The 144,179-nt window shown below is 40.3% G+C and overlaps 1 protein-coding gene and 1 pseudogene across 2 annotated transcripts; one reads left to right on the forward strand and one right to left on the reverse strand.

Moving 5' to 3' along the window:
- Positions 1–24,495: 24,495 nt before the first annotated feature.
- Positions 24,496–84,096, forward strand: Tmem26 (transmembrane protein 26). Of its 2 annotated transcripts, XR_013105208.1 has the most exons (9): positions 24,496–25,541; positions 41,091–41,169; positions 46,307–46,420; positions 50,316–50,536; positions 64,779–64,855; positions 68,277–72,016; positions 80,933–81,052; positions 81,592–81,952; positions 82,688–84,096. XR_013105208.1 is itself a non-coding variant. In XM_034523760.2 (6 exons), exons 1-6 carry the CDS (start codon positions 25,351–25,353, stop codon positions 68,693–68,695), a joined length of 1,101 nt encoding a protein of 366 aa, XP_034379651.1. In that variant the 5' UTR covers positions 24,496–25,350; the 3' UTR covers positions 68,696–72,796. The 2 variants fall into 2 exon arrangements, 1 of the variants encoding a protein (XP_034379651.1); XM_034523760.2 differs by lacking the exons at positions 80,933–81,052; positions 81,592–81,952; positions 82,688–84,096 and having other exon boundaries at positions 68,277–72,796.
- A 47,160-nt stretch (positions 84,097–131,256) lies between these two features.
- LOC117724878 (eukaryotic translation initiation factor 5 pseudogene) lies at positions 131,257–134,054 on the reverse strand (annotated as a pseudogene).
- Between the last annotated feature and the right edge of the window lie 10,125 nt (positions 134,055–144,179).

Consider the following 144,179-nt stretch of genomic DNA (forward strand, 5'->3'; position numbering starts at 1 on the left):
CTAGTTATTGTACGGATAACTGAAAAACTGAAGACTGGAGACAGTAAGAAGCATGGACTCCAGCTGGGAGCCTGTCTATAGACTAGCCTTGGCATGGTTAGGATTGGTCTTACTGGGATGTTGTAAATCATTAGGACACAGGATAAATTTGAAGGTTAAAAAAAAAAAAAGAACCCTAAAGGAATGGGTGCTGAGGCAATACACAAAAACAGCTTCATCCAACTCTAAATGCACTGAAAATGTCATTTGGCTTACGTCTGCATCATGCACGAGTTATCTGTCTCGGCTCATAAGTCATGGCGTACTCCTTATCATATTCATGTTCTTGGTAATCTTAAATTATTTTAATGTATCTCTTCTTATGGACTCACCATGAATGACAGAATTATACAAACGTATGTAATACATTATTTTTTAAATTTTACAATGCATATAATGTTTTTATTAAGTCTGTTCTGTATTCTCTTTCCTCTAATACTCTCCCGTGTGTGTGTGTGTGTGTGTGTGTGTGTGTGTGTGTGTGTGTGTGTGTGTTTTAAAACTTACTGAATCTTCTGAGCTCTGACAGTATATGTGTGAATGTGGGACCATCTACTGGAACATGCACAGCTTCTTGGAAGCTACACCCCCAAAGAAAATTGACTCTCATGGTCTCAGAGGCCATAGTTATCCACAGTTCTTCATCTAGGGGTGAGAATCCTGAGTACCTCCTTTTACATGCTAGGGACCTGTCTGGCTTGATGCTGTGCAGGTTCTGTGCATTCTGCCACAGCTAATATGAGATCACATACACTGATGAAGTTCAGAATAGACATGCCATCGTGTGTTCTCTCTCCCTCTCCCTTCCTCCTCTCCCTCCCCTCTCCCTCTCCCTTCCCCCTTCTCCTGTCCTTTCCCATCTCCCTAGCTCACCCTCTCCCTCTCTCTCTCCTCTCTTCTCCACTTCCTGTCTGTCTCCCTCCCTCCCTTCCTCTCTTCCTCTCTCCTCCTCTTTCTCCCTTCATCCTGCCTCTGCTCTTCTAGTGCTGAGATCCTATCTTTGAGGGACCTTCCTTGGCTTTCAGGATTATCCATTCTTATACACTGCAGTAGAAAATTTTCAAAAGGCACAATTCATAAAATAAATAAATTTACAAAATGATTACAAAATAAATGAACAAATACTTAACAAAATCATGTGTTTTTATATCCGGCAAATAACTATTTAGCAGGATGACATAATTTTTAGTAGGACTGGTACCCTCACTTTCAGATATTTATGCCAATGATTCTCTTGTAAAACAAAATAGAAAGACACATGTTCACAAGGCAATTTATCACAATACTGCTCTGTAATATCAAGCTACTAAGAGGAGCTCAGTGCACATGAAGAGGGTGTTCTTGAGTATGTTATAGCAATTCATAACAGTGCAAGATGCAGCTTTAAGAAAAGAATGGCTGTATTTATGTAATTCCTTCTTGAATAAACAGGATAGTGGCATCTTTTCTTCAGTCAAGTGCTTTCAAGTAATCCTCATGATGTCTTATTGAATGTTAAAAGTATATTGTGTTACACTAACAGTAATTTGCTTTTTTGTGTGTGCATTCAGAGGGAGAGACATAGAAATTCAGTAATATATTTATAGATTAATTTTTACATATATTGTATACATACAATATATGTAAAATACATATATTGTATAATATATTGTATAATATGTATGTATTGTAAAATACATACAATACACACTTTATTCTGTTAAAAGGAAAAAACCGTGTTTTTTGACTAGTTATCATAAGTATCTAAGATGGTCAATCTTCACGAAACCCAACTGGCTTTTAACTCTTGCTCATCCTAGGATCTTGTCCATTGCCAACCTGTGTGAACTTCTGTGAAAAAAAGACTCACTTCTCTGCCTCTGTGTTTTCTCCTTACAGTCTGTTTCCAGAATTCAGATGAGGCCATAAGTTATGACGTGAAGGAACAGGCAATAATCCATGAAGACAGCATATAATAAGAATTGAGGACTCAAAAGAGGTCTCTCTTTTGTTTAAAAAAAAAAAAAACAGAATTTTTTTTAAAAAAGAACTAGGCAAGCCTACTTTTCCTGTTTCTTGATTTAAAATGAAACAAAGTATACAAACTATACAAAGCAAAGTAGGAAACATGTGGTTTGTCTAACTGGCCACAAGGATATAAGTTACATTTGTAACTCTAGCAAGGGTACACTCTGAAACCGCATACAGTCCTTGAGTTAATCTGGTTTAAGCTCATAATAACTCAAGTATTCTCTGAGAGGGTTGGATAAAGTCACATAAAGGGATTTGTTTTTCAGTTTATGGAAGCTTGTCTTGGTACAGCACACGGCTGAATCTGTTCTATTTGATACTCATTCATCTTGCAGTGAAAACCATCCACAGAAGCCACGGGGCTGGCAATTCCCAGACAAGAAGCTCTGGAAACTTCTCGGACAGAAACTTCTGGGTGATCATAATCAGAAGTTCCTAGACTCCAGATTTTAAATGACCATACTAGGAAGTTTCTTTTCTGTCAGTTTTCAGATGGTGATCCCTGGAATGGCTGGCCCTGTGGGTTTCTGCTCACTTTTAGATCAGCCTATGATGCATGTTCTCAGATGGTCATCTCTGCCAGTAAGGTGATGGCAGATCCCCCAATGACGTCTCTGGAAGAGCCTGGACCACAGATTCCAGGGCTCTGCACCAGTAGCTCACATGGTCAAGTTGTGCTGTCAAAGAATACCACTGGTCTCCCGTTTAACCTCATCCCTCAGTGAGGTAATTCTTGCTATATGTAGAATTAACCTTGGATGCCCTGCCAGTTCTCTGGTTTTTAATGTGCTGAGTGGGATTTTTTTTTAAAAAATGAAACACCCATCTCTTTGAAAGCAGAAAAGTTTCAATAGCTCTATTATGGGTGAGTTTGCAATGTGGTGTGAGACACGTCAAAGGAATGAAATGTTGGAGAATAAACTACCATCTGCCTTCTGTATGATGTGCCTGAGCCACAACCTTGAACTCTTGATAAGCTTGGGTATGTTTTATAAGACCATTCATGTCAAGACTTTCATACAACATAACCAAGTTTTAACGGATTCCATTTGATGTGTTTCCATCTGTGACTAACTGTTCAGCTCTTAGTCATTTTATTTAAAAAAAAAAAGGTAACTTTTTCTTAAGTGCCCCATGTCAAATTTGGATTAGTCTGACTCATAGAAGGTATCTTGAGGGTTGGGAATGTAGCTCAGTGCTTGCATGAAGTCTGAGACCCAGCAATGAAAGAGATGACTGTTGAAGCTTCTTAAATCTATTGTTAGAAATGTCATTTGTCTGCTAACCCATTCTCTTCTATGTCTATTCGTCACCCAGTCGTTTCACCCCTACAACTTTGCTGATGTTGGAAGGGCTCCGGGTTGGCAGGGATTAGGGGGCTATGAATATTGGGGGATACGGGGATGCTGACTTGTTAAGAGCACTCACTGCTTTTGCAAAGGACCCGAGGTTCGTTCTCAGTACCCATGTTGGTCAGCTTACAACCACGTATGCCTACAGCTCCATGGAATCTGATACTCACTTTTCCTAGGGGTCTTCTAGGGGCTCCAGAGTTGTGTACACCTGCACACACACACACACACACACACACACACACACACACACGCAAATAAATCATTAACAGAAAGCTAGTAGAAGGAGCCACACGTACAGTTTATTTGTAAGGCTTTGATGAGAAATAAAGAGAATATGGTATCTTTTGTTTTTTGTTCTTGTGGATTTAGGGCTTGTTTGGAAAAGAAAGTCCAATTTCCAGCCCTGTGTTGGTGCCTTGAAAGTTGGAAGCATTGAGAACTGTTTCATACTCAACACAAAATTATGAGCTGGAGAGAGGCTTCAAAGGAAATCATGAACAACAAAGCTCTTATACAATTCATGTTCCAAGTAAAAAGCCTACCTGTTCCATTAGGTAATTTGAAGAGTCCAAGTGGCTTCAGCCGCCATTCTAAAGCCACCACAAGTTTCTGTGGACCGTAATTCTTGAGACTACAACTGCTATTCAAGAAAAGAAAAGACTCTGCATTCAGGACTCTTCTCCAATATTTCTGCATTATCAACTGTCGATTCCGAATAGATGAGGACATAACCCTGCTTTCTCCCAGGAGTGTCTGCACCATCTATTGAGAAAATCTAACATGCACCTTTTGGAGAATTTAGAAGTTGTTTCACACACAAACACACACAAAAATGTATTGTATTTACAGCTTCACGGGTCGTCATCAAAATCTATGACCGCCGAGATTAATAAAAATAAACGTTGAAACAATTTAATATTGCTCCAAACCCCCCTCTGTTTGTCATTTCTTTAGGAATTATGACAAGAAGGTGTTACATTAACACTAAAAACATTCCAGGACCTTTATTCAACTTTGTAAGAAAAAAAATAAGTGTTACCCAAAGAATGAAAAAAACGTTACCAACAGGGACCTACCAAATATTATAGTTCTAAAAGTAGGTTGTGTATAATTATGTAAAACCTGCATGCATGTAGGTGCATGCTCATGCATGTGTACACATAATACACAGAGGCATGCATGTACACATGCACATACATGTAAACACACATGTATGAATACATAGACACATACATGCACATACACACACATGCATGAACGCATACACACACATACACATGGGCAAGCATGCACACATGCACACACACATGCACACATGCATGAGTGCATACACACATGCAATGCATGCACACACACATGCACGCATGCAGGCACATACACAATATGCACACATACATGCACACATGCACACACATACATACATGCATGCATGCATACACACATATGCACATATGCATGCATGGACACACACACATAGATACACACATGCATGCAGTGACTTACGGTCATCATGAGCTTGTCTTATCTTCTATTGAACTTCAGAACTCAAATCAAATGCAAGCAAGTCACAGTGTCTGCTACCCTTCCTAATAGAGCGCTAAGTGAAAAGGAGAGTACCTTCAGTAAGGAAAAACTGTCTTCCAGTGTAGGCTATATGTACAACTGCACAATTGTCCTATATGATAGAGTTATGCAAGCTTTTGAGAATCAATCTCATGTTTTAACAACCCTGAGGATTCATAGGGAGCAATACTTCAAACCCCGCTTGTAGCCCGGGCCCTCACTGAAATATGACTGCATGCACCTTCTCCCTACTGTCTCTCTAGGGCTCAGTAAGCAGTACTCGGTTTCTTAGTTTCTTTCCCTGTTGCTTTCATAAAATATCTATGATAAAAGCAATGAAAGGTGTAACATGCTTATATTTTGGATCATATCTCAAAGTTATAGTCCATGGAGGGGAAGTTAAGAAGCAGAGCACAATGCTTGTAGTCAGTTAACTTTATCTCCCCCTACTACACACACACACACACACACACACACACACACACACACACACTCACACACACACACACACACTACACACTTTTAAAAATATATAGTCCAGCATTCCAGCCCTGGGAATGATACCACCCATAGTGGATGTTTCTTCCCTGACTCAGTTAACCTAAGCAAGATAATTCATCGCTTTCATGCCAAGTGACCTACGTCCCAGATGTTTCTAGATTTCACAAACTTGATAATTATATTAATCACCACAGTTCTCAAAATTGTTTATTTATTCTTTTTCAGCCACCTTCCCTACTACTGGCAACTCCACCATACTGTTTTGAAACCATAACATGGAACCTTCCCCAAAGACATTGAGGAATTTATGATCCAACTCTCTAAAAATCAGGAAAATATGCTGTCTGGTTGATTTTTAAGAGAAGAGCTTTACTTAAGATCTATGTCCAGCTTGTAAATTGAACAGAAAAAAAAATAATGAGCAAATATCCACCATTGGACTGGTGCTTCAAAACTAACATTTCTTCTCTGAGATCATAACAAACATGTTGAGCTTTCATCTTGGATCAGAAGGCCAAAATAGACTTGATAACTTAGCCAATAGACATTCATTTTCTCTTGGTTCTAGAGACCTGAGATCCTAAGATCAAGTCGCAGCAGATTATATCCTAGTGAGGTCCCCACCCCCAGATTTAAAGGGCTACCTCTGGACATGTCTCCAAGTGGGCATCCTCCCCTTTGCTTCCCACTGCCTTTTTCTTTAAGAACACCAGTCTTTCTGGGCTAAGGCTTTACCTTTATAAGTCCATTTGTTCTTGATGACCTGCAAATGCCCCTGTCTTCAGATACAGTCGGATCTGAGGTTTTCATATATGAATATAGAGTGGTAGACACAATTCAGGACATTATATTCTGATGAGGTATCGGGAGAGAAGCAAACAGCAGCCAAAGACTTTCTCATCATCTTCCGAGGAAAGGATCCATTTTTAATTATACAGAGGATAGTTGTAGGCTGATGTAGGAACATGGCGTTTTCCTTTTCCTTACTTGCTGATTATGTATGATGCTGTGTAAATGTATGATGATAATGTGTAAATTCAGAAGAGGATTATGAGGGTGATATCTGTAGGTCAACTTGATTGATCCATAGGGCACCCAGGAATTCAAACATTGTTCTCCATATCTCTGCAAGTCTGAGTTGGGATGAGCTTGGCATTGGACCACAGTGTGTGAAGGTCTCATGCATCAATCAAAGATGTGAATAGAAGAAAAATGCTGAGTTTTTCTCTAAGAGAAAAAGAGTTTTCTCCTCTCTGCCAGTATTTCTGAAAAAGAACCTCTTTCTGTTCTGGAGGTCAGAGATCTCCAGTTACTTCTTGTTTCTATGGATCCCTCCCAGTCCTCAGCGTCAAACTGGATCTTGACTCCGACGAGTTTGCGAATTGCAGTTGATTCCGTTTCTCTGGAGAACTCTGACTCATGCAGATGTGAATCTCCAAAGCCAGCTGTCCACTCCCCCTCACTTGTCCATGTGCATTGTGACTCCTGCCTACTTAGTCATTTTTGCCATTCTGTTGTTGCAAAATTTAGAAATCAGAAAAATCTCAGCCATAACTTCTAGTTTTATGACTCCTTGTGGGAATCAGAAGCTTGAGTAATTACACAATATTTAAATGACTAAGACAAAAGTTTTCTAAATGTTCTGATGCACAGGCCACATGGCCCGAGGGGAAACATTTGTCAGCTGTGACATCTAGAGTCTCCCTCTGTAAAATGGGAATGAAATATATTCCCTTTCATCTCACAGAATCTCTTTAGATCTCACGATAGCACATGTCGAGGTTCCTTAAAGGTCTGTTGTGTAACAGAGTTTGGTAGGAATGCTGCAAGATGTACACATGACTTTGTTAGGGTGGGTTAATCTTGAATTAAACATTCCTAAAATCGGTGCTGGAGGTACACCTCAGCAGCCAATAGCACTTGCCGTTCTTGCAGAAGATGGGGTTGGGTTTTTAGGACCCACATGGTGGTTCATAGCCATCTGTAATTCCAGTTCCAGGAAATGTGATGACTTCATCTGGCCTCAGCAAGTGCGGTGTGCACATATGTATATGTACATGAAGACAAACATTCATACACTAAAAATAAATAAACTTTTTAAAACTATTTCTAAGTTTCTAGTAATGTAGGAAACATCCTTTGGAGGTAGACTCCTTTGGGTAACTTCCAGGCAGCTAAGGCTACTCTTCTTTCCCATTCACTCACTGTCCTGGTTGACTTGGGAAATTCAGAAAAGATTCGCTCTTCCACTGAAGGTTCTATAATTCTTGCATGACCATTTCTCCATAAGGCACCAGAGGACCAGAGGAGGCACTTGATTCATTGTTATCTCCAAATTTTTTGCTAACCGATTGATCCCGTGAGCTGGCCTGTTCTACAAAGGTCAACCTCTTGACGGTGATTGTTTTGTCCTATGTAATATGGAGATGTCGATGGAGTTGGACATATGGAGTGTGAACCTTTGCTGTTAACAATGGGAGCATAGCTTCATCTCAATCAGGTTTTCTCAGACGTTTACAGCATGCCTTCCAGTATGTTAAGCCCTAATGGTCAGAAGGACAGGCATTTCTTTTTTCCTGTATAGAACTCTAGACCGTGGGGATCAACACTTCAGAAAAGAGTGTTTTGCAAGTAAGACCAGCATCAGATAACAATGCCCAGAATAGAAGATATGCCGAACTAATCTACTTCTCTCTCCACCCTTTCTCACCTCCCACCCACCACTCTAAGCATGAATCCTTCTGAGAATATTTTCTTAGCTTTTTTTTCTTGTTCAAATTACACAGGGGGAAAAAAGAGTTGCGTGATTAAAGTCAGCAGAAGGTTTTGTGTTTCTTTTTGTCACTGAGTCATAAAGAAAGAAAACAAAACAGGCTCCACTCAACCTAAATCTAACCAATCACATAACTTTATTAAACACAGCATCAACAGAAAGAAAATATCTAGTGCTTTCCCAGGAAGGAATAGTGCCAAGAATAGAGTAATTTTCTGGCTTTGTCTTCAGCATCTATAAATTTTGTTCCATGTGGTTCACTATGTTACTGAACAGCTGTTGATATTAAACATGAGGAAAAAAATCACAAATAGACAGTAAAATACATTAGGGGTTAGCAGATACTAACTAGCCACACTCCACAAGGACCCTACTCATATCTGTTTTAAACCTCAGACTAAGCAAAACATTTTCTTTTCTATTACTCTATCTCTTCATTTTTTTTTTTTTTTGTGGCCAAGTGTGTATTGGATACAAAACTTGTTCAGACCAAAACTTGGCATGCGAGCTCTTGATTTGACTGCACTTGGGTTACCACCAATTTGCAAAAAAAAAAAAAAAAAAATGAAGTATGAATAATAATCTTACTTATGAGAGTGCAAAGTAAAATAAATCTTCACTTTGCCATCTTATCAAGGAGTAAAAATCGATCTGGCATGCAAGTCAACCTTAATTTCTTATGTAAAGGTTCCAGATGTTGTTACAGTTCTGTTTTATAAATATAACCAGCATGTTAGACATAATGATATCTAGGGATGCCATGGATCTCAGACAGGGCTCTTGCTCAGTGAACTCCATCCAAGTCTTGAGCCACATGACTCAGAAACTCGACGAGGCTCACTTAAGAGCATGGTCTCCATGCATAAGCTTCTGGTCACCAAAAGCTCATTGGTGAACCATCTACTGCTCCATGAGAGGGTTGGAAATCTGTCCCCAGCAGCTCACCACTCCTTGTACCTTCATATCCAGGGCAATCTGAGGCCACTGATTTCCTGGGACCCACTGGCATGGTGAGACCCGGCTGGACTCGAACTCAGAGACACGACCGCGTCTGCCTCCTGAGGGCAGGTGCTCAAGGCGTGAGCCACCGTGCATTAGCTAAGGACACTGATTTCTACAGGCACCTATGCTCGTGTGCACTGTCATGTAGATATACATCATTAAAAATATTATTGCCCGCACTGAGACTAGCCTGTCAGCTTGATAAGCAAAGCAAGCCCAGACCCTCACCCAGTGTTGCTCCTTTCCTTGCTCACGACAGATATTTGGGCAGTTGTTTCTCCTGTTTGTAACCAGCCATCCCTCATCAGAAGTTATCCCCAACCCATATCCTTGCCTTGGTTATTTTTTTTATCTAACACATGTGATCATGCCAGTGTGCACGTGTATGCTCTGACATTGAAGGACAACTTGCAAGAGTCTGTTGTTCTCCCTTTCCACCACATAGGTAGGTTCCAGTGGTCAAACTCAGGGTGGTGCTTTGGCAGCGAGCATCTTAACTCACTTGTGGTGGTTTCAATAAGAATAGATGCCATACGTTCATATATTTGAATCCTTGGTTCTCAGTTTGTGAACTGTATAGAAAAGAATAGGAGGTATGGTCTTGGTTGGGAAATGTTTGCCGCCAGGAGAGGCCCACTCCAGAGTCTCTCTCTTTCTGCCTCTTGTGTGAGGATCACATGTAAGCTCCCAGTCACGGCTCCAGAGCCTTACCTGCCTGCCCCCTGTCATGATGCTTGCCATGATGGTCATAGACTCACCCTCTGAAATAGAAAGCGATCCCCAAATTAAATGCTTTCTCACTCTCAGTTGGCTTTGTCCAGATGTGTGTTCTCTAAGCCATGCATTGAGTTATCTCACCAGCCTTCCTGGCTATTTTTCTCATACTTTAGTCTTGTATAGTTCTGCACCAGTAGTGACTCCAAATACCAGTTCATGGAGTGTCTACCCTATTGAAAGTTAATTATTCTGGGTTGTATAAGGTCTTTTCCATGTACGTATATAATATGCTTAATGTACATCTCCTGAGCCCTCCAACATCCTCCCCTCTCTTGTCCTTCACATTCATTCTCTTTGTTCCAAGACGGTTTTGTTTATACTCTCACGTTATCCGTGCACTAGCATTTCATGTGTATGTATCAGCTCTATGACCCATGACTGAGAGAAAACAGGTAATTGTTTTCTGACACCGACTTAACAGATATAATATGATTTCTTCCCGTTGCATCCACTTTCTTGCAAATGACATCACTCCATCCTCAAATCTGAAAAGCACTCTGCAGTATACATAAACCCTATGTGTTCCTTCGTCGATGCCCACCCAACCAAAGTGCCACAAAAATGCCAATGTGCAAGTACTTTTTTGTGACATGGGAGCTAACATGGTGAAGAACTAGCCAACAGGATGGGAGAACATCTGTCTGTGTGACACAGAAGATGAATCGAGAATATACAAAGAACTCAGAAAACAATGTAACTACCGACCAAGCAATGCAATTCATGAATGGGCTAACTCAATGAGCGTGTGGTTCTTCAAAGATAAAGCAAGAGGGCAAACCATCATGAGAAAGATGATTAACTTCACTACCCATGGAAGACATGTAAATAAAAATTATTCTGAGGTTCTGTCTTATGCAACTGGAAAAAGTGGTCCTCAAGAAAGTAGATAAAAACAAGTGCAAGGCAGGATATGGGTAAAGGGTATCCTTGTATACCAGTGCTTGGAATTCCAACCAGTCCAGACAATATAGAAGACAAAAAGAAAACTTCTCAAAAGTAGATCCATTAAGTGGTCAAGCTATCTCTCTCTTAGGTATCTGTTTCAAATCTTATCATCCTTTTTGAGGTCCTGTCCTCACCTGAAGTCAGTGGCATCAGATGTCTTTAAATTAAATTAAATTTTCTTTTATTTTTATGTATGCATGTAGTCTCTTTATGCGTGTATACCACATGTGTGCAGGTTCCTGCAGAGGCCAGAAGTGAGATTCAGCTCCACTGAAGCCAGAGGTACAGGTGGCTCTGAGCTTCCCAGTGTGGATGCTGGGAACCCAACTCAGGTCCTGGGAGAACTGAAAGAGCAACAAGCACTTTCAGTTGCCACCCCTCCAGCTGGGCATTGGATTTTAATGTCCCTTGCTTCTCTTCACCCGTGATCATCTTCCACCTCAGGCCTCCACCCCCTCTCTAGCTATCTGTGCTCAGACATTATGATCCTCTTCTACCAAATTTGGTTTGAAGAGGCTTCACTTTTCTTTTGGAACAATGAAAACCTTACTTTCTTGCTGTCTCCATTGTTTTTCAATTCGTTAAATTTCTTTTCCACACCCCCTTTTTTTGGTCTGACATATCGAATACTTTGAGACTGACACTGGACTTGTTGTTATCGGCCATTTTAGGGTCTCTCTCTCTCTATCTCTCTCTCTCTTTTACACACACACACACACACACACACACACACACACACACACACACACAAAGGCCCTGTTCTCCGCTGCCACTAAGAAGGTGAAATCCTATGTACTGCTGCCCCATTGTTTTTCATTCTCTACTGTTGGACCGATGCAGGCTGCTGGAAGGAATGGTGCATCCTTATACGTTGGTGCTAATGTCTGATTAGAATCCCCCATTGGCCTCTTGTCTCCCTTTACATAGATTCAGTTTTCTGAGTCCTTAGAGTGAAGCTCAAATGTTACCCCAGCTCCCTTGGTTCCCACTCTCAGTCTCTACCCTCACCTCCCTTTCCCACAACATCCTCGTGTCCTACTTCAATCCGATGACTTGAGGTCATCAGAGCTGACTCATGCCAACTTCCTGCCTCTCTCCAGTCTTTGCTTTATCTCAACCCACACCCTTCCTTCCTCCCCGGAATCCCAGAGGACATGGTGTCGGTTCTCCCAGTGTGGAATCACATCCCCCCTCCCTTTTCTCCCCATGTGCTTAACTCCGATTTCGTTTTGTAAAGCTTCTCAACTAGTTGCTGCTCTTGAGGTTTTTGAGGTCCGTCTCACAGTTGGGTTGGCGATTGTCCTTGGAGCCTCCCCAGCACACACATGTAGCCTTCTCTTGGTGACACCACGGCATAAATCTGCCAGGTTGTCTGTTTTCTGTTGTGAGGTCCTTGGGGTGAGAGGCTAGAGTCTACTCGCCTAGTACTTAGTGAGAACCTGTGCATAGTTTTACTTATCTGCTTTTTTTTTTTTTTTTTTTTTTTAAATCACACTTTTTTTTTTTCTTAACCAAGCCTGGCTGTGTTCCCTTAGAAGTCTGGACCAAAATCAAAACCCAAGCAAGCCAACTAGCTGGCTATATGGCTCTGTGATAGAGAGCTTTCTTGGCGTTCACAAGGCCCTGAGTTCTTCCCCTAGCACTTCAACCAACCAACCAATCAAATAAACAAACAGGAACAAAAGCAAGATGAACAGATCCACAGAAGGAATGTCTCAGGCTTTCACACCTTTTTTAAAATTTCAATTAAAAACATATGTGTTGTGTGCCTTTGATTACAAATGTAGATATACAGAATACCCATTTTTCTGGAACTTTCTGTAGTACTAAGAACGGTTGTTTTAATTCACATTCTTAATACTGTCAAAAAGACAGGCTTTTACTTTTATCAAATATCCTTTAGTGCCTCAGCTGGAAGGTTAGACTATGTAAAATCTGTAGCCACTGCCATGTGAAAGTACAAGTTTAGTCAATGATTATAATAACAATAACAACAACAACAACAGTAATAATAAGAACAGCAACACAGAGACTCTGCCCATGGGAAAATATCAAAATCCAACCTGAAGTATTATACTCAATACTTTAATTTGACAACTCCTAAAGACAAGAATTTACCTTTAAGTTAACTTCAAATACCATCAAATAACCAAGCAAAATTGTGTACAGTTAGCTCTTTATATCCAGGGATTCCTTATCTGTGGAATTAATCAGTGTACTGTGAATTCCAAACTTAAGACTGTATAATTTTCCACAAACCAAAACTTGAAATATCTGTGTTGTCTGGGACCCTGCTGAGTCTACATGAAGTGCGCCATAAGGAGGAGTCCCTGCTGTGTCCCTGTCACGCTGAGGGACCTCTACTTCCCTCAAGCACTTTCAGGGACATTGCCCTGCAGCTAACGCTGTGTAGTTGAGCCTACATGAGACAATTGCGTCTGCACGGAACGTGGGCAGACATTCTCCTTGCCATTATTCCCCTGACTGTGCATGCAATCTGAGAACTCCGCACATTCCACCTTGTATTAGATATTATCAGCGACTTATGGAAGACTGAAAAGTACACAGCAGGAATTCACATGTGCGTGATGAGTAATAGAAACACCACAGTATTTTGTGGGATACTTTTAAGCATCCATTGGCTTTTAATGCCCTGGTCCTGGGACCAATATTTGAGTGATACCAATGAACAATTTTATTTATATACTACTTAACATACTGAATTAATTGAATTGTGTTCTGACACATAATTTCATATTTGTGTAATGTATACTGACCTCATACTGGCCTTTTCCCATCTCTTTGCCTCCCCCACCAGCCTCCTCTTCTCCACAAAGCTCTCTGACATTCCTGTCCATTCATTTTGCTTTGAGTTCCACTGAATTAACATTTTAAAAGACTATATTTTAACTTTGATAATAGTTTTGGTTTTGCAAAAATTTTGTGAAAACAATAGCATTTCTTTATGCTTCTTCATTCAAATTTTTCTTTCTGGTCAACACTTTACATTATTATGCTAATTTTCCACAATATGGAGCCAATGTTGATTTGTTATTTATTCTGCTAACCCATCTCTTCCCACTACACATCAGTTTCATTAATTCTTACAAGCAATGCCATTTCTGTGTTCCAGAATCACATTCCAGATGCAGTATAACATTCACTAGCTGTATCTCTTCTGTTTTAACTGGTTTTATTTGAGGGGGTCTCTCAATCTGTTTTCTGGAGTCTTCTGGGTTTTGAGAAGGACACTCAGCAAGAGAGCCCTCAATCTGATTTTGGAGTGTTTCTCATGGTGAGGCTGAAATGATAATTTTGGGGTAAATGCAATTCATTCAGCATGGATGGGCATGATCTGTATGTCTACCCACCAGTAATATTAACCTTGACCTCAGCATAAACGATTTTCTTATTAGTCCTTGGGTTGATTCCTTTAATGATCATGGAAAGGACAAAGCTATCTGGTTTGTCTTTACAAACTTTACAGTAAGACCTTGAGGCAGGAGATGGTGCTTTGAAGTATGAGTTTCCCCATATACCCTGACTACCTCCTTAAGATTACACATACAAGAATAATAACCAGTATCTAGCAGTGCTTTCCAGTGTTATCTGTCCTTGTGCTACCAGGCTTAGCTGCATGCAGGGTGCAATGGTCTATGTTGTGTTTTCTATAATGTAGTTGGAGAATTGGGAAAAATTCCATGTCAGAATAGCCAATCAGCCAAGTGAGTAGTCAATGGTGAACTATACAACTAAACATCTTGGGTTGAATGCATGTTTAAAATAAAGGTTTCTTTTCTCAAGCTGTTATTTTTGTGTGTCAAGCTTTTATGTGCCTCAAGATTCATGGAATATATATATATATATATATATATATATATATATATATATGTGTGTGTATGTGTACACACTATATATAATATTATCTATACATAGTATATTATGTACACTATATATATAATATTATATATAGTGTACAGATGTTGCCCTGCATGTGTGTCTGTGCACAATGTACCCAAAGAGTCTAGAGGAAGGCATTGGAAGCCCTGAAACTGGAATTACAGATGGTTGTGAGCTGCCATGTGGTTTCTGGGAATCAAAACCTGTCCTCTGGAAGAGCAACCAGTGCTCCTACCCACTGAGCCATCTTCCATGGCCACTTTTTGATCTGACACTAAAGGTAATTTAATAGGTAATTGGATCATCAAAAAAAAGTGGTTTTGTGAATTCAAAAGACTATAAGATGTCTAGGTATGCAACAGAGGTACTCACTTTTGAATCACAAAGAAAGCAAAGCTTGCTGATCATCTCTGCAAATGGTTCTAATTAAAACCATTATTGTGATTATAAATATTATGTGTACTGTTTATTGCAATGCAAATCAATACTTTTAGCCATTAAAAATAATGAATATATGTAGCCCTTAGTGGGAGCCAGACTTTGTGCTAAATAATCTTACTTCCTATTCAAAAAAAAAAAAAAAAAACCTGTAGCTTAAATTCCACAGTGCATTGCTAGTGACATATTTATAAGTGTTGCCATTTTTCTCTTAATCCATTAATCCAGCTAGCTCCTAAATAATTGAGACTGGAAGATTATATTTATTTAATAATCTTTAAGAGCACAACAACCAAGCAGTATTACACTATTTTTAATCCTAGAAGCTAAATCTGGCTACCTCTTAGGCAAAATCTCTGTGATACCTGCATTTTAGTACTGGTCTGGCTCTCTGAGCTCCAGATGTCCTGTTGGAGAATCCCAACTTCCTGTCTTCCTTCCCATGCCTGGAAGGAAGTCCAGCCCTATTCTCTCCCCTGTTCAGTCATTGGCTGATCAGCTAGCTTTATTGACCAATCAGGGAATGATTGGGAGTAATGTTTACACATCATTGAGACAGGAGACTCTCAGAGTAAGAATTGTAACCAGATAGGGGGCACAGAAGTCAACATTTGAATAATACAAGGATAATCTTTGCACATAGCACACAATAACATTATGCCTACAGTATATTCTTTTTAAAAAGATTTATTTTTACTTTCTATATGTATGTTTTTGCCTGGATGTATGTCTGTGTATCATACGGATAAAGTGGAGACCGGAAGAGGGAGATTGTATCTCCTAGAACTGGAACTGAAGATAGTTGTCACAGACCACGTGATTATGCAACATTAATTTACTTCCCAGCATTCTGGAGGCTGAATGTCCCAGAGTGAAAACGAAGACTTGACAGGTTCCACTTGCTCTGAGGCCTTTCTCCTTAGCTTTCAGAAAGAGCCACCTTCTTATTTTAACTTCCATGTCCGTTCTCTTGAAGCTAATTCTTCAGGAAGCCATGGGCCCCAATTTTCTTTTATCCTAAGGACAACGATGAGATTGGATGGATGCTTAGACAATTGCGGTTCTGCTCTCACAGATGTGTTCTCTAACAAATTCAGGAATTGCTTATGATACTGTTTGAGAATTGGGCCTCCACTCATTTCTCAAGAATGGGTTAGGTGCCCTGTACAGTGACTTCACAAGGAAATTTGTCTGTTTTGCCCTCCTGCTCTCTGTAATTCCATGATATCCTGTCCTGTCCTTCAGAAAGTAGACTATTTATTGGACCAATGGCCCTGGCAGAACCTGGGACTTCCCCAGTACCCAAAATTATAAGATATGAATAGACAGTTGTGTAAACTAACCAGTCAAAGTATTTTGTTAGAGAAACACAAATAACTAAGACAAGGTCATGTTCTAACATAATCATCTTTCTCAAGATCTTAATTTTAAAACTGATGCTGAAGAAAACATATGGAGAGGATTGAATCTGGACCCATTTTTTCTATTTTGTACAAATGCCTTAAGACAAGGCCTGGGACTTTGGACATTATTATAGAAAAAATGGAAACACCTCAGCATATAGACCTGGGCAATTACTCTTTGAATGAGACACTAATGGATCAAAAAATGGAAAAATACTGAGAATTGATTGAGTCAAATTAAAAAGTCTTTGCACAACAGAAGAAACAATATACAGAGAGTAAATGGGCTACAGAATGGGAGAGATTCTGTCAGGTTCTCATTTAACATAGGCTGAGTATCCAAAATGTATAAAGAACTCAAAATATTAAGAACACAAAAAACACGTAACCCAACCAATAATGGGGCAAATAAACCAAACAGACACTTCAAAAGAAATATAAACAGCCAGTGAATACCTGAAAAAAGAAGTTCAGTGTCCTTAGTCATCAGGGAATGGCAAATTACAATTACATCATAATACCATCTTACCTCAGTCACAATAGTTAGCATGGAGAAAATGAAAACAATCAAATAAATAAGGAACGTTGGTAAGGATGGGGGAGGGGACCTTAATGCGCTGTTGGTAGGATTGTTAACTAGTCCAGCCACTATGGAAACCAATATGGTGGTTTCTCAGCATCCTATATAGATCATGATGCCCGGCTTTACCACTTCTGAGTTTGTACCTGAAGGCGTCAAACTCACCATGTGATGGAAACACAAGCTCACCCATGCTGACCATGGCACTGGTCCAAGTTTTGGAGTCATCTCAGGTGCCCGCCAACAGATGAATGGATACTGGAGGCATCGGGTAGAGAAGTTACAGACTGCAAAGCTCTATTCACCATGAGGAAGAACTAGACAAGGACATTTTCAGGAAAAAAATCATATAACTGGAGATTTTTATAAGCCAGCCTCAGGACAATCATGCATTTTCTCTCACACATCAAATGTAAAAAAGTAAAAAGTACTATATACCTAGGAAGAGTAAAGTGGTCAGGAGCACGGGGTGATGTGTATTCCGGAGAGTGATGGAGTGTGTCCTCAAGCATGTTGTACACATGTCTAAAAGCATCACACTGAATCTATTGTTGTATGTTTTGTTATAAGCTAAGGCAATGCAGGACAAGGACAGAATATGACTTATTCTAGATATAGTTACATTCTGACACTCTAGGAGTTAGGATTCAAACATAACATAGGAGGGAGCACTGTTCACCTATGACCTACCCAGGGTTCATATCTAGCCATATGGAGCTGGAGGTTAATTAAACTACTTTGCTGTTCTGGGAAGTGTGTCTCACAAGAGTAGCAAAACCTCTAGCAATTTTAGTATTACTTATCACAGAAGAGGCGACTGTATGATGGTTTTGCTTCACGAGACAGAATAAGATATTAAGCTCATATACCCACGGGAATGACACATTGCTTTTAATTTTTTTTTTACACCCACAAGAAGCTGGCCTTAAAAGAAATTTCACTGGTGACAGCTTCTGCGGAATGACACGTGGGTTTTGTGTGCCGTTCATTCAACCCTTGTGATAACTCCATTTGTTAATTTAGCAAATATTTGCTGAGTGCCTATATTCTGGAGACTTTTTTTTCCTAAGAACCTTTTCAAATAGCAGCCAGTTTAATCCTAACCATAGACAGGAAAGTACCATCACAAATCCAATGAAGTGACTTGACCACAGGCACATCACTTAAGACAAAGGAGAAGAACCAACATTTGAAGGAGGCAAGTAGAAGTCAGACACATTTAGATACTTACTTGAACTCCTCCAAATAAGTGTCCATTTATCGATAATTACATTTGAATTTGCTTTCTTTTTTAAAAAAGGAAAACAGTCACTATAATTAATTATAAGTAAGCTTCTCACCGCTCTCTTGTCCATCATCCTAAACTTCCTGGGATAGCTGCATTCATGTCTTACATGTAAGCCACGCAGCAGTTTAAGATAGTAAATAAATCTGCTTGCTTTATGTTCTAGTTGGTGAACCAGGAACCCAAGACTCTACCTTTAAAATGACAGAAAAGGTTCATAAACCCAGAAGAACACGACAGAAGGGATATGAAAATGTGCAGGAACAAACTGGGGAAAGGGATTCGAAGAACTCCCAGGCAGACACAACCTGGGTAGAACCATTTCGTGGAAAAGCCAGAGTAAATAAGATAGCCTGAGACAGTGAAGGGGCTCAGCTGCTTCCCTAAGGACACTGGAGAAGCTGATACCATCCACCCAGCAGGAGCAGACAGCAGTGGTGTCAGCTTGCTCAGCAGCTGTATCAAGAGCAATAGAAACCGTCAACCATCTCTGTCTCCTTCCTCAAGGGTGCCATCAATGATTCCCTCAAACTAACATGAGCAGTCCTTAGAGGAAGGTTCAGGAGATAGAATTTGAATTAAATGAAGCTGTAGAGGATACCACATAGAAATGTCGCTGTGGGTAGACTCAGACCTTCTCTGAAGCCACGGCTTGTGTGAGGAGTATAGAAGAGAACCATGGCTTGAGTCACATCTGTGAGGCACCCATTCTAGCTATCATTGCCTGTTCTTCCTCGTGGCACGCTGGAAGGAAATGGATCTGACAAGTCCATATTCCTCTGTCTAGAACCATAGCTCATGCAATGGGCAAACAGTAAAACAGTATGTATCTATGTATCTATCTATGTATCTATCTATGTATGTATCTATATCTATCTATCCACCTATCATCCATCTAGCTATGTATCTATCATCTATCTATCTATCTATCTATCTATCTATCTATCTATCTATCTATCATCTATATATCTATGTATCTATCTACCTATCATCTATGTATCCATCTATCTATGTATCTATCATCTATCTAGCTATCATCTATCATCTATGTATCTATGTATCTACCTATCATCTATCATTTATCTATCTATCTATCTATCTATCTATAGCTGTCTATCTATCTATCTATGTATCTATCTGTCATCTATCTCTCTATCCATCTATCCATGTATCTATCCATCCATCCATCTATCTATCTATCTATCTATCTATCTATATATATATATATATATATATCACTTATCTATCTGTATAATGGTGATTACCATCCCAGAAGAATGTGACTTCTGAAACCAATCTCTCCCTTTGGTAACCTCTGGATGGAGATGTAACTTTGAACTGTATCCCCACTGCAAACACACAGAAGTCTTCCTAATCACATAACGGGATGAAGGTAACATGAAGCAGGGATGGATACCTGTATCATAAAACATATTCTATATTAGCATGTAAACACAGATATGAATGGTTCTACATTTGTCAGTCAACATACCTCATATACATATACACATACACATATACATACATATATACCGACCACCGTCTATTGGATGGCATTGCCTACAATCAAGGTATTTTGTCTCTCTTTTGTTAAACTACTCTGGAATTAACATTCTATATATCTTCATCTACATCTATATCTAATTTATACCTAATCTATATCTATAGCTACACACATATCTATCTATCTATCTATCTATCTATCTATCTATCTATCTATCTAATCTATATCTAATCTGTAGCTATAGATATCTACATCTATATATATATTTTAATCTATATCCATATCCATCTATCTGTATCTCTATCTTCATCTCTCTTTCTCTATCATCTATATCTGTATCTCTATCTGTATATCACTGTCATTGCTGTGATAAAACATCTGACATAAGTAACTTGAGGAAGAAAGAAATCCCCCATCATATTTTTGGGACTACAGTTCATCAAGTTGAAATGAATCTGGCAGAATAACATGAGGCAGTTGCCAGAAAATAGAGACAGAGGAAGCCCAGTGCTCAGCCACTCCACTCTCTTCCCCTGTGTCTTCAGTCTTGGATTACAGCCTATGGGATGGTGTTGCCTACCATTGAAGCACGTCTTTCCTCTTTTGTTAAACTGCTCTGAAATTGTCGTAACACATACACTCAAAGGTGTGTTTCTTAAATCATTCTAAATCCAATTCAGTTGACGCTAAAAGCTGGCTACGGCAGCTTATTTCATCCTGTGGTCAACCCAGACATAGATTTTTCAATGAGAAAAGACAGAGAGCATCTTATTGAGAGGATATCAACTGCAGAACACAGACATTGAAACATGGGATTGAATAATGTGAGCAATCGAAAGAAATAATTCAGGAGGACAGGATTATTTAAAAGCTGTAAATTACATTGTTAAAGATAGTTTAAAAGGTGTTAGTCTATGCCGAGCAAGAATAAGCCAGTGTGAAAAATAAGATATCAATTCGCGACTAAATAGCTTTTTACAAATTGAAATAAGTTGACAAATTTCACTGCTGAAGCTTAATAATAGTCGAAAGGCAAAGGTAGACATGTTCAGAGACACCATCTGGATATAGATAAAAAGACAAACAAAAGAAGACACTTGTCCAGTGTGGTTTTTGTTGACACAATGGAACACTGAGCAAAACTAGCGTCTCCTGTGGGGGAAAGGCTTTATTTGGCTTCCTGGTTATACACAGTCCATGGAGAAAAACCAAGACGGGACCTCAAGACAGGAACTGAAGCAGAGATCATGGAGTAACCCTACTTACTGATTTGCTTGCCCTGGATTAGTCAGTTGTCTTTCTTAGACAGCCAAGGCCAGCCTGCCCAGGGATGGCACTGCTCTTAGTGGACTGGGCTGGGTTGTATCCATCAGTGATCATGAAAGCACACTACAGACAAATTCCATGGGGAGATTCCTAACTTTTCTCTTCTTAGGTACATCAGGTTGACAGCTAAATCTAACTGTGACCACATTCTGGAAGGCAGTAAATGTAATGGAGAAATAACCAAAGAAAAGATCAGAATTTAGACTCAGCTGAAATGGAAGAACATAAAATATATTTTAAAAGTATAACGGTAGCCACCACACAAAGTATCAATAAATGGTGTTGATTGAAACCATTTCCTCTGGGGAAATAGATGTGTACCATCAGATAGTAATTGACTTTTCCTATCATTGTCTTGCACATGCTGTCACACATTTATGTATCAAAATGATATCTAAATCGTATGCACATGAAGTTAATGGAGGAATGGAGATTACCACTCCAGAGGAATGAGACTTGTGAGACCAACCTCTCCCTTTGGTAACCTCTGAATGGAGGTGTAACCTTGGTCGGTATCCCAGCCATAAACACACAGATGTCTTCACAATCACAGGCCAGGATGAAGGCAGCATGAGGCAGGGATACCTGTACCATGGCAAGTATTCTATGTTAGTGTGTAAACACAGATAGAAGCAGTTCTACATGTGTCAGTCAGTATACCTGCTGTCCTCCACTCTGTGGACTGCTTAAACAGCTCTTACCCAGACTCCCATGTTGGAGGACCCAGAAAGCTTTGCTAAAATACTCATTGTGTAAGGATTGTGGAAAGTGACTGAACTGTAGTCAACTGGTAGTCTACATGGTGGCTGGCGACACGACTGGGTGAGTGACTATATCCTCACTGTCACAGGATATTCATCTTGAACTATGTAAAAGAGGAGCAATGTATTTTGGCTCATGGCTTCAGAACTTTCATTATTGCTTGAATGACTTCAAGCCCATGGCAAGAATATCATGAAGAAAACAGAGTAAAGCAAGTTCATGTCAGTCATCTGTAGGTGCCAGGAAACAGGGAGTAGAGACAAGATACACTTTTAATCTACTATATTTCAAATCAGGCCCAAGTCTCTGCCATCACTATTATCTTCCAAGTGTCAACCCAGTCAAGAGTCCATACACAAATCAACCCATCATTAAAGTCAGAGACACTTGTATCTACTCAGCAATACCATCAACTAAGGACTGGGCTTTCAACAATAGAACCTCTAGGGGAATGTTCCAGACACAAGCCATGAGTCCTGGTACCTAGCATGAAAGGAAGTGAATAGGATCCCTTTCCAACTTGAAACATTTGGCTGGAAGCCAACATGGTCAGAGTTGCTGGGCAGTGGTCCATGACCCACAACTCTGAGAAGACAGATGCTGCTGAAATCCACAGCGTGTCTGCTGTGCTCATCCTCCATTTTTGGTCTGCTTGGAGTCTACCACTACTTTAGAACATGTGTTCCCTCCCAGCAACTACTCTCCTTACTTGAGCTGGGAAAAGGCTCTCTCCCTTGAAACCCAAATCACAGTATTAAAAAAAAAAAAAAGTCTGAGAAAGAACAGTATTCACTTTGCATTTGAAAAGGTTCTGCTGACCACTATAGGGGAGCCAATGGGAGGTGGCGGTTGCCTTTTGTGGATAACCCCAGCTGATACCAAAAGGACTGTCTTTGTCAAGCCCTGTGGACCAGCTTAAGTTGCTTAGTGTTTTTATACATTTAGAAATATTATTGAAGGTCTCCAGATATTTCTCAAACCCCTTCCCTATTTAGATAGATGTAGAGGAAAGGAAAGAAAACTTGCAAAGTGTCTTTAATGACAATTTTTGCCTTTCAGATCCAGACAAATTAGAACCAAGAAAAATGTTTACAAGACATTGAATCCCCCTTGTTTTACGCCCTTTCTGGAGAGTTCTTGCTGGGATGCCTGGAGGATAGAGAAGTTCCTGTCAGTGAGAGACTGATGTGTCTCTGTCTGCTGCTTTTTAGCATCTTGCTCCTAAAGCATACCTCACACCAGAGAAGACAAATTCTGTGTTCCTGTAGATCAGGATACAAGGAGTGTCCTTTTTACCCTCAGATGCGAGCACGGTTAAAACACATTATTCAAGCTATAAATGACCAAGCACTGCCCCTCTCTAAGTTAAGCTCAGCAAGACAGACAATCCCCTCTCTAGAGCATCCAATCTAAAGCCCCATGGTCTTTGAGCACTAAGACCACCTAAATCAAGCCCAGATGCTTTCTCATAAGTCATCCTGACATTTAAAGAGTTTTCTAACACTCTTACCAACCCAGTCTTCTTTCCATGGAGTGTCTTTCCCCGGGAAACCATAGTAAATCCAATTTATTTGGCTCCAGGGGGATTAGCTTGGTTTTTGCTGAAGCCTTTGACAGGTCTTAGGAGCGCTGTGGCTCTCTCCTTCCTTGCCGATTTTCCTTGTCTTAATCACTAAAGAGCAATGCCAACCATAGTCCTGGCAACAATCTCTGTGTTCCCCATCCATGTCCCTATGGGTGCTTTCTATGGGTCTTTGATATCTTTTATTTTGGTTATTTGTATAGACAAGAGAGCACTGCTTCACAGTGCTAGGACTATAGCTTTCTAAATGCTCTTTGTAACCAAACAAAGAGGGAATTAGCAGCACAGAGCTTTGAAGGTCCTAGGTAAACCTGGCAAGATTTCAATAAAAATCACTTCACGGATTTTTACAGTCGTCTCTCCTAGCTGTATAACCTTTGAATTTACAAGCATAGCTTTTTCTACATATATTTCACTGAAATATTGAATCCACTTAAAAAATCTGCAAAGCAAATAATAATAGAATAATAAATAATAAAATAATAAAAGACAGAAAACAAAGAAACAAAAACTACACAGGGCTTTGAAGCCCTGACTTCAGTTCTTTCTTTGGCTCTGATGATGGAAAACTAACCTCACAAGTCTTCATCTAAAGAGTTCTGGATTCCCAAAGCCCTACCTCACCTACTCAGAAGGGTCACCTCCCCTTCTCCTCCCCCTCCCCCAGGAGCTCTCGCCCCGCCCCCACGCTAAATAAGAACTCTAAGACTAAGCTAAAACTGCAACCTTCCTTTAATTTTTTTCTGGTTATGATTTCGCACAGTAGCCCAGGCTGGCCTCGAATTCACAGCAATCCTCCTGCCTCCAATCTCCAGGAGACCAGGAGCCACCAGCTAAGTTTAAGTACACCATGGTTACCCATGCTCTGAATGAGATGCTGGGAAAGGCCAGACTGTCAGTTGACCCGTGGTTCCAGGGAAGTTTCAATTCTTCAAACTAGGGGGGAACCTCCACACACACCCCCCCAAAAAAAAACAATAGAAAAAAAAAAAACTTCAGTTCTAAAACTGCTTGGGCAGCAGATTCTTTTGGTTCTCCAGAGTCCTAGCTTCAAGTCATCGCGATGGCTGGTTGTGCTCCTTTGAATGTGGGAGCGATCTAGAGAACACTTGGGGAGAAAAGCAGATAGAGAAGAGCGCTGTGCCCCCTTTCCCCCTTTCGGCCGTGCAGCAGCACTTTGTCCATCAGCTCACCTCCACCTCCTTGGAGTGGGTTGGAGGGCATTCTTATGGACTCCCTGGGGTCCTGGGGGTGGGGAAGAGGGCAGGGATTGAAGCTGGCCCCCAGCATCTGCAGGAGGATAGGCTGTGCTGAAGAATAACACCCAAGGGAGCCTGGGTGGTGCAGTCCTAGTTGCCTGCAGAGCCCAGCAGCCAGGAGAAGCTGGCTTTGGATTCTGTCTTTGAAGAGTTCTCTGGAAGTTGGAGGGGCGGGGCAAGCGGCGCTCTCCTGTCCTACTGGAGTCTTGCGCGGGGAGTGTGAGCAAGAACTCAACCGGCAGTCGCAGTCCCAGGGCTGTCCCGCTCCTGAGCAGAGGTGGACACAGGGTGCTGGCCACGGGGTCGGTAGGGCGCAGGCGCCAGGCTGGCAGAGCGCAGGGGCAGAATGGAGGGGCTGGTCTTGCTCAAGGCCCTGGTCACCCGGCTGCTGTTCTTGTTGCATTCCCTGGTCGCCGTCTGGAGAGTGACCTGGGTGAAGGAAGAGCACCGTTACTGGCTGCTGGCCCTGCTCAATCTCTTGCTGGTCCTGGAGACAGTGCTCACCCTCAAGTTCAAGCGTGGCCGAGGCTACAAATGGTGAGAGTGCCCTGGGGAGGGAAGGCGCACAGGGTCCCGGGCATTGTTCCTCATGGTCCTAGCTGGCGGCACCAAAGCCCTTGTCTCCGAAGTCTGTGGTTTCCTCGCATTTGGCCCCCCTTTAGTTCTCCGTGGAGTTTGGTCCGCACATGGGATACCGGTGCATCTTTTTGACATGCCAGTGGTACCTTGGGTTACATCGCAACGCTGGGAAGGCTGGAGCCAGGACGGATGGACCTAATTGGCTGGTCAGTTAAAAAACCATCTACGCTGGAGGAGTGGAGCTGATCGCTGGGTGCCCTGCTTTCTTAAGTTGGAGTGTGAGCCAGGGGCCTGTCGCGCGCGGATGTATGAGTGAGAGCCGGGATGCCTTGTGGGGCATCCGCGATCCGCGCCAAGCTGAGCGCTCCTGAAGCCTCCGCAGCACAGTGCCACCCTCCCCCCAGCACCTTTGGTTTTAGCCTCTTCCTTTTGATACTCCTCACTGCGCCTGAGGTTTTAGCCACTTCCAATTTCTTCCAACCCCAAACGTCCCTGGCTTTCCAGTGTGGAACCAGTTTCAGGTGTCTGGGTTTGGTGGCTTGGGAGCTTGGCAACCTACTTCCGGGGCATGGTTTGTGCTACAGACACTGGGGGAGGGACCAGCAGGTAGCGGTTTTGTCTTAACCTCAGCGTTGAAACTCAGGGGTTCCACCGGCGGCTGCAATTCCCCCTATAGAGCCAATACAAGTGGAAAGGCTAACACAATGGTTGCCTGGCCATTTGCAAAGAGCACCCACAGATGCTCACCCTTACCTTCCAGGGCAAAGCTAGGCCTTTTGAGAGAGAGAGAGAGAGAGAGAGAGAGAGAGAGAGAGAGAGAGAGAGAGAGAGAGAGAGAGAGAGAGAGAGAGAGAGGTGAAAGTAGTATTAGTTCGTTTATGAATTGCATGCACTTGGCTGTTGTATTAGCCATCATGTTCAAGGACAGAGAAGCCCCCTCCACAACAGAGTGCAAAAACGGTTATATATTTCATCGTCACCATGGGGTAAAAATGGGCTAACTTTGAAGCTGATGTGAACCTGACTTAAAATCTATTGATGCTGAAGTCCTTGGAGGGATTGGGATAGTTTAGCAAAGCAAGGATGGGCTTGGTACTTCCTAAAATCCCTTCCACGGACAGTTTATTAATCGAGGCATTTGCGCCAATTTCTAATCTGACTTCTTGATATCACAAAGAAAAATCTTATTCACTTCCCAAAAGAAGTCTGGCTCATATAGGGGAGAAACAAAAGAGGAGAAGATGTAAGTTCACCCTACACTCCTCTAACAGACAAATCTGAGATTTGTTGTTGTTGTTGTTGCATCGTTGAAATACACTAGAGTAGATGTATCTTTCATCCCGAAGTCTGAGGCCAAACACTGTCTCATGTAAAGTAGTCCTGACACCAACCATGAGTGCTTCTGGGACAAATGTCAACTTCAGCCTCAGAAAGGAGCCAGCTCAGCAAAACCTGAAGTAACCCCTTCAGCCCTGAGAGTAGGCCAAAGCCATTCTGGGCTGGTAGGCGATTAGCCTCTTGTGTGCAAGACTGCTGACTCATGCTGGTGTGACAATTATGCCCAAGATGGGAAGAACCATCTGGACAAAAATGTATGTGTGTCAGTGAGTCAGATTTCTGGGTAACTGGAGCTGGGCTGGATTTATGATGTGGGCTGCAGAACTGGGACATAAAATGGGGTGAGTGGTGGGCATTCCTTCTTACTTACTGTGTGACCCAAAGGAAGTTACTTGGTGTCTGTAAGCTTCCGTTTCAGAACTGCAAGAGCGTACGTAGTTTCACAGGTTGTTGAAGAATTGCGTGAACATATCTGTGTTGATGGCTAATGAATCATAAGAGGTTCTCTTTATATCCTGTTCTTTCCTTTTGTTCGCATTAAAACATTCAATGTTAAAATATCAGCTAGACACAAGTCCAGGAACTTTAACAGAGGGACTGGTCAATAAACCGTTGATTCAGAGTACAAAAACACAGAAACACTCTTCTATTTCAAACTGGAGAACTGTGCCGTATGCAGTACATTTGAGCACTGGCTCAGAAAACATTTGCTGGCTCAGTATCCATCCCAATGAATATTTGAAAGTAAGTAAAGGAAAAAAGTTGATACATCTGGCTTATTATAAAACGTCAGAAACAAATGAATATTTAGAAAGTGGTAGAAATGACCCACTCAGAGTTCCTCCCAATGCCCACCCTACACTTTGATATTACTGTAAATAAGCCATAAGCCAGTCTGCAAAGATGGTCATTTGCACTGTAGAAAAAAATCCACAGACAAATATGAGAAAAAAATAAAATAATGATCTGCTAAAAATATGCATGAAATTATCCTTGAAGTATCAGGACAATGAGATGGGTTTTGATTTGGAATCTTTTGCATTCTAGGTTGGAGTTTTCTAAGAAATCATTTGCTATTTGACAGTGTTAAGAACAGTTTTCTATCCAGACTTTCCAGCTGACAGAACTGAAGGGAGGAAAAAGTCAACATGAGAGTAATATCTCTGCTAGCTATATACAGTGAAACATACACAATACATGTTATCTATATGGCAAAATGTTTTATTTAGTTGTATGCGTAGAATCACATGAACTAAGAGAGTTAAATTTCCCCAATATGATGGGCTGTTAATGGTTTTGCTCATTTCTTTACATACAGATACTTTTGGCTCTATGGACAGGTTCCAAAATATAAGGTTCATGGTTCAAAAGTTTAACTACCTATTTAGCTATCTTCCATTATCTGGGAAACAATCCTATGAATTGTCATTGGGGTAAAGTCAAAGCACACAAGACAGGGTTTCAGTTGCTTTGTGGATAACAGAGCTAGAGAAGAAGACTCCACCTCAGAAGCTGCAACTCTCCTATATTAAAAAGATGCACCGAATCCAATCAATGGCTATGACAGAGTAGAGCGGAGAGAACTGCTCAACCCTGCAGGCAGAGGTTAGGATGGGCATAAAGGGAGTAGAAACCCCCTTACAATGGCTATTACACCCATGATCCTCCTTTGGTCTATTCAAGGCTAATTTGAGTAATATTAGTTCTGTTAATATTTAAACCTGGACCCTGAAAAGCTAAAAAAGAAGGATTTGGCACAAGTCCCAGTGCTTTAAAGGACAGTGGGGATTTAATTTCCTAATGTAGCAAGCGTGCTCCTGTCTCCAAGGACATCTTCCCAACCCCTTGGAAGGAAAACGTGGAACTAGATGCTGAGCCAGCTGCTCGGGGAGAAGGAGCATTACAGCATCCCGATAACTTGCCAGCTGGAGCAGTTGATGCTGGAATCCTATAGAATCCGGAGGGTGGATCTGTGACACACCCTTGTGAAACTCATAAGGAGTGCCGGGGAGCTCATTCTTCATTCCCCCCACCCCCACCCAGTGTTACCTGGACCTTCATCTGTGTTCCTGCAAGATGGAAATTAGCACCACTTAGTTGAATTATTTTTCCCCCATTTTTATTTTCAGTTGTCTGGGCAACAATCCAATGGATCTGAGAATTATCATTTAGGTAAAATCAAGCACAAGACAATATTTCAGTTGCTTTTCCAGCCAATAGTGAAAAAAAAACCTCCTCGGGGGATAGAAAAATTACCCAAGATTGTGACAAGTTTGAAGCCTGTTTGCTTGGAAGAAGACAGTATCTGGGAATTTAAAAAAAAGTATTAACTTGAATTTACTGTCAAAAGTACAGAATTTTAAACACAAATCTTTCTTCATCCGAACGTCAGTAATGCAAAGAATTTTTTTGAGCTTTTGAGTTAGTAGCTAGTCACCCTTCTTGTCTCTCCTTTCTGTTTCCTTTATGTCTGATAAGGCACAAACTATTTTTTATGTTTGTTTTGATTTTTAGACAGCCCAATGTCATCCTAGTGACCTTTAACCTATGCTGTTTTTTTCTTCCCCTGCGTGTTGTGATTATTGGCATATGCCACCAAACCAAGCTTGACAATTATCTGGGTGGCAACCAACATCGATACTGAGCAAATACTGAGCCTGAAATTTGTTGTTCTTGTTTTATTGAGGGAGTTACGTGATTTTACAATCCATGCTCATATTTTTTGATCTAAAAAAAAAAAAATAAATGAATGTTGAAGTCAGCAAAAAGGAAAATAAGAAAATGGCATGAATGTTTTTCTGAAGAAACTGCATTCTTACTAACAATATGAAAATAGCACACTAGACGTTTTATATATTTCTGCACAACTACAACTGAATTCTCACTCAATAGTCCCTGGCTAATTCTGTTATTCATGATAATCAGATATACCTAATTAGCAATAACTGCATGCCTAAAGCTTCTAAATAAAAGGTAGCATTTGATTAAGGGCCCAAATGTGTAGAATGAGAAAAATTATGACTCTTTAGCATTTGCCAAGTTTCAGGGTCTGCCAGACTCCAGAAACAGGTGACCCCATATAATCGCAAACACTGCGATTGCCATCATTTTCTCTTTTTTACCATGTTCATGAGGGAAACATGAGGCACAGAACCGCTAAACCTATCTCCTAGGCTCCCAGCCTTGGGACCAAGAAGTATGGGAGATAGGAAGGTTTGGAGCTCTCTTCCTTGTCGGCTGCAGTCTTCAATATCCCAGAGGAGTCAGAACCCTGCGAGCGACAGCAGAGAGGAGAAGAGGAGGAACATCATGGTCTTTGGGCAGCAAGCACACCAAAATGGCTGAGACCCGCATCTGAGGGGAGAATGCAAACCCCAGGTAGATGCTCCCAGCTGGCAGAGCACAGAACGTGAGCGGATACCTCAGGGAGATGCACTGAGCCTCAGCCTCCGTTCAAGCACAAGGAACTGAACGTCAACACTCCTTGTATGTAATAGGCATGCAAATGCGGAAGACACGGAAATAAATAGAGGAAGTAAGTTCCTGCCCTCTGACACGTCGCGTTATTTTAATCAAGGGAGTCTGAAAATGGAAGGAAATAAGGAAGGCTGTAACTGATAAACCAATGAGCGAACATATGAGTGAACAAACATTTGGTTTAAACAATAGATGCCTGTGTGGTGTGGACTACGGAAGGAGAAACACTCAGGCTTCTGACTGGTAGCGGGAGGGGCTCTGTAGAGGTTGTGATATCTGAGCCGAGGTTATAGGAGTCAAGAAGTTAGCATTCCTTATGTTTCTCTTGCTGTGAAGAAACACCAGGGCCAAGGCAACTTATGGAAGAGTTGGGCTTCTTATCTCAGAGGGTAGAGTCCCTCTAACAGTAGGGACAGCATGGCAGGATGCCACAGGCATGGTGACAGGAGCAGGAAGCTGAGAGCTCACATCCTGGACCATAGATACAGATGAGAGAGAGAGAGAGAGAGAGAGAGAGAGAGAGAGAGAGAGAGAGAGAGAGAAAGAGAGTGAGAGTGAAATGGTGTCAGGCTTTTAATCTTAAAGTTTCCCTCTGTGATATACTTCCTACAGCATGGCCATACTTTTTAAATCACCCCAAACATCTTCATCAACTGGAGAGAAAGTATTCAGACATCTCAGACTGTGGGACATGTTTCTCATTCAGACCACCACAAAGGCCCAGGTATATTAGAATCATCCAGGGAGAAAAAAAAGATAATCAAAGGGGGTAGTCCTATGTGCTTTGAGATATGAAGAAAGCATTGTCAAATGACTGGGTCATATTTTTGCTCTCTTTAGCATAACAGCAGTATTTGGTTTTCCCCTTGGTCTATGGCCTACCAAGTCTAGGATTCTTGGCCACCTGAGCAGTATCAAGCACTGGTTTCATATCATGGAGTGGGCCTTAAATCCAACCAGATAGTATTGTTTGTCTTCAATCCCATTGATCTTTGGAAACTCGGATGGATTGAAAGAGACAGCCATTTAAAGTGAGACCCAGAGACTTCCAGGTGGTCAACTTGGACTATGAGAGTCCTCTTTGGAGATAGACTATGCTTGGCCTGGACTCACTTGATGCTCATACTTCTGGCACGGTCTCCAATTTCTTAGTTCTTTCAGTGATATTTTTATGGCTAATCAGATTTTCTAGCCCTGTCTGCAGGGAATCAATATACATATCCTGAGACTCAATTCCAGACATTTTCTGTAAACAAGGTTGAGTTTTTCCTTAGAGAACCAAACTGAAGCTGTCTAGAATTTCTGTCTGTCTGTCTGTCTGTCTGTCTGTCTCTCTCTCTCTCTATATATATATATGTATATATATATATATATATATTCACACTCATATATATGAGTGTGTATAACATATATAATATATATTATATATATTATATATGTTATACACACTCATATATATATATTATATATATATATTATTAATGTTATATATAACATCTTAGAAGGGTGTTATATTTTAATTGTTGTTTATGTGTGCAGCCTCAGAAAGTTAGATAATTGTGTGTATTAAGGATTAATAATTCTTAAGAGAATGAAATTTCTCCTCTAACTTGCACTGCTATCCCTGACTGAGTTATTTGTAATTTCTCTGATTTCTAATTTCCTGGCTCTCCTTGTTGTCATATATAATATTGTGGTTCACTTAGATTAACCACCTGATAACCTGGTTGTGTTATTCTTGAGTTGTCTCTGGTGACACTGAGGAAGAGGATGAAGGTGACTATTACAGGGTTACAATGGAGGTGATAACAGTCAGCAGCCCTGGAACCCTGGGGACATACCAGACTTTATACATATCCATTACTTCTGCAATCCTCCAATGACCTTATAAATTCATTTTCTTTTTAAATTCTATCTTAGTGTGATTTTACCAATGCAGGGTAAAGTGACTTGTCTAAGGTCACAGACAGTGACAGTAGACCAAGATTTCTATTCATCGTCTCTTCTTGCTATGAGGGATAGGGTACTTTCCATAAGGCAGGAAAGTTCATGCTAAACACACGGCTCACACATTGATGTGAAAGCAGATGTCTTTGTGAAGACTAAATACGCTTTGAAGAAAAGAGAGGCAGAAATTCTAGACAGCTTCAGTTTGGTTCTCTAAGGAAAGACTCAACCTTGTCTACAGAAAGGAGTAAACATATACTATTATCTTTACGTATAAGGAAGTAAATTATATTATTACATACATAACATTCATAATGTATTTTATTTATTACAAGCCACAAAATTCCTATAATCATGGCCAATTTAATTTTACATATACCTTAGTAAACAAACATTTATTCTCAATCAACAAGCCTTCCTCGTACAAGATGTTGCCATCTCCCTGAGGAATATGAGGTTTGTCTAGCTCCATGCATGTGCATGCAAAGTGACACGAATTATGTCCGGGGTGCAGGAGGACTGGACAACCGAGATACAGCAGCAAAGGCAACTGTTGTCCAAGGGAGAAGAGACAGAAGGACACAGCTTGAAGAGCTCTCATGATGGTGCTGACGTCTGAGGGAAGAGGATAGAGTTACTGACACAGGCTGAGGAAAGTATGAGGACATGGATCCTCTAGGTTGTGCCCAGAACATGTTCATGTAGAAAAAGTCCCAGTTTCCTCTGCTCAGATATATTTTATGTTAAGAATTATACATGGGTCCTCAAATCGATTCATACATTTTTCCTGTCACTAATTTAGTTTTAAGCTAAACTCCTGAAGTTCAAATATCTTTATCCAATTGTAATAAAGTTGGCCTTGCTTCAAACATGCTTCAGGAACTTTGAGATGGAGTAAGGAATTTTGAGATTGAGTATGGTGTGGAGAGAACAAGTTACCCTTTCTGCTAACATTATAATTTGCTAGTATGGTTTTCATTTGAAGAAATACTAATAACAATGAAATTTATAATTCAGAATTTTAACATTTGCCTTCAGAATTATCTCCCTGGACAAAAACCTTTGTGTGAGCAGGTCCTCAGGGGACCTTAAGTACAGTCAATGATTCCATTGCAATGTGCTGTTCTTTCCCCATCTTTTCAGAATTGTTCTCTCCTGTCTTGTTAGAGCCTGCTTTGTAGACTTCTGTGATATACCTGAAAAAATAGTCTATTATCTAATTGACGGTCATTCAGATATGCCCAGTATATTTCTTTTGGGGGGCAGGTTCCCCCCAAACATGTGCTTACAGCCACACAGTAATGCCCCCCCCTTGCCTGTTGAAGGAACAGGGGTAGAGGAGAACGGTATGTTACTTTAAAAATAAATGGATGCTGGCTGGGGTCAAGACAGTGAGTTCTTAGGAGTTCAGAAGCTGTGGATCTGCACACTTGGGATCATTTTATATGTTATAGACAAGCAGGTAAAGGAAAGAAGCTGAGGTGTGGGCATCAGTGGGTCTCCTGACACTCATGGAAGGCCCTTGCTAAGGAGCCAAGATGGAAGTCACACAGGCTGAAGTCCACCTAGAGAAACCAGCCCATTTACAAAGGGGACAAGAAAATTTTAAATCATAACTCGGGGCCTCACAGAAGGACAATTTGGCATAGTTTCTTAATTCCCAAGTGAATGATGTTTCCAGAAACTATATTGGGCATATTGAAGGGGCTTTACCATCAGATTTTGAAACCCGGTGTATGATCCTTGTATCTCTATTCTGTTCTGCCACGAAGTGAAACGGAAATTAAATCAGTATTCATGGAGAAGTAATTTTTGCTTCATTTAAATATTACCCATATCCACATTTGTATGTATAATTAGAAGCCAGAAAAAAATTTAAAAAGAAAACAAATGCAACAAGTGATATTTGGTTAATTTCCCTCTATATGTGTGTATATAATGTTCTATGCCTAAAAAATGAATAAGTATTACATTTTCAATAAGAAAAGAACAATAATTGTCATTTTTAGAAAGAGCAAAATGGAATCCCAATTCTGAGCTAATGCCAAATTGAAACAAATAAAATCCACTGCAGTCCCAAAATGCTAAATGTCAAGACATAATCATTTTACGAAAAGCATTATAATTTGTGGAAATGACTACTTTTATGATAAATAGCATTTTAGTTTTAGAACCAAATGGAAAGAAAGAATGCAGTGAGTACATCTTTTGAAGAACCCTGTGCAAAGCTGGATGCGTCGGTGTGTGCTTACAACCACAACACTGAAGGGCAAAGGGTCAGAAGTTTAAGGCCAGCCTGAGCTATCTGAGACTCTGCTTTAAAAGAAAAAATAAAATATATAGAAAGAGAACTCAGAGTCATGTTGAGCAATGCATACATAGATGCACACATGGTCAAGAAATGAGACCAAGTAAACAGATTTGTTAATAGGCTAAGAATTACATTAGTGTACAAGGGAAAATCCTATGAGGCGTTTCTTTGGAGAGAACTTGTATTAGGAAAGAAATGTTCAAAGGAAGTTTTAATTTAGAAAATACAGCTGAGCAAGATAATTTGGTCTCATAGGGGAAAAAAAAAAAGCTGTGTCTGACAACTTTATTTTTCTGACCAAATAGCATTAATTGAGATTATATTACATTTGAGTTTCTCCAAGTAGCTAGCTCACTGGTGGTGGGCTAGTGTCAGTTTTGCAAAGATTTCCCACTTGGTTGTTTCATAGTCTTTAAGTGATATAAGTCAGTGTCTGGCAGAATAATGTGTGATATTTTTTAAACTGTTCAGAAATCCAACTCATTTGATTTCTGAGTTGGTTAGGTCCTCTTATGGCATTATTCATCACACAAGTTGCTTGGAGCCTAATTATTCCCAAAGCCATGAAGGCAAACATGTAAACACACACACACACACACACACACACACACAGAGAGAGAGAGAGAGAGAGAGAGAGAGAGAGAGAGAGAGAGAGAGAGAGAGCAATTATCTAGTAGATCTTAGGAAAACGCATGAGAATTGATCCAACTCTCCTTGGTTCTAAAACTAAATAGTATTGATGACATAAAATCCGTAATACTATAGACTTGGGACAGCACGTTGGCTCAATGCATAAAGGCGCTTGCTGCTAAGGCAGAAGACCTGAGTTCAATCCTCAGAACCCGGATGATGGAGGGAGAGCATCAACTCCAGAAAGTTATTATCTGACCTGCATGAATGTATTGTGTCAGGCACGCATGTAACATACACTGAATAAATAAATTATAAAAGCATTTTAAAGGCTACTCTGGTCTTCCAAACAAATATATTGTGGCTATCTCCTCAGAGTGAGACACTGAACATTTGTGAGAGCAAAAACACACAACAAAAACAACCGTTAGTTTCACTAAATAAAATTCCTGATAAAAATTATTAACTTAACCGTTTTGTTTCAAGAAGCTATTTCTAATCAAACCAGGGCCTTTATCAAACCACGGTTTGTGGGGACCCCACATGTGTCATGCGAAGGAGCAGAGGGCATCCTTTAGGGTCAGAGAGTCAAAATTGTGTGAGCACTAAAAGTTAAGATAACTTGGGGGAAGGTATGTAACTAAATGATATTCAACACATAATACACACTAACATGCACATGTAATTATAAATTTTGAATCATATGATGAAAAATGCATACTGGGAAGGCATGCAACTTGAGTGACGTGGGGGGGAAGTTTTATAGAGGAGTCTTTATCTTGCTGACATGAGCCAGGAGAGAGATGTAATCAGACTCCATTGTGTCAGAGGACATCCCTAACAGGCAGACACGCTCTTAAAGGCTCAAATCTTCCAGAGTCTTCGTGGCATTGGAAGAATACTGCAAAAGCTTGGTGAGGAAGAAAGATAACACAGCCCAGAGACACACAGGGACTGGAGCGGGCTGCATCAGAAAGCCTACAATGGACAAGTGACCCACTCAGCTCTTCATCTGGCAGAGGTCAAGTGTGAAGCCAGCGTTCGTGGGTTGTGGTGTTCTCAGCCGCGGTAACAGCACCCTCAGATGCAAGCAAAAGAGCGGTTTCTGTTTTATTTGCATACAGAGCTGCTGGGGAAGGCAGAAGTTCTGTCACTGAGACTCTAAAATGTTGGTCACATGGGTCACATTGTTCTGCTAACACCCTTAACTGATCTTATGCCTCAAATGGTAAGTAATATACAACCATTAAGGAAAGGAAAAGGCGGTATTGCAGTTGAGCGCTTCCAAGTGTGATGGCTTCTACTGACCATTCGGCCTTAGACAGAATAAGTCATTGGACTGCAGAAGTAGGTGGCTCAGTAGTCAACATCACTTGCTGCTGCTCAGATGATCCAGCTCTGGTCTCTAGCTTCCACATTAGTCAGCCCACAACCGCTTTAACTCCATATCCAGGGGGTCTGGTACCATCTTCTGGCTCCTGTGGCTACCTGCTTACATGTGGTGTGCATATACAAACACACATACACAATAATGTATATTAACCTTTTTTGAAAAAGAATAAATGTTGAATAATAATTCTTCAAAGGTCACCGCTCAAATAACATCTTTGGATCCGTTCGTGTACATGTTTGTAGATTCGTCTTTATTCATTCAGTCATTCCTTGTCCACGAATACAAGCATTTAAGTGGTTGAGCATCTGATGAACAGACGTTAGCTGAACACTAAACAAGATAACAATGTGCTGTGTTGGAGAGGAGGATATGAAAAATCAGGGAAAGGCAGGGATTAGGAAACAGGCGGTCTGCCTTGGGAAAGCTGGTATTCTGAAAGCCAATCTACCATCCCCATGATTGCAAAATAGCTCTGTATTCTTTGGGTCTCATGGACAATGCAGATTCCAAACACTACCTGCTGTGGCCTGGATGTACAAGTTGGATGTAAATGGGCAGACATATATAGAAGGGCATCCCAAAAAGGCTTTGGGGGGAGACATTCAGATTTAAAAGTGTTTCGCATCCTCTCTTCAGATCTCAGCCACATTAGGCTTGCTGATCTGAACAAGGACCATGGTTTGTTAGAGGAGAGCATGGTTAGAGTGGAATGTGACTTATTCCTCAGCTTGAGTCTCTCTTCTCACCTTCTGTGTGTCACAGAGCCTGAAGAAAAAAGGACCAAAGAAAGGAAACGTCTCCAAAACTGTTTTTGCTTGAGCAGCACTGGGACTGGAACCCAAGGCTCCAGAGGGGTGCTATACCACTAACAGAGTCCACATTTTCTTTGGTTTTATTTTGCTTTGTTTTAAGTAAACAGTAAGTTGAGGCTGAGATTGCTGGTCTTCATAGGATGTGTGAGGAATAAGGCACTAAAACAGATCGTGGAGTCCCGATTTGGGGGTGAATGAGATTAGACTTTCAATATTACACAACAGAAATTCTTGAATGCTGAGTTGAGTGTGTGTGTGTGTGTCTGTGTGTGTGTGTGTTTGCTGAGCTAATCTTCTAATTAGGAGAACTACACTGAAATGGGATAATGATATTTCTTTCTAATTATAGAAAGGGCTCTAATGCACCAGACATATAATAGGTCATTGGTTTATTTTCAACTTCCTTTGAGGTCTACTGTGCTCCGTGCCTAACACTTCCCCCAGATTATTATTTTAACAGTATTACCAGGGATGTTAGGTGCAAAATTAACAAACTTTTGTTTGACCAGCATTTGCTGTGTCCAAACACAAACAGCTGACACACACAGCTTGCTCTCTGACCAGAACTGACATCCTTCCCCTCGTCTCTCAGTAAACCTTCCTCATGTTTCCTGTGATACATGAGGTCAAAGAGTTGATGGTTTCTTTCTTTTAAGAGCCTGCTCGACATGGGTTTTTGACATTTCTCTGCAGCTCAAACATCTTCCAAGTTATAGTTTAATAATATCTTGACCCATAACCTTTTGCTTCAAAATTGGTTTTGGCAAGAAATCAAAAGTAGAAGAGTGTCTATATTAAATATTGATTTTTTTAAAGACCTTTTATTTCTTGCTCTTTATTTCTTTTTTTTCCTCAGAAGATTAAAGAAGATAACAAAGGGTAAATAGCCTTTTAAAACTCCACCCATTATGTTCTTTTCCCCTTTTATCTTATCTATTTTATCTATCTATCTATCTATCTATCTATCTATCTATCTATCTATCTATCTATTTATTTTACTCTCTATCTTATAATAGTGTTGCTTAGGTAAAGTTTAATCTCACAACTACAAATAGGTACTAAAAACACTTTTACTAAAATGAATTAACTTACTAATTTGATTTTGAGATACTCTATCAAGGAAGACTTTAATCCAAAACCAAGCAAAAGTTGAAGAAATAAGTTTGGAAAGAACCTTACTTGTCTCTTTATTATTATTATTATTATTATTATTATTATTAATATTAATTATTATTATTATTTCATCATCATCACTATAGTCATTATGTTTGCAATCCTCCTGTATCTCAACCTCCAGGGTACTGAAATTACAGGTGTGTATCACTGTGCCCAATGTATTATTTCCGAATTATACAGATAAATTTTCATTGCCCGCTGTACTAGTCTTATTTCCTTTCCTGTGATAGAAAACATCCTGACCCAAAGAGAGGAAAGGCTTCATTTGGTTTCTGAGTCCAGGTCATACTCCATGATTGTGGGGAAGTCAAGCCAGGAACTGGATGTCTCCTATGCACAATCAGAATGCAGAGAGAATAAATGCTTGGGTTCTTGCACTTTTCGTTGCTTGCTGTCTTCTCACTAACACAGTTCAGAGGACAGGCGTAGAGGATGGCGCCGCCCACCTTCACAATAAATCTGCCCAATTCAATCTCAGTCAAGAAAATCTCTCTCACCCATGCCCACCAGCAACCCAATTAGACAATTTCTCTCTAAGAGTCTATTTCCTGGTGATTCCGGATTGTGAAACTAAGGAGCAGAGATAGAATTTGGCAATAAGCACCAGTATAATCTACTGTTTGCTGGGCTCTCTCGTTCACCAGACACTGAGGCATACTGATCCTTGCCAGGCCAATGCTGCTACTGTGTGCTACCATGGTTCTACTCCAGAGTCATATTCATAAGCGGGGCAGGATTTGCAAACTAAATTATATGATACAAGTGGCTCCTAGCCCAATGAAACTGCTTTTAACATGGGAAGGGAGTTGAGAAGGTTCATCCAAATATGTCCGCCGAGACAAGGCTATGCAAAGACATCACACAAATGTTCTCATGAAGGAGCCAGGATGGGAGACTCATTGAATCCTGCCATGCTGGCCCTCTATCACCATAGAGTTTCATCTTCTAGAACTCAGAGAAAGTCAACTCCATTGGCAAAGCTATGCAAATTGACCCTTGGCATGAAGAGTTGAAGGCCACCATGCTTGTCGCCACTGTGTGCTTTGGGAAACAAGTTAGGAGATTGTCAGTACAGGCCATTTGAACCTGAGCGTGTCTCCACCAGTCCTCTCTTCCACTCTCCTGATTTTTAAATCTACAAATAACAAATATTGATGTGATGGTTTGTATATGCTTGGCCCGGGGAGTGGCACTATTAGGAAACGTGGCCCTGTTGGATTGGGTGTAGCCTTTGTTGGAGTAGGTGTGGCCCTATTGGAACAGGTGTGGCCTTGTTGGAACAGGTGTATCATTGTGGGTGTGGGCTTTAAGACCCTCATCCTAGCTGCCTGGAAGCCAGTATTCTGCAAGCAGCCTTCAGATGAAGACATAGAACTCTCAGCTCTGTCTGTGCCATGTCTGCCTGGATGTTGCCATGCTCCTGCCTTGATGATACTGGACTGAACCTCTGAACTTATGAGCCAGCCCCAATTAAATGTTGTTCTTATTAGAGTTGCCTTCGTCATAGTGTCTGTTAACAGCAATAAAGCCCTAACTAAGACAATTGAACTAACCTCTCAAAAGTTCTCAAACCTTTAGATGTTTTTGTTTTTTATTTCTTTCTTTTAATTTTTCAGGTTTAGCACATGCACAAGAGATTGATGAACCATTCTCCATCCTTGCCCCAACCATTTGGGTTTTGTGTTTAATGAGAGGTTATCATCGGAGAGCCCAGAAGCCTAGGTCAATGATCAGGGGAAAAAAATACTATTAATTTCCTTGAAATTGCAAAGTTGAAATAAATCCAGGATTTACTCTGGCTGCAAAATTTGCTTTCTGTAAAACATCTTAAATACCAAATAAGCAGTGTTGTGCCGGAATCTAATTGGTCATGTCCCAGGATGCCATATTACAGTCAGCTTATATTAATTGGATTAGGGATTATTCTGTGAGAATGGCAGCTGGTAGCGGCTTTGCCGTTACTGTGTGTCTCTGTCATTTCTGTGGCAAGAAATCACATAACAATAACCAAGGGTGACTGTGACTGGGCTCCAACATTTTCTTGGCTTCTTTTAGGGAGGTGTGTGTGTGTGTGTCTGTCTGTCTGTGTGTGTGATGTACACTTGAGTTCACATTGTGGGAGCTCATTGTTTGGGGAGGGCATGCATAAGGAGTCAAAGGGCAGATACTGGATTTCTTTCTAAGCACTCTTCATCTTCTGTATTGAGGTTGTCCATGGGGTTGTCTGTCCCCACCTCCTGCATACTAGTATGACCCAAGACCACCTGAAATTTACATGGGCTCTTGGGATGTGACACTAGGTTCTCGGGATGGACAGCAGACATTCTACTTGCTAAGCTGTCTCCTCCACCACCTCCTTAATCATCTTCCTTGAAATTAAAAAATAAATAAATAAAAGCTAAAGTCTCTTTCTCCTCCTTCAGGCTTTCTCCGGCCATTTTTTTGTACCTGATCAACATCATGCCCTCCCTGTGGCTCCTTGAGATGCACCATGGAAACCAGGTATTTGTTCCTAAAACAATGGCAACTTTGAGTAGTGATCCACTTTCAGAATAGGTCATGATGTGTTTCAGCTATGAGCTTTTCCAGGGGGATTGGAATTATCTAGAAGTCAAGAAGTAAGAGGCCAGGGGCAAAAGACACTGACTCCATAATCTATCAAAAATGAATGAGATAATGAAATAATAGCAATTACTTCTGAGTTAGGATTACTTGACTAACACTTCTCGTCAGTGATATCTTAGTTTGCTTAGTTTGCCATGATTAAAACCTGACCAAGAGCAACTTGGAGAAGAGAGGGCTTATTTGGCTTATAGGCCTGATCACAGTCCACTGAGGGAAACTGAGGCAGAAATTTAAACAAGACAAGAGCCCGGGGCAGGAACTAAAGCAGAGGCCACGGAGGGATGCTGCTTACTGGCTTGCTCCCCATGGCTTGCTCAGCCTGTTTTCTTGTACAATCTAGGACCAGCTGCCCAGGAGTGGTACTGTCCATACTGAACCAGGCCTTCCTACATCAATTCTCCATTAAGAAAAGCTTTCCAAGTTTCCCTATAGGCCAATCTGATGGGACCGTTTTCTCAATTGAATTTCTCTCTTCTTAGGTGATCCTAGCTTGTGTCAAGTTGACTGAAAGTGATCTTTGTCTAAGATCCACCCTCCAGTCCCTAGAACACACTAGCTATGGTTCATGGGGGAATGTGAAAATGATATATATATATAAGGCCTCGTTCTGGCATGATTGGGGGAAGATATTTCTAAGATACATAAAAGCAAAAATGAAACTAAATTAAACAGGACACCTTTAGCTGTGCCCACATACATGCATTCAAACTTCTAGGAACCATTGAAAACACAGGGCTAGGAGATTCCAGGAGACAAGTTTTGGAGGTTTGTTGAGACACAGTAAAACAGAAATCTCTGGATTGGACAGAACGCTCATCAGCTGTTAGGAGCTCCTGCTGCCCTTGCAGAGGATTTGAGTTCAGATCCCAGCACTCACATCTGGCTGTAACAAATCCCGGATCTCTAATGGCCTTTTGGGACCTCAGTAGGCACCAGCATTCAAGTACACGCATGCACACACACACACACACACACACACACACACACACACACGGAACATTCTTTTAGAGCCCTGATATTAAACATAAGAGAGTTATATTATGAAGCCCATCCCAGGGAAAGGGATCGTATATATCCAACCATACATGACCATGGTTTCCAATCCAATCCCCATTTGTAAAGCGGCTCCCATCATTCCGGCTCATTTGTTTTCTTGAGTCACAGTCTAGCCTGGTATTTGCTATGTAGCCCAGGCTGGCCCTGAACTTGCAGTTATCCTTCTGCTTCACCTTCCCAAGTTTAGACATTCCCCAGCATAGATGGCTTATATCATATTTTAAATATTGACCTGCACCCTCCATGGACTTGTCTGGCTCACGGGCTCAAGACTAAGCCCATGTTATTTGTTTGGTTAAATCTCTTGCACAAGCCCAGGAGGCTTCCTTGATAAAATGCTTTAGGCAAGACCTGCTCCAAATTGACCCTGTATAGATTTCTTTGTTACTGCTGTTATTTCATATATCGGGGTTGAGTCTCCAGTCTATATGTAACTTTATCTGAAAAGGTTTCCTTCAAACTTGAGGCAGACAGAAAGCAAATTACCTTTGTGGCTATCTTTCGAAGAAACTCCCAAGTAAATATCAATTCTTTAGCCATGAAGAAAACATTTCTTCTCCTCAGGTATCTTGGTGAAATTCATTAACGTCTGAGGCAGCCTCGATGTCTGCATTAAAAAAATGTTTGTAGCCGTAGATTGGTTGATTCGAGTCACCATACGTTTGATTTAAAAAAAAAAAAAAAACCCACAATGAGCCAGAGGACCACTTGAATCTTCTTTCAGGACTATGAAAATGAGCCATGGTGATTGGAATCAATTTCCTCTCTAACAGATCTGATCATACAACATGGCTATCATCCACAATAACAATTCATTTCTCTCAAATGCATTCATAATATAAATGTATTACACAAGTAATTGCTATACAGGTTAAGTCCCATTGCAACCAATAGCATGCAATCAAAACCTCTCTTTTTGATGATGATGGTGATGATGTTGATGATGATGATGATGGTGATAAAAGAGTTTCGAGCCTCAGGCAGAAAGTCTGTGATTTTCATACTACAAAATAAATTGAACCTTTGTCTCTGGGACTTGACAATGAAAAATGAAATCCATGCCCAGAGATTGAAGCAGGCAGGACAAGCAGAGATAGAAGTCAAAAAAGAGAGAGAGGAGAATATCAGGATTATCTTAACAAAGAAATAGCAATAACAAAGAAATAGGTGGCACTGCAGAAAGTGATGCAGAAATCCACTCTGTCCTTTCCCGATAATCACTTTCACTGCATAGGACCCGATAACTTAGAGAGTTTTCAATGAGATGTTCTCACTAGATTTAAGGACCCCATTCTTTAAGCACAGTGCAGCCATTTCTGTTTTATAGAAAAAAAAATAATCCTGGGGCCTAGGAAGCTTAAATTTAGAACCTACACATGGTCCAGAAGAACACACTCTCTAAAGTTTCTGAGCAGCTTGCTTAAGAATCACCTGAATTTTTCCGTGATGGAAAGAGTCATTTACTTCTCATTGCTGGGACCACAGAGATGGAGCCATGACTAGGAACATGCCCTGCCCTCGCAGAAAACTCGAGTTCGGATCCTGACACCCAGTGGACCCAAACCTTCCTGTAACTCCAGCTCTAGGAAATCTGATGCTCTTTCGGACCTCTTCAGTCACTGGCAGGCATGTGACATAAAAACACCGAGAGACACACACATACATGTAATTAAAATAAAATGTAAATCTTAATTTCCGATACTCTTCATTCACTTATATCATTGTTCTGGATGACCGGTTTCATACCTTCATTCCCGACATGCTATGCTCTACACGAATGTAAGCAAACTGTCCTGAGGATAGCAATTCTAAGCCCGCATGAGCTCTTCTTGTGACAGAGAACACGGAGGGCCCGCTCTCTGTGACGCCCTTCTTATGTTTGAGCTGAAGGGATACCCTAGGCTTTAACAACCCAGCCATAAATGTGTAACGCGCTGGTACCAAAATGACCTTCATAAAATCCCTTGCATGATGATTACTGAAATGACAGCTCCAAAAAGCTGAACAGGTCAAGTTAGGGTTAAGGATTCAAACCTGTATGTGTGGTGGCCTTAATGTTGTGAAAAGGGAGGTTCTGTTCGTCTAAAACGCAGTAGCGGGAGAGCAAAGGAGCCCAATTACCATGACGCTCATGAAAAGTCCAAGTCCTTCGCTTCCAAATTAGAAAGCGCTGCACTCGAGGGTGACATTTCCCATAAATAGCAAGGTGTTTGTGGAGTTTTAGAGATAAAGGGATCAGATCCTATCATCTCACCAGTTTTAATATACAGTATATTTTCATGCCTATAAAAAGGTGGTCACATTTTGTTCCTAGTGACAATTATGTAATTTCAGCTCACAAAGGTACACTGTAAAATGATCATTTGGAATCTGGACAAAAGAGTAAGTGTTTTATCACCATTATCTCCTCATGAAACCTTAGTAATATGACTATATACATATGTGCACACGAATATGTGCAGACACAGCATACACTCGCATGCACAGTCACACCGACCTGCACACATGCACATATGTACACATAAACATACACATACACAAGCATACATACATACAGAGGCACTCACATATGCTGCCCACATGAAGACACACGCACACACAACTGTGCACGCACATATAAGCACATGCACACACATGTGCATCCACACAGATACTTGCACTTTCACTTGCATATACACACATACATATGTACATGCATACCCCACATGCACATACACATGTAGTGTGCATGCTTCTAGTTATTCATCCTACTTCATATCCAACATGAGTCACTTGGACTCACAGCAGAAAATAATGGCTTCTTGGTATATGTTTTTTTTTTTTTTTTATCTACTTATCAAATGGTTTACAGAATAAATAGCATGGTATGGTTAATAAGAAAAAATTATTTCTTATGGCTTGAGTTGTTTTTTTTTCCTCAATAGATTCTCTGAAGTAATATGTAGATATGGAGTATGGTAGTGATGACGATGATTGTGGTGATGGTGGTGGTGGTGATAGTTGCTGGTAATAGCTCTCTTCCTCTGTGTGTCTGTCTGTCTGTGTGCTTTCTCTGTCTCTCTGTCTCTGTATTTCTGTCTCTGTCTTTCTCTGTGTCTCTCTGTCTCTACCTCTGTTTCTTTCTCTTCTCTCTCTCTCTCTCTCTCTCTCTCTCTCTCTCTCTCTCTCTCTCTCTCTCTGTGTGTGTGTGTTTGTGTATGTGTGTGTGTATAAAATATGTCAGCACTGCAGATGCTTAGAAAGAGTCACACACTCCCTAAAGAAGGTCTGTGAAGCATGATCTCATGGTGGTTACACTGTCAAGGGTTGGCTCTTTGTTCTCTTATAAATTTTTTCCATCTCTTATTTTATCTCAGTTTCCCAGTATCTGTCTGGATCAAATTACAAGTCGTTTGTTTGTCGACACGCACGTACGAAAATAAAGAAAGAAGGAAATCACCTTCTAGGTCAATTCTCAAATTTCCCACAACCCTAAGTTGGCTTCTATGGCAACCCTGGTGTCTGGGACACTAGACATGCTGACCTTTTGTTTGTGCCAGTGCCTGGCCTGAAGGGTGAAAAGGGATTGGATCATTTATTTAACTGGAATGGTATTTTTAGATAGTGTTCTTGGTAAGAAACAAACTCATAAAATAAACGCTTCGACGGGCTTGTACGTATTCTCAGAGTTTTATCACAAATTGTTCCAACAAAGGTTCAAGAAAGGGACCCCAGTTACTAACCAACGGAGTTTTACAGCTTTCTAAGATGGCGCAGCATCTGTAGCCTCCTGTGCTACAAGATAGGGAGACAGGCAGTGAGCATTCTCCTTGGGTGTCTTTCACCTCATATTCTGGTCCTGTTATGTTTATGTGGTTTCTGTAGATGTCTCACATCCTTACAATCTTTTGCATTGAGTGAAACTGCTTTGCTGTTACTTTGTCATGATAGTTTGTGCATACCTGCTCTCAACTCTTAGTATTGCAGCACCCAGTCTGAGAGAACGGCACAGAACTTCAGCAGAAGAGGAGATGTCAATCAAACCCTGTCATCCCACAGAGCCACCAATGGAATGGGGAATATCCTTGAGCTGGTGAGAGCTTTTCCCAACACTTATGGAAAGTTTGCTAAGGTTGCCAAAGTTTGGAAGACAGGAATTGCAAAAAAAAAGGATGTATTTCATTCATTAAACTCATACTCCCCTCATCAGAGGATGTACTTTACATTAATGAACTTATGCCTTAGGAACACGCTCTCAACATGTGCACAGAAACAAACCAAAAGGGTATCATAGCATATTAACTATATACAAATTTATGGGCTCTAATTCTATGTCTATATTTTTAAATATAGTTATGTGTAATAGTACACATAACTCTTTCATTCGTACATAACCTTCCCTCTTACCACATCTGGCACCTTGACAGTATGTTAGAACATCTGTATAGATTTGAAGCAGGGTATCACACAGGCTAAGAACTCACTGTATAGCTGATAATGACCTTGAACTCTTAACCTTCCTACCTCCACCTTTCCCATGCTAGGATTATAGGCACGTACGTACCTCCACATCAGGTGTATGTGGTGCTGAGGATTGGACCCAGGGTCTCATGCATACTAGGCACCAGGTCAACTGAGCTATAGCCACAGTCCCAATGCTTTACCAAAGATTGATGAACCTACATGGATATGTCATTGTCACTAAATGTCATAGTTTAATTAGATTTCACTTTGGGTATTGTGCATTCTATGGGTTTAGACAAATGTATTATAGTCTATCTGTCTGTCTGTCTGTCTGCCTGTCTATCTAGCATATACCTATCTATGTATCTATCATCTATCTAACATCTATTGATCACCTATCATCTATGTACCTATCATCTGTCATCTATCTAACATCTAGTGATCTATCTGTCTGTCTGTCTGTCTAACTATATAATCTATCATCTATAGTATCCATCCAAAATGTGTGCTTGTCTGTCAATGAACCTCCACTTTCCTACCCTCTCCAATCACTTTTAACAAGGGAACCCCCTTCTCCTTCTTCCTTTCCCTCCTTATTTCCCTCTAGCTCCCACTATCTCAGTGGCTCTCAACTTGTGTGTCGAGACCCATTTGAGGCTAAACGAGCTTTTCAGAGGGGGGCTTCTAAGGCCATTAGAAAAAACAGATATTTACAATATGGTTAGTAACAGTAGCAAAATTACAGGTATAAAAATAGCAACAAAAATAATTTTACAGTTGGGGCTCACCACAACATGAAGGATCCTCTTTTGGTCTCTTGCCTTTTACAGAGTAGGAAGTTTTAATTTTCGTGAAGTTCAGCTTACTAATTCTTTCTCGGATCCTTGCTTAGATCTAAAGTCACCACCACAACACACACCATGCTGGCTTTCCTTAACCCGAGCCATTGACAGCTTTGCATTTTATGTCTGGTTCTTTGAATTTTGGGAAGAGTGCAAGTGGCGTAGCTCTACAAAATTTATGATTTATTTATTTATTTTTAATTTTAATTTATTTGTTTGCCAGCATGTGGATGTCTAATTAGTCTAGCACCATTTTTTTTTAAAACAACTCTCTCCTCTCCACCGAAATATATTTGCTAATTCATCGAACATTTCTTGTGGGTTTGTGGGGTCTGTTTCTGGGTTTTCTCTTCTGGCCCACGGTTCTATTTGTCTCTACCTTTTACCCAAGGTGCACTGTCTATGTAATAGCAGTAGTAAGTCCTAAAAGCCACTGGGCACTGGGGCTCCACTTTGTTCTGCTTTAACGCTAGTGTGTGGTAGTTTGGATAGTTTACCTCTCCACATAAATTCTAGACTCAGTTCTTCCCTCACCAAAGAGCTTGATGGCATTACAGTTGGGCTGATACAGAACACACATCAAGTCATGGACCACTGACATGTTGACAATGCTAAGTCTCCTTACCCATGAGCACAAGTCCTCTTTCCAGTTACTCCATGTTTGACTTCAGCCTTCAATGACTGTGCACATAGCTCAGACCTAGAGCACATGTCTTATAGGTCCAAGGCTGTATTTGATTTCATAAAGCAGAGAAACTGATTTAACTCCTCAGTCTTTAGCATTTTTATCATATATGTGTGTATCTGTCATATGTATGCACATATACATATATGTGTGTGTGTGTATGTGCTAATATGTGTATTTTAACAGAGGTGTGCATATATCATGTATGTACTTTAACATTTTGTTAGATTCATAAGTTACTTTTATGTTCCACAGTGACAGTGTAAGTAATACTGAATTTTAACTCCAATATCCACTTCCTTACCAGTACATAGGAAGAAGATTGAACCTACGTTTTGTTTATTAAGTCGGAGAAAGTTTTTTTCTTCTTTCTCACACCAGCTCTTCAAGACTTTCTACATATAAAAATACATATAATGTCTGGACAAAAGCAGTTGTATTTTTTTCCAATGAGTACCACTTTTTTTTTCTATATTATATGTAATGTTTGTAATATATAAATATATATAACATTCATACAATAGAAAATAATATTTGCCAAAACAGAGTGATAGGGTGGCTATTTTTCTTCACATATCTTATATTTATCAAGTTGGTAATGATCACTTTGAAAACAGTTTACAAACAGAGGTCTCTACCACCGAAGGGTGGTTTTTTTTTTTTTTTTTTTTTTTTTTTGGTTTTTTGAGACAGGGTTTCTCTGTGTAGCCCTGGCTGTCCTGGAGCTCACTCTGTAGACCAGGCTGGCCTCGAACTCAGAAATCCGCCTGCCTCTGCCTCCCAAGTGCTGGGATTAAAGGCTTTTTTCCCACGGGAGCGAGATTCGAACACATGGAGAGAGCGCAGAGGGACCCGCGCCCTCTGCAGGCAGAGGCCTTAAGGGCTGCGCCACCGCCGGTTCGCTGGGTGTTTTCTAAAATGAGCCCTGAGTAGAAGAAAGCAATCCACTCATTATTATCCGAGTTTCAGTTAGAGCTTACTTGTGTCACCATGGACAAGTCACTTGGATTTCATCTTAACCAAAACAATCACATTTACCATGATAATGTTTTGCCCCTGTGAGTTAAATGAGTTTTTTGTGAAGCCACACAGAAGAAACGTCAAGCGGTGACAAAAAAAAATAAATAATTCTTGATCTTCCTGCGTGGATTCGATTAGTACTTGGTCATTTCTCTTGTTTTATCCTTGTGTTCTTGGTATGAGAACCGATCTGAATGTCAATTTTGCACTTAGTAATTATGCTGCTTGGATAGATCACCTGGAGCCATTATCCTGTCTACTTGTGACATAGATCTTGTAGTCTTTAAATATTTCAGTCTAAGCCAATAGTAACATATTTTAAAATTTACTTAGAAGTCAAACGGGAAGGGTATTTCCTCTGGGATGTACTACGGGATCTAAAATTTCTCCCAAACCTAAGAGTAAAGACAGGCTAATTTTTTTTTCTTGCTGACTTACTGATTATTGAATAAAGTGCTGATTATTCAGAGTAAAGAAAGGAAATATTACAATTGTTCTCTTTCATTGAATAAACAGATAAACACTAATTTTTCTAATTAAAGGAAGATTGTAAAAATTCCAATGTTAATAAATTCAGATTTTTAAATCAGTAAAAGAAAAATATTGCATTGTTTTTTATAATTTTACTATGGAACTAATCAAAGTTTGTTATGCTTTATACTTTATTACGGATTATATTAAAACACTCAGCGATCTTTAAAACATTATTAAATTCTTTAAATATCACAAGGCATCATCTTATTAGCTGTGTAAGGTTTAAATTAACCACATGTTAAGTGAGTCCTGCTTTAAAAACCACACTGCATTTCTTTGTAGAGTGTTCAGCTAAAAGGAGTGTCATTTTTCTTAGTTATTAAACAATGACTCTTGGAAAATGTTGACAAAGACACACTGTTTACCAAAAGCTGAAAACCCTGTTGAAGTAGATAATCATTTACACACTGATGGTTCCTAATCCTGATGTCTCTGTTTCACAGGCCAGGGGCTTTGTTGACAACTTATCCATGGTATGCGAACCAGTCTGGACCTTAGGACTCCACCAGACACTCCTGCTAATATTAATCATTGGACGGTGGCTTCTCCCCATTGGAGGCACCATTACTAGAGACCAACTCTCAGAACTTCTTCTGATGTTTGTGGGGACAGCGGCTGACATACTGGAGTTCACTACTGAGACGCTGAAGGAAAATAACGTCAGGTAAGGTCCTGATTCAATGTCAGTACCACACATTTGGCTTGCTGCTCTGTTATTTGTACCAAACCTGATTCTTGGTTCCATTGTCTATACTTAGCATATGTAAGGCTTTTAACGGTAGGGCTCGCTCGTGAGATGACTTATTTAGTGAACTGTTTTCTATGCAAGTCCCGGGACCTGAGTTGGGATCCATAATTCCCATGTAAGCACCAGGCATGGTGCTGTGTGTCTGGGTGTGTCTAGGATCACAGCACTGGAGATACAGACAGGAGGATCTCTGGGGCTCACTGGGAAACTGTTCAAGCTGAATCAGTAAACTCTGTGTACAGTGAGATTAAGGTGGGGGTAATAGATGGAAATTTCACACATCAAACCGCTGGGCTTCAGATACACTTAAAGGCATGTGCAGACACACCAGTACACATAAGAACACGCATGAACATATATTCAGATATACACCACATGAACTATATATACATATACATACACACATACATATATATGTACATACACACACACTACACATACACACACACACACTATTGACCAATCTTCATAGTAAAAAAGGAAATGCAGGAAGGAGGCTTGGTCTGAGAGAGAGACAGGATATACTCAGCCTGGGTAAAACAGAAGAGAGCCTTGTAGTTACACTGTAAGTCCAGGAGGATCATGGCAGAACCATAGTGACTACTGGTATCTGGAGACCCTCGGGTACCTCTTTCTCCTTCAACCAAGTGTCAGCAGTATAGCCAATGCCACTATTTTCTCCAAGATCACATAGTTCCAATGAGCCATGGAGACACCGTCCCTTTCTCCAGCTGAAGAATTTACATTTCCCGGTGAGAAGGAGAACGGAGCAGATGAAGTTTTATTGTACGGAATTTTATTTTCAGTCAGTTTTGTTCAAAGCGCCCAAAGGCTTTCTGGTGGAGATGCCTATAAATTAAAACTTATTGAGTTGGTACTTTTATTTTTGCCACCAGCAAGTAAACTCAGAATCCATGATCACATCTGTTTATGGAACTGCTTTCTTCCCATTAGGGATTTGAGTCTCCGTGCCTGGATGTACTTTAAGCTTGGGTTGTTTTGTATGATGCTATAAAAATAAATTGGAATGAGGCTGGCTTTTAATGCTACGGTTTACTTTATCCCACTCTCTTCAAACAACAAAACATAAAGCCCGAGTAAAACACACCAACTTATTAAATAAGCCTAATTTCTCAATCACAGTGTGAATCATTATTTGTAAGCGAGAGATTTTTTTTCAGAAATTGTTTTATGCATACTAATTTTTCTTTTAGTTTATTAAGTCGACATCATTTTTCGAGGTATGAAATATGAATTGGAGGGCTGTAGTCATGGTGCTTATTTTCGTGTGGTGGTTTCAATGCCTTATGGCTGGTCAGCATTTTACATTGTAGAGCTATGTCAGATACATTTAAGATCATTGTAATACAATGTCGTTACTACATGAACATGAATGGATCACGATGGAGCCCCTGAAATTATGAACGTGGGTAGTTACAGAGACCTGGCATGTATCTGTAAATGGATGCATGCATGCTAAATATCCACAGAGCAGAGAGACAGCACAAGACAGTAAAGGGCTCAGAGAGGGCTGTGTTTTATGGAGCTAGTTGTAAAATGAGAGAAATGCCAAACCCAGTTATCTTAATGGGCTCTGTGCGTCCCATCCAGAAATACCATCAAAGAGTAATGGATCTCGTGTTTACCAATAAATGTTGATTATTAAATAAGTTTATTTAATTGCTTGACCCATAAAAAAGGCGCCCTTGGAAGTCACTCGGCACTGTTTAATTGACTAAGAACTGGTTTGTTATTTAACATGTGCCAGGTACCGTGTTAGGCAGAGCCCGGGAAGCAAAACCATAAACAAGTTATGAACCAAAGATCACGCAGTTCAGCCAAAACAGGACTGTTTCGGCCCAGCAAGAATTTAGGGAGCACTTGATGTTTGTAAGCATCATCGATCTCCCCAATTTTTTTCCCTCACTTACAATTCAATTTGAATACTTTCTGAGTATATATTTTGAAAAATTTAAACTTGCGTTTTATGCAAGTTAATGCCTAATGAGGCTGAGTAAATTAGAGTAGGTCCCTGTATCTACAGTATCTTTCTCATCTGTGGACAGAAAGTGTTGTAGAAATGACTCCAAGTTCATTATAGCACCATAGCAAGGATTGCACGCTAACGTTATACAATGTTTTCTAAGGACTTGTGTGTCCTGCAAACATCCTCCCATAGATAATACAAAATTCTTGTTACAGATTCTATTTCTAAATATCTTTACATATCGTCTTCAGTTGTATTTTCTCAAATTCAAATAATTTTGTTTCAGTATTTCTGGATTGTGCCAGTGGCCTTTTGTGATTTTCCATTTGCCCCCTTGCACCTCCGTAACTCAAATGCACCTCACCCCGTGGTCAAGTCCCACGATGTATCTAGAGGTTTTCCTCTCTTCAAAAAGCTTGCTTCCAAGTGCTAAGTTCCTGTCTCAAGTCCCACATATATTGGAAGAAATGATACCAAAAATATCTTGTGTGTGTGTGTATGTGCACATGTGTATGCACGTGTACATGTGTGTGTCTGTGTGCTTGTGTGTGCACATGTGTATGCATGTGTGCATATCTGTGTGTGTCTGTGTGTGCATGCACATGTGTATGCATGTGTGCATGTGTGTGTGTGTCTGCCTGTTTGTTCAGAGGATGAGACTGGATCCCATGGAACTGTAGCCACTATGTGGCTACTGTAGCCTTCTTCCTGAATCTCACTGATGTCTTATGAGTAACAGAGTTCTCTGTAATACAGTGTACTGGTTTGCCTCTTTTGGGTCATGTTTCTTGTTGCTATATACAGGAAATAAGAACAAATTCAAAATCAGTGTCTTCCCTTTTCCACCTATGGAACTTTTCCTCTCTCTCTCTCTCTCTCTCTCTCTCTCTCTCTCTCTCTCTCTCTGTGTGTGTGTGTCTCTCTCTCTCTGTGGGGGGGTTCCATTTTATTTAATTTTGAGATAAATCTTCAAGTTCAGTATTTTTGGCACTGACCCAGAATTATTTGTTGTACCAGCTTGGACTAATTGTCTCAAAAATATCTGTTGAAAATACTCTTTCTGGGTTCAGCTGGTATATTTATTCAAAATCAATTGACTACAGGTATAAGAGCTTCAATGAGGCATATGTGTGCTTGAAACCAACCTCACTCTTACGGTGGTTTTGGTAGACACGATAGCACAGCTTTCTAAACGCCATTGCTTCTGGTAACCTAGCCATGTGACTGTGATCAACTTGTTTTACTTTAAGTAAAACAAACAAACAAACAAACAAACAAACAGAAACAAACCAGACAACAAGAATACAAATGGAAAACCTTGTGGTCTTGTAGGAAGTGAGCTAACCTGAAGGATTAGTTGGGAAGTTTCAGAATTATAAAACCCTCTCATCCGTGAATGTGAAAAATCTGAGCTTGTTTCTAACATGTTTGCATCCTTTCGGGGATCTTCGTCCTCCTACTGGCTTGCCTTGCCCAGCCTTAATATGAGGGGAGAAGACCAATTTTACTGAGACTTGTTATGCCTTGTTTCTTGATTTTCCAGATATCCCAGGGAGACCTGGAGTTTTTGAAGGGAAACTGAGGAGGGGTGGATGGGAGGGAGGAAGCAGGAGTGAAGGAGCTGAGGGCTGGAGACAGGGATGGAGGAGAAACTGCTGTTGGAATGTTATATATGCCTTTCAAGTCCTTTCTCTGCCTTTTTACATGATTCTCTTGAGTCTTTTATTATTTCCTTTATTGTTCTTTTATTATTATTCCTTATATTCTCTCTAGTGGAGTTTTTTTCTTTTTCTTTTAATCTCCTTTTCTTATGTTTAGTTGCTTTAGTAGGGACATTATTTACGTACGTAATGATATGGTAGCAATGACACACAAAGCTTGCATATGCTGCTTTATCTCCAGGTTTTACTATATGTTAGATCATCCTATTTACAAGTGAAGACACTTCTGATTGTTGCCAAAGTACGCTCCGTGAATTTGTTTTTCTTGTCTTATTCTACTGTCTTGTAGGCTTCCTCTCCATCACACAGATGCAGTAGAATTGAACATTTCAGTCTCAAGAGAAACATTTTGTCTTTCTCTGTTAAGGGCGCGGTTGTCATTTTGCTGGCACAGACTATCATTATAAACTTGAGGAAATGTAATTTTATTTCTACATTAGTGAGAATGTGGTTTTTGTTTTTCTGTGTATTGAATACCAGTGACATCTGCCGTTATTGATATGATTTTTATTTTGGTTGTCCTTTATTATAAAAACAAAAGTCTATATTACACTAACCGATCTTCAGATGTTAAACCACTTTTGATGCCGGGATAAATTGAACTTAGTTGTGCCGCAGAGACCTTTGTGATGTGGTTTTTGGTCTGATTTGTCAACATTTCTCATTTCTTCCATTTTGTCCATGGGGCATTTTGGTCCACAGTATTATCTCTAATGGTGTCTTGTTCCAGCTTTTGAATCCACATAACACTGGGTTTTAGAAACAAACCAGGAAGCATTCTTTTCATTTCTATTTTCTGAAAATAATTTTTGCATAATTAATATTATTTCTTTCAAGATTTTATAGAATTCCCCAAGGAAGTAATCCGGGCCAGGCCTTTACTTTATGGGAAGTGGTTTCTTTTTCCTTTTCTTTCTCTTCCTCCTCCCCTTCACCTTCTCTTTCCTTCTTCATCTCTTCTAATCACTAATTCAATATTATTTCTTCCCCTAGGACTAATTAGATAATTTACATTTTTCTTATTTGTGGTTGTGCTTTTCCCTCAAGGGCATTTTTTCCCTTTCATGTAAATGAGCGGTCTTTTGTCATGATGTACTCCTGCTGCTAGCATACTTGTGTTAATCTCTGTGGACTCAGAGGTTGAGCCCTCTTTTTCATTTCCTGGGTTTCAATGTTGGCTCACTCTCTTTTCTTTTCCCCAGAGAGGATGGGTTTGCTTACTTGTTGGGTGAAGATTATCGGCTTATTAACTAATTGTTTAACTTATTTATTTATAAAAACAAACCTGTGGGTTTTATTGACTTGATGATTATTCTATTTTCATTTCTTACTCAGACTTTAAATTGCCAGTCTTCTCCAGCATCCAAAGTCTCATGTTTATTTCTCAGCAAGGCTGTCTTAAGATCCTAGAGATTCTGATGTCTTGACCTTTTATTTAATATAATTCAAAATTAGTTTTCGCGTAGATGATGGTTCCTCAAATACTCTCCTTCATTTTTATTTTAATTCTATTGTACTCTGTTTTTATGATTTAAATGTGAACCAAGGGTGTTCTGCTTGCATAAGAAGGACCAGTTCTTGTTTACACTCTATCATAGGTTAATCCTGAGGCTACAGTAAAATACAACAGCATTAGTTCATTTCCTCATGGCTCCATCTTCTCATGGACCATAACTTCATCTTAATCTCCTCTCGAGGGCTATTATATGAATACATATATTATGCCTTGATATGTTACAGCACACACTATGGTTTGATCTTTAACAATATTTTCATTTAACAAAAGGGTGAGATCCCTTTTCATCCAATTTGGCAAAATCACTTGGTGTTGCTGGTTTTGGATTGTTGTTTTGTTGTTGGTGGTGGTGGTGATGGTGGTGGTTTTTTTTTTTTGTTGTTGTTGTTTAGGTTTTTCGGGGATTTGTTTGTTTGTTTGTTTGTTTTTGACAAACCTGATAGCACTTTTCAAGTCTTTCTTTAACTGGACTAAACTAAACTAAAAAAACCAAATGTTTATTTTGCCTTTGTGCTTGAAGAATACAGCTTTGTTTTTATAAAGGCTACTTGGTTGACAAGCTCTCCTTTTGAACACACATATGTGATATAAATATCTATATTGCATGTAGGCCATTCACTCAACCAACCGTTTGGAGCACCACTATCTCGATTCAGTTTTACCCTCTTGCTTTTCACAGCTGTCTTGCACATGAGGAATCGGCTTGCTGCTTCCAAAGATGCTCTTACTCCGTTTACCAGCAGTGGGTCTGTGCTACATGTAGGCCCACACAGCAGCCATCCCTGCTTTCTTTTCCCATCCCTTTTCTAAGGTTGCTGTTGAGAGTGTGTTTGCGTCTTTCTGGGTTCTTGGCTTCTTCCTTTGAAATGCCTTTGACCTCTCTGAGCTTTAGATGACGTATTTGCTATGGGTCTATCCACCAGGCCACTCACCTGTCTTCTACTGTCTCAAATCTGGACTTGAAGCCAAACCATGGAATCATTCAAGTTGATTTTTCACATCGGTCCCTGTCCTATTGACTCTGAGGGTCTCAATTCATTCCACGCGGCTGCTGTATGCTTTACTTAGTCTGTGGATTTGTTGAGTGTTTCACGTTCCATTTTTGTTTAGCGTGCGAGCACAGAACTGTTTTCCAGTTTTGAAAAGATTAGCTGCTTTGATGCCCTTGCTTTGTGCTAAATCATTTCATCTTTAGTTCCAGGCTCCTCGTTTCTGGTTTTTGAGGTATCATGTACTTTGTTGATAATGGGGCACTTTCCGTTCATTCATCTCTGCTACCGTCACAAGCTTCTTCATCTGTCACCTTATAAATGTTTTTATTTTTAAGCGTATGAGTTTGCCTGCAGGTATGTGTGCGCTCCACATGTATTCAGTGCCTGCAGAGACCAGAAAGTGGTTTATGGAGTTGGAGTTACGGGTAGGCACTGAGAACTGAACCTGGGTCCTTTCAAACAGTAGCAAGCACTGGTGACTACTAAAATGTTTCTCCAGACAGACCTCTCCCTTTGTTTTCTTAATCAGAGCAATCGATCAACCTCCGGATGACACTGGCTGATGCCTTGGCTTATTTATTTGTTTGATTTTATGGACTCATTCGTTTTATTACATTTTTGTTTCATAATAATGTTTGGTAAATAATAACATTATTATTCATTTTACATTCTTGTTTTATTTATTTATTTATTTATTTAATTTTATTAATGTATTTACTTGTTTGATTTTCAATGTTATTTTTAGCCTGAACCTTGCACAGTTCCAGTATAATGATGTAGTTTGCAGTTGTAACAAGAGCAGAAATGGCTATAGAACCTTTAATGGCTTATAGCCACTACCACTGAAGGCATGTGATATACTCAAATGCACATCTGTGCTCAGGCAAGCTTCATTTAAACACGGCCAGTTGGGCCCTCTCTTCACATGCCTCTACTTTCTTAGACAACTGAGAACACAGGACAATTTATCATGCCCTCCCCCCCACACCCCCATAACTTTGCTTTTAGAAATTCTCTGATAAATTTGAAGCCTATTAATTGCTCACACGAGTTGGCTTACAGTCTTGACGTTAGTTGTAAATTTTCAGTTTCATTTCTAAACATACCCATCATGTCTCTGGACCACCACATTTCTAAGTGTGAGCTTGCTTGTTCTCTCTCTCTCTCTCTCTCTCTCTCTCTCTCTCTCTCTCTCTCTCTCTCTCTCTCTTTTCCTCCCCTCCCCTCCCCTCCCCTTCCCTTCCCTTCCTCCATTAGTTCTTTGAGACAGGGTCTCTGTGTAGCTTTGGAGATTCTGTAACTCACTATATAGATTAAGCTGGTGTTGAACTCATGGAGACCAGCCTGCCTCTGCATCCTTAATGCTGGGGTTATAGATATGTATCCGCATGCCTAGCCTGAGTGGGGCTTTTCAAATTGCATTTTATGCTTGCTCAGCTCCTTCCAGCCACAAGGAACCTCTTGCTTTCAAAACCCAATCTCTGATTGATCGAGATGGCCTTAACACATTTTATTGGCATACATACAGAAAACGACTTGAGGGAGCAAAAGGTTTTCTTTGGCTTACAGGTCCTGACAGGACCTGCCCATCCTACTGAGGAGGGCAAGGCTGCTGGAACAGGAAGCTGTCCTGGAAAACAGGAAGCAGAGAGGGAAGAGAAGTCAGGCTGTAAAAAACCCCCAAACCCCATCCCCAGTGACGTACTTCCTCCTGCTAGGCCCCACCTCTTAAAGGTTTCATAACCTCTCCAACAGCGCCACCAACTGGGGACCAAACTAGAGACCAAGTGTTCAAACACATAGGCCTCCAGCGGGGCGTGGGGGTGGGGGTGGGGGTGGGCTGACATTTCATATTCAAATCACAGTCAGCCTTGGCTTTCTCTTCCTTTGGAGCATTTCTTATAGGAAATCTGAAATGTCTCTTTACTTCTCGTTTTGTTGAATTATAATCTCCTCCCAGTTCTCATCTTTCTTACAGACTTAACATCCATGTCTTCCAGATGTATTAAAGAACCCAATAAGCAGACAGTGTCATAGAGAATGATGGGGCTCCATCTTGCAGTGTTTGTGGGAACTTCAGGGCCTCACTTTAAAACTCAATTAACAAACAGAAATCCCCGTCCATTTCAATCAGCCGCCCCACCCCCACCCCACCTCCTCATCAATCAGCTGCTCCCCCTCCTCCCCAGGCGTCCTCCAGTGCTTTCTTTCCTAGAGTTTAAAACCTCTCCCACCTTTTGTTGTAGTGTATTGCTGTGATTCTTCCTACCAACTGCAATCATCTGGAAGAAATTCTTCTCGCCCTTTTAACTCAATGTCTCTCTCAGGCAGCTGAGCCATGAGCGTGAACACTGTAGACACTCACTGCTCTTACCTGAAACTGTGTGCTACATTAAGGAGAGTCAATGTTGCTGGATTTGCTGCAGGTCTATGGTTAATTTCTGCAGCGTGCATGGTGATCTTTGACAGCGTGTCTAATATAACCCATATTTGTTAAGGGGGAGAGATATCTGTTGACCTTTCCATGGGCTGTGGCTTCTCTTTCAAAATGTTCACGAGTCTAAATTGAGCATATTCAGGAGAAATAGTTCATCACCTCTGGGAACACTCTCTGTATGATTTCTGAACACAGATTATTTATTAAAAAGAAAAAGTCTGCTCTAGCACCATTACTGTATCTCAGAATATTTGACAATGCAGAAAAGGCCCTTCCTAAGTTTCTCCTGGGCTCAATCGCTCTTCCGTTTTCTCAGTGAAACCTCTTTTTTCCCCCTGAAACCTTTGTGCGTTCTCTTATCGTTTTCTTCTCTATTGTCTCAATGTGTTTGCTACATTTTAAAATGTCCATGAATCCTACTCACTGCCTCTTTTACACTAAAAAACCTCTATGTTAAAAATGATTAAAGGAAATTTTAAAAACGTGACTTATTTTATACATTTTTTTTTAAAAATTTATTTTTATGTGCATGGATGTCTTGCTTGCATGCATATCTGTGTACCACGTGCGTGCCTGATAGCCACTTGGCCAGAAGACAGTGTCAGATCCTCTGGGACTAGCAAGACAGACAGCTGTCAGTCCCCATGTGGATGCCAGAAATAAAATCTGGGTCCTCTGGAAGAGCTCTTGATGGCTGAACCAGCCCCTGTCATTTCATATTTTTAATTTTTACCTACTAAGTTGGCTGTGATGATCCATCAAAAGTTAGTAATTTATCTTCCCATTAAACAAAAAGAAAAAAAAAGCTTCCACTTACCTCAGTAATTTTACTTCTGAATGTCTTCATTTTTGATGAGAAGTCTCATCCTCAATGTAGATGGTATCACTCCCTCGGCTGAGATCTGACACTGCACAGAAAAAGGGGAAAAATGAGATGACAAGCTGAGTATTCATCTGTCTCTGCTTTCTGACTGCAGATATAGTCATGCTTAATCATCTGGATTATTATATTATTATATAATTATATCATATAATTATATTTCCTATATAATCTATAATTATATTATATAATTATATAATATTATATAATATTTATATATATTTATATATAATATTTCCTATATAATATATTATATATAATATTTCCTATATAATCTATAATTATACATCTACATATTATAGATTATGTATAATTATTATATATTATAATATAAATGTACTTATATTATTATATAAACTGTGGATTTGGAGCCTGTTATAAATCAGAGGCTATCTGTCCTGGAAGTAATGTATTCTGTCTTTAAGCAGTATTTTTAGAAATGATAGATGCACCTAAAATCCTTTGAGGCTGAGCTTTCTCTCTGAACTTACAAACAGGGTTTTATTTTATTTCCTTCTCTGGATCTCTTTAAGCACAAAAGGGAATAAACATTCAGCTCCTCGATCTATTCCCTACCTAACTCTGCTCTGAGTTTCCTGGAAATGATAGCCTTTGTCCTTTTATGCAAGTTATAAATTTCTTTCCTCAAACATGAAGCATGGTACATGCTTCCATTGTGTGCTGAACATTCTAAAACACAGGAGGACTAAAACTTACCATTTAATTCTTGGTAACGGTATCGGGATGCTGGTGTGATGGTTGTTATGCATTGTCAACATGATGGGCTTTAGAATCATCCAGAAGACATGTCTGAGAACATCTGTGAGGGAACTTCTGAACAGATTTGACTGAGAAAGAAAGACTTACTCTGAATGTGGGTGGACAGGACAGTCTTTAGCAAGTTATTTAGTTTGTACACAGGGTTCCAGGAGACCAGGATGGAAGGATGAATGGAAAGATGAGAGAGAGAGAGAGAGAGAGAGAGAGAGAGAGAGAGAGAGAGAGAGAATAGAGTACCTACATTAACTTCTATCTGCTTCCTACCTGCAGAATGCCTGACCTACCATTAAAGGTGACATCACTCAAACCTTGAGGCAAGATAAATCCTTCTGGCCTAACTTTGCTTTGTCTCTTTCGTCACAACCAGGAGAGAATTAGCTTATCAAAATTAGCTAAAAGACTAGATGTGGGCTGGAGTGATGGCTCAGCACTTAAGAGTGTGTACTGTTCTATGTGAGGATGTGAGTTCTGTTCCTAGCACCCAAGTCAGGAAACTCACAGCTGCCTGTGACTCCAACTCCAGTGACTCTGCTGCCTCCTTGTGGCTTCCATGGGAATCTACATACACACATACACATATGCACACATGTGTACGTATGTATATATGTGTATATATATATATGTATGCATATATATGTATACACACATGCATATATATATATGTATATGTATATATATACATGCAAAAATTAAAAAGCTAACAGCCACTCTTTTAAGAGGATAGATGCTAAATCCAGCTATGTAGCTTCATCCTTTCCAGAAAATCTATTCGGACATACTTGGCCAACCCACTATATCTTAGTTTCCTTCTTAATCAGGCATCAAACCACAGATGTCTTCTTTGTTGAATTACTAGAGGAGTAAGTACAATCCTAGAGACCATATATAATATTAGTTAGAAAGGGAAGGTTTGCTCTGTATAGACATTGACAGGTAAAGAAGCAGGTTAGTCTACATTCTCAAGGGACTTCCACTTAAAATTCGATTTTACATTTCTTGGAAAGTGACCTGTGCTTGTATTTGACTCTGGAAAGCCATAAATCATGTCCTGCCATCAGCACATAATTAGATATCAAGGGAAAAACCACTCACTGCTCCCGGGGACAGGGGATCTCTGCTATTCTGCTCCACCCTAATTTAGGTTATTCAGACACATCGTTTGGGGCTCATGGCTGGGTTTTTCTAGAGAGCTGCTCTCTGCTTCCATGTATTGCATGCCCATGAGAAGCCTTCCATCGGCATCATCACCAAGGTCATTGATCAAACCACACAGGGGAGCAGAGGCTGATACAGAGCCTGTGGCGATCAGTTAGAGTATTTCATCTGGGGACTCATTTGCTCAGGCTGAAATCCACCTAACTGTACTCGCTCACAATATTTCTTAATTTTGTTAATAAGATACCGTGGGAGATATTTGAGGGAGGCTTATCTAGATCTGAATGTCTATTATCAATTTATAGCATTATCAGTCTGGTAACCCCAAGTCAATTTAAAAAACTAAAACAAAAACAAAATAAGGTCATTTGAGAGCAGTTATTCTTGGATAACCCACAGGACTCTGGTAATTATTGCCTTTTCTGAGGCCTCGCAGACACCTTCTGATGACTCCCTTATATAACCCAAGTAGGTGTTAATGGTAACTCGTCTTCTCTCCTTCGGAATCCTGCTTCACTTTGAAGGTGGAAACTTTAATTTCTGTCACCAACCCCTTCTCCAAATCAACTGCTGAGGTGAATGATGACAGCTTAGAAGTTTCCTTCACAAATTCAACTCTAATTTCTCAAGGTCTCCACACTTGAAACATTTATGGACACCCCTGAAACCACCTCATCAAGTTTTCTCTCTATCACACTTCCTGGTGCCTCCCTAGCCCTCTCCAGGCAAAACTCTCACTTTGGAAAAGTTGGAAACAAAAATGTCTTGTTTTATCAATGGGGGTCTTGGTTTGTTTGCTTGTTTGTTTGTTTGTTTGTTTGTATCTTTGCATTTATGCAACTTTTGTTCTTTCTGAAGCTATATTTCCAGATTGTTCTTCTGGGTCTGTGACATTTGGGAGTTTCTTTGAACACAGACCCTTCTTTTGTATATCCAAATCAAATTTTTCTATAAATATATACTGAATAGCTATAATTTTCAGGTACTGTTCTACGGACTGAGGCTACAATAGTGAAAGAGAAACACACACACACACATACACATACACACACACACATACACACACACACACACACACACACACACCCATACCATACATACATGTACTACGCACACAGACACACACAGAGAAACACAGAGACACACATACACCTGCACACACATACCACACATATATATACCACACACACAGATGCATACATACATACCATACCACAAGATACATATATATACCACATACACACAGATCCACATACACACACCACACTATACATAGATCTACTATATACAGAGATACATATGCATACACACACCACACACAAACACACATACACACATACCACACATACATACACCATACACAGAGACACATGCACACACACACACACATACACATATTACACACAGAAACATATGCACACATACCACACATTCATATACTACACATACACAGGCACACGCACACATGCACACACCATGTACACACACCATACACACCACACATACATATAGTACATACACAGACACATAAACACACCACACATACCACACACACATAGATACACACATCACGCACATATACCACACATACATATACTACACACTCAGACATATAAACACACACCATACAAACACATAGACACACACATACCACACACACAGACACATATACACATACACACACACCTCACATAAAGCACACATACATATGCTAAACATACATATGCGTGCACACACACACAAACACACACACACACACACATATATATATATAAACACACAGATACACACATCATACCCTTTCCACACACTTTGCCTTTCAGTCTATTCTTTGTGGCAAGTCATTGTTTACTGAAATTATCACCACGATTTCCCCTCCAAAGAGTGGTTTTCTTTTACTGTGTTAAGCTTTGGGTAAATAAGTATCATCTTGCCCTTTTGAGTTGTCTCTTTGTAAGTTTTCATTTTCTTAAAATTGTGTGTATATGTGTTCCTCTGTGTTAATATGTGTGCCTGGTACTAGAGGTCAGATTCCCGTGGACTGGGGTCATAGATGGTTTTAAGCTGCCCCCTGGATGCTACAAGCTAAAACCAGCTCTTCTGCAATAGCAAAGCAGCAAGTGATCTTAACCAATAAGCCAGTTCTCCAGCCTGTTGGATTCTCTTTTCAATGGACTCTTGGGGCTATCATCAGCTTTTCTGGGAGACCGTTACTGAAACTGGGTGTTTGGATACTTATGTCTGTATTTAACTGTTTCTGATAGCATTTCTGTCCTGTAATCTTTCTAAGGTGTCATTAAATTAGAGAAAAATATGACATCATTAGGCTCTATTCCCATTTCTGCTTCTTCTTCTTCTTCTTCTTCTTCTCCTCCTCCTCCTTCTCTTCGTTCTCTTCCTCCTCTTCCTTCTCCTTCTCCTTCTTCTTCTTATTTGTTTTTAAATAATAGATTACATGTAGATCACGCTGGTCTCAGACTTGCTATGCAGCCGAAGACCCAATCTTTTGTGTGGTTCCATTATCATGCATATTTTAAAAAAATTTTTTTAATGGATTTATTATAACACGAGATATTTTGCACACTCACAAAATCTTTATTTAGCCCCTAAAACGCTATGATTTATTATCTCTCTTGTCTGCATGTGGTCATATGGTTAATTGCTCATTTAAAAATGCTATTGTCTTCTAGAAATAATCCGACTCTGGTTTCTGGCATTCTTGTGGTGTGGACGTGGAGTATGCTCCAGTTTCCCCTTGATCTGGCAGGTAAATATTTTCATATATGTGTAAATAAATAGAAAATTATGACTCTTTAATAAAAATCATACTAGCACAAAGGAGGAAGTTGAGTGAGGTCATGTTTTGATATCTTGTTACCCCTACTCCAACTTAGAAAGAAGGTAGAGACTCAGGAACACCAAGTGTAGACTCACTTTGGTGTGTGGTGAACTTAAGATACATGAGTGTAGCCAGGTAAGGTGATATGAACCTTTAATCCCAGCCCTCTGATGGTGAAAGCAGAAGGAGCAGGGGCTCACACTCATTCTTGGCTACATACAAAGTTTGAAGTCAGCCTGGTTTACATAAAATTCAGTTTCCAGAAAGACCCCCAAAATGAATAATAATAAATACTTGAACAGTTAATTACGCTGATTTATATTCAACTCAGTTAATCCTTCTATTACTTAGTGTCTCTAGTCCTGCCAAAATTAGTTGAGCTACAGGTGCCTCAAGTTTTCCACCTGTGAAATGGGATGACCCAGCAGTTCCAATGACGACTCAGTAATGCAGTGAATGCTTAGTGACCTGGCAATGTGTAGTCTTCATATTTTCATCCAATCACATCTTGAGACCCACATGTAATGTAAAAGGAACAATTTCAAGCCCCAGTGTGGAAAAATTAAGATTTAAATCAATGGCAGCTCTCATTCTAACTTTAAATCTTTAAGGGTTGGCAGGAAGCACACTGTTCAGCTGGCCTTCCATATTAGTGATTTCCTACACTAATGGTAGTATTGCTGTATTGTATGGTAACCACCAGCCATACACAGCTGGATGGATTTGTACTACATCCAACCAAAGTAACAGCTCTTCTGCAACACTGGCTATTGATGGAGATATTTAAAATGGCGTCTCCTCATCTGCTTGTTCTCAATCAGCTGCCATCTTCCCAACTAGACAAGGCCTGAGATCATGAACAGCGGTGTGTGTTCTCACTGCTGCTGCTGCTGCCCAGAGACACCAGCCCTTCCACTCACAAGACACCATCGAGGGAGATGGCTCTGTCAATCTTCCACGCTGTCTCCACAAGCTGGGCTGAGCCTAGACCATCCCGCCATCCATGCGGGCCGGTAGAAAATGAGACTCTAATGATTAGATTATCCTAAGGCTTTATATGTTTGGAAATGCTCAAGAACGAGATGCCCACACACATGGAGGTGCTTCCTAATTAACTAACCTAGATATAAGTTGTTACCCAGGACTGCTCTCCATACTTGCATAGCTCTTCATCCTCCTACATCTCTGCTCCCCTCGCTCCTCCTCTTCCCCTCTTTCTCTCCTTACCCCTCCCACCTTAGCTTCTCCCAACTTGCGGGTTTCCTGCTACAAGAAGCCCTGTTTTATCTGATCCTTTGCCCCATGTGGCTCCCAAGATGGACAGCAAAGATACAAAACTGTTTTTACGATCATAGAGCATTCTAGTGGTCGGTGCCAGTTTGGAATCACACCTTAACCCTTTGGCATGTTAGACATGTGATTCAGGAATTCCTCTCCTTGGTGCTTTATTCTGGAGAAGCCTGACTTTTATAATGTTTTTTCTTAGTCTATTTTATTCTTTGCAACACTCTCCCTGCTGGCTTCAGGGCGGGGATAAGTTGGAATACGTGCATTTTGGGAATCACAAGATGCAGAGGTCTTGAGAACATTCGATGTCTTTTCTTAAGCACACAGTTTCTTGGATAAAATTGTTTCCTGTATAGATTGGAAGAGTTGCCTGGCTTTTTTTAAATTAAGAAAGCAAACAAACAAAGAACAAAACTAAACAAACAATCAAAACACAGTTTGGGCTTGGCCATGCCCTCTTTTAATCCCAGAATTCTGAAGATAGGGGCAAGAAGATCTTGAAGTTTGAGGCCAGCCTGGTCTACTTTGTGAGTTCTAGGCTAACCACAGCTACATACTGAGATCCTTTCTCAAATAGAAAAAGTGGGGAAAGGAAAGAAAAAAATGAAGAAAAATACAATCCAATTACAGATTATTAATTAAAATAGACTCCTGGGCTCCATTCTTTATATATTGAATAATATTACCCTTAGGGGTCTACCAGGAGGAATTTCCTGAGCATGGCTTCTTACTGACCTTACGTTTGTCTTTATGGTCATTTAATCACCTTCTCCTATCTTGTGGTTTACAGACTCGCTAAGAAAGTTTGTATTCAAAAAAAGAAATTTGGTGACCGTGCAGAGGTGACAATTCTCTGCAGCTGTTGGAAAAATAGAGACCAAATGTTGCTCCTGACTACACTGCTATTGTATTCTCTAACAAGCGGCACATTATGTTCACCCATATCAAAGCTGCTTCATGATAGTTGCACACTATTGCTGGATTGAGACATCCTTTGTTGGAAAACTCCAAATGCGAGGCTTTATTCTTACAAAAAGGATTATTTTCTACCCTTGACCCTGAATTAAATTTACATCTTAGAAATTAAAACAAAAGTTTCATCTGTTGATGGATTCTCCTTTTGTCCAACTGGAAAAAAAAAACAATAAAAACCTATGTAATTATACTCGGTCTCTCATAAACTGGGAGAACAAAGAAGAAGGAATTAGGACCAAATAAAATAATAGCTTTTATTCTGGCTCCCACACATACACACACCATCACTAACATTAGAAAAAATATGTTTAAATGTGAGTTAAATTTGAATTTGAATTCTAAACACTTGAGTTTTCCCAGCAGAATTAGCCCACGTGAGTGAAGTGGTACTTGGGGACAATGTAGAGAAAATGCATCTGGAACGGTCTGTGCTGGGAACTGTCATTCATATGCTGCACTTACTGGTCAAGAAAAATCACACACCCACCTCCCCCAAGAGGAAGAATGAAGGAAGAAGCTGAGCAGGAAGGGAGACAGGGTGGTATCCTAACTGGAAAACAAGCCAATGAGTAGAGGCCGCTGTCTTAGGATTCATGGTATCACAAGTATCAGGGAAGAGACTAAAATGCCTGGAGGATATGCAACATGGCCAATATCTTAGTGGAAGAGAGCGAGGGAATCAGGGTAAAGTGCCAGGCTCCCAGACTTGAGGCCCTGAGTACATCTTTCTGCAGCAAACCACCAACTGCAGGTGCGCACGCACGCACGCACGCATGCAATCACGCAAGCACGCACGCACTAAGGCACTCACGTATGCGCACACAATTTCCTTTACACCTCCCTCTCTGTTGTCTATTTAATGGATCATTCCCTACGGGAAGCTGGAAGATGGATGCTGAATCTTTAAAGTGGATAGAACCACATGACCAGAATCAGGGTGGGGCTGAGGTGGAGAAATGCTTCCTGTTCCTCCACATGGAACAGCCATCCTCCCTCCTTCACAACCAGACCACCCTAATGACTGTCCCATGTCTTCTTCATTTTGCATTTCAGCATGGTAACCGTTGTTTTTCCATTTTCTTTTCAGTCCAGTTGAAACTGGTATGCCCCTCCTCAGTGAAAGCCAGGGGCTTCCTTAGGGTTTTCCTGTGCCAGTACAGTGCGGATCTATGGGCCATCGGCCTCAGCTTCTTCATCCAAGATGGTCCCTTCCTCGTTGTGCGCCTCGTCTTGATGATCTACTTCAAAGTGATCAACCACATGTTGGTGTTCTTTGCGGTGAAGAATTCCCTCGTGATGGCTCTGCACTTCTACCGGCTTGTGGCTTTGATCATGGCCACACGTGACTTCATGCAAAACCATCCAGAAAGCCCCCAAAGGGAGCACAGTGCTCCAGACCAGCTCTCTGAGAGTGGGCCCAGTGAGTGGGAGGACGCCTCCCCGGAGGCTCTGCCTTTGCGAACCTCACCTGTCACCTCTGAGGAGTCTTACCCGACAACACCTTAGTTATTGTTTCCAACATGGAGCTGCGAGGCTTGATTCATTCTCTTCTTATCAGTCCTGTTTGCAGACAGCAGTTTTTAAGGAAACACCACGAAAAGATGATCTCGTATCAAAGCCAAGGTGCCAGCTCTATTTTATTTTTCACCTGAATGGAAGGAACTTTGACGACGACGAGTGGCTGTCGCTGCAACCTCCTGCTCTGGTAGCGGACATTACACTGCTCCGAGAACCATTCTGAGTGATTGGTTCATATTGAACTGTTTGAAATGTTGTAGCTAGGACATCATAGCACACCCACTAAAGATTTAAGGCTGACATTTACCAACCCCTCCCCCATCCCTTGCTCTCCCTGGTTGCCTAATAGTACAGAAGTTTTTAACTGGTTGGACTATGTCACTCTCCCCTCCGATGTTTTCTGCAATATCCCTCTGACATAAAAAACAAAAACAAAAACAAAAAAACCAACCAAACAAAAAACAGTAGAGTCAGTGCATGCTGAACAAAGGAGAGAAAAATGCTTTTAAAATCAACGTGCCATGGGCTGGAAGCTAGAAACTAGTGCTGCCCAGCTTCCTTGCTGCAGAAAAATAGCTGTCGTATCTGCATAGGTCTTTACAGGAATCTCATTCTTCTGGACCAAAGTGACAGTCTCATCGTTCATGTGTTCTTAGAGCATCGTTATGGTTATGGCTTTGGGTTTGAGTAGCTCAAAGTTTACAGCAAGCCACTTGGGTTCTAGCAGCTTTGTAGCTAGGCGATATCAGTGAGACGCCTGTAAGTCACACTTTCTACAGGGCCGTTGGTATTTGAATACCTAGTTACCTTTTTCTGCCTTGTCAAGGAGCATCATGGGATCAGGTTCCAAGGAGCACTAGCATGCACTGATGAAGGCGTTTGAGGCCCCTAGTGTTACCATGGTTTCTGGTGGCTGCCAGCAGCCGCAGCAGGAGCAGCAACAGTAACAGAGAGAGGCATGGGTCCTGAGAAATGCCATCACTGGCCTCAGCTTGGTTTCAGAAACAAGTTGGTGGAAGGTGGTGTCAGTCTCGTTCCTCCTGGGAATCATGGCGGCTTCATTTCCCAAGAATGAATTAGTTTTCCTCTTCCACAGCTCTGTAAATCCTGGGTGGAAGTGACTCCAAACCTTTGAAAGTGGCTCTTGCTTTTAAATACATGGTGAAAACGTGACTTGGCAATCTATGAAACAACTCTAAAATTTCAGTCTTAGAGTTTAAGGCATCAGATGAGCCGTGCTAGAATCCTCAGGAATACAAAAACATTTATTCAGAAAACTTCCTGACTTGGAGGCAACAATTAGACAATTAGTTGGGACAATGACTTTTTTTAAAAAAAAATTATGAATTTCTGGTATGGTATGGTATTTATCCACCCTGTTTGATAACAAGTTTTATAAACAAATTCTATTTTATACAAAGCCACAACTGGTTTTCTAGTAGTTTCTACTTTTATCCCTTGTGCTTTTTGTTTTTTTAACAACGTCATGGTTATAAAATGTTCGGGAAGCATTAATCATTGGAATGCATTAGTAACTTTTCATAATAAGTGTATGCAAGTTAAGTTCAAGATTGTATTTACATAAGGTGAAGAATGTGACAATTTTTAAAGGTGTATTATTTAAAGGTCTTAGCAATGAGATTTAGGGACATGTCCCACAGTCAAGAGCGTGTACAGCTCTTACAGAGTATCGAAATTTATCCCAAAGTCTCCTCAGCAGGTCTTACAACCACTTATTGCTCCAGCTTTGAGCAGACACTTCTTCTAGCCTCTGACTGCATTCATTTGCACACACACACACACACACACACACACAGATTTATTAAAAATAATAAAATATTTTATAATAAAAAAGTCATCAATGGAAAGCAAAAAAGAAAAAAAAAAAGAAAAATACTATTTCTCAAACTGCCCCAGCCTCCACTAACTGTGCTGGATGCTTTATGTTGAATACATGACATATATGTGCCCCCATAACATATATGTGTCCCTATGACATATATGTGCCCCCATAACATATATGTGTCCCTATGACATATATGTGCCCCCATAACATATATGTGTCCCTATGACATATATGTGCCCCCATAACATATATGTGACCCTATGATATACATGTGCCTCCATGATATATATGTGCTCCAGTGACATATATGTAGCCCCATAACATACATGCCCCATGACATATATGTGCCCCATGACATACATGTACCCTTATCACATATATGTGCCCCATGACATATGTACCCCAATGAAATATATGTATCCCAATAACATATATGTGCTCCTATGACATATATGTGCCCCTATGATATATATGTGCTCCTATGACATATATGTACCCCTATGTGACATATATGTGCCCTATGATATATATGTGTTCTTATGACATATATGTGCCCCATGACATATATGAGCCACTCTTTACTGCCTGATTGCTCACAGCATTTTTTTTTTTTATGAATTTTGCCCTCCAGAAAAACAAACACTGAGCCTCCAAAAATAAACCATCAAGTAGTATGACTGTTGCAAGGATAATTTTAAGTGCTTTCAAATCTGAGGCTTGGCTTGGTTTTGTGAAAGACTTTCTTGTGTTTCAAGAAAGTATTTGGTAATTAGCCCTCCTCCTCAGGCCTGTCCAAAATCTGGCTTAACTTGGAATGCCAGGAAGTCAGAGAGTACCCAGGACCAGCTTGGTAATTAATGGATGGTCAAAAATAGACACACGGTCTTCAAGGCTTTTCCAGGAAAATCTGCTAAAGAGAGCATTTAACTTAACTGCCAGTGTTTCCATTTCCTTATGCTGGCTGCTTTGATCACAGGAAAAATGTCTGTTTGCTTAGTCTAGGTTTTATCTCTGATGAAATGCTAAAAATATACTCAGTTGTATGTTTATAATTATTACTATTATTTTACCCTTTAAAACTGTATGTTTTTATTGTAGGCTCATGCACATTGTAATGTTTTTAGATATCCAAGCGTTTGTCATAAACGGAACAGAATATCAGTCATCTCCCTTACGTCGGCGTCTTGAGACTTGTTTACATTTTATCTGTAGTGAGATAGCTTAATCTTGTAGGACGTGGACTCCATCCTCCGCCCCCAGCCACAATACATGCCAAGCCCCACCCCGCACCCCTGAGGAGGGGGCTTCACTTGCAGTTGCTGGAGCGGTTGCTGACTGAAGCTCAATCAGCTATTCTTCCTGCAAGCGTATTCTTCCACAAGTGAGAAAGCCCGGCATCCATGTTTTCTGTGCGAATGCTGTGTGGACACAACCTCAGGATCGATAGGCTTTGTGCATACTGAGTCTTAAATGCCACACCACTGTGCTTTAGATGAGTATACTACTCCGTCTTTGATTATTCCACTAAGTTTGGTTGCTGTTGTAAATGACTGTTAGAAATCAGAGGCCTAAACGTATCAATAACATTGAGAGCTTCCAGGGTGAAATGTAAGACAATTCTGCCACTGCCTCTGGTATCCCACAGGCCTTGAAGCCGTGAAGGTATGTCCATGTGTTGACGGGTTCCACTGCTAGCACCCTGCATCTTTGTTCAGCAGAAGCTTTTCAGAGTGTGGGGAAGAACGCCGTGGAGACGTGAATCTGATAGGATTGCCATGGTTCCAACGTTCAGCGTGGACTCAAACCTCCCCAGTCCTTTCCCACGAGGAACTCTTACCCAGATTCTCCGGTTAAAAGGGAGAACTGTTGAGACTCAGCCTGTCGACCTCTATTCTACAATTAGTTATAACAGAGGCAAAAGCTCACAGATCAAACAGCCTTGAATTACAAGATGAAAAGACTGTTGGTTCTGTCCCTGTTTTCTCATTCTCGGCTTTGCCTTTCACTTAAAGGGACTTTTGATCCATCCTCTGACACCTCTGAACTTTCAGGATGGCGAGAGCAGCTAAACAATGACTGTAGCATTAATGAACCACCTAGGACTTGTACCTTATCAGTTTTTGTCTTCGAGGTCTTCTTTACTAAAATCACTTGTGAGTGTATTTTCTGTGAATATTTCGAGATTTTGCTGGAACGGGCCTTTTTGTTTTATTAAGGACATTAAATATTTGTGTAAGGCTTTCTCCCAGTGCCTATTTTTTTCCTTTGTCTACGTTTTGTGTTTCTATTCTCTGCTGCAACTCATTTCTTCCATGGTTTTTAAGCTCTGCCTTAATAAGTAAAACTGATCTATTCAGAAGATGATTAAAGTGACATTTCCAGCCAGCGAGCAAAGAATGACCAATTTTATAAATGATGTTAGGAAAATGTTGTTACCCATCTGGAAAACATAAAGCGGGTTTTTTTTTTATCTCATGAATTCTATAGAAATAAATTCCAGATGGATTAAATCTCGTCATAAAATGAAAACTATAAATATTGGATGGAAATACGGAATGTGTCTTGAGCGGGTGAGGGATGGGCAAACATTCTCTGAAGCAAGACCTGGAACCTAGAAGCAATTGACTGACAGCCTTTTCTACTCAAATACCTCGTATTCATGGAAAAAGGTGTCATAATGATACCCATTAGGAAAGTATAAAGAGCTAATGTAGTCAAGACAGAAAAGGGGGAGGAAGAGTCGAAGGTATATTTATTCATGAAATGTTGACCATCTAAAACAGTGCTAAAACCTATATAATAATTTAATATCTACCTTGAAAGTAAATAAGCTTAATAGCATGTACAAACAATCAGCATCCAACAAATTTTGAACAAATTTTCTTTACAATATGAATTATGGCCTCAAAATGTATAAATTTAAACTTCAGAAGTATAAGAAAAGTTTCAAATGATGCTCAGAGCCATAACTGACCATATATATATATATATATATATATATATATATATGACCATATATATATATATCTTCCTCTATATATCTAACATCATATCCTTCATGTTAGTAATGACTCATTTTTGTGTGTGTATATGTGTGTGCTATACATGCATGTGTTCTATTGTGTGAGCATGTGTGAGTGTTTTCATAGATGTCATACATCTTCCTCAGTGACCTTTCACCTATTATTGGCTAAGCCAGGGTCTCTTGGTGGACCCAGCACTCACTAACTCATGCAGTCTTCCCAGCCTGCCTGTCTTTGCTTCACACAGCCATGATTGCCTGTGATCCACCATACAGGCAAAAGAGTACACGAATCCTGGAAATTCAAACTCTGCTTCTTGTGCTTATGGGGCCAGTGCCGTATCTGCTGGACAATGTCCCAGTTCCAAGTCTTTAACTTCCAGTGACAAGTACTTATTTTAAGAACAGGTTTTCTGTTTTAGCAACTACTTCTAATTCTAAGATATCTTATAATGAAATAAGCACAGAAGAATAGCAGGAATGTGTTTTTTAAAAGACAAATGAGAGACTGCGTTTAGTATATTAAACTACGTTACACGGTTACAATAGACAAGAGAATTTGGTTCTGTCATCTGAATAGGCAAGCCAAAAATTTGAATGGAATACAGTGAATAAATATGCTGAAGTACCCTAGGGATTCGGCTACATGATAAATCACAGGCCAGGAGTAGAATATTATGAATAGTTTAGGTTTTGTAAAATATTAAATTGGACCTCTACTTCAATCCATATGTTGAAAATGTTTCCAGATGGGATCAAGCGATTAAAGATTAAAATTAAAACAAAAAATAGAAAATGCTGCTTTTGTACTTGACATGGTAGGAATGACTTTTTAATAAGACATAAAACAAGGACGCGGAAGGGATCCCCACAGCAGCTCATAGAAAATTACGCATTGTAAGAACATCACAGCAAAGAGAGCTGAACAGTGAACTGGGTCATAGAATTATAAAACAATAAACCGGGTGGATGGGCTTGCAACAAGTATACCTAAGCAAGAGGTTTCCTAAGGAACCAACAGCTCCCGTAAATAAGAAGAAGAAAAAAAAGGCAAAATGTCATTGAAAACTCAAAACATAAGCAAAAGTCTTATGAATATGATTTAATACAGAGTGAATAAAGTAATGAAATAGACCACAATGAGTAATAAAATAAATAAATGTGTAGTAAAATAAATCAAACTATAAGTAATCACTTCTCACACGTTGTGTGGAAAACAGCCCACTTTTTTTTCAAGATGTTGCAGTAAAAGGAAGCTAAGAGAAGTTAGGCCCTGCTGTCTGTGGGTAGTGAGGGCATACACCGGTGTGGTCGTACAACAGAATTCAGAGATGAAAACGAACATTTGTCATCTGACCTAGCAATTCCACATCGAAGAAACCATCCTGAGTGTAGGTGTCAGAATAAGCTGTGAATTTGTTTTTCTGTCTTTGTCACCTACCCGAGGCATTCTCTGATTGGCTTTCATCAAAACCTGATACCCAATTAGCTGGGCAGAAAGTGGAAGGCGGGACTTCCTGGGAGGGAGAAAGGAACTCTGGGAAAAAGAAAGAGGAAGAGGCTTTCACCGGAGTATATCAGAGGAGGTGGATGTGACTGTGGATCTGGAAGGTATAGCCAGCCATGCGACTGGATGGAGCTAGGTGGTAGGGTTAACACAGATGAGCTAGTTGAGAGTCTGCCCAGCTAAGGCCCAAGCTTTGGAATATGAAAATGTCTTCTGTGTGATTATTTGGGGGAGGTAACTCGGTGAGGAATAATTGCCACCATATTAATTTCCAGCACTAACTCATATATAAAGAATTTTAATTATCATCTTTGTTTGCATGAATGTATGACAGACCCTGGACTAATGAATAGATGATGGGAGCATGATGCTCCTCCAATTTTAGAAAGATTGGTTTATCCAAGATCATTGATAAGAACAATTACTTAGATCAGCACTTCTGAACCGGTGGCCATGACCCCCTTTGGAGGTCAAACAACCTGTTCACAGGGGTTGCCTAAGACCACCAGAAATAGCAGATGTTTACATTACGATTCAGTAGCAGGATTTCAGCTATGACGTAGCACTGAAAATAATTTTATGATTGGAAGTCAGCACAACATGAGGAACAGTATTAAAGGGTCACAGCACTGGTTCTCTGGAATCTGTTAAAATTGAGGATGGATGTAACCCTAGGGTGTGGCTCTCTTTGTGTTATTAGCCCCTTCATAACTGGGTAATAAATATGAAAATCCTTATGTTTAAAGATTATGGGTATTTCTGACTTTAATTTGTTTTTAATGCTCTTTATTTCTTTGTTAAAATGTATTTATTTTTATTAAATTTATGATTCATTTTTCTCTCTCTCTCTTTCTCTCCCTCTGACCCCCTTTCTCTCTTGCTCTCTGTCTCTCTCTCTCTCTCTGTCTCTCTCTCTCTCTCTCTCTGTCTCTCTCTCTGTCTCTCTCTCTCTCTCTCTTGCCTGCATATATGTATGTGCATGCTGTGCATATAGCCCATGGAAACCAGAAGAGGGCATGAGATATGCTGGGTTTTACAAATTGGCAAATTAATTTCAATACTTACAAGAAACTTTTGTTTTCTTGCAAACTTGCCATGAATCTGCTCTCTTGTATAGAAACCCTGATATCATTTTATCAATAAAGTAGCAAGTAGCAATCATTTCTTTTCAACCCAAGAAAATGAAGGTCTTACCATTGTAACCAAGAAAAATCCCACGAAACACTTGATAAATCAAGGGCTTAGACCATGCCAAATTCCATTTGCCTTGTGAAAAATTGAACACATGGGAAAGGAAATCCTAAGTAGATCTATAATAGCCTAGAAAATCAAGCTGACTAAAGGGTTCACTGGGTCCTGATTGATAAGCATCGCAAAGATTAAATTATGATCGCCAGTCTGACAACTTCTTACTCTAGGAGATTTATGGAGCTACCAAAACTAACCATACAGAAACTTAGCTTTGAATCACATAGCCAGGCTTATTTTTCTGGAGACTGGGTATTGAATGGAGCCTTGGGCAGCAGAGGGGGAATTATATCTGAAAGAATCAATGTGTTTGTTTCTAAGTCTGTTTCCAGCCCATCTAATTTGAGTAGGTAGCCATTTTAAATTATGTCAAATATTTACCAAATATACAATGGGCTGTGGTGTACATTCTAATGGGACATATGCAAATCTGATCAAATCATGGAGCAAAACAAAAATTCCTAAGCCAACCATATGTCAGATATCATATAGACTTTGTATCCAATGAAGAATCTGGGCCAAGGAAAACTGATTCTATAAAGCAGTTATGTTTTCCCTGTGGAGAACATTGGCTCCTGCCAATAACATGGCTGGAAAAATACTGATGGCTGTGGTCCTGGTATCTTGGGGGTTGTTCCTTCTGGTAAAGATTTCTGCTCTCTATTATTTAAGGGTTCCCATGTGGGTGTGTGAGAGTTAACAGATGGGTCAAAAGCTGAAATTATGTCATCAGATCTCTTGGTTTCAACTGGTCCAGGTGACTTGTGGGTTTTAACGGTCTAGATAGATCAAAGGTTTTTATAGATACTGTGTTTGTTCTCTCTCCCTTGTCTCTATACATATCACAGATGTAGCAAGCACTTGTTAAGAAGAACACACTGGTTCTCCTGCTCAGGCACCCATGGCAGACTCAGTTGTATCCTTTAAGCCCATTCTTTGTTCTCAAGGCTCCTTTCTAAAGAGCCCCTAAGCTTCACAAGAAGTTCTGGTTGCAGTTTTCTGAGTATGTTTATCTCCCATCTTTATTCTGCCATGGATAAAGCCAGAGTTCTGGAGAAGAGCAAAACAGAGAGAATGAACATAGACTGCAGAGGGGATTTATTAGATTGATTTACATGATACAGGCTGGAGGCTGGACAGCTCAATCGTGGTCATTTGTCCAACAGGGAGGACAACGAGAGGTTGGATGTCTGAGCAGTCATAAGGTGTTCCTGAAAAGCCTGGGAGTTTCATGGGGAATCCATAGTCTTCAGTCTAGGTTGGAAGGAGGAAGAAGCTGGTTTCTGGTGTTGGTGAGGTATGGTGGCAGGGGTGGTGCCAGCACTAATAGCAGCACAGCAGATGCACTTACCAGCAAAGAATGCAGGCAAGCAGGCAAAAACAGCCCTGCCTTTTGCTCACACGTATTTATATCTGGGCTCCTACCCTGTAAAGGTGTTGCTTACTCAATGGGAGGTCATCCTTTCAGGAAGTAACTTCACAGAGGGGAGGGGTCCTACTTAGTTGATTCCAGATCCAGGCACATCTCTAACCTAAGCACTTTGGTTTAATTTAGCATTTCAACCTTTCTCCAAAATTGCTATCCTTCTCTAATCAGTTTTCTGTCTGCCTGACTTCAATCCACACAATAATTTCGTAAGCTGCTTCCATATTCCTCTATTTAAAGCACTCTTAAAGAGCCCACTCTTGATAAAATCAAACCCAACGTCCTCTAAAGGCATGTTAGTCTTGATGCACTGATTCAGCTCCATTCCCTACAGTGCAGTCACCATAAAGAACTTTCTTGTATCTGCCATCGTCATCTACACTATGTGCTTGGAAACAAAGCTTTTGGTTTGGTTGGTTTTGCTTTGCTCTCTCTCTCTCTCTCTCTCTCTCTCTCTCTCTCTCTCTCTCTCTCTCTCTTTTAAAATTTCCTACAACTCCCATCTCACTACTCAACTCATGTCTAGTTGCCGTCTCCTATTGTGAGCAGCCTCAGTACTCAAGGGAAGAAAGGACCTTGACAGCCATTCATACATGCTGGAAGCAGAGCACCCAGTCCTGACTATTAATTTCTAGAGTTTCCAATGAATCAATAATGCCAGGGAAGATCAGGTGGACCCAAGGCTGCACCTCCTTATTTATCATAGACCTCAGCTACAGTTCCAGAAGCAACAAGCCCATGGTCTCTGGAGGTTTGCTCTTTCTGAGTCTCAATAAGCCATATGTTTCCTCCAGTGTTCACTAATTCTATGAGTTCTATTTAGACTGCCTCGGTATTGCCTTCCCAGTGATTCCTGATCCCCACAAAGAGTTTGATTCACTCTTCCAATGGTGTTTCTCACTTACAGTTCACCAGCTGGTTGGCACCACCCTCCTCTTCCAAAATTTGGGAAGGCTTAGATCACAGGCTACACGTTCCTGCCTCCCTGGCTGAGTGACTCTCCTCTTTCACTGAGGTTTATAGCTCGCTGGACTTGTCTTCATCTTGCTCTCATCTGTACTGTGACAGTTAATTACAACTCTATCTCTGCGGTCAGGCTTGCAGCTGCCTTGAGACCACAGGTTGGTTTTATACAGAGAGTTCTGTTCCCAGAATACACTGGGAATTTTCTTTTTAACTTTCGGGTACTTCTTGGCACACCCCTGCCCCAGTCTCTCCCACCCTGAGCCAGGTGCTTCTCATTTGATTATATTTTACATGCATGATCCTTGGGGGAGTCTTATCACATTTCTCTTTCCCCAGTAGTCTCTCTTACATTTGTGTTATACATTTATTATCCATATGTATGTGTATATGTATATATATTGAGAGAGAAATGATAAAGAGATGATTGATGTATATGTGACTGATACGTATATAGATGATAGATAGAAGTTAGATGATTACAAGATGATAGAGATAGATTATAGATAAATGATAGATACATAAATGATAGATAGATAGATAAATAATAGGTAGATGGATGGATGGATGGATAGATAGATAGATAGATAGATAGATCATATTAGCTCCCCATTACTCTCTTACCATGCTCGGCTTTCACTCTGCATGACCTCTTTTTTTCTTCCCAACAAACCCCCACTGCATGTGTGTGCATACACACATGTGTATATATGTATGTGTGTGTGTGTGTGTGTGTGTGTGTGTGTGTGTGTGTGTGTAATTATGTGTTTGGTAAGGCCTCTTGCACGACCATAAATGAGATTTATTTGCTTAAAGTTAATAGCAACTTGCTAGTGGTTACACCACCGAGGAATGCAATCTCACCTCCATTCCCCAGAAATCAATAAAATGTCTGCAGCCCCATGGGCAAGGAAGAGGCCTCAGGATCTTCCTATGAGAGACAGTTGATGGGCTGGTTTTTTTAAGATGACCACAGCTGAAAAGAGTCTGTGGCTATAGCAGCCGTGGCCCAAACAGCTGTCCCCAGCATTCCTCTCTATTCCACCCCACCCCCCAACACACACACTTCTCATGCTCTTTCGCTTGGCATTTCTTGATCCTGATACAAACCTCTTATTGAGGACTAAGCACTGAACAGTTAACTTAGTCTCACCACATTAACCCATTATGAGCCTTGGCATTAACGTCTGTCCACACCGGAGGCTTCTCTCACCAAGGCTGAGAGCATCACTGATTTGTGTACAAACATTAAACATTTAGAAAGCAATTTGACACTGTGTCCATTAAACAATACTGCCTGTGACCTCCTCAGCCATAGAGTTTTGACATACGTATGTACACACACACACACACACACACACACACACACACACACACACACACACGTATGATCCTTGGGGGAGACTTATCACGTTTCTCTTTCCCCAGTAGTTTATTTTACATTTGTGACACACACACACATAACACACACACACACACACACACAAATCCCCTTGCTATAAAACAGGCTTCAAATTTCATGAGAAAGTGGTTGGTTATACCCATAATGGTTATGCCCATATGCATCTGTGGGCACACATTCCCTGACATGTTACTATTATTGTAGCCCATGTGTAAGTTCATTGTTAACTCTGCCCTCTCAGCAGCCTACCTAACACCTTCCAACACTGTGAAGCAGGGAGGAACCTTCCAACTAAGTTCTAGTTTGCTTTCTTTATGTTTTGCAACATGTGGCAACTTCAGCGAAGGAGACTTAACTGTGTAGTTCCAGGGGGCAGGCAAAAGCAATGGCAGTACCTTGTATTGCTTAGGGGAGTTCTAAAGGCTCCTGATTAGCAGCCTATAAGGCGTCATTCCTTACCACCCACTGGTATTTCTATAGGTTTTATTTAATAACTACCTTTATCTTTACTTTCTTCCTAACATTTTGACAAGTCAATGTTTCTTACAGAATATGTTCATAATGTCTCGCTTACCTGCAATAAAAACATGGAATTCAAGACTGTCTGACTTGTTCATCTCCGTCTATTGGCAAACATATTAGTAGTGGCCTGTACACTCATTTTTACTGCATCATGTTTTATGTGCTCATGTGTACAGAAATCCTTTTATACGATGAGAATTGAAGTTTACAGTTATATATGTGAATTTACTAATGTGCTATCATTGCTTGTGCATTTCCTAATGTGAACTGTTTATTCTTTCCCCTTAAGGGCAACCATTCCCATCTGCTGAACTTAGACAAGACCCAATCAGAGAAAGCACAGGCTTTCCCACCTGAGTCCTCCCCAGGCCTCTGCTGTTTCTTTGTGACCTCCTTTGTTGCTCTCAGGGTAAGATGGGAGCACCACCCACCACTCCTCACATTTCCCACACGGAGATGGGAGCACCACTTACTACTCCTCACATTTTCTCAGCATCACCGTCATCCCCTCGGCCCTGATGAGGCTGTTTGCCTCTTTATACTCAGAATACACAGGTCCCGTCTTACCTACCTGGGTGATGTCCTACTTTTCTGTCTTTCCTCACATGGGTTCATCGAGAAGGTATTTACCATTACTATCAGCTTTCTCCCAGACTTCTCTTCTCCTCTGTATTTCTACGCGCACGCACGGGCGCGCGCGCGCACACACACACACACACACACACACACACAGCACAGCTCTTTGTGTACACAGATTAAAATGGTCTCCCGAATCCCTTTCTTTTCTTGCCTTCCCTGCATGCTTTTCAACAGAAATTCTCTCCTTCTAGTCATCCCAGCTCAGTGTGGGGGGCTCCTCTTTGGTTAGCTTTCTTCCCATACTTGTTGAATTCTAACAAGTTTTGTTCTACAGTTAACACAGCTGTATTGCTTTCTTGGATTCTGTAGGTCACATGCTCACGGCCACGAGGTCAGGCATACGTACAAGCATAAAGGAGAGGATAAAATGATCTCAGTTCCCACCTTGTTGTAATGTTCATTATCAGCAGTTTGTCGGAAATCATCCTGGGAACGATGAAAGATAAGTGACAGCTGGAAAGAGAGAGACGGAAATGGGATGATATATGGCTACTCTTAAAGACCGAACTGCAAGAATTGAAGAAGGGATGGAGTAAATTTGTATTCTGAAAAACTTCAGCTCTCCATGTTCTTCATACTACTCTGAAGATCAACATTGCCTCGTTGGGAAGGAAAAAAATACCTTAGAACTTGGTGAATTTGAGACTGGGCATAAATGCTTTACCCTATGGTAAATGGAAGAATTGAAACTTTATTTTAGCATGATCTATTCCCTTTGCACACTGTTGTGTTATATGGAGTGTGTGTGTGTGTGTGTGTGTGTATAGATAGATAGATAGATAGATAGATAGATGTGTGTGTGTGTATATATATACACGTATATATATGTGTGTGTACGTATATACATACATATATATGTGTGTGTGTATGTGTGTGTACATACATATGTATACAAATACATATATAATGTATATACACACATATATGAATGATCAGTGACATCAACAGAAATCTTCAAAAACAGATTCTGTCTCAGTCATTGACGGTCATGTGAAGAATGAGTAAGTAAGTTAGACATTCATTGCCCATGGTTTGGGGAGATTTATATCAGCACTATTTAAAAACAGCCATTGTAACCCTATATGTAAGCTTTTCTCTGAGCTGCCCACCTTCATTCTGGAAAGTACTTCCTTTGGTCCACTGCGGGTTTTGTATGGAATCTGAAGTTCCTGGCCTTTGCTTCTGTAGTGCCCTTTGAAACATGAGATGGTGGGCACACAGGAGAGGGGATCTGAGGAAGCTGGTTTGAAAGAGATGAGAGTTGTTTGTGTTTTGAAAACACGTCTTTGTAGGTTGATGGCTGTTGATTTCTGTGGTATGGCCACGGTCACATCCCCGAACGTTACAACGTCTCATCTTGAGCCTTGTACGGTTTTGGCACTAATCTACAGTCTTCTCTTCACAGGTGTGTATGCTCTTCTGGTAAAGGCTTCTGTCTGAACTCAGCCGTGTTCCCACACTCAAAGTCAAAAGACCATTCATGTGCAAACACAGCAGAATACTTAAAAGCATCACGCACACCCTCAGAAGAATCCAAACTGAGCTCCTGGGAGCTTTCCGGGTCAGGAGATACTATTTTGTCACAGGGGAGTGAGTAGCGAAGTTTATTTTCACAGAAGAGGGGTAAGAACACTGCAAGGAAGAACACTGCGGCCATCAGAATCCAACAATCTCAATCGTAGCAGAACTATTGTATTTGAAAATTGCAGTTTCTCTCAGAATGCGCTCTAATCACTTTGCACAATGCTTATGATATTTAGGAAACGTGGGACAGAAAGCTTTAAAGGAAAGCACAACTTTAGAGAGGTTGTCAGTCTACGTGAGTGCAGGTGTCCATCCATCTACTGTAGATAAGCACTTTTAACTGCACGATGCTATTTTAGATACGAGAAAACAAGTCACTGGATGCTGTTAATTTTGCCTGGGTGTCAACAGCAGAAAAAGCAACAGTTGGTGTTTCTGAGTCTCCCCCCACTTGATTCTTGGCAAATTTTCAAAATAGACTGGGTGGGGCTCCCATACATCGATGGCTCTGTTGTGCTCCTGACTCTGGAGCCTGAACACGTGTGACCCATTCCCTCAGGGCAATTTGGATTTTAAAATCGTATACCTGCTGGTAAAGCAAAAGAACCTGATGACTGGCCTCTGTGTTCACCACGCTTCCATAGAAGACTGCGTATCCAGGAGCTGATCCATTTATTATACTGTATGTGGCATCTCCTGGGTGACAGCCACATTCATCAAAGCTTCAGTTGCTGCAAAGGGATAATGTTCAGGAAATATGTGAGCAGCTATCGCTCTTGCCCCATGGCTCTTCCCAAAGTTAATTGTAAAAAACCTTCTCTCTACCAGACTTCCAAAGAATTCAAAATTCGTGTCTCCAACTTTTCGGAGAAGCCAAAGTAAACAACTGTTCATAAATTTTTCTTTAGCTACAGATCCCTCAAAGGAGCTCTTTGTTTGAGCATCCAGCTTCAAAGTCCTATCAGGGGCAGCTTGCTAATGGTTTACCATCACAGACTCTAGTTTCCAGGTATATTTTGAGTCATGGGCTCTCAAAGTATTGAACTTAGACTACAGTATTGTATTTCCTTAGCTTTCAGAAAGCTGAGAAAAGGGGTGGGTAAAAGACAGTCACCCCAGACACAACCCAGTGAGAAGCAAATCCAAAATCAAAATGGCCTGTATACAAAGGCAATTTGAAAGAATAGAACAAAATTAAGCACCTTTAGTTTTCACTGTCACATTTTGTGTCCTTGAAATAGCCTTACCTGCTGCAGTCTGAGAGTTTAGACAATAATTTTGTGTTTTTAACTTTATTTCTACAACCACTTTGGAAGCAAGTTATTTATAGATAGATGGATAGATAGATAGATAGATAGATAGATAGAGATAGGTATGTATGTATGCATGTATGTATGTATTAATGAACATGGAGCAACAGATTTATATGAAGCTGAGCCTTCTAACATATTTTATATCCGAATATTCAGCTTTGTGAAGGAGTTGTGTACCATCAGTAAGCAGAAGTGAGCACAAGTCAAAGTTAACTATTTTCTTTTCTACTGATTTGAGGCTTTCTAGATTTAGGTCTGACCAGCAAAATTCATCTGCCGTTTTCATAAATGCATCCTGGAAAAGAGACAACTCCAGGAGCTAGGAGATTGCTCAATCAGTACAGTGCTATCCTGCAAGCACAGACCTGAGACTGTATTACCAGCATCATGGAAAAGCAGGACATTTACCTACATATCTATAACCCCAGGGTTTGGACCAGGAGTGAAGTCAGGTGGATCCTTGGAACTCATTGGTTAGTCAGCCTAGCTGGGTAGGGTAACTTGGAAGTTGGGTGAGAAGCCATGGCAACCAAGAAAGGCACCTAATTCTCTCTCTCTCTCTCTCTCTCTCTCTCTCTCTCTCTCTCTCTCTCTTTCTCTCTCTCTCTCTCTCTCTCTCTTTCTCTCTGTCACACACACACACACACACACACACACTTGTATCTCCATACATGTGTGCACAAATCCATACTAATGAACACCATGCCCACTACACACACACACACACACACACACACACATACACACCATATATCTCCATACACATGTGCACAAATCCACACTAATGTATACCATGTACACACACACAGGCACACAGATAACAACTACATCAGTAGGTGTGGTCAAAGTGGAATGATAGTGTATGCTCCCAAACCGTTAACTAATTTACTATCAACAGCTTCTGCCTTGCAGAATATTCTCATGCTCCTTTAAAATGGAGAAGCAAAGCCTGCCCGGCTCTTCCCAAAGCAACGTTGGAATTGTGCACATTTGTTCAGAGAAAACGCTTGCCATTGTTTCTGCGGCACTGGGACTAATTAGGTCAGAACATTTTCTTTTGATTGTCTCCCTTTTCTGAATTTAATGAAGGTGGAAAAAGAAATCAAGCTAATTTTCCCTCCACATGCTAGAGCCCTTTACCACATTTGGAGGACAATTAAGAGCATCCAGAGCACATGAGATGGACGAGGTGGTGGCAGGAAGTGGGCGTGGCTCTGGAACAGATCTTGGGAGTTTCCATGATGCAGAAGCCTCCCTCCCGCGCCAACACCCCCCCCCCCCCCCCCCAGTCTGTCCGCTAAGAGCTTGTGCCCTAGAAGGCTGGAAGTTACCCTCATGGTGAATCTGCGCATCAGTACAAAGCAAACAGAGACCTTCTTTCTCAAACCTCATTTGCATAAATTGAAACTTGCTCCAACTGGCTTGTCTTTGCCAAGATGTTCCTCAGCTCTTATGTAGCAGTTCTGGGGTCTGCCCCACCGGTCTTCTCCTTCCTGAACGTTTTCCCCTCAACTTCCCCAGGCTTTCTCAAATCAAACCGGCATAATTTCTCTCTGTGAAAGCTCAGTTGGTGACCTTGGGAAGTCAGAGCGGCTTCCAAAAGGAATTCATTACTGTGTTGAGGTGACATTGGCTTTCATGAAAACGAATGTTCTGAAACAAACTATCAGCTTTGGAAAAATAATTCATCACATTCTCTTTTGGCGGGGAGGGGGATAAAATGCCTCTCATTAAAAAGGACCTCTCTCTTGTGTCGGTATCCTGGGCGACCTGTCTGTCATGAAAGAGTCGTTGGGACAGTCCGCTGTTCGAAAAGCCTGGAACATGGACGCTTTCATGCTGACTTTCAGGAGAACAAGGTGTATCATGAAAAACTCAAAATTATTCCCCTGTGGTTCTGTTGAAATGATTCTGATATGTTTCTGAGGGTGTACCTGGGAGATGCTGCACACCGGACAAAGCTGGGAAGTGGGGTTCCCAGGCTCTGGCCAGTTCAGTGAATGATAGAGAAACTTCTGCTGTTTCTGTCAGCTGACTCCTCTCACTGTTTGGGCAGGCACCTTCTCAGTTTGCTTCTTCTCAAGGAGAGAGAATACTGACCACTTGCTCCAGGATTTAAAGGTTAAAAAACCACCTTCTGTGATTTTTTTTTTCTTAATTTCGAAAGATTCTAGTAAAGTTTTTGTTTAAGTCTAAGGTTAATATCTAGCCTGCAAAAAAAAGCTTATTGGGTAAAGGGACATGCTTCCAGGTCTGACGACCTGAGTTTGATCCCCAGGGTCCACATGGTACAAGGAAAGAAGTTACAAGCAACTTGTTCTCTGGCCTCCGCAGGCTTGCTGTGGTACCATATGTGCACACACGCTAAATAGATATCAAACTTAGAAAACCAAGCACGTGTCTAATAGCTTAAACCTTCATATCATGTCTTATTTACTTCAGACATTTACTTATTCCAAAGAAGGTAGGGATTTCATTTCAATGTTTTTAAAATCATGTATGTATATGTATATGTATATGTATATGTATATGTATATGTATATGTATATGTATATGTGTTTGTGTTGGCACGTGTGTTTGAATATAGGAGCCCGCAGTGACCAGGAGACGGCATTGGATTATTTGGAGATGGATTTATAGGAGGTTGAGAGCTGCCCAATACAGGTGCTGGGAATTGAACCTGGGTCCTCTGCGAGAATATTAAGTGTTCTTAATCACTGAGCCATCTCTCCAGCTCCACTTTTCTCTTCTCTTTCTTTGTGTCTTTCTTTCTTTCTTTCTTTCTTTCTTTCTTTCTCTCCTTCCTTCCTTCCTTCCTTTCTTCCTTTATTTATTCCATTCATTCTTACCTTCCTTCCATTCATATATTTTTTCTTTCTTCCCTGCCCCCTCCTTCTCTTTCTTTTTTCTTTTCTTTCTTTCCTTCTTTTTCATTCACTCATTTTTCTGTCTGACTTCTTTCTTATTACTGTATGAGTGATGTGTATGTGAGCACACTTATCAAGGTGGACACATGAAGGTCAAAGGACAGCTTTGTCTTCTTCCACTTTTATTTGGTCCCAGAAATCAAATGGAGATCACCAGGCTCACGTTGCAAGTACCACAAAGCCACCAGACCTTCTCTTCACAGGAATATATAAATTATGAAGGGATGGAGTGAAAACCTTTGTATCCATGCTCAGTCACATTCCCCTCTCTCCTACCCTAGAGACAAACACTCATAAATCTGGTATATACTTTATCAGTCTCTGGCTATAGAGCTTTATTGTTTATCTTAATATGATGTGTTCAATACACACAATTCTACTCTTGTGTAATTGTCACAATTCCAGTTTGCATTCTGTCAGGGTCCTGGCACACCCTCGAAAGCCCGATTCACTTCCCCTCCTCAGCTCTACAATCTCTAAGTAAATGGTGAAGTGATGGGTAAGAAATAACAAAACTTAGTTTGGGCCAGGGACCTATAAGCAGAAGTGTAAAAGCTGGGCTCTCAAGAAAGCCTGTGTTTCTTGATATGAAGACACAGGTTCAGATTTGCCCTTGTTTTTTATGCTTGGACTCCAGGACTAAACAAATATGCCTCATCTGGCATAGGAACTATTACCTTATAACCTTAAGAATGAAAGATACCAGAGAAGAAACAGAATAAGCCACAAACCCAGTGAAAGGGGCCCTGGCTGCTCACTGGAGTCTGTATGAAAGACAAACCAAGTAACCATTTCTACACACATTATGCCCTGTTCCCCTTTGACCCCAGACAGAATTAATTGCCTGAGATTCCTGTCCCTCACTTTGTGGGATCAGACTGATTTGTGGCATCTACAAAGCCACCTTTAGTTTCACTGTAACAGAACACGAGTATATACCACTATTGGATTTTAGAACCGTGCCATTAATACAATCTTATTGGATTAGGGCTGTAGACAAGTAGTCCTGATTCACAAAGCATTACTTTGGTGTAGAGAATTTTACAGAAATGCCAATATCCTAACAAGTTGTTCTGAGACTTACTTTCTTCATTACTTTGTCCATAGTCTACCATGACACTATGTAGGTGTGTATTGTGTGTGTGTGTGTGTGTGTGTGTGTGTGTGCCTGAACAGAGAGCTCTAGCCCCAGACCCCTGTTTACCCTTCAAGACAAGACCTCACCAAGTTGCCTAGGCTGCCTTGACATGTGGTTGCCCAGGTCTGTTTTACATGCATTACATTCCTTCTGCCTTAACTGTTCCAGTCACTGCAATTACAACCTGCACCAGCAGGCCTGGCTATATCCCGTTCCACTATACAAGTTCTCCCAGCCACTTCATTTCTTACGGGTATTTAGGTTATATCTGACTCTTTAGTTACCAGTTACATTGCCAGGGAATCAATCTCTCTCTCTCTCTCTCTCTCTCTCTCTCTCTCTCTCTCTCTCTCTCTCTCTCCCTCTCTCTCTCTTTTACACACACACATACACACACACACACACACAAACTCATACTCACATTCAATGAGGGCTCTCGCTGACAGCTCTGAGGCTCTTACTTGCTGCCAAGTGGCTTTTCATTGATAGTAATTTCATGTCTTCACGAAGTACTGATGCTGGAAGACATGTTTGTGTTGTATGCTGAACAACTCAATATGCTTAGTCCTTTATCCTAAACATGGATCATTTCTTTGCAATGAGAATATCCAAGATCCTCTTCTCTGGCTCTTTTGAATTACTAAATATAAAACCATTGACTGAACCATCCCCCCTTTTAACCGATTTCCAGGCGTTATTCTGCGTGTCTCTCTGTTATGGGATTTCCATTTGTCATTCTTGTCAAGTAGATTCCTAAAAGTCAAATTATTATTTGTGAATGATCATTTGTCTGTAGGTGTGTATAAATGTTCATAATGACAATTTTTAGGCATCTATAAACTATATTGGGTCAAAATTTCTTGCTTCCCTTATTTCATTTGTTAAGGGTTTTTTTGGGGGGAGGGGGGCACTAGAATGGGAAGTAGCTAAAAGAGATTTTGACTTCCACAAGCTTCATGTTTCCTTCTTTCCTTCTCCCTTTAAAGGTAAACCCTCAACTGGGGCACTTTTGACCTTGGGGGCCAGGTATTTCTTGCTGTTGGGTTGTCCTGTGGAATAATCTCAATGGCCCCCAGTAGCACAAGCCTACACAGGCATGAACACCAAAAATGACCATAGGTATTGCCAAGTGTTCTCCTGGGAACTGACATGTCATAAAATAACCCCAGGTTTATCGTTCTAAATAAATACGTTGAAATGGAGACGGAAACCCACTGTCTTCTGGCTAAGATCGGGGAGTGCAACAGAGCTATGGTAGTATTAAGCTGGGAGACAGTAGTCAGTTTGAATGTATGTAGATCAGTCTATGACCAGGATGTAAATCAAGATCAGCATTTACTCATCGAGGCTATTTTGCATTGCAGTCAATTAAATCTAAGCAGAATATAATTGCCTCTTAAAAGATAAATGTGGGAGAATTAGATTCTATAATTTGTTGTAGAAATTCTTTATGCCTGAGCTGACAAATTTTAATTTTCTTTCACTTTTTCTCATCTTCTACCCCCATCCTCTTATATCATATCAAAGAGGGTGGGTGAGGAGTCCAGGCAGAGGTATAAAGATAGCCAAACACAGTAACCGTTGGTGCTGAGACAGAGGAGATTCAAGGGTGACGAGAAAAACGCTTACCGGACTCACACACTGCAGGGAGAAGGCTGTAAATTAGCTCTCTGTACTTTCATGACCACTAGGCAAAAGGAAACCTGGTCAGTCACGGTCCCCAGGGACCATCTGTCAGGGACAGTGCTGCTGGTCCTGAGACCTAGGTCGGACAGGAAGTCATCCCACCGGGTCTGACAAAGGCCCTCTGTACACCCTGCATCAATCAGCATTCTCAGCAAACACTGTGATAAGTTAGTTGCCCAAGTTTGGGAGAGGCTGTAATTGCCTTTAATATATATATATATATATACCAATTGTAATTTACAACTCACATGATTACTCCCGAAGTCACCAAAACAGTGTGTGTTTGATTATTTTCTACATAATACTTTAAAAAGAATTCTTACTTGTGACATTCTGCAATTTTTTGATGAATTTATGTCTTTTTGACTCTACTCTTAACAGGCTTTTAAAATTCCATGATTTGTGCCTTGACTCCCCCCCAGCCCCCAAATACTCAATGGAGCCATTGTAGGGTCACTGCGGCTTGTGCTACTAACTTAATAGCGATTTATGTAACTTCATTCCCCCAGTCAGCTCGGTCGCTCACACACTGTAAGTCTCAGGGGCACCTTATAAATTAATAATTTTTAAAAGCCTATAATAATAGCTGCGAAACCAGCAAAACCCGCACTGGGCAGGTTTCACTTTCTGTTCCAAATTGCTAGCACGGGTCTATTAGCAAGCAGTACAAGACAAAGCTTAGAACGTCTTTGCCTACAATCTATCCTTAAAAGAAGATTCTGCGGAGTCGGTCCAGGTGAAATAGCTAAAATTTTCAGTGCTTGTTGTAATTCAGAAAACATCGATGTTTATCATCATCATTATCGTTGCTATCGTTACAAAGAGTGAAAGTTGGGATGCATAAATAAAGCCCTGCCCCAGGGGCAGCCTGCAGCTATATTCCAGCAAGTTACCGTGCGACTGTATTAGGAGAATTTTAACCATCATCAATAAAAAATGAGCCTCACCATTATAATGGCAGTTTCCCCAGTGACGGCTGGTTCTGCTATTACATCTCTTAGTAAAAGGGCGATTCTCTTCCCCCATTATATGGTGTCAACCCATCCACCTTTCTGACATGAAAATATAATGCACAATCTTACATGGGCTCTTCCCTGGTGAAGACGCATGCCCATGAAGACGGGAGGCATGGCCACAACGATACTAAACCGTGGGCAGAAAGGAGAAGTAAATTACATTAAAAAAAAAAAAAAAAAAAAAAAGCAATAACAGCCCTGAAATACTTCCATCCCTTTATCCAGAAAGGAATAGAGCTGAATTAAATTGGATAAAAATACGTATTTTACAGAGTGAGCCAGTACTTTTTAGTGGCAGAATTAGGGCAGACCAATGCCCTTGATGCTATGCTGGACACACACTGTCTGGTACTCCAAGAGGAAGCAAATCCTTCATTATACCCCAGGCTCGCTGGGTCAGGCCTGTGAATAGAGAATGAAAACAAGTCATCCCAGCAGCATGGTAGTTAGAAGCCCCTTCGTCAACCACTCTTTGCCTTTCCATCCCCTAAACATTAGTATTTCTATCATCATCATCATCATCAGCATCATCATCATCATCATCATCAATATTATTGCTACAACTACTACTACTATAACCCAACAAACCCAAATGATGTCATCAAAGGTATACACAAGATTTATGGGTAACCCCTTGAAGAGTATGCACAGGAAAGTTCCAGAAGAGAACATTTGGAAGAGCATTTCTGAGTTAAGGTCCATCCCCGCCCCTTCTTAGCAGTCTCCACTTGGGATAGCCTTCCTCTCAGTACAAGGGCATCTGACCAGCTGACACGATTCCCTACTCTAAGAAACAGTGGCCACCTCCTCTGCACACTCTCTGTTTGTAGCCAATTGGACTTTCGGAATCAGATCTTTCGTTTTTCCTCTCCCAATGGATTTGGTAGGTCTGTTGTGAAAAACCTTCATTCTTTTGTGGGCGAAGGATCATAAAGGCTAACCTGCCCAGAGAAAAAAGGATGTCAGAGAATCAAATACAAGAAACAGAGGATGGCTGTTGAGATGAAGCAGAGGCTACAGAGACTTTTGGCAAAGACCAAGAGATGGAGATTAGGACCTGGAACCCAGGCAAGGAAGGAGAGAACCAATTTCTACAAATTGTTTACTAATCCTCACACGTGTGTACTGGCACTCAGGGGCCACATGCATCCACACCAAATTAATTAATTAATTAATATTTAGAAATGGGAGCCAAGGTTTAGTTTATCAGTAGGCTATACTGAGAGGAAGAGAGGAATCATCTTCATGGATCCCCACTCAACAGTCCCTCTGAGGTCACACTGAGCGGCACACTTCTCAGGTGTAGTGAGATTCCAAGGTCTTGGTGCCAGGGTTCTGTCGTGCTTCTGAATCTGTACAGGGTCTAAAGCTTCAGGTGTGTGTCTTAGTCAGGGTTTTACTGCTGTGAGCAGACACCATGACCAAGACAAGTCTTATAAGGACAACATTTAACTGGGGCTGGCTTACAGGTTCAGAGGTTCAGTCCATTATTATCAAGGCAGGAGCATGGCAGCATCCAGACAGGCGTGGTGCAGGAGGAGCTGAGAGTTCTACATCTTCATCTGACAGCTGCTAGCAGAATATTGGCTTCCAGGCAGCTAGAATGAGGGTCTTAAAGCCCATGCCCACAGTGACACACTTACTCCAGCAAGGCCACACCTACTCCAATAAAGCTGCACCTCCTAATAGTGCCACTCCATGGGTCAAGCGTATACCAACCATCACAGTATGAAAAGTCCTAAAACTGTTTGAATCCTTGACTTGCCAAGGAAACATTTCCTGATCCAGGACCTTCTCAGGGCCACCCATAGGAGACAAGAAACTACATATGTGGACTCTGGCAACCACATATGAACTATGGCATGTTGGTACACACATGGACACACACTAAAATAAACAAAAGTTAAAAAATAAGATTAAGGTGCAATCTTTAAGATCAAAGATTTGGAAGAGAAACAAAAGATTTTTTTTTTAAGGCCTGATGGATGTCCTTGGTTTTCTGCAATCAATTTGGGTCAACATATCTTTTATCTCTGAAGAAAACAAAATTAGTGGCAAAAGATCACTTACTTATAAATCAATTCTTAGCAAATATGTGGGACTTCTAAGTCAGAAAAATACAGAGATTGTAGTGATAATAATTAACAAATTACTCTTTGATGTAGGAATGAGAAAGAAACATATCAAAGATACAGCATTTATTAAGTGCTGCTTTTTGCTGTTGCCAGAGCTTAATAAAGGCTAAGATGAATAAGAAATAAATCCTCGAAAAATACATTTCAATAAATAGATGGATGTAAAAATAATAATTACATATAAATGTAAGGAAACGCAAGTGCTTACCTTCAGGAAATATAAGAGAACGAACTTGGAATCTGGCATATTTCCAAGGATACTTTTCAATGGAGAGTAAATGTGGAAAAAAAAATCTCTCTTTGACTGTTTTCTACTACTGTTTTTGAAATTTTAACTAATTTTATGGTTTGTCTGTTTGGCTAAGCAGCTGATTAGCCAAGGAGATCATCATGTTGCAAGAGATGCGTTGGTGATCCAGTACATCCCAAGGGTGGGGCCATGGCTGAGAACCATGAGGGCCATGAAGCAAGCATGGTATAAAGAAAGCAGAAAAATCTCATTTCTATTCACCCTTCCTATTATTTTCCCTCCACATAGCTGTGAAGTCTTCCCCTACTGACTACAGACTCACCTTCTGTGGGCTAAGTAGCAAACATTTATACAAGTAGCCTTCATAGTCTTTCAAAAGTAAAAGTCTTCCCTGTTTTGTTAAAAAAAAAAAAAAAAACTGTCACGTGTTCCAGTTAAATCAGTTTTGTTGATAACTAATTTCTATACACCACACTCTTCTACTAGGTAAGCAAGGAATTATTTTTTTCTTCAGTTATACTTAAAATTACCACCACAGCAGCCAAGATGCCCCAACAACAGTCTTAGCTGCGATCACTGTCATTGTGTTTGTGCTTAATCCCATTAGGTAATAATGGGTCTCTTTCCTGGCTCCTCATATAAATGGGATAATAGAATTTGTAGTCTTCAAGCTCCTGCCTTCTTCCATGTCAATGACTCCACAAAAGTTTGTCTAAATTGCAAGTGTATGACGTTTGCCTTTCTTTGCTGCCCAATATTCCACTGTATAGCACCATGACAACTTTTGTATCATTTCATTAGTTTGATGGTGCGTGATAGTTTTAATGGAAGGGGAAATTCCAAACAAAAGTGCTCTGCCTATTTGCAGGAGGTTACTATATAATTATATCCAATTCTCTTCAAAGCAGACTTCAGTCCACTTGTCATGTCAGTGATGAACCATGCTCTATTGACAAACGCGTTGATTTGGAACACTCACATGCCTCTCTGAGGCCAGAGATGCAGCGATAATCCCACAGTCACATCTCAAACATCTCTGTCGCTGAGCCTTCAAACCATCCTTGCTTTCCAATGGCTGTGTTCTTTAGCCCCTAAGTGGTGTTTACACAGGATCTTAAAATCAGAGTAGTGCTAAATTAGCAAAAATGGCACTCATAAACCCAACCCATGACATGTCTCACCTATGAGCACTACACTTTCACGTAAAGTTTAACGCAGAAATGAAGAACAAGAGAAGCCATTCCTTTCCAGCAAAGAGAAACCACCCAAAGAGGATCCAACAGGGACACTTCAGAAGGTTCTGGTTCCTCTGCCTGGGTTGTTATGAAGGCTCCCTAAAAGCAACCATCAACTCATAGGATCCAAAAAGGACTTCCCAGGTAAATCTTAGATAATAGGTAGGCTCATCAAGAGGAAATGAAAAGTTATAAAATCTAAAAAATTGAAAAAACACGGAAGATGCATCTGTGTTTATGTGACTAAGAGATAAGGCGCCATGTGTGGGAAGAAAAGCTATTTCTGCACAGAACAATCAAATATTCAGTCAGTTGCATGTGGCCATGGGCTGTTGGAATATAAACTCAAGATGACACATCATGAGAGATGCAGCTAGGGGGACAAAAGCGACTGAAGTCTGGAGGTAGAATCCCCGAACTCGGCTCTCTTCCTGAGGAGTTAACATCTTCCAAGATAACTGAAATCTCTTAGACAGTCTGGGAGGGTGCAGCGTGTGTTACAGCACTAAGAACTAAAGAATGATTTTTATAGATCTGCAGGCATTTCTTCTTTTATGTTATCCAGATGCCTGGGGATAAATGAAGCAAACAGCAAGCAAATACATTCAAAGGAAATTAATTAATTAGCAAACTGCTTGTAGTTCAACATCAGAATTAATGAAACTTGCTACAGACATCTTTTAAATTGATTATTTCAGATTATAACCAGAAAGCATAAATGTTAAGTCAATGACCTTGGGAGTCTATTTTAACAGTTTTAAATTTTCATAGGGCCTGGCTGTTTTCTGTGTCCAAGAGACTATCAGAAAGGTTAGTACTTTTCATGGCTAAAAATTCGTCTCAGCCTGCATTACAATATTCCTCTGAACCTGAAACCTAATGATTTTGAAACTGCAAACCAAGAGGATATTTGTTAATGGTTTCTAAGAGGTGACTTCAAATTTCATGCAGGTATGGTAGTGTGTGCCTATGGTCCCAGATCTAGGGAGATGGAGGTAGGGGATCAGAAATCTAAGATCAGTCTCAAATACAGGGAATCTGAGACTAGCCTGGGCTACATGACACCCTGTATCAAACACTCAAAATGAAATAAGATGTACATTTCTGGAAAATACATTAGAGGAGTCAGGAAATTAGCCAGAGATAAAAGACCAAGAGAAACATGTAGCACACAAATATTAGTTTAAAAATACAAAAAAAAATTAGAGCTTATTAAAGGTATTCAAGACTACAGATATAGATGCATCTCAGTGCAACTGGAGCTCATTAGAGCATGACATGATGCACACTTGATGCTACGACTAAAAATACAACCGATACGCACGGATTGGGGACTCTGGAACATTTTAATTTAAAAAAAATATTAATTTTTAAAAATTAATTTTAAAAAAGAATCATTGCTGCAGTCTTGTAATTATTGAGATTGCTGACCAGCGCTGTTTAAAACTTTTTGTAGTTCAGGTTTCATCATCATTTTGGATAAAAATAGGGACATGGCATACAGTGCCTCTTAAGGACCAGGGATCCTTACATCATCTAGCCTAATTAACTGGTTAGAATAGACATCCATAAAAACTCAGGCTAGCACTTCAGGGTCCATTATCATCACCCTGTGAAGCTGTTCTCCTTAGCTGACTGATTTCTCTTCGTCTGAGCCTGAGGATCCTACCCCATGACATACTGAAAGAAGCCTCTACCCCAACTCTCCTTCTCCCTTCAATCCTCTCGGTGGTTATGACAGGCCGCTAATTGGTTATGTAATGAGCAAGAGTCCCCAGAAGGCTGTGTCATATGGTTGGACTTTGGGTTTACAGCTTAACACAGTTCGTTCCATCAAAATTCAGCGGCGTATGATCTGGTGTACATGTTCTTCTAGACAGCACACTGTAATTAAAACTGTTGAATTTTAAACATTTGCTTCATAAAGCAACCAGTCCCCCAAATCACAGCAAAAAGAAAAACAAAACCAATAGACCCAAGGAGAAATGTTTCCAGGTAAATATGTAACTGAGAACCTTTTCACTTGTGCCTAAGTTCTCGGAAATAATAACTCTGAGAGTCAAATATATTTATAAATACCTAGACCACATAGCTAGGCATGCTCTCTGACTAGCTCATAACTTAATATCTTGTTTTTTTCTAATCTAAATTCTGCCACAGGGCTGGTTGCCTCTGTTCAGATTCTCCTCCTCCTCTTCTTCCTTCTCTTCCTCTTTTTCTCCTCCTACTCCTCCTCTTCTTCCTCTTCTTCCTCTTCCTCCTCCAAGTTCCCCTGGGTGAAATCTGAGCTTCTCTCTCCCTCTCTACCTCCCCCGTCATCTCTCCCAGCATTTGATCTCCCTACCAGATGTCCCACCTTCTATTTCCTGCCTAAGCTTATAGGTCAATGGACATTTTATTGACAGGTGCTGGTTCCATGCAGTACACAAGAGATTCTACATGTTTGCATGCTGCACATTGAAATATATTTCAAGATGAACATTTTCAGTGTGCAGTGACTGGTCCTTTCAGAAAGACTGTCAATATTATTTGGAAACTTCCAATAGAAGTAAGCCATTTTTTCTCTTTTCTCATTGAAGAGTATTTTTTATTTTACTTGCAGACTATATTAATATGCCATGGAATTCTACTATTTTAAGATATGTTATCAAATGATTCTAAATCAGAGTCTTGGAATCCACTACATTAATTTTTTGTTTTGCAACAAATTCCTTTTGGCAGACAATTTGGGGTCTTAGATATCATTCCAAGACTGGCTTTCCCCAGCTGTAGGGCTGGGAATGGCAGTAACAACTCCTTATTTTTTATTCCAATTTGTCTCATTGTGAGCAAACAATTTTTGTTCAGTTGCCAAAGAGATATTAGCTACTACTTTACTTAGAGAATTGACAAACTTCCTGCCAGGCCTAGGAATGCACACACACACACACACACACACACACACACACACACACACACACACATTTTTAATGAAATGGTAACAAATTGTCAAAAACAGCTGAGATAATGCAGAATTTACACTAAGGCCCTATAAATAATACCTGCATCATAGACAAAATACATTGGTTATTCAAACATTGATATAAGACTTATTGGGACAAATTCTTGTTAAAAACAAAACAAAAGTCAAAATCTAAATGATGGACAGAGAAGAATCCACTCAGCCTGATTCACAGTCTCACATTAACGACTAATTCATATACAACAGGAGTAAGAATCAATGGAAATCACTCCACATAATTGTAAATAAATGAAGTAGGCCATATCAGAGATGAGAAACACTTACCCCCAATACTTCACTAAACAATAAAGCATAAATTCGATGAGACAACACTACAGGTGAATTCATGAATGGGTCGGTTCCACTGATGACGTCATAGAGAACCCACCCCAAAGACCAGAAAAAATTTCTACTGAGCGAGCGAGAACATCCGTGAAGGAAACACGGGAAGCCTTGAGAGTCTCCAGAAAGGCTGGAAAGACGAAGGAAAGTACTACAGAACTCAAGAATATCAGCCTGCCGTGAACAGTGACATCTTTAAATCTGGCGAAACTCAATCAGATGTGCTGAGTGGCATCCAAGATAATAACGAGTCAAATCAGAAGTGAAGTGTTAAATATAATTGAAATAATCTTCCAACCTACAAGAAAATCATGAACTGCAGAAGAAGAAAAAAAAGATAGACACTTCCACTTCTAGGAAACTCTCTTTAGCAGCAGACATCCCAGAAGTCCATGCAGTTGTGTATTAGAGGCACTGGACACAATGTCTGTTGGGCAAGATTTTATATCCAGCTAAATTTTAAATATGAAAAAAAAGAGACTTTCAAACACATACCCAGTGAGAGTGTTGATACAAAAACTCAGCGCAAAGAATAATTAATTTTTTTGAGAAGAAACACAAACTCAGATGTTGACAGAATGTCACTCAATACAATTGTTTATTGACTGCTAAAACAACGTGCTATTTTACATATTTTACTTGTAAAATTATCACTTTAATTGAAAATAAGAGAACTTAATAAAGAAGGATTTTTAAAAACAAGCTCTATATTGTACAGGACAGAAAAATGCCAGATACATGAGAATTTGTTGGATAATGTTAAAAACTGCATTGTTTGGTTTAATTAGAGCATCTACTGATATGAGGGCTTTTAAGCCGATAGATGAAAATATAAGACACCATTAGAAACTTCATTAACTTGAATAAGAATAGGAGAAGAAAGAAAAAAATGGAAATGGGATGAACAGAAAACCCAAAGTCTGATGATAAAATAAACCTAAATATATCCCTCAGGTTGGGTGTCACATGCCTGTATTTCCAACACTCAGGAGATAGATATACACTCAGGGGAATAGCTACACATATGAGACCAGCTAGGTCTAAACATGATATAATATTTTTTTCCAAGCCAGGTAAATTTTATTATGACCAGACCCTGGAGAAAAGACTAAACAGATCAATAAAGGTAAGAGATCAAGCTTACAATAATTGCTTTCTTAAGTTTATCAATCAAATTCCAAGCTCAAACTAACTTAGCAAACTGGAAGTGGATAGATAGATAGATAGATAGATAGATAGATAGATATGATTAATTGATGATATATTGATATAGATGATTGATAGATGATAGATAGGTGATAGGTAGATAGATAGATAGATAGATAGATAGATAGATAGATAGATAGAAAGATAGATAGAAAGATAGATTCCATACATACAAACAAGAGGAAAAAACTTCAGATTTTTTTTTGTTGTAAAAAGCTGGTCTGATGTAAAGTTCAAACCAATAATTATGTGGGAGTAAAATTGAAACCAAAGGTAATAAAGAAGAATAAAATTCTTAAGCCATGCATCAGAATTATGACTCTGTATCTTTAACCACAGGACGCCAGCCTGTATCCATACTGAATCTTATTTTAGGTCAAACTCCAGCAGAATCGAAAGGTTCAACTTTGTAAACAGCAGATCAGAGTGGAACAACTCCAGTCAACTGTCAGAAACTGCATTAGCCGAACAGGCAGAAGGAAGACAGCTAAGATGTGTATATTTTGAATGAAGTACAAACCCAGAAAAAGTTTTAGAGACAGGGAGGGGGATGGAGGGAGCAGAGACAGGGGAAGAAAGAGAAATGGAGGGGGAGGAGGAAAAGGGAAGGAAGGGGAGGGAGGGCAGGAGAGATGGATTTACAACAAAGAAATATAAAACATACTTTCATTCCAAGCACTCAGGAAACATTACTTGCATTAATATATTCCACATTGTTTGACTCTCCAAAATTAAATTAAATTAGTAATCCAAGAGTAAATAGATGCTTTCTATTAGAATGTTTGAAATTTAGGAAGCATGTCTAAATTGCTTGTAGAAATTTAAAATTGTTTAGAGCTGAATAACTACAAAATGCATTAAGTAATGATGAGAAATGTTTAGCTGGCGTTTTATTTAGAAGGAGATTAGAGCCTTGCATGCCTTCATTAAAAAGAAAAAAAAAAACAAGAATATTTGAAAGTAATGGATTCAGCTTTCAAATCAAGCAAGAACTAATAGCAAGCTCTTAAATAGTAGAGAGATGAAATCTTTATAAATAAGAAAAAAAATTAATTCAAAATGAGTAAGAAAAGCAAATCAAATAAACCAAACTAAACATTCTTGTTTAAGGAACTAATAAATAATCACATTCCCAAAAGGAATGAGTAAGAAAAACAGAGGAGTTGAAAACATTATGAACAAACATGATATAATCACAGATATATTTTTTTGAGGTCATAAAGGAGCATTGTAACAAAAAGAAAGAGATAATTGAAAACTTAATGAAATACAATATTAAGATTTTATTATTTATTATCTTTATTTTTGAGACAGTCTCACTATGTATCCTTGGCTAGCCTGGAGATCACTAGAAATACAATATTTGTAAAGAAAATGGTCAAATCAAAACCGAGAAACTGTAACAAATGGCCATTAAAAGAATTTAATCTAGGATCAAAATTATTGACTTCCTGTCTTATTTTCCAACGAAATGAATTCCAGGGCATGACTACTCTTAGGGCCCATTTTGTTTAAACATTTAAAAGCCAGTAAATACAAAATATTTACCCATACAGAAAAACAGAGGACACTGCCAACTTTTTTTTTATGAGGCAAGGAATAACCTTGAAATCAGAATCAGACAAGAACACACATAAAAGCATAAAAATTATGAGTGCAGACAGAAAGTTCTGAAATAAAACCCTGGCGAAACATGAGCAGGCAGTTCACAGAGGAAAAAGACTTACAAGCATGTTAACTTAGACTTTACTAGCATTTAACCAAAAGCACATAATTAAAACACAAAGACAAACACATGGGCTGGGGAGATGGCTCAGTGGTTAAAAGTTTGTACTACCAGTGCAGAGGACCTGTAGCTCAGAACCCCTTTGACGAACCTCACAGCTGCCTGTAACTCAGCCTTAGGGGATCTGGCGCCCCCTGCTGACCTCAAGAGTTACCTGCAGTCATGTGCACATACACACGAACCACACTGACACACAAAAGTACTATTTATATAAAAGGTTGCAAAATCTAGGAGTTCTGACCATACAAAATATTGGCAAAAACGGGAAGAAAGTTAGGATATCCATCTTAGGTGGGAAAAGTTATAAATTACTACAACCACAAGTATTTTGTTCAGCAGTTGGGTAATATCCAATACAACTGAAAAAAAAAAAAAAAAAAAACCAATGCACCCATACTAACTCAAGCATTATTGATTTGTAGTGTGCGAAATGAAACATTACATGTGTGTGTTTCTATTGAAGTACTGTTTATATATTTTTGTGAGTATGTGAATGACAGCACAGTTGATTTGTGTGTGTGTGTGTGTGTGTGTGTGTGCTGAAGCATCACTTTGTGTGTGTGTGTGTGTGTGTGTGTGTGTGTAATTGTGTGTGTACTGGAGCATTATTTATATGTGTGTATAGTGTATATGTGAGTGTATGAATGACAGCATTATTGATTTGTGTGTTGTGAACTGAAGCACTGTATATGTGTGATGTGTGTGTGCATGCATGCATGTATAATTGTGTATGTGTGCACTGAAGCACTCCTTATATATGTGCATGTGTGTGTAATTGTGTGTGTGTACTGAAGCACTATTTGTATATATGTGTGTGTATGTGTGTGTTGTGTTTGTGTGTGTGTGAACTAAAGCACTGTTTCTACTAACAACAAAAAGGAAATAAAATACAAAGCTCCCATAAGGAAAATGAGCAAGTAAATTACAGATATCTTTATTAAAACAACAACAAGAACAAACAAAACAACTGACCAGTGCAGAAGTTTGTGTATGAACCAGAAGTTCATATGGCAATATTAATAAACAACACCACTTAAAGGTAAGTGAGCAAGCACAGAATGATAGAATTGCAAGCACAGTGTAGCACAGGTGGTTTATAGACCCACACATGCATACATGATCATAGCCTGCAAATAGCCAGAGCAATCAATACTGGTAATAGCACATCCATAACCTCAGTTAAGATGAACACGAATGTGCACACTGGATAAAAAGAATATGTTGTAGGACAGAGGACAATCAAAGAGCAGATCAAGCTATGCTAACTATGCTGAGTTGGTGGGTATGACAACGAAGGCTCCATACAGGAAAACACATGTTGAAGTAAAGTCATGCATGTTCATCATTAAGTTTGCAGGTCAGAAGAGAGGATCCATTTCTCAAAACTGAAGACCCATCTGGAGGACTTAGAAAAAAAATTAGTAAATTAGGTCCATAGGAATCTACAGGATCACTGCAGACAGAAGGGGACAGAAGGGGACAGAAGGATCATAAGAGCCAGAGGCAGGAAACTGCCTGACAGACACAACAGAGCAGTTGTGTGTATGAACTCTGAGCAGTTGCATGCACAAAATCCATGCACAAGTGCAAGCCAAACCTAATTCCAGCTTGGAGGAGGGACGTGGCCATAAAGTGTCATCTCTAGCTAAGGAGCTACTGGTACCTAATGGCTGCTGGGCAGGGAGAGTCAGCCATTTTTAAAAAGAGTATACCCACTGGTAAGATAACCACATTGTAGTGAAAGACCACATATATAAAAATATATGAGCATTATACATTCACCTGGTGAGCTTTAAAGAAAAGTACACAAAGTTGGATGGTTGGATGGATAGGGAAGGAGGCGGATCTGAAAAAAAGTTGAGGCAGAGAGTGAGTATGGTCAAACACTTTGTATAACATTCTCAGAGAACTGATAAAATATGTAAGTGTGAGGAAATAAAGACTACAAAGTAAGAACTTTAATGAGCCTGGTAAAAAGAACAAAAAACCCCCACTTTTCAACTCATTAGTTGAGAATATGGAAAGAGATAGATAGATAGATAGATAGATAGATAGATAGATAGATAGATAGATAGATAAACAGGTCAATTTACTTAGAAAAATAGGTCCCAAAATACCAACAGTTCCAGTTGTACAATCATTCAACTTCCAACCATTTAATTTCATGGAAGTGTAGAAGTACATAAGGAACGTAGCAGAAACCAGATTTGCAGCTGGATATGGCAGCTTAAGAAGATGGGAGTGAGATGAAGACAAGCAAGCCTGAGCTAGACCATTGCTTCTAGACCAGCCTGGACTACAGTTTAAGAGACTATAAAAAAAAAAAAAAAAAAAAAAAAAAAAAAACAAGAAAGGGAGGGAGGGAAGGAGAGAAGGAGGGAGAAAATGAGGGAGGGATGGGATGAGGAGTGGGGAAAGCAATAAATCATATTTTGAACTATAATCCTTTCCTAAGATATGAGAAAACAAAAGTCTATCCATTCTGATACCCAATCAACCACACAAGACAATCTTATAATATTGTGTGGCAAACACACAGTGCATACAGATATTTAATAAATCGTGTCTTTAAGTACTATCATAGAATGGGAAGGATTCATGTCACATCATTTCCCCCTACTGTAGGCTAGTGTAGTTCATGTAGACTGCACTAAGTCAAGTGCAGGAAGTTGAGGACATTAAATGCACCTCTACCCGCAATGTTTTACATTTGTAATGTGTTTTTCAGGATGCAACCCCCACGTGAGGTCAAGAAGGGAAATCTCTCAGTGTTCATGTGGGCTGAAATAGCTTCAGAAATAAACATGAGATGTTAAAAATGAAGCTTCTGTTTACAGAGAATAGAGATGATCCGTGAGCATCTCAATAGGTGCCAACAACTGGCTTTTATAATGTTTTCTTTCTGTGATAGGCTAAATGACACCCCATGGATGATGTGTGTAGTTATCCCATAGCCTACGAACATGATCCATTATGTATCTAGAGGATCTTGCAGAAATGGTCACATTATGAATCTAAAGGGTGGGACCTTATCCTTTAGTATTGTGATTGGGTCAATTGTCTTTATATGAAGAGGAAAGGAGTATCAGTGACAGAATATGACAATAAAGATGGAGCTTGGAGGGACCTAGTTACAAGCTAAGGCATGCTAGTAATCTCTTGTACGTGGGAAAGGGAGGAAGCATGTGCCATAGATCCTCCAGAAGTACATAATCTTTAATGGCTTGATTTGAACTTCTGACCCCAAACCCTGTAAGATGCTAAACCTACACTGCTTCAAAATACAAAATTGGAAAATTGTTAAAGAGAACCACACTACAATAGCAACATTTCAATGTTTATAATAATAATAATAATAATAATAATAATAATAATAATAATAACAACAACAACAACAACAACAACAATAACAACAATAGGCATCAAACCATCCACAGACAGCTAGAAGCTGTTAACAGCCAGCTATTGAATCCAGTGACTTCATCCTTGGGCAACAGGGACCCTCCTTCGTCCATTGCCATGGCACCTGTTGCACACCTCCAGAGCATGCATTGCCTGCATCACCTATGCATCACCTGCATTACCTACTTCACAGCCCAGATAAAAGACACAGACCCTGACCTATAGTTCTCTCTCTCTTTCTCACTTCTTCCCTTCAACCCCCTCAATCAGGGGCACCTCTGTCAATAATGGTCTCTCACATGAGATCTGTGCTGGCTTGGCATGATTTGTCTGGGAGTACAAGGTGCCATATAACAATAATAATAATAAAAATCTTGACAAGTAGAACCAAAGTGACAGTTCCTTAATTTCAAAAGACATCTGTATACTTACAATGCAAGCATCCTCATGGCTAAGTGTGGATTACGTTCCCCTGAAATCATATGCAAAACAGAGATGTTCATTATTCCTCTTTTTATTTAATGCCATATTGGAAATTCTTCCAAATGTTGGAATGCAGGAAAAATGGATGATGAAAATCTTGAAGGGGAATAAAGGAACGTTCCATTATTTGCAGATGGCATGATGGAGAATAATCCAGAAGACTCTGTAATGAATATTGAAGTGGAGATATGAATTTAGCAAATCAAAAGGACATGAGGCTCTTTGAAGACCTGGCTAATTTCATAGCCATTTAAGTCAAACATGAGTCTGGAACATTCTGTTAGGTCAAAAATTAAAGCAGTGCCCACAAGTAAAAGAGGGTGTATCAAGACGTTAACAAAGACAATTCAAGGAGGCTCCTTCCTGTCTCTGAGAAAGAAAATTTATTCTCGGAAGTAGTAGAAGCAGGCAGTGACATGGGATAAAATGACAATTCATAAGCCAGTAATGACAGCAAATAAAGAGGAGAAAGCCATTGTGTTCGATACAAGCGTGTATTATTAATTCACACAAGTGTCACAAATGGCTCCTTAAACTGTTGGTTGGGTAGTTAAAAGAGGACAGGACCTTTGTTTGGCTTTAAAGTATCTTGTCACATTTCACTGTGAGTTATTAATTAAAGAGATATAAATGTCAATGAGGAGCTAATGGTCATTTTACAGTGAACATGACAGTCATCAAATGATCAAACTTAATCCCATCTTTAGATGCCAAACTTATACCTTCACATATGTGCAATGGAAAGGCTAGATAAACTAATAGATGATGGAGAAATGGAAGGAAATTAGGTAGACTATGGTAGATAATTCATAGACAGATAAAGACATTAGGTTGATAGATGATAGATACCTTACAGATAGGTGGTACGTGTCCATGGTCTGAATGTGTCCATAGATAGATAGATGATGTATGATAAATGCTATAAACAACTGCCTGCTCCCCCCCCTCTCTGTGTGTGTGTGTGTGTGTGTGTGTGTGTGTGTGTGTGTGTGTGTGTGATGCTGGCAAACTGTAAAAAAAATTAATACACATTGAATGTATTAATTTAGTGAAATCTGTGAATAATATCTACATGGAAAATTTAGAAAAATAAAAGTATATATACATTGCATATGTACATATATATATACACTAAGTATTAAATATTACCACATTCATGAATTAGAACATGTACTTTTGCACAAGTCAGTATTATTCCTAAGTATACTTACCATCTAATAGCAAAAAAATAAAAAGAATTCATCCACTCAAAAGAGAATTTTATATGTGTATCATAAAATATGTACACAGAAATGCTAGGTTAAGAGTGACCAAAAGTGAGTCTGGGCATGATGGAGAGTGCCTATAATTCTAGAACTTAAAGGATAGAGGCAGGAGTCTCAGGAGTTCATGGCCAGCCTCTGCTATATACTGAATTTGAGGCCAGCATGGGCTATCTGGGCATCTATCTTAAACAAACAAACAAATAAGCAAGCCAGTGAATGAAACCTTAGAAATGGGTAGAGAGAAACAAAAGGGAGAGAAATCAAAACACTCACTAAGATGTGACATCACTCCTACATTCTGTTGATCAAACTGTGAGAGAAATGTGTCCATCAGGGATGAGGTCTGATATGGTACTACACCAGAGAGTGAAATCTTACGGCATTTACATAAAGATGAGCAAATTGGTCAGGGAAACATGCTCCCATGTATGATTTATGATCAATCTGGACAAAGAAGCTCTGGATGGAAACATAGTGTTCAAGTAACCGTTTCTTAGTTGAATTTTCTTATATGGAAAAAGCAAAATTACTTTCAGTAACATCAGCCATGAGGCTGATGATCTTAGAGACCAGACAGCACAGTGAACGTCCAGATTAACAACAGAGTTTTGTCATATTTTAAAAAAAAGTGTTAGAGCGGGAGGGAAAGTAGGTAGATCATTACAGGTAATTCATAGGCAGATAAATAGAGTAGAATCGATAAATAGATGGATAGATGGAGAGATGGATGGATGGATGGATGGATGGATGGATGGATAGATAGATATTTGTTGAGTGGAAATAAAAACTTACATTGGGCCATGTCATCATAATATTTACAATTTGAAAAGGGGCGTGAGTACATATCAGGAATCCCCTCAAAATAAGAAAAACTGAAAATTTGATTGGAGCACTTAGATGCAACCCTTCATCCAAATAGACCAGTAAGCATGTAAAATGAGGATATGGCTTCGTGGGTCAGTAGGGAATGAGTATCAGTGACTTTAGGAAGAAGAGGCATGATTATCAGTGATGTTTATACTTAGGATGAAAATGAGGCATAACACAACAGAGTTCTGCAAGGTCGACAGAGCACTGATAGCTCCAACAGGAAGCTGGTAGGGGTGAGATTCTTAATGTCTATATTTATGTATGAAGAGACAGAAGTGATACAAGAACTAGTTGAAAACACACGTAACTATTCTTGTCTTTCCAAGTTTGTTTTTCCATTTTTTTGTGTGACATAGCATTGACTGAAAGCAACTTGACAGAACAAAGAATTAAGTTGGAAGAAAGACTTTAGTTGGCTTGCAGGTTACAGCCATTATCAAGGGAAGTCAAGGCAGGAACTGGAGGCAGAAACATAAGCAGAGATCGTAGATAAACACTGCAGGCTGGCTTGCCTCCTCTGACTTGCTCAGCAACTTTCTCATACAGCCCAGTCTGACTGCCTAGGCTTGGTGCCACCCGGGGTGGACTGTGCTTTCTTCTACTGACAGTAATAAATAAAATGGCGCACAAACTTGTCCACAGGTCACTCTGTTAGAAGCAATATCTCAGTTGAGATTTCCTCTTGCCCAATGACTACAGCCTGTGTCAAATTGACAAAAATAAACAAAACAAAAAACTAGGCAACACGAATAATTGTTATGCTGTCTGTTGTAAGAGATGTGAACTATGAGAGATTGCTGCCAGACTATCAACTTTATAAACTCTTAACTGCCAAGCTCCTCTTCAAGGAGTGCTGGCGAAAGAAAAACTGGTTTTCCATGTCTCCTACTCTCTTATCTATTGCATGGATGCTGCTTCCAGTTTTATTTCATTTAAAGTTACAACATTATTGTTCTTGGTGGTATTATTATTGCTAATATTAATATTATTTTACTGTAACTGTTCATGTACACATGTGTGCCCATGTGTGTGTCTAGGCACACCTGTGTTGAGGTCAGAGAACAACTTTCAAGAGTGGGTACTTCTTTTCCAAACTTTGTTGAGTCAGGACCTCTCACATTTTTGTTGTGTTTGGATCCTAGATTAGCCGGCCTGTGCGCTTCTTTTTGAGCCTCTTGTCTCTACTTCCCATCTTGTTGTGGGAAGTGCTGGGAACACAGACACATGCCTCTCCATATGGCTTTTTATAAAGTTTTGAGGCTCCAACTCAAATTATAAGGTCTATGCTGTAAATACTTTTACACACTGAACCATCTGATTGTCTCTTGATGTCACATTTTTAACATGATGATTCTGTTGTCATCGTATTTTATTGCACTTCTTTGTCATAGTTGATTCTGACAAGTGTTCTGTCTTCTCCTACCTACCCCTCTTCCTTGCATTTGCATAGACACAGACACACCCAAACCTCTCAAACAGTCATGGATAGCTGAAAAATGGCTTCTTACCGAGTTTTCCAAGGTCTACTAGAGAGTTCGAGCTTTCCCAAAGACCAAGACACATGCCATTCATCACTGGGGGTGCTTCTTGGTCCATAAGGAGCCAATTTAAATTTCTTCCCACTAAGTAATATGGCAGGTCACGTCCTGATGTCAACATTTGCTTTGAGTTCTTTTCCACTCGGTGGGGTTTATGACATGTGTAAAGTATTTTCTTTCTTGGCTCTTCAAGAGTGGGTTACATATGTATGTAAAAGCAAGAAGGAAATGAGTGTATACTTTTCAAGGAAAAAAAAGCCTTTCAAAAATGAATGATCACTTTATTATTTTCTCAGATAAAATTAACTCCATCACTTGAAAGAAATACAACACTCATATTTAATGCAAAGTATTGAGATGAGAGAATGAAATACGTCTATATTTATAATTCATCACAGCATTTTATATTCAATTTTCACTTTGCCAAGATGCATCCATCACCGTAATTTAGAAAAATAGAAGAATCATCAATACTTTAAGAAGAAATGTTAGGGGCTAGGCAGAATTCCTTCTAGCACAGGTTTTATTTCAGCACATCATATTTTCAGTTCTTTGATGAAGACAAAAGTCCCGAGGGGAAAAAGTAAATGTTGCAATATGTCCTCTTAATATGTAAGACATAAAGAATTAGCCATCAAAGATTATAAATGTAGTCAAAAGCAGTATTCGTCCTCTGGTCCCTTTCACTCTAGGGATTGAACACAGGAGCTGGCCACTGGAAGAATGAGAGTTCATTTTTCCTTTTGGGTTCCGTTTCCATGAAAAGACATCATTGTGCCTCTAGGGACTGGCCTCAGAGCAGCATTTTTTTTTGTAAATAACTTACCATATATCAGTCTCCACTCAATAGACTATAAGTCATTGGTGCTTTTTATTGGCAAAACCTTGGGATTATCTATAAAATGGAAAGAAATGGTTTTCAGCAGGGCAACCCACACAGATGAAGACCCATGTGTGGACAGCGAAACTGGTCCAGGCCTTCCCATGGAATCCTCTTCCCTTCTTAACTTTCCAATCCTGCCAAGGAAAACTGAAGCTGTAAACATAATCTTAACTGAAACCTATTTTACTTGACTCAAATAATTCATCAACAGTATCACAAAGTTTCTTTGCTCTTAAGCCATGTCTTCTGCTAATTGCCTGGCTGATGTATTAGTCAGTCTGTAATCCTCCACTTGGGCTCTCTCTCAGAGCCTGATTCCAACTTGTTTCATATTGGAGATGAGAGCACTGGATCCACACGAAACTTGCTCTACATTAAAGTCTTCTTTTGAGATGGTCCTTCTGGAGATTTGGTCTCTTTAAAAGCTAAGAAACCATGAAGAATACAGTGCAGAAGTACTGATTCAAAGAGAAGGGACCGTGCCCCTGTCATTCACCACTGTAAATTAGATTTCTCTAAAATGAAGTTGTAAATATGGGTTTTATTACTCCACTTATAAGCTTAGATTTAAAAAGAAATAATCCAAACTTAAAAGCAGCTTCACCCTTTATGGAAAAGATGGCATACATCCAGGTTCACAGGCAGCCAGAATCCAAACAGGTTCAACAAACAGCCATTTAGTGGTGCGATTTTTTTCTGATGAGTGATACATACAGATTCAGCCTGGAAGTTTTTAAAAAAAATGGTAAAGAGGTTTTAGATGAAAATATGTTGGAAAAACCTCACCACCGAAGAGTCATACTGCTGGGCAGAAAGAAGGAGCCTCTGACTCAGTTTCCCATTGTCTTAGCTTCCTAAATACAAAGGACAGAAGGAGTTATACAGAAGCCAAATAAGATACAGACAACTCTGAGGACCAAAGGCTGAGACAAAAGTGAGAAAATATAAACTCAAAACCAAATACAGCCAATGTTAAAGCAGATAGAGCTACTAACTGTGGTCTTTCAAACCAGACTTCAGGAAATACCTGGCCTCCAGCTGTTAAAATATATATGACTCAATTTGGTTGTTGAGTGTATTCCAAAGGTATCTGGGTTAAAGGCTCACTTCCTGTTGTGACTATCTTGGAAGGCAGTGGGTATTTTAAGAGCTGTGTCTTTGTGGAGGTGCTTAGGTACTGGGGATGTGTGAAGTTTTTGGGGTCTGGGTATATTCCTCTTTCTCACTGCCTTCTGGTCAGGTTTGCTCCAGCATATGATCCCACAATGATGTGAACCAGAGGCTCAGAGCCATGGCCCAACTAAACGTGTCAGCACGGTGAAACCAGCAAACCAAAATAAAGCTTTACTCTTTATAAGCTGATTAAAGGATTTGTCACAATGATGAAAAGCTGACTAGCAACAAGTCACTAGGATGGCTGTGAACTCTGCAGTGGAATCCTCAACAAGATTTAAGTATGACAAAGAAAAAAGAATAGAATTTCACCAATTGAGCACTTCCCTACTCAGCTAGCACCAACCCTGAAGAATAAGGAGTGTTTCAGACATAGACCACAAAATGAGGAACCTGGATTCCCCTCTCCAACTACCTTTGAGAGCAGCAGCTGTTCGGGACAGGAACGAAATGGAGATCATAGGAACTTAGTAATTTGGACAAGAGACTGTTCAAGCTAAAAGAGACAATTATTGTCACCTAAAAAGCCCATAGATACGGGAATTGGCAAAGTTAGGGGGTGTTGAGTATTTCATTTTGTTTTTGCTGCAGAAATGGCTGTTTCCGAGCTAGATGAACAGCTGTAGGAAATCAAAGGACAATTACACTGAGCATTGAACATCTGTATAGTGCATGTCTGAGACCAATTCGTATGGCAAATGACACAGAGTGAAATACACTGGACACCGTGGATTATTTTCCACTTTTAACGCCTCACAGTGGGAATTAATTCAATGTGAGTTTTGGAAGAAACTATTTATATTAAAAGAAAATGGTTCTTGCCCATGTACTACCATGCACAGACATGTGGAATCAAGCACCACTGAGCAAGGCAAGAGTCTTGTGACCTTTCTGTTTCGGTTAAATGACTTTGTGATTTACGTTAAGAGTGGCCCCTCCCCTCAAGGTCCAGGAGCATCCTCAGAAGAGGATCCAAAAATATTCTAACGGTGGATGCCTTTAGGGTGTTGTGACTTAACAGGGTATGAGCACATAAGAACTCACAGCCAGCGTGACCACTTACAGAGGCTCCATCACAAACTCAGACAAGACAAAATCACAACATTATGGAGAAGAGACAGGCGTGAAGTCCCACCTCTAGCTGAGGACTCATTGCCATTTGGCTGCTACTGGGAGAGGAAAAGTCAGGTTTTTTCTTTCTTTTTTTTAAAAATGGTATGACACTCGATACATGGATTATACTCCAAGAAGAACCTCAAGCCCAGAGATCATCAGTCCCCACAAACCAGTGAAGAGAGAAGGAGAGATGAGAGACAGAGAAAGAAAGAGAGAGAGAGACAGAGAGAGACAGAGACAGAGAGAAACAGAGATAGAGACAGACAGACAGACACAGGGAGAGACAGAGAACATGAAGCATGAAGTTGGATGGAAGGATTTGGGAGGATCTAGGAGGATCTGGGAGGATCTGGGAGGAGTTGGGAAGGTGATGGATGTGATCAAAGTACACTACCTAAAATTCTCAAAGAATTAATGAAAGCATTATTAAATAAATAACTGTAAATGTTTTTTAAAAAGAAGTGATGGGACCTCCTGAACAGCATTAGTGCATGTGGAAGCAGATATTAGTCTGCACAAAAGTCAACATGAAGTCAACTCCCCCATTTACAATTATGACAGCCAAAATTAGGAAGAAATTATTCCTACAGGGGAGAGACTTTGGTTAAAGAGAGAGAAATCCATATTTACTTTCCTCTGAGACAGTGAGTTTTGTAATTAATTTCTTGGTAACCTGAAACTCCTAGTAATAGAGTTATCCCATCACCATGATGCCAAATGGTGGGGTTTGTGGCACAGAACCCATAGAGGTCAGACTGAGCCGTTTACTAAAACAGAAGAGCAAAGTCTACTCTACCTAAGGGCAGAAGAAAGTTAACACCTGTCAAAGTCAGAGTCCGGCTAAGCCTCTATCAACAGAAGGAGCAGCAGGCTTTTATTTGACACTGTTTGGTGGACCCAAACTATAGTAATTGCCCATTATTCATGGTCATGGTTTCGAAAATGTTTTACTTGTTACATATAAGCACACTGGCATTGCACTTGGTGGACAGTCAGGTTAGGAACGGCTGAGTCCTATGGGATTCACCATGGTGTATAAACACCTGACTTCTGAGAGGACAGAAGGATGATCTGTGCTCAACTAGATAGACAGACAGACAGATAGATAAATAGATAAATAGATAGATAGATAGATAGATAGATATAAATAGATATAGATGTAGATGTAGAGATAGAGACAGAGATAGAGATGGAGATAAAAATAAAGAGATAGAGAGATAGAGAGATAGAGAGATATGGACAGCATAGAAGAAAACTACCCCTTCTGATGTGAAGTAGCCAAAGTTAACCCATAAATCTGGGCTGAGCATTTCTCAAGTGGTTCATGTATCTACACACAGAACTCAGAGGAGTCTGCCTCTAGGGTTCTGAGGCAGCCGCAGGGACCGCATAATAAGAAACCATCTGCTGTTCCGTTTTGGTCACCACTGCAGGCTCTGATGAAAGATTTAGCGTATGTGACCTTTGGGTGTTTCCCAAACAACCTAGGCAACTGTTATGATAACCCACACATCAGATGTGTCATCTTAAGGAAAGTTAATGTCTCAACTGCATGACCTCCAAAATGAGTGCTTTTTAAAGTCTGAGCAAGTGAAGAGAGGAGACTTCTTTAGGTTGGTTCTGTAGACGGTCCTCCCCCCACCCCTTTAATATTTGTTTTACTTTGCTCAGTCATCAGAGACTCCTGGTCTGAAAACTTTCTGGCCTTGTAGCCTAATCTGGTGTTTTATGACAAAGCTGTTGAAAGTATGCTTTTAATGAAAAATAGGTTAAAACACCCATGTGTCCTTGCAGGGGAAATAGAGACAGGCAAATCACTGGGGGTTGCTAGCCAGTCAGATGAGCCTATTTGGTGAGTTCAAAGTCAATCAAAGATTCTGTCTTAAAAAGAAAAAAAAAAAAAAAAAAACATAGGCAGTAGGCAGCTCCCACGGAACTCTGCCTTGAAGTCTTCTAGCCTCAATATATAAATATAGATCATAATATATGAATATAAATTATATATATATATGTATATATATATATAAACATATATATGTTTGTATGTGCATGCACACACGTGGACAAACATGTATGCCACACACATAAATACACATTGATACACATTTATAAAGAACAAAAACAAGTCATTTCCTGCATATGTGCAGATTTCATAACTTTTTGCTTAAATTTTTGCAAATACATTTTCTCCCTGGCTCATCTTTCTTAAATGCCCAGAATCCGAATATTCACATTAGGACATGTCACAGTTCCCTGCTCACTGACAATCTCTCCCAAACTGAATTTTACTCTGCAAAATTTTAAATTCTCTGCTTGTTTTAGTTTGCATGGCTGTGTATGTTCTTTTTCTTTAAACAATTGTGTGTGTGTGTGTGTGTGTGTGTGTGTGTGTGTGTGTGCAGGCATTCGTGGAGACCAGAAGAGAGTGCCAGATCTTCTGAAGCTCACATGTAGGCTGTGTTGAGCTGTCCAACAGGCATGCTGGGAACTGAATCTGGATCTTCTACAAGAGCAGTAAATGCTTTTAAACTGAGTCCTGTCTTGAGCTTCCATCTTTGGTGTATTCTATATTGAGAGCATCTCTCTATCCTCTGCATCTCCCTTCTATGTGGAGCACATCTCCCCATACTCCTCTGCATCTCCCTTCTATGGAGCATCTCCCCTTCCCCCTCCCCTCCCTTCTCCCACTCTACTCCTATTGGTCCTCTTTGTCTCCTGGACAGTCCCACCTCTCCATCCAGGTCACATGAGCAGCCGCATACATGACTTTAGTGTGTGTATAAAATCTACGACCCACGGGTGAAAGGAAAACACGTTTTGTTTACCTTTCCGAGGATGGTTTAATTCACTCACTGCGATTACCTCCAGTTTTATTCATTTTCCCACAAACGATCTGACTTCTTTCTTCTTTATGGCTGAAAAGAGTTCCATTATACATATAGTTTATAGTTTCCTGTTGCTTGATGCCTAGATTGCTTCCTTACAGCCTCGGTGAATAGTACTGCAATGAGCAACAAATGTTGCAATATGCAAATATGTCTCTGAAATGTCAATATGGAGTCCTTTGTATAACTACCAGCAGTGATTTGACTGGACCAAATGGTAGATCTACTGGGGGAAGAGTAAAAGCTGACCTGCTGATGTCTATAGTAGCTCTACCGAACTTCAGTCCCACCACCAGTGTATAAGTAGACCCTTTGGTCCATATTTTCACCTGTATTTGCTGTTCTTTGGTTCTTTAAAAGATGGAGCTTTGATGTAGCTTTCTTTTGTATTCTTCTCATGTCTAATGAACCTGATCATTTTCCACACATGTGTTAGTCATCTGAACCAACATTGCATCCAGCACAACAATCATCTCCAAATGATTAAACCTCAATATAAGACCTAGAACTCTGACTGTCGTGGGAGAAATAGGAAAAACATTTTAGGATATAGGCACAGGCTCGCACATTTTCAGTAAGATTCTGAATTATCGGAACATAAGACCAATAATCAAAGAGGACCTCACGAAATTCAAACTCTATACAGAAAATGAAACGACTGACTGAACATAGAGAAAGCCCGAAGGATGGGAAGGACTCTTTGCAAGATTTATATCCAAGAGATGATTAATATCAAGACTCTACAAAAGAATCAAAGAAATAGACCACAAAAAATCAAGCAACCCAATAGATAACAAGGCTGAAAAGATGAACACACAATTCTCAAAAGATGAAATTTAAAATATGTTAGGTTGGAGATTGCACACCTCCTCCTGAAGGGAGCCAGCCTGGTAAGTCTGAACTCTTCATCTCTATCTTCTTTCTAATATGCCAAATTTATCATAAACTCCATATCTAATGATCCAATCTAGTCTGGCCTCTTCTGCCTATACCACAACTTATCTCTGAACTTATTCCTGAACCTTCCCTAAATGTTAGGGGCAGCCCTGCTTATACACTGAAGACCTGGAATAAGCCACAGGCCTTAAAAAAAACAGCAATAGGCCTGACATACACAAAGTCTTGGGTCTCCGTGGAAAAACACTGAAACAGATGGCTAGAAGCTATTGTAAACAGGCAGCTTTGGTGGAAAATTGCCAGCCTGACCTTGTAGATAGGTAGCCTTGGTGGTTAGTACCAACTTAGATAAGGACAAGTGAATCATAGGCGGAGTCATAGTGATCTGTCCCCCGAACCTTCACCCAGCTGACACTCTGTTCTAAAAGATATCTGCACTCCCCCTGAACACCTACACTCCTGCATCATCCCCTTCCCCACATCCTGCCTTTCTGTGTATATAAACCCTGTGTGAAAAAATAAAAATTGCGATTTGATCAGACTATAGACAGATCGCCATTCTTTGTGTTTGCCTGTTTCCCCATATTCTCTTTCAGGTGACCTCCCCGGACTCCTGTTTAATGCCCTGCTGGACAGGACACCTAAACATCCCCAACTCACAAAACTCTCCCACATCAGATCCAACCTTCCCACCTGATCCTATCTGCCCTACAGAACACAGGCTAGGACCAGGAAGCAGCCCTATATACCAGCCCAGTTCCCTTTGTCTTCCTAGCTTCATTTCAGCGATGCCATTTCCAGCCTCTAGACTCAATCAGCCTGCATATCTTCTTTTCTGCTCTGACCTGCTTTTTCTACATTAGACACAAAACTAACAAAAGAAGCCCCACGTGCCCAGATATCATAGGAAAACTACCAACAATATGAAAGACGAAGCAAGTATCCTCATTCTAAAATTTACCAGTCAGGCTGCAAGTCACAGAGAAATGTTTTCCAGGGAGAATTTTCTGGATGAAGCCCAGAGCACATATTTTAAAAGAATAGTCATAAACCTTATCAATGAATTCAAGGGGTTTAAAACAGACATAAAGAATGACTGAATGGGATTAAAGAGAAAAGATTTAAGAAGAATAAATGCTTGAGCAGTGCCCAAGAAGAAACATAAAGCTGATGTAAACGATAAAGACAATCTAGGAATTGAAAATGGAATCCAATAAAAAGATAGAAACACTTAAAAGGACTCAATCTGAAATGAAGAAGAAATTGAAAAGGTCAATAATTCAACTAGAAAACTCAAAAGAAAGTCTTAAAGATAAAATGAATCAAGCAGAAAATAGAATACTACTATTTGAAGATAAAGTAAAGAAGCAGGACCAAATAAGAAATACAAAACATTAAAAAATGCAGGAAATGAATTTACAGGAAATATTGAACATGATGAAAAATATAAACCTTTGATTTATACATAGATAAGGGAGAAAAGTCCCAAGTAAACAGCATAAAATAATCATCAAAATGATCATATAAGAAAACCCTTCAAAGGAAATACATACCCATGAACATATTAGAAGCACACAAAACACCAGATAAGACCAAAAAAGAAAATTCTCATTACATATCATAGTTATCACACTAAATATAGAGAACAAAGAAAGTGTATTAAAAGTGGCAAGAGATAAAAATGCAAGTCACACATAAAGGAAAAGTCATCAAAGTGACAGCTGATTCCTCAATGGAAATTTTAAAAGCCAGAAGAGACTACAGCAAGGCATTCTGAGTCCTCAGACAACATTACAGCCAACCTAGGGCAATATATCCAGTGAAACTGTCTGTCTTTGAAATGCAAGAATGGTTCAACATATGGTAGTCAATAACTGTAATATACCACATAAATGGACTTAAAGACAAAAATTTCATGATCATCTCAAAAGATATAAAAATTCTTTTGCAAAATTTAATATTCTTTCATGATAAAAGTCTTAAAGAATGTACAACTAGAAGAAACATATCTCAACATAATACAGACTATACTTGAGAACCCTAGAGCCAACAACATCCTAAATGAAAATACTGAAGAAAGCCTACTGATGTCAGGGAGTAGCCAGAGATGTCTACTGACACGTCTCCTTTTCTATATTATGCTAGAAGTACTAGCTAAAACAATAAGACAACAGAATAACATTAAAGAGATACAAATAAGGAAAGAAGCCAAACTATCCCTATTTGCAGATGAGATAATACTACACATTAGAGATACCAAAAATTCTACCAGTAAACCCTGAGAAATGATAAACAAATTCAGCAACATGGCAGTGTATAGAATCAACTTGCACAAGTAATTAAAAAAAAAACCACTAAAAACAAATACACCTATTAAGAAATCCTAGACAGAGTTTGATGCCCACCAATGGGATGGGATGGATCTCAAATGGGGCCAGTCATTGGTCAGGCTTTCTGTCGGTCTCTGCTCCATTTTTGTCCCTGCATCGCTTTTCAATAGGAACAATTCTGGTTCAAAAGTTTTGAAGTTGAGTTGGCATCCCCATGCCTCCACTGGGGCCCTGTCTAACTACTGGAAGTGGAGTGGTCAGGTTCCATCTCCCCACTGTTGTGTATTTTAGCTATGGTCACCCACATTGAGTCCTGGGAGCCTCTCACATCCCAGGTCTCTGGGGGTTTCTAGAGGTTCTCCCACTCCCACCCCCAGAAGCTGCATATTTCCATTCATTCTCCTGGCCCTCTGAGGAGAAGCCATCATTTAAGTTGTTGGTCAAAGTTGTCCAAGATAATCCTAAAACATTAAAGGCTATGCCTATTGCTTTTGGTTGGCCCTCCAAGAGGTGAAAGGTAAGTTACCATTCACTACAGACACTGCCCAGATACTCTTGAGATGGAACTGACTTGAATGCCCCCTTCCCTGAGGACCAGCTTTCCTGGCACCTGAAAGCATCATGCAAGATTCCAAAGGAATCTGCCCAGCTATGATGCCTATGAACCACAACAATAACCAGAATGGCGGGATGACCCTAAGATGCAATAGTGGTTCACATAGCTTGGCAGTAACCAATACCTTTCTAATTGGATTTAAAATCTTCTCAACAGGAAGAAAATTATGTCTGGCACCAGAAATCTAGCCAGTTATCCGAGGCCAGTAAAATAATGATCTTGGAGGAGAACCTATAATTGTTACTTCATTAAACCAGCCTAATCTATAACTACGTTTGAAATAGTCTTCAGCCCTCATTGAGAAAACTGCTTTTTGAAAGTCACCATTGCAGAAAACCATAACCAACCAAATTTCATACTTGTGGAGCCCAGTGCCAATAGATATGTCTACAAAACACTCCCTCAGCTAAGGCTCAGGAAATGTTGTGGAAGAGGGGGCAGAAAAATTTAAGAGCCAGAGTATCATGGAGTTTTGTTGTGAGGTTGTGTCTCCTTGTGCCTTAGTCGGGGTTTCTGCTGCTGTGAGAAAACACCATGCCGTAAAACCAACTTGGAAAGGAAAGGGTTTATTCGGCTTACACTCCCACATGGTTGTTCATCATGGAAGGAAGCCAGGACAGAAACTGAAACAGGGCAGAGACCTTGAGGTAGAAGCTGATGCAGAGACTGTGGACGGGTGATACTTACTAGCTTGCTTCTCTTCATTAAAATGCTCTTCATAAGACTAAACCAGAGTGCAAGATCTTTGCCAGACTGTTTTGAAACTTCCTTTGTTAATGCAGTTAATATAAATCTTTTTACGTTAGCCTCAGGTAGACTCTTCAGACAAGGGCAAAAAGCAGCCACACTCTTCACCAAAATACCACAAAAACAGTCTCTAGGCCACATACTGAAATTCTCCACTGAAATCACTTGAGCCAGGTCTGCACAGTTCAAATCTCTCTCAGGAACAAAGTCTTCCATATTCCTACTAGGATGGTCCATTAAGCCTCATTTAAAGCATTCCACTGCTTTCCAAATCCAAAGTCACAAAATCCATACTCTTCCAAACAAAAGGTCAGGCCTATCACAGCAATACCCAACTTCTGGTACCAACTTCTATTAGTTAGGGTCTTATTGCTGTAAAAATGTAAAAAAACAAAAAAACAAAAAAACAAAAAAAAAAACCCCAAAAAAACAAAAAAAACAAAAACCCACCATGGCCAAGGCAAGTCTTATAAGGACAACATTTAATTGGAGCTGGCTTACAGTTTGAGAAGTTCAGTCCATTATCAAGGTGGGAACATGGCAGCATCCAGGCAGGCATGGTGCAGGAGGAGCTGAGAGTTCTACATCTTCATCTGAAAGCTGCTAGTAGAAGACTGGCTTCCAGGCAGCTAGGATGAGGGTCTTAAAGCCCACGCCCACACTGACACACCTACTCTAACAAGGCCACACCTACTTGAACAAGGCCACACTTACTCCAGCAAGGCCACACCTCCTAATAGTACCACTCCCTGAGCCAAGCATATACAACCATCACACTTGGTAACGTCAAGATATACACCCACAGTGTCTAAGCAATATGACTTCCCAAACATGAGCTGAACAACACAAGAACAGTAGACATGTCAAAGTGGTCAGGGGAAAGTCAAAGAGTTCTCAACCCTACACAGCGAACTACAGGCAACTATGGAATACTGGATGTGGCAGAAGTAGTCTTCCCCCAGGATAGGCACACTAATTGGATGTCTAACACCAAATGGTCAGCCCTGAAAACACAAATGCATCTAACATTATACAGACTGGGCACTGTATTTATGCATTTATGAATATATATGTAAATACATGTGTGTATGTATGTATGTAAAAATAATTAATAAAGAAAGAGGCCATACCTTTGAAAGAGCAAGGGGGAGTATATGAGAGGATTTATGGGAAAGGGAAAGAAGAAATTATATGATTGTATTATAATCTCCAAAACAAAAGAAAAAAATGAAAAAAAAAAGTTAGATTCTTGACCACTGTGGGCATCAGAATTCACGCATCCTCTGTTGCGAAATGTATTGGTATTTTATGCAATGAAGATATTGTTCTACTTCTGAGCCACATAATTTGGCATAGGTGGCAAAAATCCACTTTGTGGGTGCCTTGAAGACAATCCCACCTGTTCCAGAACCCCACCACATAGTGCTGCTCTCACCATGGGCAAGGCCCCACTCTTCCAAGAGGATCGTTGCCAACCTAAAAAGCATGATGTGAAATCATATGGTACAAAATGGAATGGCTATCTAGTGTTTCTACTATATTCTAGGATGCAGACAAAGCGTCTAGGTGCTATTTAGTGACTAAGATCATTTCAATCAATAGGTACAGTGAGATCCCTAGATTAGCTCACAACCACCCCAGAGGACCCGACCAGGCCTCCAGACAGTCAATATAAAGAGCATTTGAAATCTTGCCTTTACATTAGAGAGCTTGGTGCCTTCCAACATGGAGAAAAGTACTTTTAACTTAAGATGAGGAATTTTGTGGTTCTGAGGTATGTATGGATGAATGGATGTTTCTCAGTAACTGCCAGTGGGATTTGTTTTTGTTTGTTTGTTTTAGGAAAAATAATAATTTTTTTTGGTACTTCTGCTTTAGTGATCTTATTCTTTACAGGAATTAAAAAGAAATCAGATTAAGGCTTGCAGGTAGCACAGTGACTCACTACGGAGGGAGAAAAATACCCTATTGAATTCCCACATTAGTCTCTCACTGTGATCGAATTCTCCACAGATGGCAAGACCTAGTTAAATAAGCTTTACTTTTCCCTCCCCTCCTTTTTTTTTTTTTTCATTTTATAAGAATTGATGGAGCAACGCCTCAAGATGATCATTGAACTTTTGTTATTTTAATTGCACGGCTGTCGATATTTTTGTAGGGATTCATTAGACATTGCTCTTGATACAATATAAAGATTGATTTTTTTTTCTCCCTCTCAACCCACAATCATTCGGTTTGGAGGGTGGAATTCTTAGAACTGTAGTCTGATGCTTCATAGGATTATAGCTCGCCTCTTGGTTAATGCTAACGCTGAGTGCCTTAGTCCTGGCTTCATGCTCTCAATAGGTCATTTTGTTGCAACCTGTTACTCTTTGTGCACTGCCCCCACACCACCACGTCAATACATACAAATATTCTATATCCTAATGATCTCTCACTGGTTTGCTGTGTCCTGGAAAAGCATTACTGAAAATAACATGAAGATGGAGAAGAAGCTCCATCTCGTGTAAAATAAATTCACCCTAGAAGATAACGAAAAAATGATGTGCAATATTCACTTGAAAAAAAAATCCATTTCCCTGGCACTTTTGACCAGTGGTGGGCTATGTGGGCTTTTATAATCTCACTGTCCTATATGTTACTTGCAAATTTCTGGTTTAAAGGGGGGGGGGAAGGGGCAGTGAAAAACAGTAATAGAGACAATGCTAAAAAAAATTGAAATTTGGGATTGCCTCCTGCCTTTGTTTCGATTGAGACATAGCTAAGGTTTTCTGGAGAAGAAGAAGAAAAAAAAAGAACTATTGAGAAATAGGAGAAATGAATTATTACCAGAAACACAAATACAATGACGGCTGAATGTATACATTAAATTATCCTCCTAGGGGCTTTTTGTGCAAAGGCAGTCTGATAATGCACTTCAATGCATTTACATCTTGGAATTTTAAAAGGCCTGTCTATCCGTGGGCTTTCTGAATGGGTTCTCAATTGCACAAATGGTCTCCGTCGCATGAAAAGCAATCCTGTGTTTTGTAAGGCAGAATACTTATTGAGCTGCCCACATGGGACTATCAGGGTCTATTGGCTATCAACAATTGCCTTTGTAATGAAAAATATTGTTTTGTATCAAAGAACTGTTTGAGTCTAAAGGAAAAGCTTTGCAGCCCGCCAATCACCCACCATATCCTGAGGATTATATTGTTGGGAGTTTTATACAATTTACATGCAGAAGATGACAATGACTTTTGCCGGTTATGGAACCCCACGGGTGTTTTCACTCCACTCGGGTTGTGTTTCCTGCCACCGCTGACATCAGACTCTTTCTGCAGTGGGAGGAACTGGTGCCCTCCTATTTTTAGAAAGCCGAAGTCTGTCCAGCAATTGTTATTATCAGTGTCGACTTGAAATAAGCCTTCCTTCCTGATTTCAGGAGGAAAAAAAAAAAACTTTCTCAGTTCAGCGGGGCATTAAGAAAAACAGTTATTACAAATGTCTGCCCAGATTATAGGTTTGGAGAAACAGCAAATGGAATAATATCCCAGATCCTCAGAGCGAGTCACTACTAAGTTCCCAGGAACAGGAACACAACTGGGATATTTGTAAGGCAGTATTGTAGATATTGGGTATTTTACTATGGTGGTAGGATCGGTTTCTTCATCCATTGTTAAATCATGAAGTTGAGCTGGGCTGTAGATCAAAAAAGGTATTTATTCCTTGTTTCAAAAGCAACAAACAAACAAACAAACCCCTCGGGGTCTATAATTTCTTTATAATGTATTTATGGCAGAAACTAGCCAGGAGGCACAGAGATGTCAGTTTTATTCAACAATGTATTCATCTAGCTAGTGTGTGAGAGTAAGTTATTCCGAAGCCTGCTCTGAGCAGAGGTATTATTTGATAAATAGATAATAGGATATTTAAGGAAGGGTTAAGTGTTACCAGACACTCCTGGGATCTCTGTGGCACATTTCCAAAGGAACTCTTATCTTTTGCTTGAGATTAATTCTGATTATTAACAGAAAGAGACATTTCATGTTAATCCAAAACATACAGACTTGATATTTCAAAAACTGAAGAATAAAAGGAAAATAAATGAAAAGGGATTAGGATGGTGCAGAAAATATTACTGTTCTCATTTATAACATAAAGCACATGGGCACTGTGAGTTTTAGCTAGAGAAGGAATGGTACTAGGGGGAATACATTTGTGTTTGTAGGCATGGACTTAGCTATATACAATGTATATTTATGATCACAAATATATGTGGGTATATTTTAGAACATACAGGGCAGCTATACAACACAAAACATACAGTGTAGATAGATGCTTGATTATAATTTATTATTCATCGTAATCTCAAGTTTTTAAGAGCGCACAGTACAAGAGCACTACACCTGTACTCTTCACTTCTTAGGACTCTACCCGTAATTTTCGGTAAATCCAGAATTGTGATTATTGGTTAACGCAACACACTGACCCAGTGAGCGTCTAGGATGTTGCTACCAGCTATATGATTACAGAACTGTTGAGAGGCATTGATATGGGGGGAATTCAATCTATTGGTTCCATTTTCCTGTGTGTCAAAAAAAAAAAAATCACATTATGTGTAGTTTACAGCAGGGGTGAAGAAACCAGTGTAACATTATCTGTTAAGCTGTGGAGTTTCCAGGGTTCTTGACTGGAGAGGAAACAACATGAGGACAGCAGATATTTAGGGTAGAAATGATTGGAGAAAAGCATAGGTGGAGATGAGTTGCAGAAGTAAGGACCAGTGGGTTAGCCAGAAACTGGAAGCAGCCCCGACTCACGCATGCACACAGGAGCAAAGCTCTCTGGAGTCCACTTTTGGGCCGGGCTTTATTCACTTACTGCGCTTCTGTCATCCCAATGCTTGAAAAATACATAGAAATCTTATACAGGTGACAGGTTAACACTTTCCGGGAATAGCTGAGTGAGAAGTCTGACTCAGAAATCTGTGGAAGGATGACGAGGCTGGACTCAGACCCCAAATTTGAGGAGAAAGCTGCACGCACCTATAACCCTCAACCCTTCAATTCAGGTGAATGTAGTTTGAATGTGCAATGCGTCCCATGGGCTCCTATGGTTGAACACATAGTCCACGGCTGGTAGTGATGCCCTAGAAGGTTGCTGAACAGGAAGGAAGTAGAGATGCAGAAGGAGAATTGGGTCATTTGGGGGTAGGTCTTCATGTTTTCTGGCAGGGCCCACTTCTCTATTCCCTCACTGTAGATGTTATGTGACCAGATGCCCCATGTTCCTGCCGCTATGAGCTGTAGCTGTATCCCTTCAGACTGAAAGCCACAGGCATGTCAGAGCTTTGCTTTTGTCAAGGTGGTTGTTGCTGCTGCTGCTGTTTCTGCTTCTGCTGTGACAGCAATGAGAAAGTTAGCCAGTACTGTAAGAAAGACGTGTAAGGCAGAAACGTAGCTCTGGTTCAAGCCCTAGTGCTCTGAACTCCTCTTACATCAGGGATGTTGGTATCACAGTACGGGGATCAGTATACCTGGGGTAGGGTGAGGAAGAAGAGATGAATGTATTTCTAGGAAAATACAGACAGGACCGGAAGTTGGAAGGCAAGGATACAGGCATGACTTGGCAAGAGCATCACTGGGACATGCATGTGAGGATGAGGTAGAAAGCAAGAGAAAACAGGAAGAGGAGGCATTTAAGTATGACGACATATCCGGCGGGGTTTAGAAACCGGCCAGCCTTTTGCATATTCCTGTCGTTCTTGAGTTTTGCTTTGACAAGGCCCTTCCTGGAAGTAACTATGTCACTTCTATCTTTTCTTCCCCTTCATTTCCTGGTTATCTAACCTTAGGTCACCTGTGATGCACTCAACGCTTCTGATACTTCGACATCAGGCCGTTTGACCTGCAAAGTACTTATAGCGCTGCTGCTAGCATTACATTACAGAACGGGAGTTGTCCCTGTGCTAAACTCCCATCTCCTGAAGTTCTCCACAGGGGTGAGGATGTGCTGATAAACAGGAAATGCTGAATGACTATGGCTTTGTTTTATTTACATGGAGGCCCGCTTCCTCCGTTTTCCTTCATTGTGGCTCACAGACTCAGGAAACACAACTATGTCTGTGCTTTTCATCCTGTAAGCTATACTGGAATAGAAGTCGCGGGTTCTGAAACTAAGGACAAGAAATATGAGCTTTATCGATTTCAGAGCCACCTCGAAAGTGTACGTTGGGTTGAAACATTCTCTTGCTTCCCCATCCTGATTCTTCTTTCCACTCCTGTTCTTTGACAACCCCCTCGTTCTTCCTACCCTTCTCCCTCCCTCCCTCCCTCCTTTAAATCATATATTGATCTCTTAAAATGTTTTAGCTCTTGGTTCAGAGGAAATTGCACTGATAAAATACTTGATCAAAGCAACATAGAGTAGGGGGTGTTTATTTCTTTTCCTTGGGGTTTAAGAGAATACAGTTCATCCTGGTGGAGGGAGCCTTAGGGAGCAGGCTGTGTTGTGCTCACAGCCAGGAAGCAGAAAAAGCGTGGATTCTAGTCCCCTGGTAGTCCTTTCCACGTGCCTTTTCATTTGGTCTGAGACCCCTGCAGCTGGGATGGCAGCATCCACGTCTAAGGTTGACCTACCCTTCTCAGGTAAATCCCTGAAAAACGGCCTTATAGATACTCCCGGAGCTGATACCAAGTAGAGCCAACTCCACAATGAAGATGAATCATCACACATAACCACCATCTTCTCCCACACCGTACAGAATGTTTCAGATGAAATCAAAGTTTTAAGCTGGAGAGATGGCTCAGCCGTGAAAGGCTAGGCTCACAACCAAAGATGTAAGAGTTTTAAGCTTTATTCGAATGCACTATAAGTGCTATTAGAGAATTAATGGTGGGTGCCATAGAGGACAGAGTACAGCTGTAACCAAAATAAACTGATCCTTGAATCATGAGGAAAACAGATAGTAATTTAATAAAATTTATATATCGTAAGAAGAGAAAAATGCTAGCAGTTTATTTCAGGGGGAAGGAAATGTCCGATGTGAAAATAGAATTACTTGTTGAACTCAGGATGATGCACTAGCACCTGCCTCCTGACTGCAGTCACTGGGAGACAGGCAGGAGCTGAAATCACGGAGGGGACAGGATACCAAGGGTACAAGAATAGGTAATCTCAGGAAGTATGCTGCTGAAATATACAATACTAGCAGGCTAAAGCAGAGAGAGACCAGTCTGTTTGTGATAATAGAGGCAGAAAAGGCATTAAACCAAACACTCCCGGAGAAGTTCTCGGCAAGAGGGGTCGAAGGGCACCCCAGTCTCAACTTCCCAGTGGCTATCTGTCTTAGTTAGGGTTTTACTGCTGTGAAGAGACACCATGACCAAGGCAACCCTTGTAAGAACAATATTTAATTGGGGCTAATTTACAGGTTGAGTGGTTCAGTCTATCATCATCAAGGTGGGAGCAGGGCAGCATTCAGGGAGGCATGGTACAGGCAGAGCTGAGAGTTCTACATCTTCATCTGAAGGCTGCTAGCAGAATACTGGCTTCCAGGCAGCTAGGATGAGGGTCTTAAAGACCACGCCCACAGTGACACACCTACTCCAAATTGGCCACACCCTTTCCAACAAGGCCACACCTTTTAATAATGCCACACCCTAGGCCAAGTGTATACAAACCACCACACTATCTCCTAAAGATGCCAAGTTCCCATGTGGTAATATGTAAAACATTTTCTCTAAAGTTGGAAGTGGTCTGTCATCATGTTTCTTCGAGATCATAATGACCATTTAAGTCAAGACACTAAGGAGAAGAAATATGAAAGGAAATTTAGTAACCCGGTAGAAAAAAATAGAAGGGGCCATGTTTTACTCCAAAAACTTCCTGTAAAGCCAGTAAGCCAATGGTCATCTTGTGGGTGGTTAGTGCAGCATCTTTCAACTGAACCCCTGGTTAAAGTGAATAAGCCAGGCCACCAAAGCTCCAGCGCTGGTGAGACAGCTTGAAGGTGGTGATAGTTTTGTGTCTGAATTAGAGTTCGGAGTAAATGTTTGTCTTCTTCTGCTTCTTTTAATCATCCACCCTTTGTTTTACGTATTAGTTGCTACACTGTGTGTGTGTGTGTGTGTGTGTGTGTGTGTGTGTGATCCTGTTATTGTCAGAGGGAACATGTCTTCTGTTTTTGAAAATATATTCAATGTGTTGTGATCAAAGCTATGATGCCTAAAATCATCAAATAGTTATTCCAACAGTCTTTTAGGAATTGCAAAAAGAATTATATATATATATATATATATATATATATATATATATATATATATAATTCTCCTTCAAATAATAGGAAGCATCTCTAACAAGGGCGTTGGATATTAACCACTGTCTTAAATATGCAAATGCTACAAAATACATTTCTCTAGGCATCACCAACTCTTTGACTTCAAATTAGATTTTTTTTCTCCCCACTGTGTTAGCCCACTTGGCTGGCATCTGTCAGACTGAGGCTGGACCTCGCAGGAAAGGCAGCACACCTTAATGGCACCTATAGTCGATACATCATATAAAGGCTATCAGGCTAATACAGATTACAAGCAGTGTTTTACACGAATTTGTACATTTATATTTTACCTCTCCATTCAGCTTAGAAAATCAGTCATCTAAAAGTTACTTAACTACCCCAAATCTTAGTTTATCTATAACATTTGAGTAATAGCACAGACATTTGAGTAATAGCACAGACTACATAAATATAAAAAGTATTAAATGACCTAGGCAACATTAAGGACAAAACCACTACCTGTGTCTAAGGACATATTGGTTTCTTTTTATTTCTTCTTTTTATCAGATCAATTAATAATCCTTAATCAAACACTTAATTTGCTCTCTAACCTCGAATACTATCCATTAACTTAAGGAGAAAAAAAAGCATCAAGATGCTTCAAAATACTGACACCAAGAGATTGTAAGCCTCATAAAATTTGATTTTTAAAAATAAGGTTAGGGAGTTATTAGTCGGTTTCTTGTTATTGTACCAAAAGCTTGTTATTGTACCAAAAATTAATGCTAAATTAACACACACACACACACACACACACACACACACACACACACACACACACACAAAGCATTTCTTTCCTTATTCTAGGCCCAGAAAGTCCTGGCATAGGTGACTCCTCTTTCAGCTACCCAAAGGCCCCAGCAGATGTTATCTGGTGGGAGTGTGTGCAAGAGACTGAGAGATTATCCATTCAATGAGACGGATCGGAGCAGAGATTCTAGCTTTATTTTTTTTCTTTTTCAGTGAACTCATAGAAATCAATGAGGGTCCACTGAAAACTACTTTAATCCTAGCACTGTGAGCTAAACATTTGTTGCTGAGTCCCACCTCTTAGTTACTTGCCCCGCCTCTTAGTTACTGGACCCCGCCTTTTAATTACTGGACCCCGCCTCTTAAAGAGCAGCACCCCAACTTCACAGCACCAGGGAACAAACTTCGAGATCACTCACCACGAAACACCACGTGACTTTCCTGTTCCTTGTCGTTCCTTACAATGCATAGCCTGACATACAGCAGAAATCCAATAAAAAGGCAGTGAGTTCATAATGGAACTGTAGATCTTCATTTCATCTAGTGTTAACTGTCTTCCGTTTTTAAGATGATAAAATTACGTAAAAGTCCTGCCACTTTCCAGTGTGCCGTGGCGCAGTAGCATTTAATACATTCCCAATATGGTAGCCTCTCGCCATTCCCCATTTCCGATTTTCCCCTCCCAAAGATCCCAAATTCACTCCCCACTCCTCTCTATTCCCAGCTCTGGCGGTCACTAACTTACCTTCTTTTCCTGTCAACCATGTCATTTTGTAAATGAGAGAAAAACAAGGTTAGAGGTTCAGCCAGAATCCCAAGTCACACGGGCACTAGTGATCTGGGCATCTTATCAGAGATTTTTTTTCTCTCTACTACACCATTATAGAGTTTCATGCGCAGTCACCTAAGCTGCCTCTTTAAGAAATGTAACTCGTTTTCCCCATTTCTTGGGTCCATATAAGACTGTCATATTCATTATGATTCCACAGCTCGAGTGGATGATTGAGGACTCTATTTTCCAAACGTGTTTGTTCCAGGAGAAGCTGGCTGCACAGAGTCATTATGGTGTTCCGGGCGCTTCTGTAAGTACCTTGCAAACATCACCTCACGTCATCCTCAGCATATCTCAGGGGGGCGGGGTGGGGGTGGAGGGGCGGGCAGGGACGGACACACCATTTTCTAGCATTTTTTTAGGAGAAGAAATTGCAATAAAAGGACCTTAAGTCTCCTACACATGATCACAGAGATGAGGAAGTCGGCGCAGTTATCAGACTTCCTTTCAAGCGCATGGTTAGAAGGGAGGCAGATCATAGGGTCCCTAAAGGTGTCCGTTACCAATGTTCTCCACCACAGGGGGACTTCTTTCAAAGACCGTCAGCAATCTGTTCAACTGCCATAATGAGACTTCTAATGGACGAATAGCTTAATCACTGTTATAATTATTAGTATTTGCTCACTGAAAATTTCACATATGTATGCATTATATATCAATCTTACCAGCTCTCATGTCCACCACCCTATTGGCCATATGTTCCCAACTCAACACATGTTATTTTCCTATAATCAGATTAGTACTGTTCCTATGGGCAGAAGTATAGTTTTTTCTGCTGGGGCATGAACAATTTTTATTTATTTATCTGCTTTATATCTGATCTCTGCTCTCTCTTCCAGTCCCTCCTGCCCCCCCACACACACTGTCCCTCCACCAACCCTCCTCCCCTTCTCCTCTGAAAGACCGAAGGCCCAACCTCTATATTTCCCCACCCTAGCACATCAAGTCTCTGTGGGGCTAAGCACATCCTCTCCCACCGAGGCCAGACAAGGCAGCCCAGTTAGGGAACACATCCCACAGAAAGACAACAGCTTTAGGGACAGCCCCCTGCTCCAGTTGCTGGGGAGACACATGAAGACCAAACTGCACATCTGCTACATATGTGCAGAGAGGCCTAGGCCCAATCTGGGATGTTCTTTGGTTGGTGGTTCAGTCTCTGAGAGCTCCCAGGGTTCGGATTAGTTGACTCTCTTGGTCTTCCTGTGGAGTTTGGGGCCTTCAATCTTTCCCCTAACTCTTCCATAAGACCTCCCAACTCAGTCCAATGTCTGGCTGTGGGTCTCTGTATCCGTTTCAGTCAGCTGCTGGGTGAAGCCTCTCAAAGAACAGTCACGTTAGGCTCCTGTCTGCAGTGGTAACAGAGCATCGTCAGTAGTGTCAGGGATTGGCGCTAGCTGATGAGATAGGTTTCAAGTTGAACCAGTTATTGCTTGGCCATTCCCTCAGTCTCTACTCTATCTTTATCCCTGCTTTTCTTGTAGACAGTATAAATTTGGGGTCGGAAAGTTTTATGGGTGGGTTGTTGTCCTTATACCTCCACCGGGTTTCCTGCCTGGCTACAGGAGGTAGCCTCATCAGGTTCCATATCCCCCACTGCTATGAATCTCAGCTAAGGTCACCTCCATTGACTCCTGGGAGCCTTCCCCATCCCTGGTCTCTGACACATCCTCAAGATGTCCCTCATCCCCCACTCCTCAAAACTGAAGATTCCTAGTCATTCTCCTGGCCCTCTGTCCCTCCCTCTTGTCTCCCCATGCCTGATCCTGAACCTACTCCATTCTCTTCCTCATCCTCTTCTCCCACCCACTTCCCTCCTTCCATCTGCTTCCTATGACTATTTTATTCCCTCTTCTAAATGAGATTCAAGCATCCTCACCTGGGCCTTCCTTCTTTTTTTTTTTTTTTTTTTTTTTTTTTTAACATGTTTATTAGTCTTATAATCTGTGAGATGGATGACATAAAGAATAAGATCCAAATAATGTATGAGCTAGCACAGTACACACAAATTAACCACATGGGTTTTTTAACTCCCAAAATGCACTTTTGTAGAAAAAAATGTGCTATGTTTTTAATATTGAAGACAAGTATTCAAATATAGTCAGGACCCCAGATAGAGCTTACACCAGCAAGTAAGAAACTCACTTTTGTGTCTGAAGTCCAAGGCTCTGAATGGGCTGGTCAGGCCTTAGCTAGCTATACCCACCCAGTGGCCATCACCAGACTTCTCAGGTATCCAGCTATATTCAATGTGAAGTAAAAAATATCCCAAGTCTTACACCAAAATACAGGCTCCGACTCAGAAGTATGAGTTTAACTTTCTCTTTAAATAAGACAATTGGGGAAGGGGATCAAGCTTGAAAAAACAGTAACACTTATTTTGGCAAGATAGCAACCAAAATCTAAAGTACAAGCTATTATATCCAAATTAAAAGGCATTAAAGAATAAACCATAATATTGGGGAGGGGGGAACACAAACACAAGATACAGTATGTCTAAACATCTTGAAATTATAATTTAAGGGTAAAAGTTGAAAAAATTATGCTGTTTTAGCTAGAAATTAAGTGCACCTTTTTTCCTGTTTCTCCCAAATAGAATCAGTTTATGATTTAATCACACCTCAAAGCTTTTCTCTCAGTACAAAGCAACCACTAAATACACACAAAATACTTATTTGTTAATAATTTCCCTGGCTTATCCAACGTGCAATGCACACAACTCGAAAGACTACAATTTGGGGTGAGTGTACACAAACTGAAAAACCACAACTCAAGTTTCAAAATTTGCTCTTAAACCATAAGACACACAGGTCATTTTTACTTCTCATGAGGATGTCACACTGTCATTTAATCATTAAATTTCCTTAGAATGACAAGTATTGTCAGATGCCAATCTGAATGAACTGGGATTGGAGATACAACTTTCAAAATACTTCATTTCTTAATGGCTGAGTAAGGTCATTTTATTTGTTTGTATTCTTTAAGTTTTCGGCACCTAACAACCTACCAAACTCAAGGAGCCTAAATTAAATGGTGTAACATCCTAAAAGTAGTCAATTACTTCAGTATAAGCCACCCATAGCCCAAAGTCTGAAGAATGACCAAAATCAAATCTTTTATTTTTTTATAACTGTATAAATGTGATCCAAATGTGTCCACCACTAGTTTTTCCGAAAGAAACATGCTATAAATAAGCAAACTACAACTGCCCACTGATATGTATGGACTCCCTAGATGTCTCACTGGGCTTAATTATAGACCACTCACAGTAATAGCTTTTTAGTATCAAGTGTAGCATGATGTTAAGCCATTTTAGCTCTTGCACATACATGTTGCACTTCTGGCTGATATTGGAGAAAAATTTGCAGCATTACACTGTTAAGCTAAGTTGCATCCATCCTTTTAAATGGCGTCAATATCAATGTCATCATCCTTGTTGTCAGACTTCACAGTTTCAACTTTTGGTACACTGGCAGTCTTCGAATATACCACCTCAATATTTTCATCTTCGTCTTCTTCCTCACCACCAGAAGATTCTTCCTCTGCTTCCTTCAACCATTTAATAAATGGCTCTGCTTTGACACAAATCTCTTTGGCAAGTTCTTTTGAGACATATTTCTTAGAGGCCTTTTCTGACCAGCTGATAATGACTTCCTCTTCTAATAGGTCTGCATCATACATCTCCTTCAAGATATGAGGAATCTTGGAGATCAGCTGGGCTTGATGCATCACCACCACACATTCCAAACCATGAAGAAGGTACCGCTGAGCCTTTTTGTTGTTATGACAAAATCTTAGAAAATGGCGCCTGTATTTCTTGATTTGCTCTCTTATCTTCTCATCAAAGAGAACTTCGGTCAAAACAAGAGGACCCATGGCTTTTACATCCAGTCTTTCTGCCTCAGCCACAATTTCTTTGTCAGATGAATCAATAATGCCCTCTTCTTTCTTTTTCTTAACAAAATCGAACAGGATGTTAACGTGCTCTTCTACAGTTCTTTCCAAATCATCGCTAAGTGTCAGACCTTTTGCATGGTCACTGATTTCATCCATTCTGCGCCTTTGAGCTTCCTCAGTTGTATCCTCCCCCCAATCATCATCTTCCTCTTCTTCCACAGCATGTGGAGGACTAATTTCATTCGGTGGTGGAGGTGGTGGTGTCTCACTGGTGGATACAGAGCCATTTTCCTTGTCCTTGCCCTTTCTATTTTTCTTTTCCTTTTCTTTCTTTCCTGTACCAATGTCACTATTCCCAGGTGGGTTTTTGAGAATGAATGTACAGAGTTTATGATGTGTGTCAAGCATGCCTCGGTACCCACAGGCTTTACAAGAATTACCTATTGTTTGCTTCTTTGGATTGACATGCAGATCTGTTTCAGGATTCTCACACTCAGGACAAAGAACAAATTTTTTAATGAATCCATCCAACATGTCTTGCAGCTTATTCGCCTCATGAGATCCATTGACAATGTAACGGTCATTCTTAACATCAAACTGGGTCTGTGCTCCCAGCTCACAACCAAAATATTTGGTGGCATACGTTGGAGGCCGATTAAGCGCCTTTGCAACGTCAACCATGTTGACTATAACTGTCTTGATTCCATTTCCTTTGCCCTCAACCTTAGCAATCAAACGGGGCATCTTGTAGCGATAGAACTGCTCTGACACGCTGCGGTTGATGTTGACAGACATTTTGGCTTATTAGTGACTTTATCAATAAGATGAACAGATCTTTGATTGCAACTTTTTGGTATCTTCTGTCTGGAGAAGAAGGGATGACATAAACGACTGCAAGAGTTCTCGGTCTCGGACATGAAAAAATTTTCGCCACTGAGGCTGTAAGCTTCTTGCTTGTATGCTATGTTTCCTCAATACAGGTACCAATGGCTGCGCAACAGCTCGTTTTCGTCAAATAAAGACATAAACCCAACGCGGCTCGCCCGGGACTGGGAGGAAGAGGCGCTGGAAACCGGGTCCGGATTGGCGGGGCCGGCGGCGAGCCGAGGGGCGGCTGGGCAGGTGCCGCCGCCGAGCAGCGGGAGGGACTGTCCCAGCGACGTCCGCGTCCACACCAGCAGCGCCGAACCTGGCGACCTGGCAGGGACACGGCTGGGCCTTCCTTCTTGTTTAGCTTTTTTGGGTCAGTGCCGTGTAGCCTGGAACCTGTACTTCGCGGCTAATATCCACTTATAAATGAATACATACCATGCATGTTCTTTGGGAACTGGGTTACGTCACTCAGGATGATGTTCTCAAGATCCATCCATTTGCCTGCAAAACTCAGGATGTCTTTGTTTTAACAGCTGAATAGCATTCCATTGTATAGACGTACCACATTTTCTTTATCCATTATTCAGTTGAGGGACATCTACATTGTTCCCCTTGCTCCACATCCACACCAGCATGTGCCATCACTTGAGTTTTTGATCTTAGCCATTCCGATGGATGTAACATGGAACCTCAGGGTCATTTTTGATGTACATTTCCACGCTGACTAAAAACAGCGAACATTTCTTTAGGCACTTCTTGGCCATTCAAGATTGCTCTATTGGGAGTTTTTTTTTTTTTTTTTTTTTTTTTACTCTGTCTTCCATTTTTAATTGGGTTGTTTGTATTGTTTCTCAAGTTCTTTCTAACAGTAGTCTCTCTCTCCCCCAAAGAAAAGTAACTTTCCCTCAAGAGCAAAGCGCCTCAGCTAAAGGACTCATGCACCTTCCCACTCCCAGGCTTAATCAACACAGCCAGCAAACCTCAGGACTCAAGAAACATCCCAGAAAAGGAGTTGGAAAAACTGTACGAGCTGGAGAATGAAGAGGAATCCTCTGGATACGACACGGCTATTACACACATGAAATCACACAAGCAACAGTTACTTGGCTGACACATTTTGAAACAAGACTAGAGCATGTGGTATTTACCAATCATTTGACCAGATGAGCCTTAAAATGAATGTGTCAGTGATCATTTATACACAGTAAATAAGCCAACCTTCAGTGAACGCTCTGAGTTATGAGCAATACTGAGGAACGGCAACAAAATAAAAGAGCCTCCTTCTCTCCCCAGCCTCAGGGAGATCCCCCTCCTCCCACCCTCACAGCTCAGGATCATCTCCACACTTCTGTGAGGTAAGCTTATCTTTTCCTAGAATTCATAAACGGGGTCATATGGTGTGCAGTCGTCAGGTCTGCTGCTCCAGTGACCCACTTTCTCCAACAAGGCCAGACAAACTCCCACCTGGTTACACCTCCGGACACCTGCCAAGTAATACCACTCTCTAATGACCAAACATTTCAATATACAAGCCTACAGAGGCTGTTTGTGTGTCTCTGTGTGTGTGTGTGTGTGTGTGTGTGTGTGTGTGTGTGTGTTTGTGTATGTGTGTGTGCTATGCGTGTACATGTGTGTGCACATGTGTGTGCATATGTGTGTAGGGTATGTTTGTACACGTGTGTGTGTGTGTACTTTACGGAGCAGGCTTTAGGACAGAGTGACAATCTGACTTCAGTTTGTAGATCGATGGGAAATGCTTTGTTAACTGTAATTAATTACTGATTGATTAGTTGTTGGGTCTTATGACGACCTTCCGATTCTACAGAGCACACAGCCACACAGTGTATTATTTTTGAAATTATCTTTATCATCTATCTCTCAACTACTACTCAGAAGCTCCTCTTCTCTGTTACCATGCTAATAAACTAGGGGTCTCATAAGTGGCTTGGTTCAGATTCATTTTCTTCCCTCATTTAGTGAGCAGACATCTACAGCTGCTCCTCAGTCTTAATCCATCTGCCTGGAGATACAGTGTTATGGACAGCCATCCATAAATATTGCCATGTGACAAGCTGGCTGTAGATGGGAGGGGGTACTATTATTATTATTATTATTATTATTATTATTATTATTATTACTATTATTATCCCGGATTAAGAGAGAGGCCCGATTGACAAGACAAGGGCTCTGAGGTCCCTTCTATTTTGCAAAATGTCTGTCCACATAATTTCTAGGAACAACGTTATGATACATGTTCCGCTCATCATTACAGTTGCCTGTGAATTGCCAAGAGCTGGTTCTATGCTCTGCATTTAATGAGGCAAAGTGTGAGGGAAGGGAGAGCTCAGACGTGGAATTAGAAGACAGTCTCGCTGTCTAAGGAAACTTTAGCAGCTGGAGCAACAGTTCTGAGTTATTAGTGCAGACATGGAATCTTGCGGCACATTCAAATGCACGGATTGCACAATGGTCTTCCCATCCGTATGTTGTCCCCACTGACACAGTCAGAGGCTGGGGAATGTTCTGTATTTCAGTTCAGAATATGAATGCCTTTTTAACTTTTATACTAGCTACTTAAAGATTGGGGCCTCAGTGTTTAGTTATGTGTACATATGCATGTAAGTGGGTATTTGAACGTGCCCAGTGTGGCATTTGGTTCTGCAGAACTTGAGTCTGAGACAGTTGTGAGCTGCCTGAAGCAGACGCTGGGAATCAAACCCAGGTCAGTGAGCTGACACGCCAGTCTCTTAAATACCTTTTAAAACGGGACCTCTTAAGGGATGACACATTCGCAATTACTTGGAAAAACTCTCACTTTCAAAGACTTAACATTATTTCTGTCTCCGGGAGTGAGAGACAAAGCCTTGTTCCAGTTTGCTTTGAGGGTAAACCCTAAAGGGGATGGAAGCATGAAAACCATGGTGTTGCATCATGGGAGTGGTTTAGAAAGAGATCCATTGAGTGTCTATAGGTAGAGAGGCTGCACTCCAGCAGAGAAAGACAGATGCTGAGCCTGCTGTCACTGCTGAGGTTACAAACAAATACAGGACGCCAGGAGCCAGTCGCTATCTGTTCAGTGTGTGTGTGGTGATTCCATGTAATTTCTAGCTGGACAAGCAAGACATGACTGCCCAGTAATCACAAGATCTCGCTCATGGTACTCCCCTCCGGTAAGACCCATACTATAACCCAAATCTCTAATCCCTAGCAACCACGAACACGCTCTGGAAACAGAATCCACTTTTCAGCCCATATAATGACCTTGAGAGTCATCCAGGCCGTCCTGTGTCTTGAGTCCATTCTCCTTCCCCATTGAACAGCACTCCCCATGACGACAGCACCTCACATTTTTTGCTTAATTGGTCTGTAAAAAGAACATTCTGGTTCTTTCCAGTTTGGAGAGATAAAGCTGCAATAATCATGCACAAATAAATAGACAGAGGGGTTTTGTTTGTTTGTTTGTTTACTTCAATGCAAGAGTCCAGGAGGCCAGTTACCAGACTTATGGTGAGAATGTATTTACTTTTGGAAATAAAACACCGAACTATTCTCAGAGTGGCTCCAAGCTCTGACGTTTGATCAACAGTATTGGAGATTCAGTTTTCCAGCCTCACTGGAAACATTGAATGTTCTATAAATTAATTTTGCCTGTTCAATGAGACAAGGGCATGTCTAGGCTATGGATTGGTTTGCATCTTACTGATAGCTACTAATGTTGAGTATATTTTCACGTGCCTTGTTGGCATGCCAGACATGGATCTTTCTTCCTGTTTTTGTGAATTATATCTTTGTGTCTTTTTCCCTTTTCTATGTAAACTGTTTGAATTTTGCATTCCTATGTGTTGAGAGTGATTTGCATACTATAGGAATGGTCTCCTGTCATGTAAGTCATTTGTAGGTGCTTCTGCCAATCTAGAGCCTATTGGTCCTCTTACCACACGCTTTCACTAAAAAAAAGTTTCTTCTTTCCTTATAAATATATATAAGTGAGTCTGGAGAGATGGCTCAGCTGTTAAGCATACTTACTGCTTTTCTCAATAGGACCCAATATTTTTTTCCCACACCCATCTAGCTTTGATGCCCTCTTCTGGACTCCTCGGGCACCTGCACACACATGGCATGCACTCACACAGACATGTAAATTTTAAAAAACACTACTTGTTTAAATTTGTATAATGTGTATATTCTATATACATATATTATTCAGGCATATGTTTCCTATACATTTTTCTAAACTGTAGAGACAAAGGGCAATGATATAATATAAGGATCATAAATAGCACTGCTGTCTGCCAATCATGTCTTGTGAAAGCAAATGCAATAGAAAATGCCCTGGCTTATTCTACATCAGGCAGTGTGGAATAAGATGCATCCAATGCTCAGGCAGTCTGCAACTCTTCCAGCAGACTGGCCACGCAGGTGGCTGTGTGTGCTAAGATGTACAAAGCACGTTCACTCAGGAGAATAACTTCCTGCACAGGACTGTGATCAGGAGCTCTGGACACTGGGGGACTCAAAGAGGGATAAAATGCCATCAGGATGCAATGGCTGCTTCAGATAACAGCCTGGTGTGATGCCGGTGCCCCACATCACAGTTCATCGAGATACACTTGGCGGGGACTAAAATCAAAACTTTGAGAGACTGTCTCTTATGAACCGCAACGGAAAAATATCATGGAGAGGTTATGGGGATGTAATAAGGCTTATTATTATAGAGGGAATTTGAGAGTGTGGGCAATCTTTGGCTTTTTCATCTGGGTGAATTTTCCCTGTTTATTTTTCATAACTGATTTAAATATTCTGAGAGTGTTAACATAATATAAAAATATGAATTTCTCTTCCAAGTTTCATATTCTGTGATATTTATTCTTGGTTCCAACTGGTAGGTGGACTATCCATAGCTAGTATAAACACTGCTGACCTGGTTTCTGTGTCAGGAGAGCAGCAGGTGACTCATGTGTTTGCACATCTGGTTCTTCAACCTACTAGCTGAGGGGGTATAGTTTTCCTAAGTAATGTATACATATAAACATGCATCATATATGCATATATGCATACAAATATATATCTATATATGTATGTATATGTATATATATATGTATATTTGCATGTCCAAATATATATAAACCACGAGTGTTATAACCATAATAAACAATCTAACTTCTAAAATGTGCTTGTCTCCACAATGCCATCTATACATTCATCAGAAACAGCTTTGAGATAGGTCTAGAGAAGAAGTCAAAGATTTACTTCAATGGGATGCCTCTAGTATTCAGAGTTTTGTTTCCAGGAAAGACTTTTTAAGATCATAGAACTTTAAAGATGAAGCTATTTTGAAACTAGTGGATTATAGTACACAGATTATTCTACAAAACTATCCTTTATCCCCTAACACACACACACACACACACACATACATGTGCACACACATGCACAGGTACACACACAGGCACATATACACACGGACACATATGCACACAGACATACACATACGTACAGGCACAGCTACACATGTACACACAAAGACACACAATACACACGCAGGCACACATTCACATATATACATGTAGACACACAATATACACCCACAGACACACAGGGACACATACATGCACAGACACATAATATAGATACTCACTCAGAGACACAGGTAGATATACACACACACAACCAACTCACATAGAGACACACGTGCATGCACACACACACACACACACACACACACACATGCACACACAAAACTCTCTGAGCTTTAAACAAAGAAACTTTCCTACTGTCAATCGGCTTTGGCTAACCAAGGCCACCTTTCCCTGGGGAACAGTTGACAATTCCTTATGGGTAGGAAGGAACTGCCTTCAACAGGAGGGACCTCCAGCTGCCAGTTTGCCCACCAGCCTCTTGGACTCGAGAGAATCTCCTCCTGACCTAAGTTTAGTGACAATGCAGACTGCCTTCTGGTAGCCCTTCATTGCTGCTTCCTCCCAAATGATTCCTGCATGATTCCTGCTTGGGACAGCCTGCTGGTTGATGTGAGATCCACAGTCATTGCTCAGGCCACTCTCAGACTTTCAGGGGCTGTGGCTGGTACTCATTCTGGCTTTTCAGACTCCAGAGAAAACAGGGGAGAGGGCAAACTGACTTACAAACCAGAATGTGCAGTACAGGCAAGACATGAAGCCACTTAAATCCATTCCAGATCTGCCTTCCTGAGGCCACAGCAAGAATAGACTCCTGATTGACAGAACAATATTCCCGTGGTTCATGGAGTGGCACTGCCAGGAATATATTTTATAAGTTAAATGCTTACAATAAAACATTAATATAATTTATCCTAAGAATGTCTGCTGAATCTCTTTCTCGCTTTGATGGCAGAGAGGGAAGTCGGGGGCAGTTTGCCACAGTGATGTGATACCCTGGCAAGAAAACGCTTCGTGCTATATCACAAACATATGGTCCTGGTGATAGTTTCACAGTCAAGTGTTTTAACTGCTTCCTCCCCCCGTTTGGGGGGACCTCTTCTAGACAAGAATAATATGTTTTCTTGTCAACCTCTTACATCAGCCATTAACACATGTCTCTGCTTTCTGAGTTTACATGGTTAAGAAGTTAAAACTTAACCTCACATTTCTCGTGACCTAAGTTTTGATTTTGTAAGTAAAGTTGATCGTCATAGCTTCTCTCTGGTGAAGTAACTCGGTTTGCCTCTCAGCTAAGGAATTGCTCCTCACGCACCCCCTCCTCAACCCCCATAGTTAACATTGCTCAAGTTACAACTGATTAAATTGGGATGTGTACAAAATATGTCAACCACGATGGTAAGAAGACTCCAAAATGTAAGGTCAGGAATTAGCCTCCCATAAGACAAATCTGCCCCACAGATGTATCTCATTAGGATTAGAAAGTATTCAAGCTTTTTTTTTTTTAATTAGTGGCTGAAATTTAAAAGTTGATATATTGCAAATAGAAAATGAGGTCTTCAAGTTAAAAAAAAAAAAGCAGCCTCAACCTGCATTTGTTACATTGTTGTTTAGTAATTTCAGCACAGCCCTCTACTATGGGGCCATGCCTCCCGACCTCTCTTGTTCACCGCTACCCTACCATACACGTTCTTCATTGACACTGGAGGTCCCAAACCTTTCCATATCTGAACAAGCGATGCTCTTATTTTTTTCAAATTTAAGGAATTCTGAAAGAATGGCATTGAACCTGAAAGACAATTACTCCGGAAAGACTGACAGCCATCCCTAGAAGAATTGTTCCCGGCTGCATCTGCTAGGTAAGTAACGTTCCGTTGCCTTCAAACTAAAGAAAGACACATTTTGCTCCCATGTAGCGATAACTTCATGACAGGGAAAGGCACAGAGCAGACACCAGAACTTCTGGGAGCCTTTGGGGGACACCACCAGTGTGTCAGCAGAAGCATGAGCTGGCCATTGATCTCTGATTCTTCTCTAGTTCCATGGTGGTATCCAGCATCCTTTAGGGATGTGAAGTGGAGTGCCCACTGACTGGAAATCCAGTTTGAATTGAAAAACATTACACGAGCCTCCCAGTCTTCAACTGGCGTAGTCTTTGACTGGCTAAAAAGAGGGTTAATAAGTATCAGTGTTATCCTTCAGAACCATGGCAGTCCTGTAATTAGATTTGTTACAGAGTTTGCCTCTCTTGTCCCAGGGGGTTTGATTTTTTTTCTTTTTATTCTGATATCACATGGCAATCAGATATATGGTTTTTCTCCTGGTAAAAATATTGATTATTTAAAAAAAAACCTGTAACATCAACACAACTGTCAAAATGAAAATTTTAAAGCAGTAGTTGCTTTAAAGGGGATTCTGAGATTTTTTTTTTTACCAAAAACATGACTCATACATACACATTATATATGCACGTGTATATAATTTCCCTGGAGTCTTTATAAACCACTAGAAAAAAATGACAACTACAGTTGTATGAAAAAGCAATAATCTTGAAAGCTTCAGACTGCTGTAGGCAGACCTTTCTCTTCTGAAGTCTGCCCTTTTTTACACAGACCAAGGTCTGGCAAAGTAAAAGCCTGCGGGCCATACTTAGCCTGATGTTCATTTTTGTCAATAAAGTTTTATTGCAGCACAGCCAACCTATTGGTGGACGATCATTGTTTGTGGCCAGCTTCTCTGCAGTGATTGAAATGACTTGGTCCAATAGAAACTGCTGCCTCCAAACCCCCAAAATTCACTGTCTGGTCCTTCATAGGAGAAAGAGGGTCGTGTGTCTCTTTTCAAGTTGCCCATGCACTGTCTACACCATGGTTTCTTGTCAGTCAAACAAAAACTTAAGTAAAGTCTGTATCTGATACCACTAAACAAAAAAAGTCATATACTCCACCATCTGGGGTAAGCACAAGGGGGCTATTTTCTGTTTTCTGGCTGTCCTATCTCTATTTTTACTTCACCACGAAAAGACCTTAAATTCACATCCTTTTCATTTTCACAGGGAATACCCTCTCACAAAAGAATTTCTTGAGTCATAGAATAGCGTGTGTTGCTTGGGAAATAAGATCAAGTGGGAGCCTTGTCTTCCCCGGCTCAGTGGTTAGGGTTGGATGTTTTGTTTTGTTTGCTCCTGAAGAGGGCCCAGGTTCAAATCCCAGCTCCTACATGGTAGTTAACAACCATTTTGAACTCCAATTCCGGGAGATCCAATAACCTCTTCTGACCTCTCTGGAGACACCAGCCCCGTACCCTGAAAACAGATTTACATACAAGCGAAACACACATGCACATGTGAATTTTAAAAAAAAAAATTCTAAGAACATGTTTTTTTTTTTTTTAAATTCCAAATTTCCTGAAAGCTGCTAATAGTTTTGTGACAGAGAGTTCTAGACCAGTGTTGGTTTTCTCAAAGATAGCAAGAAGAAGCAAAACTAAGAAAACGGTTTGTTTCTGGCTTCTTAACGCTGTGGAAATGTTTCGTTTTTCTTTTTCTCTCTTAGGAAGATGCACCGAGGAGCTGACCGTTGTGGTTCACCGTCTTGACGCACTGGTGAAAATCTGGCTGAGCAAACCGATTTGATCATTATTGTAGTTGCTCCCACTGTCCTTAGCAATTCATCTCACACAGTCTGCAAAAGTGACGGTATTACTTCTGCTGCGAGGATTTATACCTCCAAGAGATATCCTGGAAATTACATTCTAGATGACAGAAGACTATATTGTTGCTAACTATAATTTGTATATATCATCAAATGAGTGGATTTTGCTCAGAAATTGAATATACCGAGGATTCCTGTTGCTGGCAGTAAGTCAGCAGAGATACCACGAGACACAATTCTTCTCTTATACCTGAAAATACTAGATAAGGTGCAAACATTTCTTTAAATGAAAAGGCAAGGGCTGGCGAGATGATGGCTCAGGGGATGGAGGCACTTGCTGCTAACTTAGGCTATCTGAGTTCGAGCCCTGGGATCCACACAGTGCAAGGAAAGAACTCGTTCCTTCAAGGTATCCTCTGACTGAGTTACATGTGTGTGTCATGGTGTAAGAGCATCATGGCATACATGAAGCTGGGGATGTATGCACATACCCCCCCCCCACACACACACATCTTAAAAATAGCAACCACAAAGATGAACGACCCATGGAGGAATCCACAAGGGCCTGCAACTCAGCAAGGATTACAAGAACTTCCTCTCGTATCCTCTCTTCTGTACCCCATGCAGCTTTCTGGATCTCATCCAGGAATCTTCACCTTCTCAGTCATGCTGAAAGTTTTGGCTCCAGCCAATTCTCTACCCTTGCCCTTCCTTATAGACACAAGGTTATGATGTAAGGGTCATTGCTGCCCAGGAACTAAAAAAACAAAAAAAGCAAGTAGGACTTGACTCTTAAAACACTGCATCACTTGTATTAGTGTACAATAAAGTAAAACAGGGTTGTAGAGTTAGAAAATATCTAAGTTCTATCAGGGGAAGACTATAACACTGATAAATAGATTCCTGGAACTAAAATAAATAAATAAATAAATAAATAAATAAATAAATAAATAAAATAAAATAAAGCCTGGAGATGGCTCAGTGGTTAAAAGTGTTGGCTGTGCAACCATAAGGAGATGAATTCAAATCCATATTTAAAAAACTATTCAGGTACAGTGGTGTTAACCTGTAACCCTAGTCCTTGGAGAGGGGACTGAAGACAGGCAGGCCCTGGGGTTGTCTGGCCAAAGAGTCTAGATGAAACAGGGGGAGTCAGGTTTAGTGAGGGATCCTACTTTGGAGAATAAGATAGGAATGATAGAAAGGAACAGGCAAACAACTTCTAACCTCAAGATGTGTTCATCATGGATGAGTGAGTGAATGTGCACATGCACACACACACATACATACACACATACATATACAGAGACACACATATGTACACAGACATACATACACGCAGACACACATATGTACACACACAAACATACACACAGTCACACATATGTACA

The sequence above is a fragment of the Arvicanthis niloticus genome, chromosome 20 (genome assembly GCF_011762505.2).
Source record: "Arvicanthis niloticus isolate mArvNil1 chromosome 20, mArvNil1.pat.X, whole genome shotgun sequence".
Taxonomy (NCBI): Eukaryota; Metazoa; Chordata; class Mammalia; order Rodentia; family Muridae; genus Arvicanthis; species Arvicanthis niloticus.

What these genes read in the sequence shown, in the direction of transcription:
- Tmem26 (XM_034523760.2), top strand. Translation starts at nt 25,351, where the DNA reads ATGGAGGGGCTGGTCTTGCTCAAGGCCCTGGTCACCCGGCTGCTGTTC. An exon ending in CGTGGCCGAGGCTACAAATG is followed by an intron (nt 25,542 to 41,090) that starts GTGAGAGTGCCC and finishes CTCCTCCTTCAG; the next exon opens with GCTTTCTCCGGCCATTTTTT. An exon ending in AGATGCACCATGGAAACCAG is followed by an intron (nt 41,170 to 46,306) that starts GTATTTGTTCCT and finishes CTCAACTCTTAG; the next exon opens with TATTGCAGCACCCAGTCTGA.